The sequence below is a fragment of the Haliotis rubra genome, unplaced genomic scaffold (assembly GCF_003918875.1).
Source record: "Haliotis rubra isolate DU_JTF1 unplaced genomic scaffold, ASM391887v1 Scf984, whole genome shotgun sequence".
Taxonomy (NCBI): domain Eukaryota; kingdom Metazoa; phylum Mollusca; class Gastropoda; order Lepetellida; family Haliotidae; genus Haliotis; species Haliotis rubra.
In genome coordinates this window covers 210,167-354,345 of record NW_025767728.1, presented here as the reverse complement: position 1 = coordinate 354,345, position 144,179 = coordinate 210,167, and the positions used below count along the sequence as shown (strand labels likewise).

At 42.5% G+C, this 144,179-nt stretch overlaps 6 protein-coding genes and 2 long non-coding RNA genes across 8 annotated transcripts; 6 read left to right on the top strand and 2 right to left on the bottom strand.

The window, feature by feature from the left end:
* The first annotated feature begins 17,463 nt into the window (after window positions 1-17,463).
* LOC124265554 (phospholipase A and acyltransferase 3-like) lies at window positions 17,464-22,685 on the top strand. Its single transcript, XM_046700342.1, has 4 exons — window positions 17,464-17,629; window positions 20,506-20,689; window positions 21,542-21,671; window positions 22,472-22,685. The coding sequence occupies exons 1-4, from the start codon at window positions 17,518-17,520 to the stop codon at window positions 22,589-22,591; spliced, it is 546 nt and encodes a 181-aa protein (XP_046556298.1). The 5' UTR covers window positions 17,464-17,517; the 3' UTR covers window positions 22,592-22,685.
* A 2,757-nt stretch (window positions 22,686-25,442) lies between these two features.
* LOC124265553 lies at window positions 25,443-27,991 on the top strand. The gene is made up of 4 exons (XM_046700341.1): window positions 25,443-25,772; window positions 26,312-26,475; window positions 26,737-26,978; window positions 27,353-27,991. The coding sequence occupies exons 1-4, from the start codon at window positions 25,620-25,622 to the stop codon at window positions 27,529-27,531; spliced, it is 738 nt and encodes a 245-aa protein (XP_046556297.1). The 5' UTR covers window positions 25,443-25,619; the 3' UTR covers window positions 27,532-27,991.
* LOC124265555 lies at window positions 25,480-33,784 on the top strand. Its single transcript, XR_006895479.1, has 3 exons — window positions 25,480-25,545; window positions 30,311-30,314; window positions 33,730-33,784. It is a non-coding gene; the product is annotated as an uncharacterized LOC124265555 (long non-coding RNA).
* A 7,177-nt stretch (window positions 33,785-40,961) lies between these two features.
* Window positions 40,962-54,086, top strand: LOC124265550. The gene is made up of 8 exons (XM_046700337.1): window positions 40,962-41,288; window positions 44,323-44,436; window positions 44,678-44,905; window positions 47,405-47,600; window positions 49,036-49,148; window positions 50,475-50,640; window positions 51,170-51,277; window positions 53,999-54,086. The coding sequence occupies exons 1-8, from the start codon at window positions 41,084-41,086 to the stop codon at window positions 54,084-54,086; spliced, it is 1,218 nt and encodes a 405-aa protein (XP_046556293.1). The 5' UTR covers window positions 40,962-41,083.
* An 8,153-nt stretch (window positions 54,087-62,239) lies between these two features.
* Window positions 62,240-85,629, bottom strand: LOC124265556 (ubiquitin-associated domain-containing protein 1-like). Its single transcript, XM_046700344.1, has 10 exons — window positions 85,271-85,629; window positions 83,451-83,515; window positions 80,502-80,609; window positions 80,092-80,194; window positions 79,327-79,438; window positions 78,604-78,710; window positions 77,476-77,585; window positions 69,849-69,935; window positions 63,759-63,897; window positions 62,240-62,619 (listed from the first exon to the last, which is right to left on the bottom strand). Exons 1-10 carry the CDS (start codon window positions 85,524-85,526, stop codon window positions 62,471-62,473), a joined length of 1,236 nt encoding a protein of 411 aa, XP_046556300.1. The 5' UTR covers window positions 85,527-85,629; the 3' UTR covers window positions 62,240-62,470.
* Window positions 67,442-68,778, bottom strand: LOC124265557. Its single transcript, XR_006895480.1, has 3 exons — window positions 68,757-68,778; window positions 67,775-67,836; window positions 67,442-67,704 (listed from the first exon to the last, which is right to left on the bottom strand). It is a non-coding gene; the product is annotated as an uncharacterized LOC124265557 (long non-coding RNA).
* Window positions 85,630-95,922: 10,293 nt separating the features above from the next.
* LOC124265558 lies at window positions 95,923-111,598 on the top strand. Its single transcript, XM_046700345.1, is given in 8 exon segments — window positions 95,923-95,980; window positions 101,489-102,328; window positions 103,558-103,679; window positions 103,682-103,771; window positions 105,000-105,088; window positions 107,932-108,049; window positions 108,927-109,052; window positions 110,746-111,598. Coding segments are annotated over 7 exon segments (1,458 nt in total). The 5' UTR covers window positions 95,923-95,980; window positions 101,489-101,540; the 3' UTR covers window positions 110,871-111,598.
* A 2,790-nt stretch (window positions 111,599-114,388) lies between these two features.
* On the top strand, window positions 114,389-127,773 carry LOC124265562. Its single transcript, XM_046700348.1, has 9 exons — window positions 114,389-114,570; window positions 115,450-115,555; window positions 117,848-117,948; window positions 119,616-119,757; window positions 120,217-120,311; window positions 123,112-123,217; window positions 123,690-123,774; window positions 124,232-124,427; window positions 125,896-127,773. Exons 1-9 carry the CDS (start codon window positions 114,433-114,435, stop codon window positions 126,007-126,009), a joined length of 1,083 nt encoding a protein of 360 aa, XP_046556304.1. The 5' UTR covers window positions 114,389-114,432; the 3' UTR covers window positions 126,010-127,773.
* Window positions 127,774-144,179: the final 16,406 nt, after the last annotated feature.

The window sequence follows — 144,179 nt, the reverse complement described above, 5'->3', positions numbered from 1 at the left end:
CATGCTTGTCTCCCCGTGATGATCCGGTTAGAATTGGCCTTCAGTAACCCATGCTTGTCTCCCTGTGAAGATCCGGGTTAGAATTGGTCTTCAGTAACCATGCTTGTCTCCCCGTGAAGATCCGGGTTAGAATTGGTCTTCAGTAACCCATGCTTGTCTCCCCGTGAAGATCCGGGTTTAGAATTGGTCTTCAGTAACCCATGCTTGTCTCCCCGTGAAGATCCGGGTTAGAATTGGTCTTCAGCAACCCATGCTTGTCTCCCCTTGTGATGATCCGGGTTAGAATTGGTCTTCAGTAACCCATGCTTGTCTCCCCGTGATGATCCGGGTTAGAATTGGTCTTCAGTAACCCATGCTTGTCTCCCGTGAAGATCCGGGTTAGAATTGGCCTTCAGTAACCCATGCTTGTCTCCCCGTGATGATCCGGGTTAGAATTGGTCTTCAGTAACCCATGCTTGTCTCCCCGTGAAAATTTGGGTTAGAATTGGTCTTCAGCAACCCATGCTTGTCTCCCCGTGAAAATCGGGTTAGAATTGGTCTTCAGTAACCCATGCTTGTCTCCCCGGGTGGATGATCCGGGTCTAGAATTTCGGTCTTCAGTAACCCATGCTTGTCTCCCCGTGAAGATCCGGGTTAGAATTGGCCTTCAGTAACCCATGCTTGTCTCCCCGTGAAGATCCGGGTTAGAATTGGTCTTCAGTAACCCATGCTTGTCTCCCCGTGATGATCCGGGTTAGAATTGGTCTTCAGTAACTCCATGCTTGTCTCCCCGTGATGATCCAGGTTAGGGTCTTCAGTAACCCATGCTTGTCTCCCCTGTGAAGATCCGGAGTTAGAATTGGTCTTCAGTAACCCATGCTTGTCTCCCCTGTGAAGATTTAGGGTTAGAATTGGTCTTCAGTAACCCATGCTTGTCTCCCCGTGAAAATCCGGGTTAGAATTGGTCTTCAGTAACCCATGCTTGTCTCCCTCGTGATGATCCGGGTTAGAATTGGCCTTCAGTAACCCATGCTTGTCTCCCGTGAAGATCCGGGTTAGAATTGGTCTTCAGTAACCCATGCTTGTCTCCCGTGAAGATCCGGGTTAGAATTGGTCTTCAGTAACCCATGCTTGTCTCCCGTGAAGATCCGGGTTAGAATTGGTCTTCAGTAACCCATGCTTGTCTCCCCGTGAAGATCCGGGTTAGGAATTGGTCTTCAGTAACCCATGCTTGTCTCCCGTGATGATCCGGGTTAGAATTGGTCTTCAGTAACCCATGCTTGTCTCCCCGTGATGATCCGGGTTAGAATTGGCCTTCAGTAACCCATGCTTGTCTCCCCGTGATGATCCGGGTTAGAATTGGTCTTCAGTAACCCATGCTTGTCTCCCCCGTGAAAATCCAGGTTAGAATTGGTCTTCAGTAACCCATGCTTGTCTCCCCGTGAAGATCCGGGTTAGAATTGGTCTTCAGTAACCCATGCTTGTCTCCCCGTGAAGATCCGGGTTAGAATTGGTCTTCAGTAACCCATGCTTGTCTCCCCGTGATGATCCGGGTTAGAATTGGTCTTCAGTAACCCATGCTTGTCTCCCCGTGAAGATCCGGGTTAGAATTGGTCTTCAGTAACCCATGCTTGTCTCCCCGTGATGATCCGGGTTAGAATTGGTCTTCAGTAACCCATGCTTGTCTCCCCATGAAAGATCCGGGTTAGAATTGGTCTTCAGTAACCCATGCTTGTCTCCCCGTGAAAATCCGGGTTAGAATTGGTCTTCAGTAACCCATGCTTGTCTCCCCGTGAAGATCCGGGTTAGAATTGGTCTTCAGTAACCCATGCTTGTCTCCCCGTGAAAGATCCGGGTTAGAATTGGTCTTCAGCAACCCATGCTTGTCTCCCCGTGAAGATCCGGGTTAGAATTGATCTTCAGTAACCCATGCTTGTCTCCCCCGTGATGATCCGGGTTAGAATTGGTCTTCAGTAACCCATGCATATCTCACCCATGAAGATCCGGGTTAGAATTGGTTCTTCAGTAACCCATGCTTGTCTCCCGTGAAGATCCGGGTTAAATTGGTCTTCAGTAACCCATGCTTGTCTCCCCCCGTGATGATCCGGGTTAGAATTGGTCTTCAGTAACCCATGCTTGTCTCCCCCGTGAAGATCCGGGTTAGAATTGGTCTTCAGTAACCCATGCTTGTCTCCCCGTGAAGATCCGGGTTAGAATTGGTCTTCAGTAACCCATGCTTGTCTCCCCGTGATGATCCGGGTTAGAATTGGTCTTCAGTAACCCATGCTTGTCTCCCCGTGAAGATCCGGGTTAGAATTGGTCTTCAGTAACCCATGCTTGTCTCCCCGTGAAGATCCGGGTTAGAATTGGTCTTCAGTAACCCATGCTTGTCTCCCCGTGAAGATCCGGGTTAGAATTGGTCTTCAGTAACCCATGCTTGTCTCCCCGTGAAGATCCGGGTTAGAATTGGTCTTCAGTAACCCATGCTTGTCTCCCCCGTGATGATCCGGGTTAGAATTGGTCTTCAGTAACCCATGCATGTCTCCCCATGAAGATCCAAGGTTAGAATTGGTCTTCAGTAACCCATGCTTGTCTCACCCGTGATGATCCGGGTTAGAATTGATCTTCAGTAACCCATGCTTGTCTCCCCCGTGATGATCCGGGTTAGAATTGGTCTTCAGTAACCCATGCTTGTCTCCCCGTGAAGATCCGGGTTAGAATTGGTCTTCAGTAACCCATGCTTGTCTCCCCGTGAAGATCCGGGTTAGAATTGGTCTTCAGTAACCCATGCTTGTCTCCCCGTGATGATCCGGGTTAGAATTGGTCTTCAGTAACCCATGCTTGTCTCCCCGTGAAGATCCGGGTTAGAATTGGTCTTCAGTAACCCATGCTTGTCTCCCCCGTGAAGATCCGGGTTAGAATTGGTCTTCAGTAACCCATGCTTGTCTCCCCGTGATGATCCGGGTTAGAATTGGTCTTCAGTAACCCATGCTTGTCTCCCGTGATGATCCGGGTTAGAATTGGTCTTCAGTAACCCATGCTTGTCTCCCCGTGATGATCCGGGTTAGAATTGGTCTTCAGTAACCCATGCTTGTCTCCCCGTGAAGATCCGGGTTAGAATTGGTCTTCAGTAACCCATGCTTGTCTCCCGTGATGATCCGGGTTAGAATTGGTCTTCAGTAACCCATGCTTGTCTCCCGTGATGATCCGGGTTAGAATTGGTCTTCAGTAACCCATGCTTGTCTCCCCGTGAAGATCCGGGTTAGAATTGGTCTTCAGTAACCCATGCTTGTCTCCCCGTGATGATCCGGGTTAGAATTGGTCTTCAGTAACCCATGCTTGTCTCCCCGTGAAGATCCGGGTTAGAATTGGTCTTCAGTAACCCATGCTTGTCTCCCCGTGATGATCCGGGTTAGAATTGGTCTTCAGTAACCCATGCTTGTCTCCCCGTGAAGATCCGGGTTAGAATTGGTCTTCAGTAACCCATGCTTGTCTCCCCGTGATGATCCGGGTTAGAATTGGTCTTCAGTAACCCATGCTTGTCTCCCCGTGAAGATCCGGGTTAGAATTGGTCTTCAGTAACCCATGCTTGTCTCCCCGTGAAGATCCGGGTTAGAATTGGCCTTCAGTAACCCATGCTTGTCTCCCCCTCGTGATGATCCGGGTTAGAATTGGTCTTCAGTAACCCATGCTTGTCTCCCCGTGATGATCCGGGTTAGAATTGGTCTTCAGTAACCCATGCTTGTCTCCCCGTGAAGATCCGGGTTAGAATTGGTCTTCAGTAACCCATGCTTGTCTCCCCGTGAAGATCCGGGTTAGAATTGGTCTTCAGTAACCCATGCTTGTCTCCCCGTGATGATCCGGGTTAGAATTGGTCTTCAGTAACCCATGCTTGTCTCCCCGTGATGATCCGGGTTAGAATTGGTCTTCAGTAACCCATGCTTGTCTCCCGTGAAGATCGTGAAGATCCATGGGTTAGAATTGGTCTTCAGTAACCCATGCTTGTCTCCCCGTGAAGATCCGGGTTAGAATTGGTCTTCAGTAACCCATGCTTGTCTCCCCGTGAAGATCCGGGTTAGAATTGGTCTTCAGTAACCCATGCTTGTCTCCCCGTGAAGATCCGGGTTAGAATTGGTCTTCAGTAACCCATGCTTGTCTCCCCGTGAAGATCCGGGTTAGAATTGGTCTTCAGTAACCCATGCTTGTCTCCCCGTGATGATCCGGGTTAGAATTGGTCTTCAGTAACCCATGCTTGTCTCCCCGTGATGATCCGGGTTAGAATTGGTCTTCAGTAACCCATGCTTGTCTCAGTAACCCATGCTTGTCTCCCGTGATGATCCGGGTTAGAATTGGTCTTCAGTAACCCATGCTTGTCTCCCAAGTGAAGATCCGGGTTAGAATTGGTCTTCAGTAACCCATGCTTGTCTCCCCGTGATGATCCGGGTTAGAATTGGTCTTCAGTAACCCATGCTTGTCTCCCCGTGAAGATCCGGGTTAGAATTGGTCTTCAGTAACCCATGCTTGTCTCCCCGTGATGATCCGGGTTAGAATTGGTCTTCAGTAACCCATGCTTGTCTCCCCGTGAAGATCCGGGTTAGAATTGGTCTTCAGTAACCCATGCTTGTCTCCCCGTGATGATCCGGGTTAGAATTGGTCTTCAGTAACCCATGCTTGTCTCCCCCGTGAAGATCCGGGTTAGAATTGGTCTTCAGTAACCCATGCTTGTCTCCCCGTGATGATCCGGGTTAGAATTGGTCTTCAGTAACCCATGCTTGTCTCCCCGTGAAGATCCGGGTTAGAATTGGTCTTCAGTAACCCATGCTTGTCTCCCCGTGATGATCCGGGTTAGAATTGGTCTTCAGTAACCCATGCTTGTCTCCCCGTGAAAATTTGGGTTAGAATTGGTCTTCAGTAACCCATGCTTGTCTCCCCGTGAAGATCCGGGTTAGAATTGGTCTTCAGTAACCCATGCTTGTCTCCCCGTGAAGATCCGGGTTAGAATTGGTCTTCAGTAACCCATGCTTGTCTCCCCGTGAAGATCCGGGTTAGAATTGGTCTTCAGTAACCCATGCTTGTCTCCCCGTGAAGATCCGGGTTAGAATTGGTCTTCAGTAACCCATGCTTGTCTCCCCGTGAAGATCCGGGTTAGAATTGGTCTTCAGTAACCATGCTTGTCTCCCCGTGAAGATCCGGGTTAGAATTGGTCTTCAGTAACCCATGCTTGTCTCCCCGTGATGATCCGGGTTAGAATTGGTCTTCAGTAACCCATGCTTGTCTCCCGTGAAGATCCGGGTTAGAATTGGTCTTCAGTAACCCATGCTTGTCTCCCCGTGAAGATCCGGGTTAGAATTGGCCTTCAGTAACCCATGCTTGTCTCCCCGTGAAGATCCGGGTTAGAATTGGTCTTCAGTAACCCATGCTTGTCTCCCCCGTGAAGATCCGGGTTAGAATTGGTCTTCAGTAACCCATGCTTGTCTCCCCCGTGATGATCCGGGTTAGAATTGGTCTTCAGTAACCCATGCTTGTCTCACCCGTGATGATCCGGGTTAGAATTGGTCTTCAGTAACCCATGCTTGTCTCCCCCGTGATGATCCGGGTTAGAATTGGTCTTCAGTAACCCATGCTTGTCTCCCCGTGATGATCCGGGTTAGAATTGGTCTTCAGTAACCCATGCTTGTCTCCCGTGAAGATCCGGGTTAGAATTGGTCTTCAGTAACCCATGCTTGTCTCCCCGTGATGATCCGGGTTAGAATTGGTCTTCAGTAACCCATGCTTGTCTCCCCGTGAAAATTGGTGGGTTAGAATTGGTCTTCAGTAACCCATGCTTGTCTCCCCGTGATGATCCGGGTTAGAATTGGTCTTCAGTAACCCATGCTTGTCTCCCCGTGAAGATCCGGGTTAGAATTGGTCTTCAGTAACCCATGCTTGTCTCCCCGTGAAGATCCGGGTTAGAATTGGTCTTCAGTAACCCATGCTTGTCTCCCCGTGAAGATCCGGGTTAGAATTGGTCTTCAGTAACCCATGCTTGTCTCCCCGTGAAGATCGGGTTAGAATTGGTCTTCAGTAACCCATGCTTGTCTCCCCGTGATGATCCGGGTTAGAATTGGTCTTCAGTAACCCATGCTTGTCTCCCCGTGATGATCCGGGTTAGAATTGGTCTTCAGTAACCCATGCTTGTCTCCCCGTGAAGATCCGGGTTAATTGGTTTCAGTAACCCATGCTTGTCTCCCCGTGAAGATCCGGGTTAGAATTTGGTCTTCAGTAACCCATGCTTGTTGTCCCGTGAAGATCCGGGTTAGAATTGGTCTTCAGTAACCCATGCTTGTCTCCCCGTGAAGATCCGGGTTAGAATTGGTCTTCAGTAACCCATGCTTGTCTCCCCGTGATGATCCGGGTTAGAATTGGTCTTCAGTAACCCATGCTTGTCTCCCCGTGAAGATCCGGGTTAGAATTGGTCTTCAGTAACCCATGCTTGTCTCCCCGTGAAGATCCGGGTTAGAATTGGTCTTCAGTAACCCATGCTTGTCTCCCCGTGAAAATCCGGGTTAGAATTGGTCTTCAGTAACCCATGCTTGTCTCCCCGTGAAGATCCGGGTTAGAATTGGTCTTCAGTAACCCATGCTTGTCTCCCCGTGATGATCCGGGTTAGAATTGGTCTTCAGTAACCCATGCTTGTCTCCCCGTGAAGATCCGGGTTAGAATTGGTCTTCAGTAACCCATGCTTGTCTCCCCTGTGAAGATCCGGGTTAGAATTGGTCTTCAGTAACCCATGCTTGTCTCCCCGTGATGATCCGGGTTAGAATTGGTCTTCAGTAACCCATGCTTGTCTCCCCGTGAAGATCCGGGTTAGAATTGGTCTTCAGTAACCCATGCTTGTCTCCCCGTGAAGATCCGGGTTAGAATTGGTCTTCAGTAACCCATGCTTGTCTCCCCGTGAAGATCCGGGTTAGAATTGGTCTTCAGTAACCCATGCTTGTCTCCCCGTGAAGATCCGGGTTAGAATTGGTCTTCAGTAACCCATGCTTGTCTCCCCGTGAAGATCCGGGTTAGAATTGGTCTTCAGTAACCCATGCTTGTCTCCCCGTGAAGATCCGGGTTAGAATTGGTCTTCAGTAACCCATGCTTGTCTCCCCGTGAAGATCCGGGTTAGAATTGGTCTTCAGTAACCCATGCTTGTCTCCCCGTGAAGATCCGGGTTAGAATTGGTCTTCAGTAACCCATGCTTGTCTCCCCGTGAAGATCCGGGTTAGAATTGGTCTTCAGTAACCCATGCTTGTCTCCCCGTGAAGATCCGGGTTAGAATTGGTCTTCAGTAACCCATGCTTGTCTCCCGTGAAGATCCGGGTTAGAATTGGTCTTCAGTAACCCATGCTTGTCTCCCCGTGAAGATCCGGGTTAGAATTGGTCTTCAGTAACCCATGCTTGTCTCCCCGTGAAGATCCGGGTTAGAATTGGTCTTCAGTAACCCATGCTTGTCTCCCCCGTGAAGATCCGGGTTAGAATTGGTCTTCAGTAACCCATGCTTGTCTCCCCGTGAAGATCCGGGTTAGAATTGGTCTTCAGTAACCCATGCTTGTCTCCCCGTGAAGATCCGGGTTAGAATTGGTCTTCAGTAACCCATGCTTGTCTCCCCGTGAAGATCGGGTTAGAATTGGTCTTCAGTAACCCATGCTTGTCTCCCCGTGAAAATTTGGGTTAGAATTGGTCTTCAGTAACCCATGCTTGTCTCCCCGTGAAGATCCGGGTTAGAATTGGTCTTCAGTAACCCATGCTTGTCTCCCCGTGATGATCCGGGTTAGAATTGGTCTTCAGTAACCCATGCTTGTCTCCCCGTGATGATCCGGGTTAGAATTGGTCTTCAGTAACCCATGCTTGTCTCCCCGTGAAGATCCGGGTTAGAATTGGTCTTCAGTAACCCATGCTTGTCTCCCCGTGAAGATCCGGGTTAGAATTGGTCTTCAGTAACCCATGCTTGTCTCCCCGTGAAAATTTGGGTTAGAATTGGTCTTCAGTAACCCATGCTTGTCTCCCCGTGATGATCCGGGTTAGAATTGGTCTTCAGTAACCCATGCTTGTCTCCCCGTGAAGATCCGGTTAGAATTGGTCTTCAGTAACCCATGCTTGTCTCCCCGTGAAGATCCGGGTTAGAATTGGTCTTCAGTAACCCATGCTTGTCTCCCCGTGAAGATCCGGGTTAGAATTGGTCTTCAGTAACCCATGCTTGTCTCCCGTGATGATCCGGGTTAGAATTGGTCTTCAGTAACCCATGCTTGTCTCCCCGTGAAGATCCGGGTTAGAATTGGTCTTCAGTAACCCATGCTTGTCTCCCCGTGATGATCCGGGTTAGAATTGGTCTTCAGTAACCCATGCTTGTCTCCCCGTGATGATCCGGGTTAGAATTGGTCTTCAGTAACCCATGCTTGTCCCGTGAAAATCCGGGTTAGAATTGGTCTTCAGTAACCCATGCTTGTCTCCCCGTGAAAATCCGGGTTAGAATTGGTCTTCAGTAACCCATGCTTGTCTCCCCGTGAAGATCCGGGTTAGAATTGGTCTTCAGTAACCCATGCTTGTCTCCCCGTGAAAATTGGCCTTCAGTTATGCTTGTCTCCCCCGTGAAGATCCGGGTTAGAATTGGTCTTCAGTAACCCATGCTTGTCTCCCCGTGAAGATCCGGGTTAGAATTGGTCTTCAGTAACCCATGCTTGTCTCCCCTGAAGATCCGGGTTAGAATTGGTCTTCAGTAACCCATGCTTGTCTCCCCGTGAAGATCCGGGTTAGAATTGGTCTTCAGTAACCCATGCTTGTCTCCCCGTGAAGATCCGGGTTAGAATTGGTCTTCAGTAACCCATGCTTGTCTCCCCGTGAAGATCCGGGTTAGAATTGGTCTTCAGTAACCCATGCTTGTCTCCCCGTGATGATCCGGGTTAGAATTGGTCTTCAGTAACCCATGCTTGTCTCCCCGTGAAGATCCGGGTTAGAATTGGTCTTCAGTAACCCATGCTTGTCTCCCCGTGAAAATCTGGGTTAGAATTGGTCTTCAGTAACCCATGCTTGTCTCCCCGTGAAAATTTGGGTTAGAATTGGTCTTCAGTAACCCATGCTTGTCTCCCCGTGAAGATCCGGGTTAGAATTGGTCTTCAGTAACCCATGCTTGTCTCCCCGTGAAGATCCGGGTTAGAATTGGTCTTCAGTAACCCATGCTTGTCTCCCCGTGAAGATCCGGGTTAGAATTGGTCTTCAGTAACCCATGCTTGTCTCCCCGTGAAAATTTGGGTTAGAATTGGTCTTCAGTAACCCATGCTTGTCTCCCCGTGAAGATCCGGTTTAGAATTGGTCTTCAGTAACCCATGCTTGTCTCCCGTGAAGATCCGGGTTAGAATTGGTCTTCAGTAACCATGCTTGTCTCCCCGTGAAGATCCGGGTTAGAATTGGTCTTCAGTAACCCATGCTTGTCTCCCCCGTGAAGATCCGGGTTAGAATTGGTCTTCAGTAACCCATGCTTGTCTCCCGTGATGATCCGGGTTAGAATTGGTCTTCAGTAACCCATGCTTGTCTCCCAGTAACCCATGCTTGTCTCCCTTGAAGATCCGGGTTAGAATTGGTCTTCAGTAACCCATGCTTGTCTCCCCCGTGATTCCGGGTTAGAATTGGTCTTCAGTAACCCATGCTTGTCTCCCCGTGATGATCCGGGTTAGAATTGGCCTTCAGTAACCCATGCTCAGTCCGGTTTAGACTTCAGTAACCCATGCTTGTCTCCCCGTGAAGATCCGGGTTAGAATTGGTCTTCAGTAACCCATGCTTGTCTCCCCGTGAAGATCCAGGTTAGAATTGGTCTTCAGTAACCCATGCTTGTCTCCCCGTGAAGATCCGGGTTAGAATTGGTCTTCAGTAACCCATGCTTGTCTCCCGTGAAGATCGGGTTAGAATTGGTCTTCAGTAACCCATGCTTGTCTCCCCGTGATGATCCAAGTTAGAATTGGTCTTCAGTAACCCATGCTTGTCTCCCCGTGAAGATCCAAGTTAGAATTGGTCTTCAGTAACCCATGCTTGTCTCCCCGTGAAGATCCGGGTTAGAATTGGTCTTCAGTAACCCATGCTTGTCTCCCCGTGAAGATCCGGGTTAGAATTGGTCTTCAGTAACCCATGCTTGTCTCCCGTGAAGATCCGGGTTAGAATTGGTCTTCAGTAACCCATGCTTGTCTCCCCCGTGAAGATCCGGGTTAGAATTGGTCTTCAGTAACCCATGCTTGTCTCCCGTGAAGATCCGGGTTAGAATTGGTCTTCAGTAACCCATGCTTGTCTCCCGTGATGATCCGGGTTAGAATTGGTCTTCAGTAACCCATGCTTGTCTCCCCGTGAAAATCCTGGTTAGAATTGGTCTTCAGTAACCCATGCTTGTCTCCCCGTGAAAATTTGGGTTAGAATTGGTCTTCAGTAACCCATGCTTGTCTCCCCGTGAAGATCCGGGTTAGAATTGGTCTTCAGTAACCCATGCTTGTCTCCCCCGTGAAGATCCGGGTTAGAATTGGTCTTCAGTAACCCATGCTTGTCTCCCCGTGAAGATCCGGGTTAGAATTGGTCTTCAGTAACCCATGCTTGTCTCCCCGTGATGATCCGGGTTAGAATTGGTCTTCAGTAACCCATGCTTGTCTCCCCGTGAAGATCCGGGTTTAGAATTGGTCTTCAGCAACCCATGCTTGTCTCCCCGTGAAGATCCGGGTTAGAATTGGTCTTCAGTAACCCATGCTTGTCTCCCCGTGAAGATCCGGGTTAGAATTGGTCTTCAGTAACCCATGCTTGTCTCCCCGTGATGATCCGGGTTAAATTGGTCTTCAGTAACCCATGCTTGTCTCCCCGTGAAAATCCGGGTTAGAATTGGTCTTCAGTAACCCATGCTTGTCTCCCCGTGAAGATCCGGGTTAGAATTGGTCTTCAGTAACCCATGCTTGTCTCCCCGTGATGATCCGGGTTAGAATTGGTCTTCAGTAACCCATGCTTGTCTCCCCGTGAAGATCCGGGTTAGAATTGGTCTTCAGTAACCCATGCTTGTCTCCCCGTGAAGATCCGGGTTAGAATTGGTCTTCAGTAACCCATGCTTGTCTCCCCGTGATGATCCGGGTTAGAATTGGTCTTCAGTAACCCATGCTTGTCTCCCCGTGAAGATCCGGGTTAGAATTGGTCTTCAGTAACCCATGCTTGTCTCCCCGTGATGATCCGGGTTAGAATTGGTCTTCAGTAACCCATGCTTGTCTCCCCGTGAAGATCCGGGTTAGAATTGGTCTTCAGTAACCCATGCTTGTCTCCCCGTGAAGATCCGGGTTAGAATTGGTCTTCAGTAACCCATGCTTGTCTCCCCGTGATGATCCGGGTTAGAATTGGTCTTCAGTAACCCATGCTTGTCTCCCCGTGAAGATCCGGGTTAGAATTGGTCTTCAGTAACCCATGCTTGTCTCCCCGTGATGATCCGGGTTAGAATTGGTCTTCAGTAACCCATGCTTGTCTCCCGTGATGATCCGGGTTAGAATTGGTCTTCAGTAACCCATGCTTGTCTCCCCGTGATGATCCGGGTTAGAATTGGTCTTCAGTAACCCATGCTTGTCTCCCCGTGAAGATCCGGGTTAGAATTGGTGTTCTTCAGTAACCCATGCTTGTCTCCCGTGATGATCCGGGTTAGAATTGGTCTTCAGTAACCCATGCTTGTCTCCCCGTGAAAATTTGGGTTAGAATTGGTCTTCAGTACCCCATGCTTGTCTCCCCGTGAAGATCCGGGTTAGAATTGGTCTTCAGTAACCCATGCTTGTCTCCCCGTGAAGATCCGGGTTAGAATTGGTCTTCAGTAACCCATGCTTGTCTCCCCGTGAAGATCCGGTTTAGATCCGGGTTAGAATTGGTCTTCAGTAACCCATGCTTGTCTCCCCGTGAAGATCCGGGTTAGAATTGGTCTTCAGTAACCCATGCTTGTCTCCCCCGTGAAGATCCGGGTTAGAATTGGTCTTCAGTAACCCATGCTTGTCTCCCGTGAAGATCCGGGTTAGAATTGGTCTTCAGTAACCCATGCTTGTCTCCCGTGATGATCCGGGTTAGAATTGGTCTTCAGTAACCCATGCTTGTCTCCCCGTGAAAATCCGGGTTAGAATTGGTCTTCAGTAACCCATGCTTGTCTCCCCGTGATGATCCGGGTTAGAATTGGCCTTCAGTAACCCATGCTTGTCTCCCCGTGATGATCCGGGTTAGAATTGGTCTTCAGTAACCCATGCTTGTCTCCCCGTGAAAATTTGGGTTAGAATTGGTCTTCAGTAACCCATGCTTGTCTCCCCGTGAAAATCCGGGTTAGAATTGGTCTTCAGTAACCCATGCTTGTCTCCCCGTGAAGATCCGGGTTAGAATTGGTCTTCAGTAACCCATGCTTGTCTCCCCGTGATGATCCGGGTTAGAATTGGTCTTCAGTAACCCATGCTTGTCTCCCCGTGAAGATCCGGGTTAGAATTGGTCTTCAGTAACCCATGCTTGTCTCCCCCGTGAAGATCCGGGTTAGAATTGGTCTTCAGTAACCCATGCTTGTCTCCCCCGTGAAGATCCGGGTTAGAATTGGTCTTCAGTAACCCATGCTTGTCTCCCCGTGAAATCCGGGTTAGATCCGGGTTAGAATTGGTCTTCAGTAACCCATGCTTGTCTCCCCGTGATGATCCGGGTTAGAATTGGTCTTCAGTAACCCATGCTTGTCTCCCCGTGAAAATCGGGTTAGAATTGGTCTTCAGTAACCCATGCTTGTCTCCCCGTGAAGATCGGGTTAGAATTGGTCTTCAGTAACCCATGCTTGTCTCCCGTGAAAATCCGGGTTAGAATTGGTCTTCAGTAACCCATGCTTGTCTCCCCGTGAAGATCCGGGTTAGAATTGGTCTTCAGTAACCCATGCTTGTCTCCCTCGTGAAAATCCGGGTTAGAATTGGTCTTCAGTAACCCATGCTTGTCTCCCCGTGAAGATCCGGGTTAGAATTGGTCTTCAGTAACCCATGCTTGTCTCCCCGTGAAGATCCGGGTTAGAATTGGTCTTCAGTAACCCATGCTTGTCTCCCCCAAGTGAAGATCCGGGTTAGAATTGGTCTTCAGCTGTATGCTTGTCTCCCGTGATGATCCGGGTTAGAATTGGTCTTCAGTAACCCATGCTTGTCTCCCCGTGAAGATCCGGGTTAGAATTGGTCTTCAGCAACCCATGCTTGTCTCCCCGTGAAGATCGGGGTTAGAATTGGTCTTCAGTAACCCATGCTTGTCTCCCCGTGAAGATCCGGGTTAGAATTGGTCTTCAGTAACCCATGCTTGTCTCCCCGTGAAGATCCGAGGTTAGAATTGGTCTTCAGTAACCCATGCTTGTCTCCCGTGAAGATCCAATTTAGAATTGGTCTTCAGTAACCCATGCTTGTCTCCCCCCGTGAAGATCCGGGTTAGAATTGGTCTTCAGTAACCCATGCTTGTCTCCCGTGATGATCCGGGTTAGAACCCATGGTCTTCAGTATGATCCATTGCTTGTCCCATCCCCGTGAAGATCCGGGTTAGAATTGGTCTTCAGTAACCCATGCTTGTCTCCCATGAAGATCCGGTTAGAATTGGTCTTCAGCAACCCATGCTTGTCTCCCATTGAAGATCCGGGTTAGAATTGGTCTTCAGTAACCCATGCTTGTCTCCCCGTGAAGATCCGGGTTAGAATTGGTCTTCAGTAACCCATGCTTGTCTCCCGTGAAGATCCGGGTTAGAATTGGTCTTCAGTAACCCATGCTTGTCTCCCGTGAAGATCCGGGTTAGAATTGGTCTTCAGTAACCCATGCTTGTCTCCCGTGAAGATCCGGGGTTAGAATTGGTCTTCAGTAACCCATGCTTGTCTCCCCTGTGAAGATCCGGGTTAGAATTGGTCTTCAGTAACCCATGCTTGTCTCCCCGTGAAGATCCGGTTTAGAATTGGTCTTCAGTAACCCATGCTTGTCTCCCCGTGAAGATCCGGAGTTAGAATTGGTCTTCAGTAACCCATGCTTGTCTCCCCGTGAAAATCGGGTTAGAATTGGTCTTCAGTAACCCATGCTTGTCTCCCCGTGAAGATCCGGTTAGAATTGGTCTTCAGTAACCCATGCTTGTCTCCCCGTGATGATCCGGGTTAGAATTGGTCTTCAGTAACCCATGCTTGTCTCCCCGTGATGATCCGGGTTAGAATTGGTCTTCAGTAACCCATGCTTGTCTCCCCGTGATGATCCGGGTTAGAATTGGTCTTCAGTAACCCATGCTTGTCTCCCCGTGAAGATCCGGGTTAGAATTGGTCTTCAGTAACCCATGCTTGTCTCCCCGTGAAAGATCCGGGTTAGAATTGGTCTTCAGTAACCCATGCTTGTCTCCCCGTGAAAATTTGGGTTAGAATTGGTCTTCAGTAACCCATGTTTGTCTCCCCGTGAAAATCTGGGTTAGAATTGGTCTTCAGTAACCCATGCTTGTCTCCCCGTGAAAATGATGATCGGGTTAGAATTGGTCTTCAGTAACCCATGCTTGTCTCCCCGTGAAAATTTGGGTTAGAATTGGTCTTCAGTAACCCATGCTTGTCTCCCCGTGAAAATTTGGGTTAGAATTGGTCTTCAGTAACCCATGCTTGTCTCCCCGTGAAGATCCGGGTTAGAATTGGTCTTCAGTAACCCATGCTTGTCTCCCCGTGAAGATCCGGGTTAGAATTGGTCTTCAGTAACCCATGCTTGTCTCCCCGTGAAGATCCGGGTTAGAATTGGTCTTCAGTAACCCATGCTTGTCTCCCCGTGAAGATCCGGGTTAGAATTGGTCTTCAGTAACCCATGCTTGTCTCCCCGTGAAAATCTGGGTTAGAATTGGTCTTCAGTAACCCATGCTTGTCTCCCCGTGAAAATTTGGGTTAGAATTGGTCTTCAGTAACCCATGCTTGTCTCCCCGTGAAAATTTGGGTTAGAATTGGTCTTCAGTAACCCATGCTTGTCTCCCCGTGAAGATCCGGGTTAGAATTGGTCTTCAGTAACCCATGCTTGTCTCCCCGTGATGATCCGGGTTAGAATTGGTCTTCAGTAACCCATGCTTGTCTCCCCGTGAAGATCCGGTTTAGAATTGGTCTTCAGTACCCATGCTTGTCTCCCCGTGATGATCCGGGTTAGAATTGGTCTTCAGTAACCCATGCTTGTCTCCCCGTGAAGATCCGGGTTAGAATTGGTCTTCAGTAACCCATGCTTGTCTCCCCGTGAAGATCCGGGTTAGGTTGGTCTTCAGCAACCCATGCTTGTCTCCCCGTGATGATCCTTCAGGGTTAGAGAATTGGTCTTCAGTAACCCATGCTTGTCTCCCCGTGATGATCCGGGTTAGAATTGGTCTTCAGTAACCCATGCTTGTCTCCCCGTGAAAATTTGGGTTAGAATTGGTCTTCAGTAACCCATGCTTGTCTCCCCGTGAAAATTTGGGTTAGAATTGGTCTTCAGTAACCCATGCTTGTCTCCCCGTGAAAATTTGGGTTAGAATTGGTCTTCAGTAACCCATGCTTGTCTCCCCGTGAAAATTTGGGTTAGAATTGGTCTTCAGTAACCCATGTTTGTCTCCCCGTGAAGATCCGAGTTAGAATTGGTCTTCAGTAACCCATGCTTGTCTCCCCGTGATGATCCGGGTTAGAATTGGTCTTCAGTAACCCATGCTTGTCTCCCCGTGAAGATCCGGTTTAGAATTGGTCTTCAGCTACCCATGCTTGTCTCCCCGTGATGATCCGGGTTAGAATTGGTCTTCAGTAACCCATGCTTGTCTCCCCGTGAAGATCCGGTTTAGAATTGGTCTTCAGCAACCCATGCTTGTCTCCCCGTGAAGATCCGAGTTAGAATTGGTCTTCAGTAACCCATGCTTGTCTCCCCGTGAAGATCCGGGTTAGAATTGGTCTTCAGTAACCCATGCTTGTCTCCCCGTGAAGATCCGGGTTAGAATTGGTCTTCAGTAACCCATGCTTGTCTCCCCGTGAAGATCCGGTTTAGAATTGGTCTTCAGCAACCCATGCTTGTCTCCCCGTGATGATCCGGGTTAGAATTGGTCTTCAGTAACCCATGCTTGTCTCCCCGTGAAGATCCGGGTTAGAATTGGTCTTCAGTAACCCATGCTTGTCTCCCCGTGAAGATCCGGGTTAGAATTGGTCTTCAGTAACCCATGCTTGTCTCCCCGTGAAGATCCGGGTTAGAATTGGTCTTCAGTAACCCATGCTTGTCATAAGATTCTACGTAGGGGATCGGGTATTCAGACTCGCTACATTTCATCATATTTCAATTTTTGTATATCGATGCTCATGATGCTGATCACTGGATTGTCTGATCAACATTCGATTATTTACAGACCATCGTCATATAGCTGGAATATTGCTGGAGATCGATTCAGTGAGTTAGGAAGAACAATCACCCAGGCAGCCGGAGGGATTTAGTGCAGGTTACCAACTTGTACCTTGTAAGATAGGTTATGTTACACTTTCTCGTAACGAATATATTCTAGCACTTTTCGTTTCGTTGCATGGTCGGATACACGTAGTCAAAGATTAAAGATGTGTAAAATATCCAAGTTCCCAAATGGAAAAAACGGAATTTGTGAGATTTCAGGGCAGGGCTGGTTAAGACCGTAAATTTTGTAACATTTCCTGCAAGTGTTAGCACTGATTTGTTGGGCAAAAGGGTTCGAAGCAGCTGATGTCAGACTGCTTTTAAGATAATAAATGTCACATGATATCTCCAAGCTGGAGCTTCACAGTTCAATCTCAGCGCTTTCGTTTTTGTTTGAATCCCCTCTCTCCTTCAAGACATGCTGGGCGTAACGTCAATGTGAGTGAGTGAGTGAGTATAGCTTCCCCACCGCCCCTGTTCTGTCTGAATACATTCATACCCCGCGCACCTGAAGCAACTAAGTACCCATGTGCTGGTGTCCTGCGAGTTGGTTCGCCTAGCGCTCGTCCAATCACTCCAACTTTATCAAATGTTTATTTGGAGTGAGTGAGCGAGTCATTCTAGCAATATCACGGCGGGGGACACCTGTAATGGGCTTCACACATTGTGCCGGGAATCGAACCCGGATCTTCGGCGTGATGAGCGAACGCTTTAACCACTAGGCTAGTGGATTGTTTCAAGGAGCCTACGTGATATATTGGTGATCTGATATCTTTCAATAATTGTCACATAACGAATTCCCTTCTGAACTCGAAATGCAAAATCCAGTCAGACTTCAACTGTTTCAATCCGGGTTACAATTGATCTTCAGTAACCCATACTTCACATAAGAGGCGACTAACGGGATCGGATGGTCAGGCTCGCGGACCTGGTTGATGCATGACATGGTATCCCGAATGTGTAGTTCGATGCTCATGACGTCAATCGTTGGCCCGTCTGGTCCAGACTCGATCAGTTACAGACCGCCGTCGGGTCGCGGGACAGTTGCTGGGTGTTCCATTAAACAATGAAAAACAGACCGATCCTTATTGCGATTTCTTTGCTTGATAATATCAACAGTTCGTGACCTTGTGCCGGAATGACGTCAAAGGAGGTTCGCCGCCATAATGAAGCTGTGTACACTGACCTGGAGGTTGGGGATTTGCTGGAGTTTAAACGAGGAATGTACTCCCACTGGGCGTTATTCATCGGTAGGTAATGGTTACTCATTTGTAGATCATAGTTACCCTTTCTGTAGGTCACCGTTACTGATCTGTAGTCACTGTTACGGATCCATAGGTCACCGTTACTGATCTGTAGGTCACCGTTACTGATCTGTAGTCACTGTTACTCAACTGTAGGTCACCGCTACTCAACTGTAGGTCACCGTTACTGATCTGTAGGTCACCGTTACTGATCTGTAGGTCACCGTTACTGATCTGTAGGTCACCGTTACTGATCTGTAGGTCACCGTTACTGATCTGTAGTCACTGTTACGGATCCATAGGTCACCGTTACTGATCTGTAGGTCACCGTTACTGATCTGTAGTCACTGTTACTGATCCATAGGTCACCGTTACTGATCTGTAGGTCACCGTTACTGATCTGTAGTCACTGTTACTCAACTGTAGGTCACCGTTACTCAACTGTAGGTCACCGTTACTGATCTGTAGGTCACCGTTACTGATCTGTAGGTCACCGTTACTGATCTGTAGGTCACCGTTACTGATCTGTAGGTCACCGTTACTGATCTGTAGTCACTGTTACGGATCCATAGGTCACCGTTACTGATCTGTAGGTCACCGTTACTGATCTGTAGTCACTGTTACTCAACTGTAGGTCACCGTTACTCAGCTGTAGGTCACCGTTACTGATCTGTAAGGTCACCGTTACCGATCTGTAGGTCACCGTTACTGATCTGTAGGTCACCGTTACTGATCTGTAGGTCACCGTTACTGATCGTAGGTCACCGTCCATCAGGTCACCGTTACTAATCTGTGGGTCACCGTTACTCATCGGTAGGTCACCGTTACTCATCTGTAGGTCGTTACTGATCTGTAGGTCACCGTTACTCATCTGTAGTCACCGTTACTCACCTGAAGGTCATCGTTACTCATCCGTAGAAGGTTATCGTTACTCATTGCCACTCACCGGAAGGTCATCGTTACTCACCGCCAGGTTATCGTTACTCACCGAAGGTACGGTTACTCATCTGTAGGTTATCGTTACTCACCGGTAGGTCATCGTTACTAACCGGAAGGTCATCGTTACTCACTGGTAGGTCATCGTTATTCAACGGTAGGTCATCGTTATTCAACTGTAGGTCATCGTTACTCACAGGTAGGTTATCGTTACTCACTGGTAGGTCATTGTTACTCACAGGTAGGTTATCGTTACTCACTGGTAGGTCATTGTTACTCACAGGTAGGTCATTGTTACTCACAGGTAGATCATCGTTACTCACTGGTAGGTCATTGTTACTCACTGGTAGGTCATCATTATTCAACTATAGGTCATCGTTACTCACTGGTAGGTCATTGTTACTCACAGGTAGGTCATCGTTTCTCATTGGTAGGTCATCGTTACTCACCAGTAGGTCATCGTTACTCACCAGTAGGTCATTGTTACTCATTGGTAGGTCATCGTTACTCATTGGTAGGTCATCGTTACTCACTGGTAGGTCATCGTTACTCACCCGAGTAAACACTTAATTTGAAATAGGAGAACCGTTATGTAAACAAACGCACGTGCGTGTATTTGTCCATGGCATTATCCTTATTGAAAACATCATATGAGGCAACACAATTCCGTTAGCTACGTTCTTTGTACTTTCAATATGACGATATATTTATTTTCATGATTTTCTAAACAATGACATAGTTTAATAAACGATTTAAGTACTCGGGAATATTGTTATCATCGCACCGCAATCATCACGCGCGTTCTGAATGGTTTGTCGTATTTTCGCACATAACAAGCATCGAGACAGGGACGAGTCTTCTTGGAGGTTACGGAAAGGGGCGAGTAGTGACGAATGCAGAAATGGGCTTCACACATTATACCCTTGTGGGGAATCGAACCCGAGTCTTCGGCGTGACGGGCGAAGGCTTTAACCACTAGGCTACCTCATCGCGTGGAGCATGAGAATTCCATGTACCGTCCACCAATAATCTCGTCTGATGCCTCTTTGAACAGTATTCTAGTGAGTGAGTTGGGTTTTAAGCGGCTTTTACCAACATTCCAGCAATATCACGGGTGAGGACACCAGAAATGAACTCACACAATGTACCCATGTAGAGAAACAAACCCGGGTCTTCGGCGTGACGCGCGAACGCTTTAACCACTAGGCTACCCCACCGCTTGGAACACACCCCATGGTGAGAGTTCCATTTGTCCCATCGCCTTCATGTGGTTACCGCGCACCAACAAATGATAAGTTGCAGAAATCAGATTTAATGTTATATTGCAATCTCGATTTCCCAAAAATATTTTTGTGTCTACATAATCTGACTCTCTAATCATCCGATGAATACAAGGAGTGGGGAATCAGTCACGTAAATGAACACGTGCTTTACACAGATGAATTCACTTGTAAAGATCCGGGTTAGAATTGATCTTCAGCAACCCATGCTTGTCTCCCCGTAAAGATCCGGGTTAGAATTGATCTTCAGCAACCCATGCTTGTCTCCCCGTGAAGATCCGGCTTAGAATTGATCTTCAGCAACCCATGCTTGTCCCAAGAGGCGACTAACGGGATCGGGTCGTCAAGCTCACTGACTTGGTTGACACATGTCATCTTATAACATTTGCGTATATCGATGCTCATGCTGTTGATCACTGGATTATCTGGTCCAGACTCGATTATTTACAGACCGCCGCCATATAGCTGGAATATTGCTGAGTGCGGCGTTAAACACCAGACACACAAACACAGATGCTTTGCCCTTTCCACCAACTGGAACCTGACTGTCAGGATCAGCAAGAGTAGGTATTGTTTTACCATGACATTTTATATTTTATAAGTTGTTTTACATGATATTGAACTAGTTTATAGGAAACGTGGTGTAGCAGCTTTTGTGTTACCTAGGTAACAGCGAGGTGATCCATCTCTCGGGCGAGGACGACGACGGCCTTGGCGAGGTGGACAGGACGCACATCTTCACCATCAGCGGAGTAACATTCGACAAGGCGATCGTTCGCCGAGACAACTTCTGGGACGTCGCTGGCGATGACATGGTCTACAAGAATAACAGCAACGACTCCAAGTGGAAGTGAGTAGTTCGCTAATACAAAACAAGGATGCACACCCTCCTGAAACATATATTTGCCCAAACTTTACCTTATATGAACAATAACATACTGTTCAAATAGACACTGGATCCGAATTCGCGATCAGAGAATTCTGCTCTAACATAAGTGGACTGTTCCGACATTTGTCCAGGAAGGGAAGGTGGCTGGAAGGGGAGGGGGGCGAAGTAACAGGGAGGCAAAGTGGACGAGCTAGTAAGCGAAAGGTGCCTGGATCGCTCCCCACTTGTGACCGGGTGTAAAACCTTGGAGCTAACATTACTTTGCAGGCTCTTTCAGTGTTGTCACAACCCCAGTGTGCAGTACACAACCCACTCATCCGACGGTAGGTGACCAGATGGTAGACACACGAACACGTGCAGACACCTAGTTGACCGGGTTTAGTAACGTGGAATATCATTGAACAAAATACTGTGTTGATGTGTCCCAGTGAATGGTTGTATGACATGATGAGGTTGTATGAAAACTCGCTGCGCCTATCAGGCGGCATGAATGGGAATACCCCCAGGGGAGTTGAGTTGGTTAAATAGAAGTTGCGTGGATATTTGCGCTATGTAAATATCCTAAAATAACTCCTGTTGGAGACGTTATTTACCATTTTTACAAGATCATTCCTACACAATTCTGATGACAATGGAGCTTTATATTGCTTATTTTAACATCTGCAACATGGACTTTTTTCAAATCAAATCAGATAATTACCAACCCTTTGAATTTTCATATGAACTGCTACGAAATTTATTGCTTTTTATTCATTGAAGGCTTGAAAATAAATCTTTTAACGTTTATTGTTTTATTCATGACTATGTTTCCAGGTCTTTACCCCCGTCTCAGATTGTAGAAAGAGCCTTGTCCAAGATCGGCCGTGTGGGTTACAACCTCATCTTCAGCAACTGTGAGCATTTTGTGAAATGGTGCCGATACAATATGGAACGAAGTGACCAGGTAGGTGTTTATTGTTCACGATTTGCATATCTAAGATGAATTATATGTCCTCTTTGATTGTAAATTATATAATGATGCTAGAAAAAAGTTTATTACTCCACTTTTGTAGAATACTGTCAGCAAACAAACAGATAGAAATATTGTCATAAATGTTTGTAATATTTTGAAATGTGTAGTACATAAAACTAGAGCTGTAATTGTCAAAGCATAAACCTGTAACCTTCTATGTGCGCTTGTTTCAACTTAATAATTTATTTGTATTATGGGCCTTTGGTCTTTACACTGTATAAAATGTCTGTATGTCTGTCTGTCTGTTTGTTTGTCTGGTTTTGCATATTTTCATAGATTTCATATTTTAAATTGATTGTTCTGGCTTCAACTTCGTTATCAAACATAGAGTCGTGGTCGAGGGTGGATGAAGCCCACTGACTCAAAGGATGTGACGGAGCGTCAGCCAGGCGTTTCAAATTCGAAAGTTTGAGAAGAAAATCGAACTACCAGAGAATAATCGAAGTAACGAGAAATACTAGAATTTTCTCTGATCGCAATTTTCGCAAGAGTGAGTGTGGTTTAACGTCGGTTTTAGCAATATTCCAGCAATGTCTCGACGGGGACATCAGAAATGGGCTTCACACATTGTACCCAGGTCGTCGGTGTGGCGAGCGAACGCTTTAACCACTAGGCCACCATACCGCTCCGTTTTTGAAAGAAACTTAACCTGGTTTGTGAAACCTGGCTTGTTATAAGCGTGTTTGTTATATATGAAATTTCTATGATCTGTATCTGATCCTCCCTTTCAGGTGGAGAGTTATGCCACAGGCCTTGCTGTGGGAGGGGCTATTGCGGCCGTGGTGGGTGTGGTCGCCTGGCTGGGGAGCGGCTCAAAGGACCAGACAAAGGAGAGAAAGTCCCAGCACTGATTACTTCAAGCATCGCATTCTGTCATCCCGGATCCATGAGATTACTGATAATGAATAACTTGGTTACATTCGTAATAAATGGGATACACACAGACCAATTAACAATACTTAAATTATTACACAATGCCATTTAGAGAGTGGTCAGATGTAATATATGTTATATTTGGGATTACACTTTCTTAATAAAGTACAGATTCTAGTACTTTTGTTTGGTTGAGTCCCATCCTGGATTCGAACCCACACCCTCAGAGTCAGGCACCTAATCGCCAGCACACAAAGTCAGCCGCCTAACCTACTCCAGGGCCCCTATTCTCGAAAGTGTCCCAGCTAAGACAGATCCTAAGTAGTTAAGACAGAAGTTAGGACATCCTACCGTAAGGATAAGACCCATTCTCGAAATGATCCTATCCCTGTCCTAACTTGTGCTACCTATCCTAGCTAGGATAGCGAGCTCTTCAGTAGGTGAGATAGAAAAACCTTCATTTAGTTGGGGATTCCCCTAAATAATACCCATGATTCGTGGCATAAAAAAACACATAATATAAGGAAATTCAGCTTTTGATGGACTTAGTAGATCTAGAAGAAATTATTCGATATTTTCATCACATTATAGTAATTGGAAAATTCATTTTTTGACAAGGCGATAACAATTTTACTTCAGAATTTGAAAGTCTGCCAAAAAGAAATAAGGATATTAAAGATATGTGTAAAAACATATTTTCATTGTATTTGTTTTTTATGAAAATCATGACTTGAACTCTCATTATGCGTCATCTCACAAACTGAAAAATTCACCTAGGAAATAAACAGGAGTTACTTCCCCTATCAAGTTGGCCTTGACATTGACATTTCACGTGAATGTGACTGAAAAGAGCAATGTTGTGATTAAAAAGGCCGAGAATAGGTAAGAATTGAACAAATCTCTTTTGTAGATCTAAAGAATGCGTGCATTGCAACAAGTGTGTCTATTCATTACCGATTAATTGATAATATGAACTGAAGAAACTCTTCATAACTCATCAAAACTGTGTGCTGTTGTAAATTCAAATGTAAGTTTGACGAGTTATTTTGTTTGACGTCAAAATTGGTGAACAAACAAGTACCACTCTATGTTGACTTCCACTAAGATAGACTTAGGACACGTCAGAACCTATCCTAGTATTTGTCCTAAGTTAGGACATCCTAGCGCTAGGATACTTTTCGAGAATAAGGTAGGACACCTATCCTAGACCCTAGGATCAAAGTTAGGACATCCTTGGGCTAGGATCCTTTCGAGAATAGGGGCCCTGTTCTGGACGTTGATGGTATTGGTACTGGAAGTTTATGGTATTGGTTGTGGACGTTGATGGTACTGGTACTTGACGTTGGTGGTATTGGTTCTGGACGTTGATGGTATTGGTTGTGGACGTTGATGGTATTGGTACTGGACGTTGATGGTATTGGTTCTGGACGTTGATGGTACTGGTACTAGACGTTGATGGTATTGGTTGTGGACGTTGATGGTATTGGTACTGGACGTTGATGGTATTGGTTCTGGACGTTGATGGTATTGGTACTAGACGTTGATGGTATTGGTTCTGGACGTTGATGGTATTGGTTCTGGACGTTGATGGTACTGGTACTAGACGTTGATGGTATTGGTTCTGGACGTTGATGGTATTGGTTCTGGACGTTGATGGTATTGGTTGTGGACGTTGATGGTATTGGTACTGGACGTTGATGGTACTGGTACTAGACGTTGATGGTATTGGTTCTGATCGTAACTCCCATACTTTAACATAGACATACGACATCCTAGCGCTAGGATACTTTTCGAGAATAAGGTAGGACACCTATCCTAGACCCTAGGATCAAAGTTAGGACATCCTTGGGCTAGGATCCTTTCGAGAATAGGGGCCCAGGAACATTACAACCGGGAAAACGTGGAAGAGTGAGTGAGTTAAATGTTAGGCCTCTTTTAGCAATATTCCAGCAATATCACGGCGGGCGACACCAGAAATGGGCATCACGTATTATATCTCTCGAACCCGGGTTTTCAGCGGACAAGCACTTTAACCATTAGGTTACCAGCCGCTCCAGAACGTGGAAAAATTATACTAGTCCAGACTAGCCGTATTTAACATACCGTGATTACTTTTCATACCCACCCGCATGGTATTGGTTCTTGACGTTGATGGTATTGGTACTGGACGTTGGTGGTATTGGTTCTTGACGTTGATGGTATTGATACCGGACGTTGGTATTGGTTCTGGACGTTGATGGTATTGGTTCTGGACGTTGATGGAATTGGTGCTGGACGTTGACGGTATTGGTTCTGGACCTTGATGGTACTGGTTCTGGACGTTAATGGTATTGGTTCTGGACGTTGATGGTATTGGTACTGGAAGTTTATGGTATTGGTTCTGGACGTTGATGGTACTGGTTCTGGACGTTGATGGTATTGGTACTGGACGTTGATGGTATTGGGTTCTGGACGTTGATGGTACTGGTACTTGACGTTGATGGTACTGGTACTTGACGTTGATGGTATTGGTTGTGGACGTTGATGGTATTGGTACTGGACGTTGATGGTATTGGTTCTGGATGTTGATGGTACTGGTACTAGACGTTGATGGTATTGGTTGTGGACGTTGATGGTATTGGTACTGGACGTTGATGGTATTGGTTCTGGACGTTTATGGAATTGGTGCTGGACGTTGATGGTATTGGTTGTGGACGTTGATCGAATTGGTGCTGGACGTTAATGGTATTGGTTCTGGACGTTGATGGTATTGGTTCTGGACGTTGATGGTATTGGGTTCTGGACGTTGATGGTACTGGTACTTGACGTTGATGGTATTGGTTCTGGACGTTGATGGTATTGGTTGTGGACGTTGATGGTATTGGTACTGGACGTTGATGGTATTGGTTCTGGACGTTGATGGTACTGGTACTAGACGTTGATGGTATTGGTTGTGGACGTTGATGGTATAGGCTGTATTCACGCCCGCCATGTTTTCAACTCAGAACGAGGCTTGGTGCACAAACAATGGCGGCCCTGCATTGCTGTGTACCGATGTGCACTAATGATTCTCGTTATGACACCGAGGGACAGCTGTCTTTTCACAGAATCCCTGCTGAAAAAAACTTAAGAAAAGAATGGCTTGTTAAGATAAGAAGAGATGTCGGACCATATTTCAAGGTAAATATCAATTCTTTCAACATGTGCGATTGTTTCCGAGCAGCTAAAATACTTTTACTCACTTTGCAATACTTATCCCAAAGTAATATTTTTTTATGAATATGAGATACCCAATTCGGAATATCGGCTCTATTGGAAATGCGTTGAAAGGGCGATCAGCCTTGCAGTTTTTAGAGAATTAAACACAATTAAGGACAAATTATAGGGTTACAAGTCGAACATGATTGTAGCATATGTGTGTACACAGTAATATTTAATAAAAAATAATCAAGTTAGTGTTTACAACAACCACTAAGGAATGGTTTTGTAGCTGCTCAATGACCCAGAAAGTAATCCCAGCCAATATTGGAGAAGAATTCTCCTCCACCTCAAGCTCTTTTGTGTTACATGATAATAACAGTTTATGCCATCTTTCAGTACATCAAAGATTGGGTTTAACATTAGTGACGGTAGTGATCACACACATAATTTTATCATTACAAGTAATCTGATTATAAGACAATGCATATAATAGATCTATACACCTATCATATTTTCAGCTTTCTGACAAAACAAGGGTCTGCTCATCTCATTTCAAGGCAGGTGATATTCGTCGTACTTTAATAGGAAAGAGAACGCTACTACCAGGATCAGTTCCTAGCCTCTTTCCATGGACACAGAGATCCCCATCAAAACGGATAGGTCCACAAAGAAGATCATTGAAGTTAGTATTGGCTTGTGATTGCTTTCTTGAGATTATTGTGCAATGTAATCACTATTTTGAGACAGCAATTTTATGATACATATACATGCTTTTTCTTGAGACTTTGGTAGAAAATTCACATTATGTAATTCTAATAATGAAACAACTGACCCTAAGAGTAAAGTATACAAATAATTGATAAACAATTTTCTTTTTCTCAAAATATGCACAGAATTTTCCAGTGACAGATGGTGACTTTATATTGTTTAAAATTTGTTTCAGGAAGATTGATCCTGAGCCAATAGAAATTCAGGTTGCTGGAGAAATGCCATGTTCACATGATGAAGTACCCTTAGCTTCCATGGATCATGACTACACCATAACCCCTCAGCCAATTGATGAACAACTTGCAGCTGCACATGCAGAATTGAAAGTACTTAAGCAGCAACTACTTGAGACAAGTCAAAAGCTGTTTTTCTTGGAGCGTTTCAGCAATGATCCTCAGAATATTAATTTCTACACAGGTATCACACACTTTCATTGTATCACCTATAATTCTTGCACAGACTCTTACCTAAAGCCATTTCTGGTGTCCCCCCGCCGTGATGTTGCTGGAATATTGCTAAAAGCTGTGTAAAACCAAACTCAGTCAGTCTTATCTGTAGCCACCATTTTTTCATATATTTTGTATTTAATAATGTGAACACATTTTTTAATAATTTATTGTATATTGCATAATTGCATTTTACATGTAAAAAAAACCCTGGGACAACCAACGGTTAACTGATCACGGAGTAGGCTGAACAGTGTTGGATTAACAAGCTATTGAAGTATATTTCAATCTTCAAAAAAATTCCAAAAATATAATAATTAATATATATTATCTTTCCTCACACAGGTTTTAAAGACTATGCAACTCTCAAGAGTGTCTTCGTAGCCCTACAGCCCACAGCTACTACCATGATTAGGTGGACGCAGATGCAGAGACATTCATCAAACATGGATAAATTGAAAACAAGTGCATTCCATAACGAATCACTGCCCTTGATAGATCAGTTTTTTTATGTTTTTATGTAGAGTGCATCAAGGACTACTTGAACGTGATCTGGCAGTTAGGTTCAATTTGTCTCAATCATCAGTCAGTAGGATATTAATCACTTGGGCCAACTACCTGTATGTGATGCTAGGAAGTATCAAGATTTGGCCAACTCGTTCAATAATTGACAGTAACATGCCAAGAGATTTCAAACTTTGGTATCCCAAGACACGGGTCATCATAGATTGTACAGAGGTGAAGGTGCAGACTCCTAGTTCCAGAGTATTGAACTCAGAGGTTTATTCCTCGTACAAGAGCCACACAACGTTTAAGGGTCTGATAGGTATTACACCCTGTGGAGTTTTATCGTTTGTTAGTACTTTATATACCGGTGCAATTTCTGATAAGGAAATCACAAGTAGATGTGGCATTGTGGATCTTCTGGAGCCAGGTGATGAGGTAATGGCTGATAAAGGATTTTTGATACAGGATTTATTGGAGAAAAAAAAACAAGCAAGTTTAGTGATCCCCCCATTTCTTGACCATAAAGGACAGTTCAGTGGAGAAGAGGTGTCAGAAACCCAAGAAATTGCACGTTTAAGAATCCATGTGGAAAGAGCAATCAGGCGTATAAAAGAATATCATATATTTGATGGAGTTGTTCCTCTCACCCTAGCATCATCAATCAATCAGATATGGACAGTTTGTTCAATTCTTACAAATTTTCGAGGACCATTATTTTAAGTGAAATTGTAACTGTTGAGTATGGTAAATTTTCTAATTATGAACATGATGATACATGATGCATGGCAACGTACATGTTTTCGCCAGCTCCTAATGACTCTGTGGATATTAATAGTAAGGATGTAGTATCAAATCATTTGAATTGTGATAAAAATAAACGTCTGAGAACAATTTTGTGAAAGAACTGGTATGAGGGTAAAATGTACAAAATACTAAAATCATGGTGCTTCGAAGAGGTGGTCCTTTAAATAACTTATGAGAATTGGTATTTTAAAGGCCAAAAAAATTGATGTTGTTAACAACTATAGATACCTTTGGGGTGGTTTTCACACCAACCTTGTCATGGTCAAAAGAACAAAGCTGTTCAGCAGCCCAGGCATACAAGGCTCTGATGTCCTTATTTAGCTATCAGAGAAAATATGGTTTTGTTTCTTGTACTGATGCCTTTACAATATCTCATAAAATGCTTGTTCCAATTTTTTGTTATGGAGCTGACTTTTGGGGTACACACTATTGTAAAACCATCGAAAGAGTACACACCAGTTTTTGTAAGAGGATATTAAGGCTACATAAGAATATGTGTGATGTTATGGCACTTGGTGAATGTGGTAGAGTACCACTCCAATGCAATTATATGTTAAAACCAACAAAGTATTGGTGTAGAATAATCCAATTAGATGACCTTATCAGTCTTATTTAATGCTGAAGAATCTAGATGATGTGGGTAGAAAGACCTGGGCGTCTCATGTGAGAAATTTCAGTTTGGCTTTGGAGTACTTTGGACATGACACTGGTAATATTGAAATGTTTACTGCTCTTTTAAACAAAGATTATTTGATTCCTTGAGTCAAGTGTGGCACTCTATAACTTCACAGTCGAGTAAGTGCCAAACGTATTGTCAATTTAAAACAATGTTACATGTTGAATCTTGTATCTCAAGAGGCATCTAAGAACAGTTATTTGTAAATTCAGGTGCAACAATTTCAGGTTAGCAATCTAAACAGGAAGGCAGTGCATTAACACACTTTTCATAATATTGTAATATGGGCCTTGGCCTAAATACATGAATAAAATTGTCTGTCTGTCTTATTATGAACCTTGTTGGATTTCTGGGAAGTGTCTTCAGACACTAAGCAAGAATATGACCTCGATAACCCCTTGCTTGTTGAAAAAGGCGACTAAACTGGGGATCTTTTGCTTTCACTTTCTTTCTTTTCATGTCTCTTCTCTCTGTGTACACCAAATGTTGATAGAGCTGAAAAATTGCTGAAAGTCATGTAACAATTTCACTCCCAAACTCAGTCTAATCCTGAAACCTTTGTGCAGTGTACTTTTGTGCAGCTCGGAGACGGAGCCTCAGTGACAATGTAGGTGAAACATTGCTGAAAGTCATCTCACATTACTCACCTGTATTTCTCAAGTACACTTATATGTATAAATATATTTTGCCCCCAAAATAAAACAGAATTAACTTACATAAATCAGACATACAATGACTTCCACTTTGTGTTGTGGGTTTTGGTGTCTGACCCTCTAAAGACATGTAAATGATGAGAGACAACTGTTCATTGAATTGGTAGTTAAATTGTTTATTAAATAACTGTAACACACTCTAATAAATCTGCATACTTACAAGTGAAGTTGTGTTTTTCATAAATAACATGTATTAACCCACCACATTATCCATGTAGTATTAAGGTAAGCATGTGAATTCTAGATGCATACTACTCTCAAAGCCCAGACTGTGTCATACCTGAAGACATTAAATAACTGTATCACACTCAAAAGATTTGCATACATACATATGAAGTTGTGTTTTCCATAAGTAAGATTATATGTTAACCCACCACATTATCCCTGTAGTATTAAGTTAGGCATGTGAATTCTAGATGCATTCTACTCTCAAATCCCCAGACTGTGTCATACCTGAAGACAAAAACAGGGATTTACAGGACGATTGACAATTGACGCGACAAAATTTATTAGCTCGTCCACAGGGATGCAGAAAAAAGCCCAAATACTTTTGGTAAAAATTCTAATCAAGTGGCAGTAAGTTATCCCTGAGTTTGCTACTAGCTGGGTTATGGTATTATTTGCAATTTAATTACTGTAACAATGTGATGATCATGATACATATTAGTATTAATACTGTTATTGTATGGTGTAAGTGTTTGGGAGCCCAATTTTGTTGGCCATGACCCCTGAAAATTAAGAGTATGAGTCCCAGGTACCATCAAATACCCAACTTCATGTACATCCCTGTGTAAAAAAGTTGGTATTCCTTCTGCTTTTCAGCTAGATGGTCAGCACTAAGGGGATAAGAGTAGGGACTGCTTGACTCGGAGGCAGTATAATGTGTCGGAGTAGTTGTGAGAAGCTGAAATATCGCTGGTGCGACTTTAAGTACCAAAACAGAGCAAAATAACTCAAAGCAAGACCTGAGTGGCCTATAAGATGAGATGTTGGTGTGACTTGTAATATTATAGTGGTTACATAACCACTAAATCCAAAATTGCGGAATGAAAAGTATTGCTAAAGTGTAATCAATTCCAATTTTGACAGTATATTGCAATATGAAGTCATTTTCATTAAAATGTGCAAAACATCAAAATATTTGTTATATTTTTCAACATCATTCCTTGTTTAGTGAGAAACCATTTCTCCAACATTGCTAAACTGAGAGTATCTCCACATCATCATACTATTTTAATCCTTGACTAGCGATTTCTAGACATCTAACATCATTAGCATGTCTACATATCTATTTAATATTAGACAGTTTAGTACAGACTGCAGGCAATAAATACTCAAAATAAAATTTATCAAGCAAACACTTCATGTCTTGCCATTTTTCATCATCAAATACCACACGTTCCAAATGGAAATCCTCCTCACATTTCACAAAAAAATCACACCAGGTCATTCCAGATAGACCCATTTGTCCTATAACCTGATAATAATATTTATGACTTTTTTTCAGTTTGAAAGTGCCATCTCGAATGTCTTTTCTAAGAAAGTCACAAGCCGAGAAGTTTGTTTTGCTTGGACACTTGATTTCCAATAATCCATGATTAGGGTCTGAAGTGGGGTCATAAACCTTGCGGTCTGGAGAAGTGCCAAGGTGAGGACAACTTGGATTTACAACAAATCCACTCAAGTACACATTGTTGCTGGTAATTTCAGAATACAATTTTGCTGCCTTAGGTTCCTCCTCTGTCCCAAACTTCATAGCTGCTGTCTGGATTGGTTTCAAATTTAGCATACGATCAGCCAGTTTCTCATAATCATTCTTTCTAACACACACACATCTTTAAACACAGATGAAGTAATTCTGTGTTTCCTCACGTCATGCCATGTTCTGTTAAAACTTTGTTCTCGTGTAAGACTTTCAAGTTCTAAACAAAAGGATCTGTCCATGTAAAGACCATGAAAAACATTGTAGCCTGAATAAGTGAGACAGGTTGAATATATGGAAACTTGTTGAGGCAATATGAAATCGGGAAATGTCATTTGGTCCAAGTGGTTGATGATATCTGAGGTCAACTTGACTGGTTTTTGTTGGTATGAGAGCACAGATCCTTGAGGTACTGGACCAAACTTCGAATCAGTCACGATGCATTCTTGGTATGAATGGATGACTTTCAATATCTGTGCACTACTGTTTACTGATGAAAGCTGATTAACCAAGTCATTACAAAATTCTTGGTGAGGTATGGGTGTCACAGGACAGTATACCTTTGGTATTACACCTTCTGTTACCTTTTTCTTCCTCTTCCTTGTTTTCATTTCACTACTTGTTTTAACTTTATTTACAGTTAGTGAATCCACAGCTTGTGGGGTTAGACCCTCAGTCCTTAGTGGTATTTGCCAGGCCTGAGGCAATGAAGTTCTGCTTTGCACAGGTGGAACTGCTCTAAGTCCAAGCTTTTGAAAATGGGAAATAGAAAATAGCAGACCCAAGCAGTGAGAGCACTGTCCCCTTCCGGCCTTGCAATCACATATTGCTCCTGTGACCTGTATTTCTGATGCAGATTCAGGAAGTGTCAGAGAAATCTGAAAGTAAAAATATGATGAATATAAATATTCAGAATTGAAAGGAAAGAAAATTGGTCACAACGAGTTACATCACATTTTTATCAGAAGAATCCAGTTTATTGCATTATTAATTATACATTTTAAAGTTTCATTAATAACTGATGAGCAAAATGTTTCTTAAGTGCTATATTGACATAGAAGAAAACAAAGGAAAATAAAATCCCACCCACCCTAGCCTGTTTTGTTTAAAGTGATGTGAAACAAGACATTATTTTGTTATGGCCTAGGCCCTAATGGTATATAAACGATCACAATATCATCAAGTATTAAGCAGGATCTGCGGAACGGTAAATAATGGTCTATACATCAGGGCTCCAGATAAGGGCCGTATCGGCGTATGTACGGATAGAAAATATGCACGATACGGTAGGAAACAATTTAGAAAACGTAGCAGATACGCACCACAGCAGGTCTTAAAATCATTTACAGACGTATTTTTCTGAAATTGTTTTATTGTTTACTGACCTGTTTACACAAGAGCAGCAATGTTGTGGTGCATATATAAAACAAAACACAAGATTACTGATACGCCATTATTTTCCATTCAGTACTCAAAATGTACTCTTAAGTTTATCCAGTACTCCTATATTGAAAAAAATAAGGAGTACGTACTCCTGATGTTGAAAAATTATCTGGAGCCCTGATACATGCATTAATGATAATAAAGAAATAACTGTTGACGTCTTGGCCAATTTTTTTTTGTGGACGCTCTGGTCAGTAGCCGTTTTATAAATAACACAAACTATTAAACCGAAAAAATTGACAATGCATGAATAACAACAAGCATACGAAAAGCATTCATGCCAACAAGAACATGAAGAACTTAAACTCGTATCCAAACCATTAGCTTGTATGGCGGATCATTTTTCTTCACGGAGGGGAAGCTTTTCCCCCTTATTTGACATTGATTGCTCATGGAGTCAAATTTAGCTGCAAAAAATGTAAAATCTTGCAAAAAAAGCTTTTATTATAGTACATTATTAATTACAAGACATACCAGAGAAAATATAGATAACCCAGATCTGTCCTAAATGTAACCAAGCTGACTACACCATGCACACTGGCCAGCATACCAAACTACTGCTCGAAAACTGGACTATCTACTTAAGAAAAAGAACATTTTTTTTACTTACCTTCTATGTCGTGAATGTAGCCCTCCACAAATAACCCATATCCTTTTTTCTGCTTCCGTCTGGGTATCCTACATGTATTATTAGCCCACCGATCAATAAATTCTTGGGAAATAACTGGAACACTTTCGAGATTCTTCGACCAAGCCATCCTCACCGCTTGCGGACCAAGCCTCGTTTTCAGTTTCAAAATGGCCGCGGCGTGAATTTAGAGTATTGGTACTGGACGTTGATGGTATTGGTTCTGGACGTTGATGGTATTGGTACTAGACGTTGATGGTATTGGTTCTGGACGTTGATGGTATTGGTTCTGGACGTTGATGGTACTGGTACTAGACGTTGATGGTATTGGTTGTGGACGTTGATGGTATTGGTTCTGGACGTTGATGGTATTGGTTGTGGACGTTGATGGTATTGGTACTGGACGTTGATGGTACTGGTACTAGACGTTGAGGGTATTGGTTCTGATCGTAACTCCCATACTTTAACATAGACATACGACATGCATAGGGCTAAGGTGATCGTAACTCCCATACATTAACATAGACTTACGACAATGATGGGGCTAAGGTGATCGTAGCTCCCATATTTTAACATAGACTTACGACATTCATAGGGCGAAGGTGACCGTAACTCCCATACTTTCACCTAGACTTACGACAATGATGGGGCTAAGGTGATCGTAACTCCCATACTTTAACGTCGACATACGACATTCATAGGGCTAAGGTGATCGTAACTCCCATACTTTAACATAGACTTACGACAATGATGGGGCTAAGGTGATCGTAACTCCCATACTTGAACATAGACTTACGACAATCATAGGGCTAGGGCGATCGTAACTCCCATACTTTAACATAGACCTACGACAATAATAGGGCTAAGGTGATCGTAAGTCCCATACTTTAACATAGACTTACGGCAATAATAGGGCTAAAGTGACCGTATCTCCCATCCTTCAACATAGACTTACGACAATAATAGGGCTAAGGTGATCGTAACTCCCATACCTTAACATAGACTTACGACATTCATAGGGCTAAGGTGATCGTAACTCCCAAACTTTAACGTCGACATACGGCATTCATAGGGCTAAGGTGATCGTAACTCCCATACTTTAACATAGACTTACGACAATGATGGGGCTAAGGTGATCGTAACTCCCATACTTTAACATAGACTTACGACATTCATAGGGCTAAGGCGATCGTAACTCCCATACTTTAACATAGACCTACGACAATAATAGGGCTAAGGTGATCGTAACTCCCATACTTTAACATAGACTTACGACAATAATAGGGCTAAAGTGACCGTATCTCGCATCCTTCAACATAGACTTACGACAATAATAGGGCTAAAGTGATCGTAACTCCCATACTTTAACATAGACTTACGACATTCATAGGGCTAAGGTGATCGTAAATCCCACACTTTAACGTCGACATACGACATTCATAGGGCTAAGGTGATCGTAACTCCCATACTTTAACGTCGACATACGACAGTCGTAGATCTACGATCGCTTTGTGGAACAAGGTCCTGATCTATGTTGATTCATGCGATGAGATGGGTCGCACTGGGTCGTAAAATCAGGGGTCAATAACAATGATAATAATAATATGTCCTTGTTTACAAAGACTAACTTTCAACTTCAAAGCATTCCAGGTTCCTGTTTAACCCAATAAGTTTTTTAGCAGGGATTTCATGGCTTTGTATAAATTTTGTTCTTAAAATACTTACATGTGTACTTGCCATCTACTGGAATATACAAGTATATACAACATACAAGTATATACAATATACAAGTATATACAACATACAAGTATATAAATATACAAGTATATACAACATACAAGTATATACAATATACAAGTATATACAACATACAAGTATATAAATATACAAGTATATACAATATACAAGTATATACAACATACAAGTATATAAATATACAAGTATGTACAACATACAAGTATATACAACATACAAGTAAATAAATATACAAGTATATACAACATACAAGTATATACAATATACAAGTATATACAACATACAAGTATATAAATATACAAGTATATACAACATACAAGTATATACAATATACAAGTATATACAACATACAAGTTTCCTCAGATATATTGTACAGCAGTTATTTCTCGAGAGCTTCGTCTATACGCACATGTTGTCAATAATGGTTGTAGTGATCAATCTGAATAAACATTTCCTAAATGCCGTGCGTTGTCGGAGTTCATCTATGTGTATTCTATACTACTGAGGGGCGGTGGGGTAGCCTGATGGTTAAAGCGTTCGCTCGTCACGCCGAAGACCCGGGTTCGATTCCCCACATGGGTACATTGTGTGAAGCTCATTTCTGGTGTCCCCCGCCGTGATATTGCTGGAATATTGCTAAAAGCGGCGTTAAACCAAACTCACTCACTCACTCACTCACTATACTACTGATGTAATCTATACTACTTTTTCTATATGACTATCCTGCTTCAGTACAAGTTAATGCTGTTTCAGTGTATGAGGGAGCAAGAGTAGTGTGTCTGGATGGAGACCATTGTCAGAACAATATTTATAGTTGCTGATTTCCAAATGGATACAGTGTATGGTAGTTATGGACATTGCAATCAATTTAATTGTCAGAGATGAACACGCGGATATAAGTGAAATACCTGTTCAATATTAACGCCCAAATCAAGAAGATATAAAAGAACTGGTTGAATAGTACCAATAAGTAAACTATCAGAGACAGAGAGGATATAAAACATCTGGAAAGGATAAACAAGTCTTCACGATGATCTCAGTCATCTTGTTCTTCGGGTTCTTGTTCTTCTTTGAAGAATATACTATAGCAGAAGAGGAAATGATTATAAATATTTCTAATCCCTGGGTCGAGTGGCCAAGTGGTTCAAGTGTTTGGTTGTTACCCGGAAGACCTACAAGAGTACATTATTATAAGTGCATTTCTGGTATCCACGGTCATGATATTGGTGGAATATTGCTGGACGCAGTGTAATACTCACGCCTTATTCTCTGACGCAAACGGGGACGTGGTTCATGGCTCCCTTCACCAAGATAACCATATGTTCTTTTTCACATGACATAAGCAATTGGAAATGATAGTATAGTATGACCAGAAATTATTGAGAATTTTAGGAATATGTTTAATTGGATTTCTAGTATAAACAACCTTGACCAGCTATAAAGTGCTTGGTTTCATTCAAGAGAGACAACTCCGTTCATCCTTTTTCATTAGTTTATGAAGAGTTATCCCCCTTTGTTTACTTGCTCGCAGACGACATTTTCAGTGATCCTCAGCTAAAGTGATTTCAAGTAGAATAGGCATCCCTTTGTCCACTGTTTATCGTGTTTTGAAAAGTATTGCAAATGGATATGGCATTGAGCACCAGGGAGGCGCAGGTAGGCCCAGAAAATTGACTGTCGGTGACAGGCGGCGGCTTGGTATTCTTGTTTCTAAAAACAAAGAAGGACTTAAGGCTCGATATGATTGATAGAGGAACTGTAGCTGTCTGTAAGGAGACATTTAGAACTGAGCTGCATGCAATGGGTTGGCAGAATAGTCGAGGAATTCCATCACCGATCATGAAACGAGAACAAAAGGAGCGAAGGTTGAACTGGTGCTTACAGCATAGAAATTTTCAGTGGGACAATGTGATTTTCTCAAATGAAAGTTCTGTGGTGGCTGTTTCCTAATGCACTGAAATTCTGGACCAAACAAACTGAAAAATCTCTGCATCAGCGCCCAAAGAACAGTCGGAAATTTAACGTGTGGGGTGGCATATCTGCGTTAGGGGCAACGCCCCTCTGTGTATTTGAAGGGAATATGAACAGTGAGCGGTACACAGACATTCTCGAGGGACATTTACTTCCATCTGCTCACATGTTCTATGGAAATGTTTGGATTTTCCAGCAGGACAACGACCCAAAACATCGTTCAAAGCATTCACAGGCCTGGCTTCGGACCCAAAATATGACATTATTAGATTGCCCAAGCTATAGCCCTGATCTAAATCCAATAGAAAATGTTTGAGGACTTATGAAGGAAAGTGTCAATAAGAAAAATCTGACAAACATTGCTGAAATGAAAGAAGAGGTGGTACGATATTAGGACAGCATGGACCACGACATTCTAACTTCTTTCATCAGTAGTATGCCCCGTCGCATTGAAGCCAGCATTGCTGCCCATGGTGACTTGACAAAATACTAACTGTTCTGCTAATATTCACATTTAATACGTGAGAAATGAGTGACAAAAAATTAAAAAAATTACAATCTTTAAATTCTCAATAATTACTGGTTGAACTGTATCATATATGCGATTTGTGGCCTGTTCAACAAAGCGATCGTAGCGCTATGGTCCGATTCTAAATCCTTCTGGGAGTTTTTATGAAAGATTAAAGAAACATCAGTGATGATATTATGTGTTGGTGAAAGGGTAAGCGTATCCTGCTCCAGCGGAGTGATAAATATCTGTGCAACAGATGACCTCATCAAACGGTAGAAGTCAAATTAGGGAATAGTGCCTACCATAAAAAGTATATTTACTGAGGTCTCAAATGTTGTATCTTTGATCTTTGAAATGTTCGTAAAAAGAACATGCTCGATTGTACTTCGACCGCCTCCGTGGTGTAGTGGTCAGAGCGTCCGCCCGGAGAGCGGAAGATCGCGAGTTCGATCCCCGGCCGCGTCATACCAAAAGAAGTTAAAATATGGTACTTGTTGGTCCCTGTCTGGCGCTCGGCATTTATGGGTACATCAAGGACTGGTCGGCTTGGAGTCAGTATAATGTGTCTGAGTGTGGTATTCATGCTTCACTGCGGCATGGTATCTCAGTGTGCTAGCACTATAAAACCAGCTTCAGTCTGGGCTAGTACAAGCAGCCGCACATACACATACACACGCATGCACGTCGTCATATGAGCGAAATATTCTCAAGCACGACGTAAACCCAATTTCACCTCACCTCACCTCGGTTGTACTTCAAAAGTTGTCATATGTGAACAGCTTAAGCTGAAACTGAATATTGTTCGCCATGAAGATAACGTTGATTACTGAAACGTTGATTACTGAAACGTTGACTACTCAAACATTGATTACTGGAAGGTTCAAATCCTCCCTCTTGTCAAAAAAGCATTTATTCATAAAGGCCAGATTGCATAAACCGTGAAATGCATCGATTTACAGACAGGTGGTATAGAGAAAATGTGCCCTCCACACCCCCTCCCGTCGTCTATCTAATACCTTCCCTGGAGTTAAACAATCTGGGCCCACAAGATGTTACTTTATACTCGTTGTAGGCCACAGTTCTCCCTGTAGTGATGACACTGCATTACTGTTGAACTGGCAACGTGGCATGATACACTTTACAAGAAATATGTGGACGTATGTCGGGTGGGGTTCCGCGACAAGAATATTAGGGGTAGACCCATCTGTCAGGTCAAGTAATCTCATGTAATCCGGATTAAATGTAGCGCTTGAGTTATGAAATACACAATGCCATTTTAGAAAGTTGTCAGATGTAACATATGTTATATTTGGGATTACACTTTCTCAGTAAAGTACAGATTCTAGGACTTTTGGGGGTTGAGTGCCATCCGGGATTCGAACCCACTGCTCTGCCACCGCGGCTTTCACAAAAATGGAAGTCGGATAACTGGTAGTCTAGACTGAGGACTTTGGGACTCAACCCAAAAAAAGTACTAGAATCTGTACTTTACTGAGAAAGTGTAATCCCAAATATAACACATGTTACGCTTGAGTTGCTGATCCTGATTTTCGAAGCTCCCTTAGCGCTAAGATAGTCGTAAGTGCCATACATTAACTCACGACTATCTTAGCGCTAAGAGAGCTTCGAAAATCTAGGCCAAGGGCCCTTATTGTTAGTTTCGGTGAGCTCAGTTCAGTTGGGAGTCAATTACTGTCACTTACTCGAATATTGGGCTTATTCCATGGAAAACAATAAATGTGATCCTTAACACAACAAACCAGAGGAGCATGCAAGGATTTCCAGTCGACTGCCTGTGGAGAACTATAGAGATGTTCTGTGTGAGGTTAAGCACATGGGTGATACTAAATTGGTAATTGGTAAATAAATGAAATACTGCCACGAACCACCAATATTTACACCCCTTTAAATACATAATTATATGAATACATCCATGATCCTTTTATTGGTAACAAATTTAAAACAATTGATATACATGTACATTGAAGGCCATTATACATTTTTTACACAATTACATACAAGAATATATAATAAAGCACTAAATTAAATACATTCAAAATACATACAAACACGGTTTTCACATGATTAATAAATTAATTACATAGATGCAAATTATAAACATTCAAACTACAACTGCAAATACATTATCTATAATCAAGAAGCATTTATTTCTTATAACATCACACATGTTGCTGGGGCTTCATCAGGTACGACTGATCCACTACGCAACTGCAACATAATAATAATAATAGTCCATTTATTTTGCGCATTTATCCTTGCACATTGCATGCTCAAAGTGCTGACATATGTCTACCGTGACGAAACATCAAAGGATTTTCACTGTAATACCAAATGTCGTATTCCAGTGAAGTTTTAAGGTTAACGATACACATGACGACACGAAAAAATGTATAGATATATTTATCGTCACCACTCCACTCATGATACAGTCGGAATCTTCCACTGACTGACAGAGATACTTGGTCTTGTTTCATATCAAGAAACCAAAGCACCCCACACCTAGTAAAGAAACTATTTAGTAAGTAGCTGTACAAATCTCTTGTAACATTCCCAATAATGCCTGTATAAGATATTGCAAATCTTTCTCTCAAACATTCCCATCACCACAATGCCGGAGATGGAAAACAGGAAAGTTTAGTTTAAAAAGATATAGCTTCGACTGGATATGTTAACAGTGGAACTTTGACAACCACTTTCAAACCGGGCATATCATAACTCTGTTGTCCAGCACGAGAAGCATTGGATGACCCACTACAGCAACACTGATGCTCATTAATTATGATCAGAAATTATTTGTTGCACCTTAATGAATGATTACGTAATTTGTTTGCAGCAACGGTAACAACACAAATGTACGCGTTACAACTGTCGTGTTTGGGACAGAGGCTTTGAATCGATGGTGTACTTATATCAACTCATCTAATCCAGTTAGACTTATGTGAAACTTGCGTGATTCCAGTGAAATATAATGACACTAATGACACTAATGACACTAATGACACTAATGATCAAATATGTCAAAATGTTCACATCATAGGCGGCCAAGAGTTTCAGAAATAAATCTGACAAAACCATATGCTATAATGATAAATTTGAAATAATAATTTTCAAACACCTAGTTCTATTCTTTCATTTATCAATATGAAATTATAAAAGCCTACGTTCCTCTGACGGCAATTGCGAAAAGAAAAAACTCAGGTGTAGCTTCTGTTTCTAGGAAATCAATGGAAAACAGATGGGCGCATCTTGCGGAGTTATGTGTCAGCCATCCACGTGGACAGACAAAACTGAATAAATAAGGTCCCTGGATGACGCTTGTCAGTAGCTGCTTGAAGAATCAAGATAATGTTCTCATACAACGTCTTCATCCTATTGACCGTCCTCGCGACACATGCGGCAAGAGTAGTAGGGCAATCACCTAGGTCACCAAGGTGTCCTGAGACAGGTGTCCTGCTCGAGAAACTCAACAACCTCACAACAGCTCTTACCTCCATCGACACGGGGCTCAGCCGCGTCGAAGACATCATCGATGAGCAATGCCCTTGTGCTGGTAAGTGACAAAACATGCTTTGAGCTTGATGTGTGTAATTAATTGATATGTTATTTGATTTAAACATATTTTATTCACAAATGTGAAAGTGATTGGGGACAAGTTACCAACTTAAAATACTCGCTCCCTAATATTTACATACATGCATTTTCAATTTTATACATCTTAGGAAGGAATAGAGAGAAAGTGTATTCATTCTGTTGAATATTCATATCTGGACTTCCAAATAACGTTAATGACAATGTGATTGGAGAGTCACGTTTACAGTACTTTTCAAATTTAATATTAATGTCTCTTTCTGAATGTTGTACAGTTTACATTTTAATATGAATATAATAATAATATTTAATATGAAGTGATGTACATTTTCACACGCATTGCCACAGGTAACAAGAAGCAGTATCTTTCATGTTGAAATGATACAGATAATAATTTAGCTGACCAGTCATACATCTCAACTTTGTGTGTATAATATTAAATGTTGTAATTCCAAACGAGTAATATGATGAAGCTACAGGTTGCTCACACTTTAAATACGACCTGAGACTTTGTAATGAAGGCCGATTTCTTTCGGTATCAGAAATATCATTCCATCATCTTATAGGTGATGGAAAATAGGAATCTTACGAAAATCTTAATCTTGCAGAAGGTAAGAAAATATTGTTAGCATTCCGAAAGTTATGATTAGATCTTGATCCCACATTATCTGGAATTATATCTTTTAAGTATATAGGAGCTAAATTATTTTGCATTTTATAAAACAGACATAGCTTTCTTCTGTGTCGTTCGTCCAGTGTGTTCCATCATGTCTTATAATACAGCATTTGCCGCGAGGCATTTCAAGGAAGACCCTTGACTATTTCTGGCAGCTTCCAACTGAAGTGTCATTAAGTTTTCCTTCTGTTGTACAGTACAACCTTTGATTTGTCGTAGGATGTTACAAAATACTTACAGTCAAATCTGTCTCATGTCAATGACACGCTTCGGTTATGTCATTTAGGACATTTTGTTAGCATCAAAGAACCCACAATTTGACCTACACCGAATACTGGCTAGCTATTCTCGAAACGTTCGTAGCCCTACGAACTTCTTAAGCCCATTCTTAACACATTGGCTACGATCAAAGTTAAAAATTCTAATGGCTACGAACGTTTCGAGAATAAGGGCCCAGGTATCCATGTCCATGTACCCACGACAGGGAACACTTGTGTGCAGGTTGTTTCAACGGCCCAGGAAGATTGGGGTGAATCCATCTCACAACTCTCTTTGGTTCATTAGCGTTTAGGGATGCAGGTACTAAGGTGCAATGTGAAGGTGCAATGTGAAGGTGCAATGTGAAGGTGCAATGTGAAGGTGCCAATCACTGTTTGTGATTTCTTTGTTTAACGTGTTGATTCGTAAAGTTAAAAAGTTAACCGGGAATCACTACATAAGAGAACCGAGTGTGAAACCTACCATCAACAAAGCAATGTCATAAAATTCCTAATTGTATTCTAAACGTAGCTAAGTTCACAAATGAATACAAATCACTACAAATATGGCAATACAAGTAGAATGGATGTAGAAACAACCCAATAATAATATAGCATGCAGTGATAATAGCAATAAAGACAGTGATGGTAATATGTACGTCTCAGAAATCCAACTTGGAGGGCGGTGGGGTTGCCTAGTGGTTAAAGCGTTGGCTCGTCACGCCGAAGACCCGGGTTCGAATCCCCACATGGGTACACTGTGTGAAGCCCATTTCTGGTGTCCCCCGCCGTGATATTGCTGAAATATTGTTAAAAGCGGCGTAAAACCAAACTCAGTCAGTCCAACTTGTAATGAGGCCTAGACTGGGTATAAAGATCATCACAAACAATCGCTACCACATACCAATAATGTCTTGTCCTTGAACTAACAATGCTCAGCCTCGATCGTTAATCACAAACGTGTGTTTTTTAAAAATATTTCTTTGTTTGAAGTTTTATTACCAGACGTGTGACTGTGGGTTTCACGTGGTCAAGCCCTTTGATATTCTGGGTTCAGGAATGTTTTTTTCGTTAGAATCAGGCGGAGCAGTAGAATTTACTTTCGGGAAGCTATGTTAAGATTGAGGCAAAATACAAATTCCATATATTTCCATATGTATTTTCGGGACAAATTTTGTATTTAGAGAGATTCCCAATATATATTAAACAGATAATCCCTGGGCGAATTCTTACTACGAGTCTTAGGCAGGAAAGAACAGAATTTCAACTTTATGAAATCGATACAAAACATGTACATCGCCAATGGTCAGGGAATGTTGGTCAGAACCATAGCTAAGACAGTAGCTAGGTGTAGGGATTAAATGCTTCGTATTACGTGATGGAACGCGTGGAGATCCAGGTAGGAGTTAATCCTCACCAATCAGTGCTTGTCCTCTCCCGTGGAGATCCGGGTTAGAATTGGTCTTCAGCAACCCATGCTAGTCTCCCCGTGACGATCTGGTTGTCAGCAACCCATGCTTGTCGTAAGAGGCGACTAACGGGATCGGATGGTCAGGCTTGCTGACTTGGTTGACACACGTCATCACATGCCAGTTAATTAGATGTCAGTCACTGGATTGTCTGGTCCAGATTGGAAAATTGCTGAGTGCGTAATTATGAAGCAGCACACAATTAACCATGAAAATGATAACAAACTGTACCTCCCCCCCCCTCCCCCAATTTCCTACATACATCTGTGTCCACTACAAACACGCTTTAATGGGTAAATCATCAAGAGCAACCAAGGTCTTTGTATAATCAAGCAAACTATAGTTGAACTAAATAAACTATGGGGGGACATTTAGCTTGTGTAATTGTAATAGTGATGCATATAAACTAACCTAAACAACAATATCTATCTGTAGAACCTTCCCTGCCTGCATTAAAGCAGACCAAAGAACAACTAAGTGCTCATGTGGGGAATCGAACCCGGGCCTTCGGCGTGACGAATGAAGGCTTTAACCACTAGGCTATTCAACCGCCCCATTAGCCGAGTAATTTATACACATATCAATCTTTTTCAGATAACTCGTCGGAATGCTTTGAAGTACGAGTCACAAACTTCAGAGCTGAGTTGCAAGCGCTGTTGGCTGATGTCGCGAATGTCACAGGCGACGCCCCCACTGACTGTCCCGAACGTAGGCCTTTCATGATCATTTCAAACATATAACGATCAGCAGATGATTCGTATAGGTTTCACCACTTCCTTAAGACTGTAATCCCTTTCTTTTTTCCATTAGAATCCCTTCTATCAGATAATCGAGAGAATTTGATAATTTGGGTAAATTCTTAATTCTTTATCTGGACCGTTTATCAGGCTTCTGGGGCCTTGAACCTCCAGACACTCACTAAAGCTAATATACTGCAATCTGTTTGAAGGTACTGGCGCCATCTATGTGGCCACATGCGATGGAACGGATGTGCTTGCCGTGGATCCCAATGGTATCTTTCAAAACGGTTTCTCAACAGATGAGAACGTAACCAGATGGTCTGTGTACGAAAACAACGCTGACAGCTATGGATACGAGTACTTTATAAACAACCTGTTTCAGGCCAGATGTCGCAGCGACCCAGCGAAAGTGGAGATTGTTTTGGGTTCATCAAGTGGTATGTTCGTGTCTGCCGTGCCCAAATGTTTAACCCCTCATATATGTTGTAACGGTTACGGTTTACTTTGAAACAAATATTCTCTCGTACTGACGATTTCCATTCCTCCCTGGCACGTTATATACTAATGATAAAATCGCAATGCCATATATTGTCAGGGAACGACCATTCATCATGTTGGGTTGGGTAGTATTGATATATAACGGTATATTGTCAGCGAACGACCATTCATCATGTTGGGTTGGGTAGTATTGATATATAACGGTATATTGTCAGCGAACGACCATTCATCATGTTGGGTTGGGTAGTATTGATATATAACGGTATATTGTCAGCGAACGACCATTCATCATGTTGGGTTGGGTAGTATTGATATATAACGGTATATTGTCAGCGAACGACCATTCATCATGTTGGGTTGGGTAGTATTGATATATAACGGTATATTGTCAGCAAACGACCATTCATCATGTTGGGTTGGGTAGTATTGATGTATAACGGTATATTGTCAGCGAACGACCATTCATCATGTTGGGTTGAATCGCGTTGATATATAATGGTATATTGTCAGCGAACGACCATTCATCATGTTGGGTTGAATCGCGTTGATATATAATGGTATATTGTCAGGGAACGACCATTCATCATGTTGGGTTGGGTAGTATTGATATATAACGGTATATTGTCAGGGAATGACCATTCATCATGTTGGGTTGAATCGCGTTGATATATAATGGTATATTGTCAGGGAACGACCATTCATCATGTTGGGTTGGGTAGTATTGATATATAACGGTATATTGTCAGCGAACGACCATTCATCATGTTGGGTTGGGTAGTATTGATATATAACGGTATATTGTCAGCGAACGACCATTCATCATGTTGGGTTGGGTAGTATTGATATATAACGGTATATTGTCAGCGAACGACCATTCATCATGTTGGGTTGGGTAGTATTGATATATAACGGTATATTGTCAGCGAACGACCATTCATCATGTTGGGTTGAATCGCGTTGATATATAATGGTATATTGTCAGCGAACGACCATTCATCATGTTGGGTTGAATCGCGTTGATATATAACGGTATATTGTCAGCGAACGACCATTCATCATGTTGGGTTGGGTAGTATTGATATATAACGGTATATTGTCAGCGAACGACCATTCATCATGTTGGGTTGGGTAGTATTGATATACAACGGTATATTGTCAGCGAACGCCCATCATCATGTTGGGTTGGGTAGTATTGATATATAACGGTATATTGTCAGGGAACGACCATTCATCATGTTGGGTTGAATCGCGTTGATATATAACGGTATATTGTCAGCGAACGACCATTCATCATGTTGGGTTGGGTAGTATTGATATATAACGGTATATTGTCAGCGAACGACCATTCATCATGTTGGGTTGGGTAGTATTGATATATAACGGTATATTGTCAGCGAACGACCATTCATCATGTTGGGTTGGGTAGTATTGATGTATAACGGTATATTGTCAGCGAACGACCATTCATCATGTTGGGTTGAATCGCGTTGATATATAACGGTATATTGTCAGCGAACGACCATTCATCATGTTGGGTTGAATCGCGTTGATATATAACGGTATATTGTCAGCGAACGACCATTCATCATGTTGGGTTGGGTAGTATTGATATATAACGGTATATTGTCAGCGAACGACCATTCATCATGTTGGGTTGGGTAGTATTGATATATAACGGTATATTGTCAGCGAACGACCATTCATCATGTTGGGTTGGGTAGTATTGATATATAACGGTATATTGTCAGGGAATGACCATTCATCATGTTGGGTTGGGTAGTATTGATGTATAACGGTATATTGTGAGCGAACGACCATTCATCATGTTGGGTTGGGTAGTATTGATATATAACGGTATATTGTCAGCGAACGACCATTCATCATGTTGGGTTGGGTAGTATTGATATATAACGGTATATTGTCAGGGAATGACCATTCATCATGTTGGGTTGAATCGCGTTAATATATAACGGTATATTGTCAGCGAACGACCATTCATCATGTTGGGTTGAATCGCGTTGATATATAATGGTATATTGTCAGCGAACGACCATTCATCATGTTGGGTTGGGTAGTATTGATATATAACGGTATATTGTCAGCGAACGACCATTCATCATGTTGGGTTGGGTAGTATTGATATATAACGGTATATTGTCAGCGAACGACCATTCATCATGTTTGGTTGAATCGCGTTGACATATAACGGTATATTGTCAGCGAACGACCATTCATCATGTTGGGTTGGGTCGTATTAAACACAGCAACGTGTTGTCATGAACTTCTCATGTGGATTTGGGTAGTTTTCAACATTTACGATACATGGTCACAGAACAACCATGCATCACGTTTGATTTGGGAGAATTGTTTTGATTCTTTGAAATATTTGTTTGGCACGGCAGTTCTCCAATGAAACCTTGTCATTTATTTTATTTCAGATAGTCCTCTTACAGCCGACGCAGTTGGAACTGGCATTGCGTACAACAATGCTACAGACGAAGATTTGGTTGCCATTACCTTCGCCAATCAGACTCTAAACGGCATCTATGCCTTCAATAGGACCTCACCCGTATCGATTTCCTTGTATGCCTCTTTCGATGGCCCCACTGGTCTGCTGAAGGTGGCCGACGATGGGTATGTATGTATACTCCAAAACACGGTCGTAGAATGAAAGTCAAGACTGTCGTCACGCCGACACGCTTGTCATGGATACTCGAGGCAAAAAACATGATTCTCTGTAAATGATAAAAGCAGGTCTTGGCTAGAATTGTTTCGCAGATATAGACTACACATTAAACAGCATAGCTGATGTAACTTTGAATTTTTTTTTCCACAAACCATTGAAATAAGAAGCATTTTGTAAAATACTAAAACTTCTTTGAGTGGCAAAAGACTAAAACGTAAGACATCATTAAAACACAAGCAACTTAAACATGGACCTTTTCTAAAACGTTTTTTTTTTCAAAATGCTATGACACAAGGGGCATATACAATGATGTGCAGACCCGTTCTTGTACCAACCAATACATTCTACCCGCTGTTAAACCAAGATGTCGGCCACATGTATAGCCTTTCCTACATAGGGAGAAATTGCATGACAGATAGTGATGATTGCCAGATAATAATAGCATCCCAAGTACACTGTCGTCAGGCTCCCCATTGTTCTCAGTGTCCTTGGTTTGGTACCTGCTAAACTCTTGGCGCAGATCAGGAGAGTGCTCGGGTTCTCCAACGGGGGCACAGCTCTTCTGACACTCTGGGTAATGCAGAAGGCTGCAGTGTTGGGGAGCCTTCATATTTCTTCAAAGTTCTTGGTGGGTTCGACTAGGCAGCGTTTCCTGGGAGAAGTCCCATTCGCTGTCTGGGCTGCGTATAGAAGGGGCAAGGGCCCTGAGCTGATGATGAGCTTTACCAGCCTGACTGTGCCAGGATCGCCCTAACCCTCTCTGCTGCATACTATCTTTAATCTGTAAAACATAATGATAATAACCCGAACCCTCTCTGCTGCATTTTTCATCTTAATCTGTAAAACATAATAATGAGAATATTTATAACGCGCCTTTTCCTGGCTAGATATCCATCTTAATTCGCGCAATCCGATCATTATTACCCCGGATAACCCAAGCTGCCAGTCAGGCGCCAGAAGGTTAATAGTCTCACGACTTTTCCCACCGGGTACCCATTTTCTGCTGGGTGAACAGAGGCAAGCTTGAACAAACTCACTTGCTTAAGGTGAGACCACATGTATCACATGTGCTTCGTTGTGGGGAAGGACTGAAGACCTAGACGCTCTCAGAAGTTTGTTTACAGGTGTACGTAGTTTACTCGGCAGAAAATGGATTATGTCTTCAAGTCTATTAAAGGGGCGGTGGGGTAGCCTAGTGGTTAAAGCGTTGGCTCGTCACGCCGAAGACCCGGGTTCGAATCCCCACATGGGTACAATTTGTGAAGCCCATTTCTGGTGTCCCCCGCCATGATGTTGCTGGAATATTGCTTAAAGCGGCGTAAAACCAAATTCAGTCAGTCAAGTCTATTAAACAATTTCAAATACAATGTCGTTTTGTTGTAGGACTGTGTACATGACATCTGGGCGCCAAGTCTATACCATTCCCTCTACCGGCAGTCCTGTGCAAGTAATATTTTGGTCGACGGAAATTACTTCCTTCGAAGTACTGAGCAACGGTAGGAACAAAAAAGCACTAAAGTACTGTCGAAAATAGAAAAAAAGTTTTTAGGCTGTTACTCTGTATCCCTAAAATTGACAAATTTACAAATAGCATATATTGAAATAACCCACATCGGCCTAACTGGGCATTCAGCGGGATGCGTAATAGGATATCCAGAAAAGCATGTTTACTCTTAAAATCGGGCAAAACTTAGAAAAAATACGAATAGATGCTCAGAAGAATAGATCGGACTATAGATGGCAATTAGGTCGCTCAGCCAGGTATGACGACGGACCTTCGACTCACCTGGCATGAAATGCACGTCCTGCCTACATGCACAAGGGGTCATCTCAAAGATATTTTATGGTTTTTTCATGTGTGTTGAATATGTCTCATCTATTGATCATAATATGTTTATGTTGAGATACGTAAAAGTGTATGATACCCATGGAAAAGCTTAAATCAGACATCGTATTAAATGTCTCAAAATATATTGGTGGCATGACCACCCGAAGATCGACAGGACTGGATATTATTTGTAATGACATGCCGTTTGCTTCCCAGTTTAATTCCCCCAAAAGATTATCTTATCTCAGCTTATATCTCTATCCCCCAGCCCGACACCAACCACCGACACCCATCATGGATTTGCTTTTGAGACGACCCCTCCTACCTGTTTCTTTTTATAGTGATAGTGAGACTCCATGGTAGCTACATCCTTCATAGTTTCAGTATTAAAGTTATTATTTTTTACGCCAGCTATCGTTTATAATGAAGCTAAGTTTAATTTCAAAGTGGACATTCAAAAATTGTCCTTTGTAATATAATATCATCGAACACTAATTTGCATAAAGCCATGGCCTGTCTCAAATAAGTCGCTTTGGACTTAGAAAAAACCCGCATTTCTCATTTCTGCACTAAACTCTCCTCAGTAAAGTCCTTTTTTCTACGTCTCCTATCTCCCTACCACTGAGACTGTAGTTAGGCCGAACTTAGTTTAACAGATATTTCACACTTACACATATTAACTACATAAATTGGAGATATTAATGCGAAAAATCAGTTTTTTTCTATTTCCGACAGTACTTTAGTTAAATAAGACATGCTAAAATTTAGTGGGAATCGTACATCGGAATTACTGTTAGAAGAAAAACTCTGATGATTATGGAATCGGTTATAAATAAAGTTGACTTTGAAAATAGACAGACACATTAAGTTTATTAAATCGCAACGGTATTACTACCTGATGTCTCAGTCGTTGGTAAATAGGTCATTATTCTGTTCTTCCGGAATATATTCATCTAAATGATTTATACATCCAATTTACACTTCTCTTTTTCAGGGGTCATCGTGTTCTGTGAAAGCTCTGGGGGAGTGTGGCGCAGGAACCCTGATACAACACCAGTGTCGTTTCAACAGCTTAGATTTCCAAATTCTGGCCTCGTCTGCAGATCAGTGGTATTCAATCCTTGCGATGATAGCATCTACGTGGCAAGCAACGACAATGCGTAAGTAGCCACATTAAGTTTAGTTTTACGCCACTTTTAGCAATGTTTGAATAATATCACGGCGGGGGACACCAGAAGTGGGCCTCACACATTGTGTCTATGTAGGGAATCGAACCTGGGTTTTCGGCCTGACAAGCGAACACTTCAACCACAAGGCCCCTTTCACGCCGAGTGATCTCGTAACAGACGATTCACTAAGATTAAAATGAGCTTGGAACGCATGTGGTCGAACATTCAGCGACGTGTTCTTTAAGCTGAAACGTTCTTTGAAAAGGATATTTTATACATAACAAATTGTCCATTATTTCAAAATCTTGGTTTATCTTAAAAAGTGAGTTTAGTTTTACGCCACTTTTAGCAATATTCCAGCAATATGACGGCGCAGGACACCAGAAATGGAGTTCCCACATTGTACCCATGTGGGGAATCGAACCCGGGTCTTCGGCGTGACGAGCAAACGATTTAACCACTAGGCTACCCTATTGCCCCGTTACAACTAAGGTGACGTTTTAAAAAAATCATTTTTCAGAGATCTTGAGGTCTACAGCACAAGTAACTACCAGCTTGTAAATAGACTGACGTACACGTCGTCGTCGGTGTCTGCGTGCCCGTCTATTGCCGCAGATCCATCATTCTGGTATGAACTGATAACGGAAAAATTATCAATAACACAACCCACAACAGATAATTAAGAACTGACCACAGATTTTCCCATTTCCTCTACTGTAATCCACGGAGAAACGTGGCAGTAAATTTAAAATATTTAAACAAAACAGAAGAAAGAAATTCAGTTGCTATAATTAGATATGTCATTGAATTTTATGGTGTCTTAATTTGTTTATTAAACCGTAAATTCTAATTCTGAATGTCCAAGATATTTTTATGGATTAAACTTCTTTGTTAATTTCTCTCACGACGTTTCGAGACCATTCCAGGTCCCTTCATCAGGTGAACTGGCAGTTAGGACTATGACGTCGTCACTATGACGTCATAACTGAGTTATGACGTCACAATGCAAGTGACATCACAGTACACTAGGGAGAGTACTGTATAAGTGAGTTTGAAGAGTTAATTACATAATGATGAAAATTCATGCTAAATAATAGAGTTGAAAGTTGAATTGTCAATACACAACAACTGCTAATTACACAAAGGTTACTTGATAGCAGGCTTTCCAAAAAGAATAGTAGACTCGTTTTTTCTTTTATCTAAAGTTCATCAAAAGTTAATCAAGAGGTCCCACGCACTTGGCAGGTATACACCTTGATCACGATTAATTGCTGGTTTATGTCTCCTTATCTCGACAGCTTCCTGTAGTTTTCTCCGACGCCAGTCGTTGTTATTTCTCGAAATCATCCTAATATCATTCCACCTGATTACATGACTTGGGTTATTTGCCTTGTGCTCCGATATAGCTGACTTATCATTTTGTTTGCATACTGATGACTTGTGTTCAGCAACCCGGGTGTTAATGGGCCTGAGAGTCTCGCCAATATATTGATCGCCACAGCTGCATGGTATTTGGTATACACCTCCTCTAGGGTTGGGGCTTCCATTGCTAGATCCTCTACCATTTGCCCGGAGGAGTGTCTTAATTGCTGTACCGCTAGAGAAAGTTATATCAAAGCCCGCTTTGCTCTTGATTAGTCGGGCTATCTGATGGCTGACTGGTCCCACGTAGGGTATTGTGATCCTGATCGGGGATGGTTCAGGCTTGAGGCGCTGTTCTGATAATTCAAGCGTTTTGGTGATAGTCCTGGAGACAAGACGGGCTGGGTAGCCATTCAAAGCGGGCTTTGATATAACTTTCTCTAGCGGTACAGCAATTAAGACACTCCTCCGGGCAAATGGTAGAGGATCTAGCAATGGAAGCCCCAACCCTAGAGGATGTGTATACCAAATACCATGCAGCTGTGGCGATCAATATATTGGCGAGACTCTCAGGCCCATTAACACCCGGGTTGCTGAACACAAGTCATCAGTATGCAAACAAAATGATAAGTCAGCTATATCGGAGCACAAGGCAAATAACCCAAGTCATGTAATCAGGTGGAATGATATTAGGATGATTTCGAGAAATAACAACGACTGGCGTCGGAGAAAACTACAGGAAGCTGTCGAGATAAGGAGACATAAACCAGCAATTAATCGTGATCAAGGTGTATACCTGCCAAGTGCGTGGGACCACTTGATTAACTTTTGATGAACTTTAGATAAAAGAAAAAACGAGTCTACTATTCTTTTTGGAAAGCCTGCTATCAAGTAACCTTTGTGTAATTAGCAGTTGTTGTGTATTGACAATTCAACTTTCAACTCTATTATTTAGCATGAATTTTCATCATTATGTAATTAACTCTTCAAACTCACTTATACAGTACTCTCCCTAGTGTACTGTGATGTCACTTGCATTGTGACGTCATAACTCAGTTATGACGTCATAGTGACGACGTCATAGTCCTAACTGCCAGTTCACCTGATGAAGGGACCTGGAATGGTCTCGAAACGTCGTGAGAGAAATTAACAAAGAAGTTTAATCCATAAAAATATCTTGGACATCAATGTACAACTTCTAAATGCCACTGAAAGACATTTGTAAATGTCGATTTGTAATTTGAAATTGTATCCATTTAAAACTGGATAAATAATGATATGGTAACACATCTTCAGGAAAACAGCCACTCTAAGCTAACCGTATGCACTTGATACATGAGTAACCATAAAAATGGTTTTCATGGCACCAATCAACCATTTTGCAAATCATGGCACGGGTCATTGACAAGTACACAACACCTGTCAATAGCAGGTATGGGATCCACAAGATGCAGTTACATACTGATATCCTGGATCCATGCTTACAATAGGCTCAGATATTTAAATCAAATTTGACCCCACATCATAGTTTTCTGTTGAACCAATGATTTGATCCTTAGCAAAGTGTGAATAGTATTTATAATTTGGATAAATCTGCTTCAACTGCATTCATATACCAAACAATAGCACGTATAATAACATTGATGCTTTCTCAGATATGAAAACAGTATATCAAGTTACTATTCAAAACGAGATTCCGTTCACTTGTTATGGCACGTGAGGCCTGCGTGCGCTTGTAATCAGCAGTATTACTTGTGTGGGCGTGAGTCAGGGAATCATGACGTTCACTTGCTATGGCACGTGAGGCCTGCGTGCGCTTGTAATCAGCAGTATTACTTGTGTGGGCGTGAGTCAGGGAATCAAGACGTTCACTTGTTATGGCACGTGAGGCCTGCGTGCGCTTGTAATCAGCAGTATTACTTGTGTGGGCGTGAGACAGGGAATCATGACGTTCACTCTCTCATGGTATTTCATCACTTGTTTTCAGGCTCAACTTGGATTGGAAGCCACGTGACCCAAACACAGTTAACTGCAAGAAGAAAAAAAACCGTGTTGAGGTATTGCTTCGTCAATAAACTCTTTTCACACCACCAGTATGTTTGGGTTGTTTATATGAAAACGGGAAACAAATTCATTTTCTTAAAATTCCTAAATAGCAAAAGGCACTACTTCATCCCTTGGTTAATACACGTACCCGGTTGGGGTGAAAAGTGGGGGTGCTCCGGAAACGAAATCCACCCCTTTGTTTCCATGGAAATCGAGGAACATAAAAATGCCAAAAATCAGTAAATAGCAAAATACACCTCTTCAGGTTCTGTTTGATATATCTACCAATATTTGTTGAAAACTATTGAACGGTTTTTGAGTAATGCTCCGGAAACGAAATAATTACGGACGGACGGAAGGACGGACAGACAGACAGACGATGCGTTGACTGTAGCCCCCACCATTACATCTATTACCATGTCAGTAATGTCATTATAACATCAGTATTCAGTAATATTATTATTTCATATGAATTCTGAACAGCTGTTAATCAGCATCCTGTTAGTAGAAGTTGGTCACATCCGCGAGATAGGTCAACACAGCCAGGATACTGGTATTACACAAAAAATAATGTAATTGTCCTATTTGCCTGGCCAAATTCAAACGATTCTATCTGTGTAAAGGCGTGCCCCTTACGTGTCCCTGGGAACAAGCTCCAATACAGATGGCAAGACCCTGTGAAATAAAAAGGTCACCCCACCGAGTAGTATACACGATGGGGTCGGTTCCGGTGTATCAGGCCAGATTGGCCACTGCCCACATTAAACCCGGTATAGTGGCCAGAGTATACCCCGGGGAATAATCTGTCCTAGGCCAAACCATGCCCGGTGTGTAAAACAGCCTAGGCTAGACTATGTTTCCCCCCTACCCCTACCCCTACCCCACCCCACCCCAGAATATACCCCCGTGTGTAACAAGGCTTTGACTGGATTTACACAGTATATTTACTCATTATGTTTACAAATGGGCAAAATATTTGGCATGGCACTTTAATGTACATTATATTTACACACATGTAACACTGCAACAGCCCTGTACACCTACCACATCTGCTGTCCAGCGATATCACACAACCATGATAGCACACAGCAATGATAGCACACAGCAATGATAGCACACAGCAATTCTTCAACACAGCAGGTCATTGAAACACATCCACTCTTGGCGTGATACCTCTGGATAGTTTGGGGGCGGTGGGGTAGCCTAATGGTTAAAGCATCCGTCGTCACGCTGAAGGCCCGGGTACGTTTCTCCATATGGACACGATGTGTGAAGCCTAGTTTTGGAGTCCCCCGCCGTGATATTGCTGGAATATTGCTAAAAGCAGCGTAAAACCATACTCACTCACTCTGGATAGTTTGAAGTAGGGATAAGAAAACACCCGAAAAATTTCTGAATACAATTGGTAAAAACACCTTATGCGTATTCATTTAACAAGGCCATTATTCATTAGCAATACAATTATAAAAATAGAAAACCCTGAGAATTGGCCCTGCACAATATATACACAAAGAATTTAATTAAACACCCCCTGTATTTTTGTAGTGGCAGGTTTTCAACATGTACATAAACTTCTCGTGGTGACCACGATGGAAAATCATGAGTTTTTCTGACCCGTATACTGGATTGTCTGGTCCAGATTCGATTATTTACAGACCGCCGCCATATAGCTGGGATATAGCTGAGTGTGGCGTGAAACTAAACTCACTCACTCACTCCACATCCCATAAAAACCTAAAAACCAACCAAAAACAAGCAAACTCCCACCAAAACTCGAGCAAAAATTATCCAAAACCAAAAATTCTACTTCGAAAAAATAACTGCTCACCAAACCACCCACCCACCCCACGAGCATACCCAACATTTTACCTCACCAACCCACAGCCCTAGAATTTATCTATTTTTTTCTACACCATCTAAAGTAGTATATACGATGGGGGTTCTGAAATACCTCCCGTCGAGGGGTCAATTTCAAATTCATCGTGTAAAGCAGCTTCCAATTGGGCCAGGTTCTGAAGGATACATTTGCTGCACACGACGACCAGTCATGTCCCAGATATGCTCCGAAGGGTTAAGATCGGGGCTCATTCAATCGTGACATGTCAGGGGGTGCTTAACTAAGTTCTTTGTGTATATAAGATTTTTTCTTGGCCTTCTTGAAGGCAAGAATGGGACAAGCAAAAATAGTCTCGTCACCTCATGGGTTATGATCCGTTTCTCAGATACATTAAAAATACGAGCAAGACAGCAACATAATGGCAATAAGTAATTCCGTTGATATGGCATTTACTTATTCCCAGCTAACAATTTCACGTTGTCATAACGTTATGCTTTCGTTGTTACGTTCTTTTGTGGACTCCCATTTACGTTGTCACGTTTTGGCCTGACGTTGTGGTACGTCAATTTTACGGCGCCACGAGGTTAACGTTCTATTTAACGTTACTAGTTGAATAGTGTTCCCAGTAGTGAACAGTACATAGAAACAAAGCAGAAATTCACTTCAATGTTTATTCGTCAGCTTCCATGTTGTTTTAGTCGTGTGTTTTCTGAAGCTGTGGCTGAATAGTAAAGAAGGAATCTCAAAGTGATATGTTTTACAGAAAACTCTGTGACACCAAGTTGTAAGAAACGTTGGTATAACGTGGTGAGGAGCCCAAAGCATAACGTTTCCTCAACATTAATTCGCAACGTGATTACGTTGTAACATAACGTTATAAAATGATGTAATACTACCTTTGTGTCTTGACGTTACCAATCTACAACGTCCCCTAACGTTGCAAGAACGTTGTCACAGCGACTACTGTAAACGTACTTGTTTAGACTTGACATTTTAGACTATTAAACCTGCGCGACATATAATACCTTTACAGTAGTTCAGGAGAGCCATTGCCTCAGTATTTCTAAAGACCCAGTCCAGTAATGAACAGAATGAGCATCGATCTACGCAATTGGGATGCGATGACATGTGTCAACCAAGTCAGCGAGCCTGACCACCTGATCCCGTTAGGCGCCTCTTATGACAATCATGGGTTACTGAAGACCAATTCCAACATGAAATGGGTAGTCAACTGTTCACTTGGGACAAAAACACCGGAAGATAAGGTACACGTGCAAATAGGGAATTGCATCAGACCTTTTTCTTACTGAGGCATCCAATTGGAACCCATGGGAAAAGATCTGGTGGCTTCTACTGGAGACCTATTCTTCAAGTAAGTCAAATATCTCTTATGAGGCTGTGTCGAAATTACGAAACAAGACCATAAACAAACAGAACTGACACGTTTATTTCATTCACTTTCTTTCCAAAAATACAACTTTTGCACAAGAATCTCTACTAGCTCAGACAGCCTTAACAAACAACACAATGCCTACAGATTCTTGTCTGACTTCAGTTGATATTCGAGCTTCTTCTCACAAAGCCAACAATACCAATCAAGTCTATCCATGGTACCAGGCATAATAACTCGGAAAATTAAAATTCATTAAAAAAGATTGAGATTCTAAAAATGTTGTTACAGGTCGTCAATCCTCCATTGGAATCGGTACAAAACCAGGGCCCAGTTTCACAAAGCTCTCGTAGGCCTAAGATCTCGTAACTTTTCTCGTAGCATTCGTACCTCCTATACTGTAACATAGGGAGTACGAATGCTACGAGAAAAGTTACGAGATCTTAGACTTACGAGAGTTTTGTGAAACGGGGCCCTGGTCAACTGGTGTTTCCACAAGAAAGGTTGGATCAGTGTTTTCTACCATGGAACATTGCGTTCTGGGAAAGGTTTTGTTGATCCGGGATACAGAAAACAAGCGTGGGCTTGCTAACCAGAGTTTTGTCAGAGTTACATCCAACATGTTCAAAGCGCAAAATATTGTCGTTCATAAAGGCCTGAAACTCAACTGCTGCTTCAGAGATTGTTAAACATGAGAAAATCAGGTCCTAATCGGTTTGAATGGGGTCTTTTCGATAGTTAATTCATTTCTCTGACTCAAATCCTGTATAGATTAACCTGTTACTTGACTATACTACTGGTGTATGACAGTGGGCTGTTAACAAACAGGTGTATGACAGTGGGCTGTTAACAATTAAGCCAAGGCCAGAGCCCAATGATTGATGTTATGAGCATTAAACCACATGGCTGTGATTGAGGATACACTATTGACCACGTAAATAATTTTGTTGCTATTTATGATAAGAATATGTTGAGGATCTTATTATTAATTGGAATCCTGATGTGTCAACTAAAGTTTGACAAAGACATTGCTTGGTACTGCATACCCAATCAGTAACTAGCTTCACACTGTCAAATATGACATTTTTCAAGTAAAATTGATATTTTTATACTTATCCTGACTCATGATCTTTTGCTTATCTCCCTTCCCGTTGCGAATAGTAGTGGAACACTTGAATCCCTTGAAGTTCCGGAAGCGGACGTAAAAATACACTCACCCATGTGTTACCTCCGTTTTGCCCTTTCCCGTGCAAAGAGTCATGTGACCAGCCTCACCTGTCACTCTCTCCTGATTTTTCTGCCCATGCACTTGGATCTGCTGTGAAATCCGAAGTGTTTCCAGCGGGAAGGTTGGGAGGGCTTCTCGTCATGAGTCAGGATAAGTATAAAAATATCAATTTTACTTGAAAAATTACATGTTTTTTCTTATCCTGACTCGTGATCTTTTGCTTATAGAATCCGACGGATTGGTGGTGGGTCAAGCCACTTCGTGGATTCATCAGCTGATTCATCAGCTGTCCTTAGATATTCGTCCTGTATCTCTGACCCAATATACTAGATCTTCTTACTAGGGATAAGGTCCACGAATTACAGGTTTACAAGATCTTCACCCGTATTCTGTGCCTGTGTTTTGATCAGGAACCGTTGCTTATTGTAATCTCCCTGCGCCGAGGTTAGTAGACCGAGTAGACATTGCCATGTTCGTAGTGTTAACGGAGAGATGACTGCTTGAGGAATCATGGCTTGTATCTTGACCCAATGATCTTCTGGGACCACAATTCGATTCTGTGTTGTGATAATTCTTATTCCCAGCAATTGAAAATCTTGTTTGATTCTAACTCCATTCATCAGGTTCACTAGCCATCCTAATTGCGTGAGCAAATTAAGTTCAGCTGCTGATTGGCACTTTGAAGAACCTGTATGCCGTCGTCCAGATAACCGGCAAGATGCTGCAGATGATGCCGATAGGCATTCATATTAATCATAGAGCCGAGATATTCCAAACTGTATGCCGTTCCATTGGAAGTGCTAACCTCTGATTGCAGTGATGATACATCATTCTTCCTCTTATATACACAGGTGATCTGTGTTGATCAGCACATCGATTTGTTTATTTATAGCAAGGCTGGCTCCAGTGTATCATCGCAGGGGACAGGTACTCGTACAGACTTTTATCAGCGACAATTTCCAAATAAACATTGTTTATACTGCTGTCAAGGCTAGACATCTATTAGATTCCAATGATGATAACAGGCCGTAGATGTATACTGTTTCCAAGGCTGCTGATGAAGTATTCCCCCGTACCACGGGTTTGTTTACAAGTCAGTAAACTTGCTGGAGCCTGCTCTGTCAGTGGGAGGCGTTGTCTGACGTGGACCAATCAGCTTCCAAGCATGACGTCACCGGTGTTGTAGCAAGCTGGCCTCCATAAAATCTGATGCAATTAGTTGGTTGAGTAAAAGCGCCCGTAATTCTACGCCGCTCATATAAACCTCTTGACTAAGGGTTGCTCCAAGTGTAAATTCTTGTTCAGTGATATAAATCACGTATTCCCATTGTGGATAATATAAGCCAGCATGACGAAGGAGGCTGTCGAGACGTATGTCTGTATGGATCTTGAAGAAATACCGATGTTGAATCTAGTTGATAGGATATAAATTCCTAATGCCCACGCTGAGTGACGAGAGTTAATAACATCATCTGTACGTCCGTTCAAGGATTCTTGAAGGCGTTGTTAACCTTAAGCCCTTTCCAAAGGTCGCCTTGAGGTTCTCCAGTACTTGGGATATCGGCTTCATAGGTGATATCACATTGGAGTCGAAGTCATCAGCGAATATGCAGTACGTCTCTGTTGGGTTAGAGTGAGTGAGTGAACGACAATATCCACAGGCAATCTGCTATCCGGTATAAGACCTCAGCATCCGTATAGATGAAAGGATTCCTTTCATCAAGTAGGCTGTCGTCCCAAACTGAACCTATACAGGTATAGGTTTGTGCAGGTTGTAGAGTTAAGCAGGCTGCAAACTGTAGAGATCGCACATGTTGTAGATCTTTTTGTTGAGTTATAAACTCTGACAAAACCATCCGTTTTCATCATTGCTTTGTATTATTCAGCCGTATGGTGATAGAGTCGACGTCAACATCCTGCCTGTTGATCTAAGAGTTCGCGAACCTTGGAGATGTCTGGGTTACTGATATCTGCTTGTTGATCTGAGGATTCGGGAATCCTAAGGTTCACGATCCTTGTAGATGTCAACATTATTGTAGATATCTGCGTTGCCTCTTCTCTAAACTTCCTCTCGCGAACCTTCCTTTCACGAACCCTGCCTTCTCGAACCTCTATCTGTAGATTCTCCCTTTGCGAACGTTTATCTTGAGAGTCCTCTCTTCGCGAACCTCTATCTCTGAATACATCTCTTCGCGAACCTCTGTGACATGAGCTTTCTCTTCGCGAACCTCTGTCTTGTGATGAGTTACAGCGAACCTCTGTGAGAGATATGAGATCTCGATCTAGAGCGGCTTAGTGTAGGAGATGGATCCTTAGTTGAGGGTTCGCAGATGTTGAAGTGTGAGTAGGCTTCTCATGTCTTCTATCCTCCTCCAAGATGACAGAGTCGTCCGACTGTGGAGACCTTTCGCAAAGGTGTACGTTCGCCAACGTAGTCTTGAGACGTAGTTCTCTGAGGAGTAGGTTCGCAGGTCCGTTGATTCGCGCAGGTCCGTTGATTCGCGCAGGTCCGTTGATTCGCGCAGGTCCGTGGGTTCGCGCAGGTCCGTGGGTTCGCGCACGTTGTCAGCAGATGAGAGGTTCCGTCGCGTGGACCACTTCAATCTCAGACAAGTTGAATCATGTTGATTCATGTGGCTTCAGATCTACTAGTATCTTCTTATTACTAGATATCTTATAACAACCCATAGATTATGATAAGATCTTTATCATAAATGAGTTGCGACCCCTTCATGTACAGGTAAGATCTTTACCCGCAGAGGGTCTTTAATCACTCATGCTAGTCTGTCCTAGACTGTGCACATGGACTTTCAAACTAATACTTTTCCTTAGTAAAAGTTATCAACAAGTCAACGTGATAAAGGGTGAGATTTCCCAACTCAGAACCGTTAGTTCGTCAAACAGCTGGCCTGCTGTGGCAATTGCAGGAGACGATCTAGTAGTCGTGGAAGTCGATTGAGTCGCCGATCTCGTAGGTACTTCAGGTAGAAGTAACGGGGTATCATCAAAAACGTCTACTTCTTACTTTGAGCCGGTGTCAACTGCGTTGTAGCCGATCTCTTCTTCGCCCCCATACCAGACGACTGCCCCTGCAACATACTCAACATAGCACCAGTATTATGAATTTCAGCCATAGCAAGCAATATACAGTTTGCAGGCTGATCTCCTGTTTTATCAGCCGTGACTTGAGATGACTTCCTCACCCGATCCATGGCACGTCTATAGGTATAAGACAAATATTGATTAAATTGTAGATTTGATAAATCAACACAATAAGTACAGCGCAAGCTGGAAGAACATGGTTTTATGCACGAAGGGCACTGGAGGTGAGGATCAGCCACGGATAACCTGTGCCTGCAAACACTGAAAGATTTCATGAAATGTAAACAAGTTACAAAACGATGAAATTATGACACAAATACAAATAATTTTTTTACAATTTTTTACATATAATACAGAATAATTATAGCCAAATCCATACACAGCGTAATTTTTAAGAATAGGATCTAAATTAAAAGGATACAGTGCCGTATACATGACTCCATTGCTCGCCCAACCATCCGCTTCAGAGAAAATGAAGAGTGACAAGTAAGGCTGGACACATGACTGTTTGTGCGAGAAAAGGGAGGTAACTCGTGGGTGAGTGTATTTTTACGTCCGCTTCGGGAACTTCAAGGGATTCAAGTGTTCCACTACCATTCGCAAGGGAAAGGGAGATAAGCAAAACATCATGAGTCAGGATAAGAAAAAATAATAAGAATATGTGAACCTTTAGAAATGGACAGTGAGTTTATGCCTGAGAAACAATCACTCAATTTAAAAAAGCTGAGTTTGTGCAATTACATTACAAAGGCTTGGTACAAAAATGTAACAATCGTCTCCTAGAAGCATACACATACACGGAAAACAACTTTCATATTGCATAATAAATTATTACAAAGGAAGCACTCCATATTCGTCAGCTTGCGACTGCACTTTGGATGTTGCGAGGTTTCGAGTTCTTCTCAGCATGATATATTCTTGATATCTGGATGAGGATTGGCCCTGTCTCTGAATCGTTGAGCCACTGATTGGCAGACATGGGAGACTCAAGCATCTGAAGAAATGCTGAAACACAACAAGGTGGCCAAGATTATGTCAATGTTGAACCAATTCTAACTTGGATCTTCACAGGTTCTAAAACGATGCTAATAGAGACCAGAACTCACATAGACAAAAACAAATATTGAACGAAGAAGGGATGGAATGATATATACTCATCAAAAAAAGAAGGGGAACTTCCTTTTTAATATAAGATTAAAATATTGGGAAATACATCAGAATCAATCAGTTGATATAATAATAATGAATGTTTTGAGAGTGCATCACCACTTGCACCTTATGACCATTGTTATTTGTATAGTAATTGCTCTAGTAAGATGATAAGTGTATGACGTGAAATTTGCACGCGTACGATTTTCATTTTCAAACAATGAGACCCCATGCATGTGCATGGGTCTAATGGGTTGTGCACGTGCATCCCATGCGTTGTGTTTAGGGGGGGTGATAAAGAGAAATGGTGGTGCTACATAAGATGTCTGTCTTTGAAAAGTTTGTCAACGCTTATACTTCCTATCCAGATTGAAAGTTCAGGTTCCCCTATATTTTGTTCAGAGTATAAAACCAAATCAGCCAGCCTATAGTCCGTTTGGCTCAAAGGCGGACCGATGAATTGCAGTCTAACTCGAAAACTAATAAACATAACATACTCAATGAAACGCTGATCATAATCAAAACATCATACCCACTCTGTGAGTTTTTGCAGAATTTTTGTCCTAAAAATAATAAAGTTGCTTAACAATCTATCATTAAAATATTGACACAGTTTACTGTTTGTTACGAGGGAGGAGTGCAGAGAAAGGGACAGCCAGGTGTTCGAGAACGGATGGAGACGGCACATCACAGGTTAATGAATAAATAACTTTGTCTGTGAACGTGCTTCTCGAACACCTGGCTGTCCCTGTCTCTGCACTCCTCCCTCGTAACAAACAGTGAACTGTGTCAATATTTTAATGAGAGTTTGTTAAACAACTTTATTATTTTTAGGACAAAAATTCTGCAAAAACCTCACAGTGTGGGTATGATGTTTTGATGATGATCAGCGTTTCATTGAGTATGTTTATTAGTTTTCGAGTTAGATTGCAATTCATCGGTCCGCTTTTGGGCCAAAGAGACAGTAGGAGTTGTGACCTTCTGCTTCAACTTACCCAGTAAACATCGAGGGTTATTCAGACCCAGCTGGACAGTTGGGTTGGCCAATATTGCCTTGTATACTGGACTGTCAGGGTCTAGTCCATCGTCCACCGTCTCCGGACGGGTCTGCCGGTCACCCAGTAGCCATTCACACTGATAATGAAAACACTGAGTGAGTGAGTGAATGAGGTGAACCCAGAACCGAGAACATAGGGGATTTGAGTCCACACTATGAGAGTTTGTTGGTATACTGTTGGAAAAAGGACAATGATGTGGACATGTGAGTGGGTGAGTTTAGTTTTACGCCGCTTTTAGCAATATTCCAGCAATATCATGGCAGGGGACACCAGAAATGGGCTTCACACATTGTACCCATGTGAGAATCAAACCTGTGTCTTTGGCGTGATGAGCGAAGATGAGGACACGTGAAAGGGACATGGCAATAGTGGACAAACGTAGGATATACGTCCAAGGATTCAAACTCACAAGTTCCTGGAACAATCAAGGAGCATGCTAACGTTTCCTGGACAGCTACACTATGGGATTACGCTGCCTGTTGAACGAGGAAACTGACTGGGTATCATTTTTTGCACTGTTAGCAAGTATCTGGACACACCGAAGATGGTCTTTACACATGACATTCATAGGAAATCACACCTGGTCCTCAGGGCATATTTTCATATTCATTGCTATTTTTACACATAATTGTTTAAAAAGATGGCTGTTTTTCTCAAACAAAGACAGAAATGCGCTAAAACGGTTTCTGGAAACCAAGGGACCTTAGAATTAGATAATGTTGGACATCTGGGGTCCCAGTACCTCACATGCCCTGCATACCATCCACACCTCACAAGACATTCGTGTTGAACATGTTCTCTGAGCCCTACATGTCCACGTGTCTTCTATGACCTACATTCACTCTGTGCCCCAAATGTCCTCTGTGCCGGAGATGTCCTCTGTGCCCTACATTCACTCTGAACCCGTGAAGGTCCGGGTTAGAATGAACCTTCAGTAACCCATGGTGGTCATAAGAGGCGACTAACGGCATCGGGTGGTCAGGCTTGCTGACTTGGTTGACACATGTTATCAGTTCCCAATTGTGCAGATCGATGCTCATGCTGTTGATCACTGGATTGTTTGGTCCAGACTCGCTTATTTACAGACCGCCACCATATAGCTGGAATATTGCTGAGTGCGGCGTAAAACGCAACTCACTCACTCAACATTCACTGTGTGCCCTACATTCACTATGTGCCCTACATTCACTATGTGCCCTACATTCACTCTTTGCCCTACATTCACTGTGTCCTATGTCCTCTGTGCCCTACATTCACTGTGTGCCATACATGTCCTCTGTGCCCTACATTCACTATGTGCCCTACATTCACTCTTTGCCCTACATTCACTATGTGCCCTCCGTGTCCTAAATTCACTGTGTGCCCCAAATGTCCTGTGCCCTACATTCACTATGTGCCCTCCCTGTCCTCTGTGCCCTACATTCACTGTGTGCCCTACATGTCCTCTGTGCCCTACATTCACTGTTTGCCCTACATTCACTGTGTACCATATATGTCCTCTGTACCCTACATTCACTATGTGCCCTACATTCACTCTTTGCCCTACATTCACTGTGTGCCCTACATGTCCTCTGTGCCCTACATTCACTGTGTGCCCTACATGTCCTCTGTACCCTACATTCACTATGTGCCCTACATTCACTCTTTGCCCTACATTCACTGTGTCCTATTTCCTCTGTGCCCTACATTTACTATGTGCCCTACATGTCCTCTGTACCCTACATTCACTGTGTGCCCTACATGTCCCCTGTACCCTACATTCACTATGTGCCCTACATTCACTCTTTGCCCTACATTCACTGTGTCTTATGTCCTCTGTGCCCTACATTCACTTTGTGCCCTACATGTCCTCTGTGCCCTACATTCACTGTGTGCCCTACATGTCCTCTGTGCCCTACATTCACTATGTCCTATGTCCTCGGTGCCCTTCATTCACTGTGTGCCCTACATGTCTTCTGCGCCATACATTCACTGTGTGCCCTACATGTCCTATGTGCCTTACATTCACTGTGCCCTACATTCATTGTGTGCCCTACATTCACTGTGTGCCCTACATTCACTTTGTACCATACATGTCCTCTGTACCCTACATCCACTATGTGCCCTTCATTCATTGTGTGCCCTACATTCATTGTGTGCCCTACATTCACTGTGTGCCCTACATTCATTGTGTGCCCTACATTCACTGTGTGCCCTACATTCACTGTTTGCCCTACATTCACTGTGTACCATAAATGTCCTCTGTACCCTACATTCACTATGTGCCCTACATGTCCCCTGTACCCTACATTCACTATGTGCCCTACATTCACTCTTTGCCCTACATTCACTCTTTGCCCTACATTGACTGTCTTATGTCCTCTGTGCCCTACATTCACTGTGTGCCCTACATTCACTGTTTGCCCTACATTCACTGTGTACCATAAATGTCCTCTGTACCCTACATTCACTATGTGCCCTACATGTCCCCTGTACCCTACATTCACTATGTGCCCTACATTCACTCTTTGCCCTACATTCACTCTTTGCCCTACATTGACTGTCATGTCCTCTGTGCCCTACATTCACTGTGTGCCCTACATGTCCTCTGTGCCCTACATTCACTATGTGCCCTACATTCACTCTTTGCCCTACATTTACTCTTTGCCCTACATTGACTGTCTTATGTCCTCTGTGCCCTACATTCACTGTGTGCCCTACATGTCCTCTGTGCCCTACATTCACTATGTGCCCTACATTCACTCTTTGCCCTACATTCACTGTGTCCTATGTCCTCTGTGCCCTACATTCACCGAGTGCCCTACATGTCCTCTGTGCCATACATTCACTGTGTGCCCTACATGTCATATGTGCCCTACATTCACTGTGCCCTACATTCACTGTGTGCCCTACATTCACTTTGTACCATACATGTCCTCTGTACTCTACATCCACTATGTGCCCTACATTCATTGTGTGCCCTACATTCATTGTGTGCCCTACATTCACTATGCGCCCTACATTCACTATGTGCCCTACATTCACTATGTGCCCCAAATGTCCTATTGCGAAGTGGAATTGAAAACTAAACTAACTAAAATATGAAGTGTCAAAATGTGCTATTTGGGACACTTAACGTGACTCTCTTGATTAAACTCATGAAATAATTCAAACAATACAAATGGGGAACTAAACGTGAATCTCTTTCAACAATGGGGTAAGTAACTTAATGTGATACCTTAAATTCTATTATCTACACTAATCTATCTTGCTCTATTGCAGTATAAATTCTATTATCTACACTAATCTATCTTGCTCTATTGCAGTATAAATTCTATTATCTACACTAATCTATCTTGCTCTATTGCAGTATAAATTCTATTATCTACACTAATCTATCTTGCTCTATTGCAGTATGAAGTCTATTATGTATAGTATCTAGCTCTATAGCAGCCAGCTGTATGGAACTTTCATTTCAATGCACAAGTACATACAGCTGTCACCCAACTAAACAAACACCCGAACTCAAGCAACATTCAACTGACATCTAAACTAAGGTCAGACCTTAACCCAAGCAAAACCTGAACCAAATTGACCGATTCGATCGTTTCTCACATGGTCAAGAGCATGTGGTCTGACCGCATGTGAAAAGTCATGCTCTTGGGTTTGCTGCGAAGCATGGTGCGTTTACGCGAACTGTTCCAACTGTTTTGTTTCCAGACCATGTCCTCTGTGCCTAACATGTCTTCTGTGCCCCACATGCTCTCTGAGCCCAATATGTCCCCATGTCTTCTGTGCCCCACGTGCTCTGAGATCAACATGTCCCCTGTGCCCCACATTCACTCTGTGCCCCACGTGCTCTGAGATCAACATGTCACCTGTGCTCTACATGTACCCGTGTCTTCTGTGCCCCACGTGTCGTCTGAGATCAACATGTCCCCTGTGCCCCATGTGCTCTGAGATCAACATGTCACCTGTGCCCTACATGTACCCTTGTCTTCTGTGCCCCACGTGTCGTCTGAGATCAACATGTCCCCTGTGCCCCACATTCACTCTGTGCCCCATGTGCTCTGAGATCAACATGTTCCCTGTGCCCTACATGTACCAGTGTCTTCTGGTCCCCACATTCACTCTGTGCCCCATGTGCTCTGAGATCAACATGTTCCCTGTGCCCTACATGTACCAGTGTCTTCTGGTCCCCACATTCACTCTGTGCCCCATGTGCTCTGAGATCAACATGTTCCCTGAGCCCTACATGTACCCGTGTCTTCTGGGCCCCACATTCACTCCGTGCCCCACGTGCTCTGAGATCAACATGTCCCTGTGCCCTACATGTACCCGTGTCTTCTGGGCCCCACATTCACTCCGTGCCCCACATCCTCTGAGATCAACATGTCCCCTGTGCCCTACATGTACCCGTGTCTTCTGGGCCCCACATTCACCTCACAGGCCCCACATCCTCTGAGATCAACATGTCCCCTGTGCCCTACATGTACCTCAGTTGTCTTCTGGGCCCCACATTCACCTGCGCCCCACGTGCTCTGAGATCAACATGTTCCCTGTGCCCTACATGTACCCGTGTCTTCTGGGCCCCACATTCACTCCGTGCCCCACATCCTCTGAGATCAACATGTTCCCTGTGCCCTACATGTACCCGTGTCTTCTGGGCCCCATATTCACTCTGTGCCCCACGTGCTCTGAGATCAACATGTTCCCTGTGCCCTACATGTACCCGTGTCTTCTGGGCCCCACATTCACTCCGTGCCCCACGTGCTCTGAGATCAACATGTCCCTGTGCCCTACATGTACCCACAGTGTCTTCTGGGCCCCACATTCACTCGTGGCCCCACATCCTCTGAGATCAACATGTCCCCTGTGCCCTACATGTACCCGTGTCTTCTGGGCCCCACATTCACTCCTCAAGTGCCCCACATCCTCTGAGATCAACATGTTCACCTGTGCCCTACATGTACCCGTGTCTTCTGGGCCCCACATTCACTCTGTGCCCCCCACATGCTCTGAGATCAACATGTCCCCTGTGCCCTACATGTACCCGTGTCTTCTGGGCCCCACATTCACTCTGTGCCCCACATCCTCTGAGATCAACATGTCCCCTGTGCCCTACATGTACCCGTGTCTTCTGGGCCCCCACATTCACTCCTTGCCCCCACATCTCTGAGATCAACATGTCCCCTGCCCTACATGTACCCGTGTCTTCTGGGCCCCACATTCACTCTGTGCCCCATGTGCTCTGAGATCAACATGTCCCCTGTGCCCTACATGTACCCGTGTCTTCTGGGCCCCACATTCACTCTGTGCCCCACATGCTCTGAGATCAACATGTCCCCTGTGCCCTACATGTACCCGTGTCTTCTGGGCCCCACATTCACTCTGTGCCCCACATGCTCTGAGATCAACATGTCCCTGTGCCCTACATGTACCAGTGTCTTCTGGGCCCCACATTCACTCTGTGCCCCACATGCTCTGAGATCAACATGTTCCCTGTGCCCTACATGTACCCGTGTCTTCTGGGCCCCACATTCACTCCGTGCCCCACGTGCTCTGAGATCAACATGTCCCTGTGCCCTACATGTACCAGTGTCTTCTGGGCCCCACATTCACTCCGTGCCCCACGTGCTCTGAGATCAACATGTCCCTGTGCCCTACATGAACCCGTGTCTTCTGGGCCCCACATTCACTCCATGCCCCATGTGCTCTGAGATCAACATGTTCCCTGTGCCCTACATGTACCCGTGTCTTCTGGGCCCCACATTCACTCTGTGCCCCACGTGCTCTGAGATCAACATGTTCCCTGTGCCCTACATGAACCCGTGTCTTCTGGGCCCCACATTCACTCTGTGCCCCATGTGCTCTGAGATCAACATGTCCCCTGTGCCCTACATGAACCCGTGTCTTCTGGGCCCTACGTTTTCTGAGATCAACATGTCCTCTGTGCCCTACACGTCAACATTTTTTCTGTGCCCCACATGTCTTCTGAGCCCCACGTCACCTGTGCCCCGAAAACCGATGATGTAAAAGTAACCTTACCGCAGCGTCCTGGTCATTCCTGGAGACTCTGAGTGCATCAGTCGCCTCCTGTTCACTGAAGCCCATTTCCAGCAGCTTCTGTAGAGCCTGAAACAGGATGAGGATGGTCAAACATATCAGTCACTTCGCCCATTCAAGGGACATAACTCTGTTACCAGCATGGATCCAGAGAACATGAGATGAGACATGTGTCCCAAGTCCATTCAAAGGCCAAAACTCCATTACCAAAGAACATGAGATGAGACTGGGCTCACAATCTGTCTCAAGTCCATTCAAAGGCCAAAACTCTGTTACCAGACAACATGAGATGAGACTGGGCTCACAATCTGTGCCAAGTCCATTCAAAGGACAAAACTCCGTTACCAGAGAACATGAGATGAGACTGGGCTCACAATGTGTCCCAGGTCCAATCAAAGGACAAAACTCCGTTACCAGAGAACATGAGAGTGGGCTCACAATCTGTCCCCCCCCAGTTATCAGGGACATGACTAAGGGGTAACCTCTAGCAGTCGTGCAAATAAATGATTGTTTATGTAGATTTCTTTGAAAATGTAATTTTTAAAGTAAAATTGCTATTTTTATACTTATCCTGACTCATGATCTTTTGCTTATCTCCCTTTTCCTTGTGAATGGTAGTGGAACACTTGAATCCCTTGAAGTTCCCAAAGCGGACGTAAAAATGCACTCACCCACGAGTTACCTCCCTTTTCCCACGTAAACAGTCATGTGACCAGCCTTACTTGTCACTCTCTCCTGATTTTTCTGCCCAAGCACTTGGATCTGCTGTGCAATTCAAAGTGTTTCCAGCGGGGAGGTCGGGAGGGTTTGACCTCATGAGTCAGGATAAGTATAAAACAATCAATTTTACTTGAAAAATTACATATTTTTTCTTATCCTGACTCATGATCTTTTGCTTATAGATTGGTGGTGGGTCAAGCCACTTCGTGGATTCATCAGCTGTCCTTAGATACGTCCTGTATCCCCCCATGGGAACTGTGTAGCGGCATTTCCGAGATCCTATTCTTCCAACTTCCGTTATAACTCAGGGGGACTACTTCTTGTCTTACTTCAATCTCAGACAAATTGAATCATCTTGATTCATGTGGCTTCAGATAAACTAGTATCTTCTTATTACTAGATATCTTATAACAACCCATAGATTATAAGATCTTTATCATAAATGAGTTGTGACCCCTTCATGTACAGGTAAGATCTTTACCCGTACAGGATCTTTTTAATCACTCATGCTAATCTGTCCTAGACTGTGTGCATGGACTTTCAAACTAATACTTTTCCTTAGTAAAAATGCCTATCAACAAGTCAACGTGATAAAGGGAGATAACTGCTTTAGAACTCAGAGCCTTTGTGGAGTCGAAGCTAGTAGCTGTGCTACAATGAGAGGCCCAAATTGGTGGATGCCTGAGACGTCTTCAGTGGCTATGTCTTGGAGGTAGTGGTTGGCAAACACTGTGTCCAACTGCCAAAAGCAGCCCTCCATAATTGCTGATATAGAGCAATTTCCATGCAGAGCTAGTGTTGATGCTAATGTGTGGATGTATGAGTAGGTTCGGCCAATCTGGTAACTTGATTGTTGGACTTCCGAGATCTTCTATTAGGTCTAGGAAACATACTCTCGCTGGCCAGTATGGCGCGACCAAGGTCAGTTGTAGCGCCTGTGTCTGTCTGGTCTTCAACAGTACTTTCGGTAGTAATATCCGAAGTGGAAACGCATAAGCGTTTAGTCCTTCCCATGATATGTTCAGTGCATCTGTTGCCCAGGTGTGAGGATGTCGAACTGGTGAGACAAACGTCTGTAGTTGTTTGTTGAACCTTGTGGCAAACAGGTTTATGCATGGGGATCATATTTCCCTTATGATGAGCCGAAATGCTTCTGGATTGAGCATATATTCCGTAGGTGAGGGGTGCAGTGGTCGGGTGAGAGCGTCTGCAAACACGTTCTTGGCTCTGGGTATGTGACACGCCTTTGTCCAGATGTTTGCCTCCTCCGTGATGTCAAACAACTGGAATGTGAGCTGTAGTAGGCTTGGTGATCTTGTAGATCCTTGCCGATTTATGGAGAATGCCACTGTAGAGTTGTCCGTGTGGACCATCAGCATTCTGCTGATCAGCGAGCTCGACCATAGTTGTAAGGCGTTGATCACAGCTTTCATCTCCAGCAGATTGATGTGAAAATGCTGCTCTGTTTGGACCACTTCCTTGATGCAACTTTGATTGTTGAGATGTGCACCCCAACCTTGTATCGATTCGTTGTTCGAGATCTGTGTAAAGATGTGTGTCGAAGGCCGGCTCTTGTAAATAGGTCCCTCCGCAGACATTCCACCTGTGGGTCCACCAAAGTAGGTACCTCTTAAGATTGTCTGGCAGCAAGATAGGGTCGACTCTGTCCAGATGTTTTGTTAGGAACCTTTGCAGCGGCCTTAGTTGTAATCTTCCTGTGCAAGTCAAGTCCTGCGCCGAGGTTAGTAGACCGAGTAGACATTGCCATGTCCGCAGTGTTAACGGAGAGATGACTGCTTGTGGAATCATGGCTTGTATCTTGGCCCAATGATCTTCTGGGACCACAATTCTGTGTTGTGATAATTCATATTCCCAGCAATTGAAGATCTTGTTTGATTCTAACTCCAACTTCATCAGGTTCACTAGCCATCCTAATTGCGTGAGCAACTTAATTGTGAAGTTCAGCTGCTGTCTGAGTTGATTGGCACTTTGAAGAACCTGTATGCCGTCGTCCAGATAACCGGCACTGCGTGAGACCTCGATGCTGCAGATAGGTGCAGATAGGCTTGGTTATTTGTATGAATAATCATAGAGCCGACGATTTTCCAAACGGTAGGACGCTCCATTGGAAGTGCTAACCTCTGATTGCAGTGATGATACATCATTCTTCCCCTTATATATGCAGGCAATCTGTGTTGATCAGCATACATCGAAGCGTTGTCTATTTATAGCAAGGCTGGCTCCAGTGTAGCATCGCAGGGGACTTTTATCAGCGACAATTTCCAAAACAAACATCGTTTATCCTGCTGTCAAGGCTAGACATCTATTAGATTCCAATGATGATAACAGGCCGTAGTTGTATACTATTTCCGAGGCTACCGATGAAGTATTCCCCTGTTTGTTTACAAGTCAGTAAACTTGCTGGAGCCTGCTCTGTCAGTGGGAGGCGTTGTCTGACGTGGACCAATCAGCTTCCAAGCATGACGTCACCGGTGTTGTAGCAAGCTGGCCTCCATAAAATCTGATGCAATTAGTTGGTTGAGTAAAAGCGCCCGTAATTCTACGCCGCTCATATAAACCTCTTGAATAAGGGTTGCTCCAAGTGTAAAATCTTGTTCAGTGATATAAATCACTTATTCCCATTGTGGATAATATAAGCCAGCATGACCTAAGGAGGCTGTCGAGACGCATGTCTGTATGGATCTTGAAGAAATACCGATGTTGAATCCTAGTTGATAGGATATAAATTCCTAATCCCCACGCTGAGTGACGAGTTTAATAATATCATCTGTACGTCCGCTCAAGGATACTTGAAGGCATTGTTAACCTTAAGCCCTTTCCAAAGGTCGCCTTTGAGGTTCTCCAGTACTTGAGATATCAGCTTCATAGGTGATATCATATTGAGTTGAAGTCATCAGCGATATGCAGTACAACTCTCTGGGTTGGGTTGGAGTGAGTGAGTCCACAGGCCGCCTGCTAATAAGACCTCAGCATCCGTGATAGATGAAGTGATTCCTATCATCAAGTAGGTTGTCGTCCAAACTGAACCTATACAGGTATAAGGTTTGTGCAGGTTGTAAACTGTAGAGATCGCACATGTTATAGATCTTTTTGTTGAGTTTTAAACTCTGGCAAAACCATCCGTTTTCATCATTGCTTCATTTTATTCAGCCGTATGGTAATAGAGTCGACGTCAACATCCTGCCTGATGATGTAAGGGTTCGCGAACCCTGTAGATGTCTGCATTGCTGTTATCTGCCTGTAGATCTGAGAGTTCTCGAACCTTGTAGATGTCTGTAGCTTTCTCAAAGCTGTGTGTAGGTTAGAAGGTACCTTGGATATAGGTTCAATCAGAGGAATAGTCACCGAGTCAAAGTCATCATCACATCATATAAGTTATTCATCTTTATCCTTAGAAAGAGACTCCTTCAACTCGTTGGCAATCCACGCTGTAACCTCTGAGTCTGGGAAGACCTGTCTGTTTGCAAGTCCAAAGTCTCCTGATTATTAGTGCTTGGTCTCAACGATTCATCCATCTGCGAACATGTATCCCTTCTCGAACCTTCATCATCCTTTCGCGAACCTCCGTCTGAAGATTCCTCCCTATGCTCTCTTCGCGAACCTCTATCTGTAGATACATCACTTCGCGAACCTCTGTGAGGTGAGCTTTCTCCTCCCGAACGTCTATTGTAGGGCGAACTCCTGTGATGTGAGTCATCTCTTCACGAACCTCTGGCTTGAGGTGAGTAACTTCGTGAACGTCTGTGCGAGATATGAGATCTCGACCTAGAGAGGCTAGGTGTAGGAGCTGGATCCTTCGATGATCTCGAACGTTGAGGGTTCGCAGAAGTAGAATTGATCAGTAGGCATCTCATCTCTTCTATCCTCCTCCAAGATGACAGAGTTGTCCAACTGTGGAGACCTTTGCAAAGGTGTACTTTCGCCAACGTAGTCTTGAGACGTAGTTCTCTGAGGTGTAGTTGCAAGAGGAGTCCGATTTTGCACATGATGTCAGTAGCCCGTGGCTTCGCCGAGCCTCGCGTCCCTCAAACCTTGGCGCCACATGGCCATCATCTGGTTGGTGAATTGTCTCATTTTCACCCGGAGCCTTCTGCGTTGATTCCTCCTGTAGAACCTGACCTTGACTGAGTTTGGCTGGCGCTTTTAGCATCTTCCAGCAATTCAGTCATAAATTCCCGGGCTTCACACATTTCTGCATAGGGATTGACGCTGCGCGGTGACGTACATAGAAGCATTCGCGCTAACGCTGATGAGTTGTGTGCCTCAACTTCACTCGCTTGAGAGGTAAGAGGTGGTAGTTCGTCAAACAGCTGTCCTGCTGTGACCGTAGTAGGGGACGATCTAGTAGCAGTAGAAGTCGATTGAGTCGCTGATCTCATAGATACTTCAGTTAGAAGTAATGGGGGATCATCAAAAACGCCTAGTTTGTGAGGAATATCTCTTCGTACAATCTCTTCAGATTTCTTAATAGGTCGCTGACTTCTTCCGATCTGGTAACAGATGCTGTTCTCGTAGATGATGACATCTTTTCTGAGCTTGAGTCGTCGACTGCGCTGTAGACAATCTCTTGGTCCCCGTACCAGGACCCCTTACCAGCTGACTGCCTCATAGCACCAGTGTATTGTGAATTTCAGCAGTAAAAGCATAAAGGCTGATCTCCAGTTTTATCAGCCGTGACTTGAGATGACTTTCTCACCCGATCCATGGCACGCCTATAGATATAAGACAAATATTGATTAAATTGTAGATTTGATAAATCAACACAATAAGTACAGTGCAAGCTGGAAGAACATGGTTTTATGCACGAGAAGGGCATTGGAGGTGAGGATCAGCCACGGATAACCTGTGCCTGCAAACACTGCAAGATTTCATGAAATGTACCAAAACAAAGATGAGGTGAGGTGAGGCGAGGAAATGACACAAATACAAATAAGTTTACAATTTGGGTTTACTATAACTACTATGGAGATAGTAGTTATAGTCAAATCCATATGCATCGTAATTTTGAAGATAGAGACCTAAATATAAAAGGGATATAATGCCATTTTTTAACGCTCTTTTGGTAAGGGACTTCCAGTGCTCCTCTCGCCCTAACCATCCGCTTACATAACGATGAAATTATGAAAAATACAGAGAGTGACAAGTAAAGAAAGTCACCTGACTGGTTTTGAAGAATGGGAAAGGGCAAAAGGGAGGTAACTCGTGGGTGAGTGTATTTATACGTCCGCCTTAACTTCGAACTTCAACTTTCAAGGGATTCAAGTGTTCCACTACCATTTGAAAGGAAAAGGGAGATAAGCAAAAGATCATGAGTCAGGATAAGAAAAAATAAAATATACAGGAAAGGATTTGTGAGAGTAACTCGATGATATATTGCATCAGGATAACTGCTCTAACTGATTCAATGATATGAAACTGTGTACCTGATACATGATGCCAAATAGTGTTACCATAGTTACAAATGTACTACTATATTCATCACCGTTTCAACTCTGCATCTAATCACAAAATCAAGGAAAATCTGAAGCATGAATTTTACAAAAGGTTTGCCTGATTGGCTGTAGGTGATATGACCTTACAACATAAGTCTGTTGAAATCCTGTCCAGTGTCCTGTAAGTTATCGCCATGGTAACCGTGTCCTGATTTGTTGAAGTTGGACTCCTCAAACACTTGAGACTCCAGTCCAGGATTTGATGCGATGCAAATGTGCATCCAGTACGCACAAGTGTAGAGAATGAACGCCAAAAAATCCCACTTCACCACATCCACATCCATCCACTGTACCCACACAACATGTAGGACTTGGTTAGGTGTTTGGTTGTTTCTTTCAAAGCAGTTACTTGCATCATTTCATCCCAGTGTTCAGGAATAGCGTCTGACCCTCTGACAAATCCGGCAGATTCGCCAACGGTCAGACAGAAGTCTACAACCCGCCGGCCCCAGTGTCTGACTGTATATTTCACAATGATTTTGACTGAAGTTGTTATATTTGACATGTGACACTTGTTTGCTGTTTATAAATCTTACGTTTGTTAATAATTTCAATGTCAATTATAAGAAATATTAAATCTGTAATGTATGTTTAATTTTATTCCATGGGTCCTGTGCATTTTCAATGGGTCAGACAGACATCTGAAACTTACAGGACCCAATGTCCTGTGACTTTGAAACACCATTCATGAACACTGTCATCCACCAGCTCACATGATCAATGATTTAATCCAGCTCTAAAGAAATGACCAAAACATACAGTTCTCTACACTGTTCCTCCACACGACCCTCACACTCCCTGCCAGGATAATTAAAAGTAATAACTGGGGGTCCCTGGGATCTCATGTTTGTGTAGTTGAGGTAAAACCCTGCAGCACATAACAAACCAATTCTAAACACTACCAACGTAAGAGTAGTCATGAAGTTAATAAGAGGAGGCCCACTGATATACCAGCCATTGTTGAAAATGGATACCTTATACAGACATGTTGGTGCGTCTGTGTGTGTCAAGGTGACAAATGAGTTACGCAATCACGTTGTTTGGCAGCTTGACTTCTGTGAGTGACCCCTTCCAGTGTTGACGAACCCATAATGAAATATACCACTCCACATTTTGAAAGAATACAATGAAATAACAGAACTGTCTCTATTAAAAACTCAGTAGTATATAAAAAGGAATAAAACCTACAATCACAGGATTCTTGTGGATTTGTGGCACCTCATTCTCTACAGCAAATGGCATTAACCCAGACAATTGTGCCATATGTAGCCTTTTTCCAGGCTGAACAATGTTGTTCAAACATCAGTGAGATCTAATTTTAATGCTGCACTGTTAACATGCTCTTTTCTTAGGGTGTCTTGATCTTTTATACTTACCCTGGCATTTGGACGAAATTCCCTCTTCCTGAAAGCCCGTAGAGATTCGAGAATATTTGTCACTTTAGGAGTTCCATCAGGATTTTCTTTGCCTCCAATAGCTCCCTCAGGCTGAAATTGGCAGAAATAGGTGGAGAAGTTCATCACACTTTGTTCACCAGCTCCAGGTCACCGAAAATATATCACCACATTCAGCTCACCAGAACATAATTAACTACATTCAGCTCACCAGAACCTAGTTCACCAGAACCTCGTTCACCACATTCAGCTCACCAGAACCTAGTTCACCACATTCAGCTCAACAGAACCTAGTTCACCACATTCAGCTCACCAGAACCTAGTTCACCACATTCAGCTCACTAGAACGAACCTAGTTCACCACATACAGCTCACCAGAACCTCATTCACCACACCTTGTTCACCAAAACTAGTTCTTCACATATAGTTCACCAAAACTAGTTCCTCACATATAGTTCACCAAAACTAGTTCTTCACATATAGTTCACCAAAACTAGTTCCTCACATATAGTTCACCAAAACTAGTTCCTCACATATAGTTCACCAAAACTAGTTCTTCACATATAGTTCACCAAAACTAGTTCCTCACATATAGTTCACCAAAACTAGTTCTTCACATATAGTTCACCAAAACTAGTTCCTCACATATAGTTCACCAACCAAGCTCACCAGAGTTCACCACATCACTAGTTCCCTCACATATAGTTCAGTTCACATATAGTTCACCAAACTAGTTCTTCACATATAGTTCACCAAAACTAGTTCCTCACATATAGTTCACCACCAAAACTAGTTCTTCACATATAGTTCACCAAAACTAGTTCCTCACATATAGTTCACCAAAACTAGTTCTTCACATATAGTTCACCAAAACTAGTTCCTCACATATAGTTCACTATGCCAGGTTCCCATACCCATGTAAACATGTAACTCGTAACTCCAAACACCAAACACTGATTTTTTCAACACAGATAACTTCAAAGATTAATACCAACAAATATATTCCTTATCGTAAAATGTACATGCTTCTAAAACACTGGCTGATTATAAGTAAATGACCCAAGCATGTTGCTCCCTCCAACAACATGGAAGTTTGAAGAGTGTACCTGCTCATCTGGAGTCTGGGAGTTGTCTCCTCTTCCCCTGGCAGTGGCGCATCAATGTCAGGGTCGTCTTCATGTTGAAACAACCACTCCATTGCCGGCATCACATTCATCCTAGAGAACATCATACAACACGTGACTGCAGAAACAACCACTCCATTGCCGGCATTACATTCATCCTAGAGAACATCATACAACACGTGACTGCAGAAACAAATTGAACTTTGCAGTACATACTTTTCACAGACTAAAAGTTTAGAGCCTTTATTAGTGTATTCATAAATTGACCAAAGCTTGGCTGAAACAATTTCATTTACTATATGGCATAAGACCCCCGAACAGATTCATGCACAAAACACATCACTTTTTTTTGGGGGGGGGGCGCGTTTCCAAACAGGTGATTGATATTATGAGCAAAGTGTCATGTGATCCGGGTACGATGAAACAACCTCACTACGATGAAACGCCGTCAGCCAGATAAAGCAACCTCACTGTCAACCAACCAGACTCCCACACACTGCCAGTTACCTTTCATCTTGTGGATGCCTGATTGGCTGAGACGGTGAGACAACTGACTTTGTGTGTCAACCAACCAGACTCCCACACACTGCCAGTTAACTTTCATTCTGTGGATGCCTGATTGGCTGAGATGGTCAGACAACTGACTTTGTGTGTCACAGTGACCAAAAAACCAATATGTGCAGATTTCCTGATAAACATGCAAGCTTACTTATTCAGCATCAGTGCTTTTCTTGCTCTCGTCTCCGGAAACCCCATGTCTACCAACTGTTTGAGCGACATGGCATCCACCTGAGTTGGCCGAGGAGGTTCATTGAGAATTTCTGAAAATATCAGCATTTACAAATGTAAACGAAATTAAAAGGACACCTGTTACATTTACTCAATAATCCCATTTTGCAACAAGTAGTTTACTTTGGAACAAACCTACTTAAAATGAATAAGTTTTACGCTGCTTTTAGCAATATTCCAGCAATATCTCGGTGGGGGAACACCAGAAATGGGCTCCACACATTGTACCCAAGTGGGGATTCGAACCCGAGTGTGACAAGCGAACGCTTTAACCACTAGGCCACCCCACCGCTCCTCCTTGTGACAGCAATATATATGAGTGAGTTTCATATCAACTGCCAGCAAAATAACCAGTTACAATGTATTTTTCCCCTGTTCAGAAACATGGATTTTTCATGTGCTCTGTGCTTCATTACTGAGTTTTCTTCTGTGTTCGTATAGTCAACGTTTTATTCCCAATGGAGACAACCATCAATGGCCAACATGTCTCATCACATCCTGACAGTGTGTGAAATAGCCACTGGCCTGCTAGCCCAAGGCTAGTAAAAATCCAGTTGGGCCTGTAAATCTCCACAGTCACTGGCCCGACTGGCTGGTGACTTTTCATGGGGTCATTTTGTAAATATATCACTCTAACAGATTTAAGTGAGATCGACAAGACCTGCAAAAACAGATTTGTTCCAACCTTCAGCTTGCTTGAATATTTTAGCAGCGGCAGGGTTCATGCAGAGGATTCTTTGTGATGCTTCTATCAATGATATCAGGATACGACGTAGCTCGGTCTGGAACTGTACAAAGTCACATGCTCATAATTATCTGATTTATAGGCAGGTGTGGTTAGTTAATTCACCAAAAGGGAAATCAAACAATAACGCGTGAAAAAGTCACAAAGAGCTTCCCTCCCTACTTCTGGAATATCTCAGTCATTCTACAGACATGACGGACACTCATACAAAGTTTCAAAAAGAAGGGAATTACATTAACCAACTTTAATGTCAACACTTAAATAAATTTCAACACTTGCTGATCAACCTGACAATAGATATGACAACAGGCATGACAAAATGTCTGACAACAATGTGAACATGACCTTACGTCTACAGCAGGATCAGACGAGTCATCTGCTGCTTCATATGTGGACTTGGGCACATCTGCTGTCATACGTCTAATGGTGTCCATATCCATATCCTTCTTGCCATCAGCCTGAAACAGTGACATAGCATACACATCACCATTCATACAGCCTGTAGTCTGAACCATCCATACAGCTTGTAGTCTGAACCATCCATACACCCTGTAGTCTGAACCATCCATACAGCCTGTAGTCTGAACCATCCATACATCCTGTAAACTGAACCATCCATACACCCTGTAGTCTGAACCATCCATACAGCCTGTAGTCTGAACCATCCATACAGCCTGTAGTCTGAACCATCCATACAGCTTGTAGTCTGAACCATCCATACAGCCTGTAGTCTGAACCATCCATACAGCTTGTAGTCTGAACCATCCATACAGCCTGTAGTCTGAACCATCCATACAGCCTGTAGTCTGAACCATCCATACAGCCTGTAGTCTGAACCATTCATACAGCCTGTAGTCTGAACCATCCATACAGCCTGTAGTCTGAACCATCCATACAGCCTGTAGTCTGAACCATCCATACAGCCTGTAGTCTGAACCATCCATACAGCCTGTAGTCTGAACCATCCATACAGCCTGAAACAGAGACATAGCATACACATCACAGTTCATACACCCTATAGTCTGAACCATCCATACAGCCTGTAGACTGAACCACCCATACATCCTGTAGACTGAACCATCCATACAGCCTGTAGACTGAACCATCCATACAGCCTGTAGTCTGAACCATCCATACACCCTGTAGTCTGAACCATCCATACACCCTGTAGACTGAACCATCCATACACCCTGTAGAACCATCCATACAGAACCATCCATATATTCTTACCTGTAGTCTGAATATCCATACAGCCTGTAGACTGAACCACCCATACATCCAGACTGAACCATCCATACAGCCTGTAGACTGAACCATCCATACAGCCTGTAGACTGAACCATCCATACACCCTGTAGACTGAACCATCCATACACCCTGTAGACGAACCATCCATATATCCTGTAGACTGAACCACCCATACACCCTGTAGTCTGAACCATCCATACACCCTGTAGACTGAACCATCCATACATCCTGTAAACTGAACCACCCATACATCCTGTAGTTTGAACCATCCATACACCCTGTAGACTGAACCATCCATACACCCTGTAGTCTGAACCACCCATGTAGACGAAACCCATGTAGACTGAACACACCCATCCATACACCCTGTAGTCTGAACCATCCATACACCCTGTAGTAGAACCACCCCTGTAGACGGAACCATCCATACACCCTGTAGACTGAACCACCCATACACCCTGTAAACTGAACCATCCTTACACCCTGTAGACTGAACCATCCATACACCCTGTAGACTGAACCACCCATACACCCTGTAAACTGAACCACCCATACACCCTGTAGACTGAACCATCCATACAGCCTGTAGTCTGAACCATCCATACACCCTGTAGTCTGAACCATCCATACACCCTGTAGTCTGAACCATCCATATAGCCTGTAATCTGAACCATCCATACACCCTGTAGTCTGAACCATCCATATAGCCTGTAATCTGAGCCATCCACACACCCTTTTCTTGCAACCTTCCATACACCTTGCGAACTGACAACCTGTAGACTGAATTATTAATACACCCTGTAAGTATATATTGCCCTAAAATCCAGATTAAGAGGTGACCAACGGGATCTGGTGGTCAAACTCGCTGACTTGGGTGACATATGTCATCGTGTCCCAAATGCACAAATTCATGCAGGTCATTGGATTGTGTGGTTCTGATCTGATTATTCACGGACATTCATTTAACCTTAACATAACTGAGTATGGCATTCAACAACAAACGCACACAAGATTTCTCTCAACATGATGTAGTTCTGAATTGTTTTGGGGGTATTCGGGAATTGTACAACCGGCAAATGAGTAATCTCCATTCAGAAATTTACAGTAATGTAGCTTTTCATTGCTTTGTGGTACCTGCAATGAAACTAGTGTCCAATGTTTGGCATACCAGCTAATAAGGAATACATGGCCTTTGGAATGTAATGTATCCCATTACCAGATAATGATGATACCTGATGATGATTGATAGGGGTGTCACGATACACCAATCTCACGATACGATACGTATCACGATTTTAAGGTCACGATACGATACGTATCGCGATACATAATTTTCGCGCCTTTTCATAGCATTACCTTACCGGCAACGTACGCGCGCGCTGACTGGTCCATCAAAATAGTCTAGCCAATCACAAAAGCTGTTAGTTTCCAACCTATTTTTTTAAAGTAAAGCTAGCTACATCTATTTATCGAAGCGGTCTCGGATAATTTTACTATCAAGACTTTGAAGGAGATGGATACAGCATAAAAATTTGAATCGATAAAGTTTTAAAATAGGAATCGATACACGCAAGCATGTATAGTGTATTGTATCGTCAGTAAAAATGTATCGATGCATCGATACATTTGCGTATCGCGACACCCCTAATGATTAATAAGAGACATGACATTTGTCATAAACCTGTAAGCAGGCAACTTTGCCTGCTGAAGGCGCTTCAACATAATCAGAGGATAATATAGAAAACATACACAGTGAGTTTAGAAGAGTCAGTAATAAGTGCTCTTGAAAAGATTACTTTTCCAATAAGATTTGAACGCTATCAGAGAACCAGAAAGTTTAACGTTGTCCGACAGAGAATTCCAGAGACATGGAGCTGCATGGAGGACTAATTGTTTGCCGGATGAAGCTAAGTAGATCTTGCGGACCAACTGATCCAGACACCTAGATGTTTCACAAGTGTGGAAAACATCTGTCTATTCTCTCTATAATCCCTTTTCAGGTGATTACACATATCAGGCACAAAGTCAGGCATACATGTAAACAAAACCCACCTTGGCCTTCTCAGGTCCATCAAAGGGAGATGGTGGAAGTCGCCTTTTCAAAAGAAGCAGCTCATCTGAAAAAGACAACAACCATGTTTAGGCCTTCCACCACAAACCATCAACCTTCCACTCCCCATTCCAATAATACCCACTGGGCCATTGAGGTGTAAAGAGATTTCATCCCCCATCTCATCATAATATTCATCATTCAGGATGATAGTCAGTTGCATGATGGCTGATGTAGCAGCCATAACATGTTGGTGTCCCATGATGAGATTTGAATCCCAGACCTTCAAGTCTGGTGAACTGTACTCATGACCAAAGACGTTAACAAAGTCAGCAAGCTGACAGCACGGTTTTATCTGGCACACTAAACTAGCCCCTAAACTCGCAATCAGTTTAATGGGAACAACTACCTATGGTTTTGTTTTTTTTGTTGCGGAATATGGACTTGTCCCCCGTTTAGCGTACCAGGTATGTTTATGCATTTTGACTTTGTTTAGGGTACATTTCTGTATATAGAAACTGTACCTGGAGTACATGTATAGCTGAGAGCACTAGCCCTGACTGGGTCCTATACAGTGAAGTCATGACCCTGCATCGCGGCTCTCAGCTGATATCTGCAGTACCTGGGTTGTTGTGTGTGGTCCTGTGTGTAGAGCTCAGGTCACAAATCAGTTGAACTTAGCAACATCGAGCGCGAGGACTCCTTTACTCCTGAGAGTGTCTAGGACTTCAGTCCTGCCCCACAATGAAGCACATGTGATACATGTGCTCTCACCTTAAGCAAGTGAGTTTGTTCAAATTTGCCTCTGTTCACTCAGCAGAAAATGTGTACGAGGTGAAATAAGTCGTGACTATTAACCTTCTAGTGCCTCACAGGCAGCTTGAGTTATCCGGGGTAATAATAATCAGATTCTGATTACAGCGTCCAGTGAGCAACTAGTCAGATGGATACTTGGGGCTATATAAATGAATTATTATGTTTTACAGATTAAAGATAGTATGCAGCAGAGTGGCTTCAGGTGATCCTGGCACAGTCAGGCTGGTAAGGCTCATCATCAGCTCAGGGCCCTTGCCCCCTCTACACGCAGCCCAGACAGCGAATGGGACTTCTCCCAGGAAACGCTGCCTAGTCGAACCCACCAAGAACTTTCCGGAGAATATGAAGGCTCCCCAACACTGCAGCCTTCTGCATTACCCAGAGTGTCAGAAGGGCTGTACTCCCGGTGGAGAACCCGGGCACTCTCCTGATCTGCGCCAAGAGTTCAAGAGGTACCAAACCAAGGGCACCGAGAACAATGGGGAGCCTGACGACAGTGTCCTTGGGATGCAAGCGAGACATTTCAAAGGCGAGGTCTGCATATTTAGCATGCTTTTCCTGAATCTTGCCAATCACGTTGCTGTCAAAAGGGACAGAAAATTCACTGATATAAATAAATTAATTGGCTTGATCAAATAGGACAATATCAAGTTTGTTGGCAGGAATTCTTCTGAGGCTGTATATGGGCCTATTCCACAGAAGTTTCCCATGACGCCCTGGACATGTTCAGGGCCGTACCATGGATGGACCTCGGAGTCAAAGCCACAGGCATGTCGTTTAAGGTATGCTGTTTGTGCCAAGGAAGGGCATCCACTGATAAGGTGTTGGACAGTCTCTGTAAATTCATTGCAAAGTCGACATTTCATATTGATATTTTCGTAGTAGTAGTAGTAGTAGTAGTAGTAGTAGTAGTAATAGTAGTAGTACAACGACCCCTTCAATAAGGCTAAGTCCTATTTTGTGCATAACCTGTAGGCGAATTCGTACCGTTGATCTGTAACCTCACCATTATCCCTGACACCTTCCTGCGCCAGACTCCGTTCTTCATCAAGCACTTTACCAGATCTTACATGTACCAGTTTATGGTACAGTGAAGTTTTCATGCTCTCGGCTGGGTTGAAGAAATGACTTAGCGACATGATTTTCACTTTATCTACACTCCATTCTGGATGAAGGTCGGCCAAATAATCCCTTCCATCTAAACTTGTAATTCGCACCTTCATGTTGGAAGGAGGAAAGAGGATTGAGTCTGAAACAACCATTTAGGCAGGCATTAATTCGTTATTTCGCCGAATTTTGACAGAATTAAAGTTGACAAGTTACAACGATATCATTCTGGGCGAGCGACATCTTGTGCGAACTTGGCTCCTGATTATCAAAGGCTTGTGTTTAATTAAGTTCGAGCGCAGCCGCATATAAGAAGCGATACCAGTTAAATCAAGCGATGAGCTCATAACAAAGGGAAGTCACTCTCAACTGAAGTCATTTGCATCATTGCGCCCCACTAGGGAAATTTAACAAACTGGCTGTAGTTAATAGGTCATATGCATGTCGTTTATATGCATAAAACGAAAATATAAAATGTTTGTTCTCGCTATAACGAGGCGGGTGGCTTCACACGTACATTGTACATACACGTATGTACGATTGCTAATGTTTAAAATATATTAAGTTAGTGGCATGTTTTACAATTGTTCATACGATAATCGAGAAAAGAGCGGATGTTCTTCAGCGTCCGAAAACGCAAAAGGCACGAGGACACAATCACGGTTAACAAAACGTGGATGTAGTTGTCGCACTAAATGTCCAGCATCTTACAGGGATGTCTGCTCTCGTTCAACCAACTCAGGAAAGAAAACTGAAATACAGTATATAGCCAACTTTATAATAATAAGTTATTTTCTATACTTCTTTTTAGTAGCGCCCAGTCTCCAAACAACAAGTGATTGCTCGCGACGCTTAATCAGAATCTGCCTGCTAGGCGCTAGAAGGTTGTAGTCACATTACCGAGTACCCATCGAGACTAGGAAATGACCCCTCACACCAGGTTGCTACTTTAACACTTGAATTAAAACATAGACCCGCCACCCTCCACCATCCTCCACACCCGCTTGTTCTGTTAATGGACAAGCTACAGCTGTAAAGCCTTTCCAATGTGTCGTGGGTGAGTTTTATGCCGATGATATGCATTTCGGTACTTTATGTCTTGGCTGAGTACTGTTGTGAGCTTTCACTGAAGGAAGAATATTCGCCGAGTGGTACACAATTACTAGACATGCTACGACTGGTTTACTTGAACAAGGGCGAATCCGTCACGTGTCACCACGTTTGCAGCTCATTAGTTTCACTGTTGTGTAGTTTTATGATTCTTAAAATAAATGTTAACAGTACTGAAGGAGTTGCCTCCCTTACACCATTACCACACAAGAGCTGAGCCTTTAAAGTTCTGAATAAACATCTCCCTCTCTCTGGAGCATCTCTCTCTCTTGACTCTCTCTCTCTCTCTCTCTCTCTCTCTCTCTCTCTCTCTCTCTCTCTCTCTCTCTCTCTCTCACACACACACACAGACTATTGAGGGGGAACATTACGTTAGCGATAGTCTGTAGCAACATACTATTTCGATAGCGACAGTCTAATGAGACCAACTATTGCAATACTGTTGCAGTAGTTTTTGTCTCCTTGAATTGCTCCATTTGAAGTCATTTCCAAATGAATGTATGCTTTATATGAAATAAAAACAAGTTGAAGTACAATGTATATTGATAACTTACAAATAAAACTCATTGAAGCTGCAATTCTGCACCAAACATCCATGCAACGATAGTTTTTCGTTACTACCAAGAGATAGGGAGAGAAAGAGAGAGAGAGGAGGGGGGTGGGGGTACTTACTGTGTACATAAATCGGAGGGGGCATTCACATACATACATGCTCCTCCACAAAACTCATCATCACATCATAACAACAACGGTCCCTAAAGACTGTGTTAAAATATGTAGCTGTCCCCCTTCACCCAGACGTTCGTTTATTTTGTTAAACGCCGTACTCAGCAATATTCAAGCTGTAAGTAATCGAGTCTGGACCAGACAATCCAGTGATTGATATGCTGAGCACCAGATCATGCATCAACGAAGTCAGCGATTTTTAGCGATGAGAACATTTTGAAAGAGATATGTATGGATGAAAGATTCTTGTCAAAGAAAACAATGATGTTGATAATTGTATCAATATTCCATCTTTGACACTGGGTGATCGTTTTAATGTAAATAGAATTATTGGTATCACCGTTTTATGTGCTAACAACAAATCTGTTTGTAACGGAGGGAACTAGGTGGGAGGGAGGGAGGGAGGGAGGAAGAAGCCTAGAGGTTACAGCGTTTGTTCCACACCCAACACCCGGGTTATTGTTATGGAATATTGCTAAAAGCGTCGTAAAACCCAACTCACTCACTCAATACAAGGGGTGTCAATGACAGCTTGTCAGCACGATCATTTATAAAATGCAGATCTAGCTGGGCATTATATTTTGAAATTAAAATTAAATTTTGTCTACCCAACTGATACAAGGTACTGGGCTCTGGAAGAGCATTACAGTCTTAGTAATGTATTTGCAAACATCAAGCAAACACAAGACAGACTATACACTGTTATTTGGTGGATCCTTTTCCACATATTAATTATTTTGTCCCTAATCCAACTCAAATAGCCCGTATCTACTGTACATTATAGAATTTCATAATAAGGTATTTCATTTCATTTAGAAGTTGGACTAGTAAGGTAGGATTTTGTTATCCTTCCGAATTTTGTAATGTTTTAAATAGTACCGGTACACTATTGTGACAAAGAAAGCCTGTTTTTGTAAAGCCTTGGGAGAAAAGATTCCTTGACAAAACAAATTACATATATCTCATGCAAATGCATGTTGGTTTATGTTTTGTGTTAATATACTCAACGAAATTAGAAACATGACGGCGACATTATTGGTAATAACTTTGAGGGGTAATTGCATGCACATGGCACTAGGAGGGACGGTGGGGTAGCCTAGTGGTTAAAGCGTTCACTCGTCACGCCGAACACCCGGGTTCGATTCCCCACATGGGTACAATGTGTGAAGCCCATTTCTGGTGTCCCCCGCCATGATAGTGCTGTACTATTGCTAAAAGCGACGTAAACCATACTCACTCACTCACTCACGACACTGGGAGGTTGGAATTTTGATCACAATCTTGGGACCAACGCGAAATGTGTGGTCATGAAGCGTGAAATACAACAATCACGTGCAATGGTATGCAAGCAAACAGATACTGATACCAGGAAAACGCAAGACTGACTGACTGACTGAGTTTGGTTTTACGCCGTTTTTAGCAATATTCCAGCAATATCACGGCGGGGGACACCAGAAATGGGCTTCACTTATTGTACCCATGTGGGGATTCGAACCCGGGGTCTTCGGCGTGACGAGCCAACGCTTTAACCACTAGACTACCCCACCGCCCCGGAAAACGCAAGAGTAGCCGAAACGTGAGAATGCCGCAACTCACAAACCAGCAACGTGAGCGTGTCATTGGCTTGGCTTAATGCTGGACCATCCGGTGTGCAGCGGTTGCCATGGTTATCGTCGTAAGTCTCGTAAGACAAGTAGGTCACGGCACTTCGCGAGACCTTAGTACTTCCCATGACAATCAACGTTCCATACCTTTACGAATGGTCTCATGGTTGTCAGTTGACAGTAAGGAACCGATAATCCTTGCAGGAATAACAAATGTCCGATCTAACCATCCCCAAATTAGCCAACTATTACGACAGTCAACAGCTGTGACAGCCAAGCATGGTTGTACACTTGGTCCGGTCTAGTAAAGTCATATTTGACGGTTGCGCAATTTGGAATCAGAACTGGTTCTTGAATATACGCTTGTGACCGGAAATCTGATGCCTAGAGGAAGTAAGCTGGGCATCGCCTCGCATATCGCAAGTTGGCGCGCGCAAAGGGAACTAGGAACCAACTTTAATTAGTACCGGAAGTAGCGCCTCACATGACTTGCAGGCCGTGTACAGTCTGAGAACCCGTGTACGCCAGAATCAACCAGAGGCAGTGGAACAGGATTGTCTTCAGTGGCGAGTTGCGCTCCACATTGGCCGATGACGATACGGGCGTGGGAAGGGGAACGTCACGCAATGTTGTGTTCGTGAGCTGGTAGCGTAATGGTAGCCTAATGGCTTGAAGAGAATTTTCTGCCAACTTTGGATCTCAAGTGGTCCAGGTTAATCATACATTTTATCCCAGTCTTGCCATGCAGCGCATGACCCTCTGGACTGGCACTTCAACAAGACAGCGCTACACCCCATACATCAGTTCTGACGCGCAAAGTCTTACCTGGCGCCGATGTTGATATCAAGTCTGACCTTCCTATTTGTGATATCATAAACTAGTATGTTCTGATGATATCATAGTGATTTTATTCCTATCACTAAACCCTCATTATACACTATTATATATATATATATATATATATATATATATATATACGCTCGGTAGAATTGGCTGATTTCAAATACGTGTTACAGTTTATGAAAGAACTTCTATCAATAACTATGAAGTAGTTGTAATGACAATATCATGAGACCTAGATAAGCTGGTCGGAGTGATCTCCCTTGAATGTATGCCGCGTACACCTCTCACTGAAAAAAGAGTCATCGCCCACGTGAGCCTCGTCCATCACATGGTGTCGGAAGAAATTAAGGATGGAAAAATTAAACCCACCTCTCGCATTGAATTTGCAAGGCAACCTAGCAGAGAATTGGGGACGTTTCAAAATGCAGTTTGACATTTACAGCGCAGCAAGTGGCCTTGGTGAGAAAGACGAGAAAATTCGAGCGAACACGTTGTTGCATGTGCTCGGACCGGAAGCGCCGGACATTTACAATACTTTCACGTGGACTGAAGCAGACGATGCGACAAAGGTAGCAAAGATTTATGAGAAGTTTGAATGTTATTGTAATCCAAGAAAGAATGTTACATACGAAAGACATTAAATTCAACACCAGAAACCAAGTGCTGTGTGAGGGTATTGACAATTATGTGACAGACCTACTGAATATGAGTGTGGGACATTACATGACTCACTTATCAGGGATCGCATTGTTTGTGGGATTTTCAGTGACCACGTGAGAGGCAGACTGTTACGGGAAGCTGATTTAACACTAGTCAAAGCAATAGACATTTGTAGGACTGCTGAAACAAGCAATAGACAGCTGACAGAAATGGCTGAATCAGAGAAGCCAGTGCATGTAGTATCACAGAGGAAGGGAACAAGTAAACAGAGTGACATACATGTGAAGATGGAACAGAAACAGAACAGAGGAATACACAAAGAAAGAGGCAGGCATTACAGGAAGAAACATGAACTGTACATTCTGTGGAAAATAGGCATGGGAAAGGCGAGTGCCCAGCCTATGGGAAAACATATGGAAGCCGTGGAAAGAAGAATCACTTTGACAAAGTATGCTTGACTAAAAATGAAGAGAGAAAGAAAAAGGTACACATGTTGGATAAGGAATGTGAGGAATCAGATCAAAGAGATGAATCAGATGAAGAGACATTCTGTGTGTTCAGTGTAGGTGAACAGGATGCAGGAAATAAAGAATGATGGAAACTGAAAGTCCTAATCAATGACACACCAGTGAAGCTGAAACTGGATACAGGAGCTCAGGGTAATGTGATGTCCAAGGAGCTGTACAAGTCTCTAGGAGGAAAGATGCTCACCAAGTCTAAGACGAAACTCGTATCATATTTTGGACATAATCTGGAAATTCTGGGTAAATCTTTGCTGCTAGTGGAACATGACACTCACCTATATACTCTGAAGTTCATCATAGTGGACCAGGATGTGGTACCCATTGGACTAGAAACATGTATGGAAATGAAGCTGATCAAACCTATGTTCATGCTATCAACAGAGAAGGATGGGCCAAGTAGTACAGCAGACACAGAGGCTAAATATAAGTAGGTATTAAAGGGACTGGGCAAGATTGATGGAGTTCGTCATCACATCAAAGTTGTTCCAGATGTTAAGCCAGTAATACATGCGCCACACAAGATTCCATTTGCTCTCATGGACAAGGTCAAGACGGAGCTACAGAGGATGGACAATGCTGGTGTCATAACAAAGGTTGAGACTCCAACTAAGTGGGTCAGTCCAATGGTTGTTGTAGAAGCCAAACAAGACAGAGTATGTCTGGACCCACACAGTCTTAACAATGCTGTTCTCAGGGAACACTATCCTCTAAAGACAGTGGAGGAAGTGGCAGCAACATTAAGGAGGCAACTGTCTTCAGCAAATTAGACACTGCATCAGGGTTCTACCAGATTGAATTAGATGAGGAGAGTACATGGCTCACTACATTTAATACACCCCTTGGAAGATTCAAGTTTGAACGATTACCTTTTGGGATAAGCTCTGCACCAGAAATCTTTCAGAGAACTCTGACCCAGGTTTTTGAAGATATTGAAGGATGTGGGTTTTTTGCAGATGACCTACTTATATGGGGCAGAGATATAGCAGTAAACTTGAAACTGAACAAGGAGAAATGTAAATTCAGACTGAAGGAGGTCACATATGTTGGTCACAAGTTTGGATCCCAAGGACTGAAACTGTGTGAGGAGAAAGTGAAAGCAGTGTTGGATATGCCAGTACCAGATAACAAGAAAGTAGGGTTGGGTACAACGAAAATTTCAGTACCACGGTATACCAATGTTTGTGTTCAAGTATCACGGTATTTGCCACGGTATACCGTGCTGCAGTAACTACTAACTGATGAATCCGATTGTCTTGTTTAATGATTTTGAATGAATTGGACCGTGAAGTAATGTCATAACTATAATAATCACGTATGAAACTTACAAATGTGTTTTAGACTTATTTCTATTCTGTGAATTTCAGTCATCACAACAGGAAACTTCCACAAGATGAAATCTGGAAACTTAAAAACAGAGCTCACTCCCAGATTCGGCAAGCCGACAGTGGCTAATAGCTGGCGGCCCGCTCATGTGCGCCGGTTTGTTTGTTGTAACAATGTTCCATAAAGTTATGCAACTTTGTTACATTTATTTTCGTAAACAAGAAACGTTATTTACGGTGAAATCCAGTGCTTAATATGAGAGTGTATATTTAATGATTCTAACACATACATTTACAAGAAAGAAAAAAACAATTCCGATTTTCGATACAGAGAATATGCAAGAGTGAACAGTTCTGCCTCATGACCGCCATTTTCAAAGTACAAGAGCCACCGATCTCCAACTAGCATTCATTGTCCCATCCTTGGGAATGATATCGGATTTCTTACAATGGCCTAACATTTAGTTAAAATATCGTTTGTTTGTTTTTCAAAGAAGGTTGTTCTTAACTCTCAGTTTTTACAAGATGCGTCGTGTGTGTATGTCTTGCGTTTTTACGAACACACGATCCGATCTTAATTACTATCGAAACACAAGCACGGGCATCGGAGTGATGCTGTTTTCCCCCGAATATGGCGGTAATTTTGCGAAGTGTTCAATTAGTATTTTAGGACAAATACTAGGATAGGTTCTGACTTGTCCTAAGTCTATCTTAGTGGAAATCAACATGGGGTGGTACTTGATTGTTTACCAATTTTTACGTAGTGAAACAAAATAAGTCGCCATAGTTACATTTGAATTTACAACAGCACACAGATTGTATGAGTTAAGAAGAGTTTTTGTGTTTATATTATCAATTTATCTTTATTGAATAGACACATTTGTTGCAAAGCACATATTCTTTAGATCTACAAAAGAGATTTGTTCAGTTCTTACCTATTCTCGGCCTTTTATTCTCAACACTGCTCTTTCTGTCACATTGCCGTGAAATGTCAATGTCAAGGCCAACTTGATAGGGGAAGTAACTCCTGTTTATTTCCTAGGTGAATTTTCAGTTTGTGAGATGACGCATAATGAGAATTCAAGTCAAGATTTTCAACAAAAACAAATCAAATAAAATGAAAATATTTTTGCACATATGTTATTGCTGTTTTGGCAGACTTTCAAAATCTGTCGTAAAAGTGTTATCTCCTATTCAAATAAATGAATTTTCAAAATTTTCAAAAACACTATAATGTGAAGAAAATATTGAATGCATTAACATATAACAATACTTTTTTTCTGGAAGTATGGTAACTCGAACAAATACATATTACAAAATTAAATATTTTAAATTTTTCAAGGATTAATTTACTCTATTTTTCTGTATACAAGATGTGTATTTTAATTAATTATAATTTCTTAAAGTCAACCAAAAGCTGAATTTCCCTGTTTTCAAGCTTTTTACTTTGATTTCCAGTATTACCATTTATCTTGTAAACAAGATTGTAGTTGCTCTAATATATGTGTTTTTATGGAATGAATTATGGGTGATATTTAGGGGAATCCCCAACATAATGAATGGTTTTATATCTCACCTACTGAAGAGCTCGCTATCCTAGCTACGATCGGTAGCTCAAGTTTGGACAGGGATAGAATCGGTTCGAGAATGGGTCTTATCATAACGGTAGGATGTCCTAACTCCTGTCCTAACTAGTTAGGATCTGCCTTAGCTGGGACACTTTCGAGAATAGGCACTCTGGCCTGCTGTACCATTTTAGCAAAATATAACAGCTAGATTAGATACATTTGTAATTTGATTTTGTTTGTTTTCAGAGAGGGATGCTGAAGAAAGAAAAAATATTGCCAGAGCTCGGGCAATACTTCTGGATTCTTCAGACTCTGATTGAGCAGCCCTATCCATGTGTAAATATCTAAGGATGAAAAGAATAAAATAATTTCTTAACTCTATACAAGATTTTGTTCTTTGTGGTGGACTGTGTGTTTCTGTGTCTGTTTTGTAACATCACATACAGCAATATACCAGCTATATGACTGTGGGTTAAGATGAATGACTTAACCAAGTCAGCTAGCTTGACCACACGATACCGATAGTCGTCTGGTACTACTTGTTTGTTGAAAAACAAGTGTAACCCTTTTATTCACGGGTAGCCTATAGACCAGCAATATGATGACGGTTACAAATTCTGCCCGTTAGGTTCAAGTGCTTGCCACCTGAGGGCCAGTGCTATCTGGGTGGTTCTAGAGGTCACTAGACTAACAACTAGTGGTGGACTGTGTTTCTGTATGGTTTAGACCACATACAGCAATATTCCAGCTTTATTACTGTGGTCTGTAGACAACCCTGTTCATTATTGACATGTTGAGCAATTGGGATAAGATGAATGACATGACTCAACCAAGTCAACGAGCATGACCACACGATCCCTTAGTCGTCTGTTATGACTGGAAAACAATTCTAACCCGGATCTTCATGGTTAGCCCTTAGACCAGCAATAGGATAATAGTAACAAATTCTATACGTTACAGTGTGGTGGCTTGCCACCTGTGGGCCACTGGTTTGCCGCCGGTGCCACCAGTACCACCAGTGGGCCATCGAAGATCAGCTGGACACGCCATAAGTGGCCCACCGGTGGCAGCCGCCGGTGGACCACCAGTACAGCTTACGGTGGGCCATGGGTGGGCCACCACAGACGTGCTATCTGGGACTGCCAAGTTCAACCACTCAAACATTATGAACAAAATAAACAATCTTGTTTATTCCAATAAGTCAACTACATTAAGCTTACATAACTTGGCAATATCACAAAATCACACTGTCTAGAAATATTACGGCTGAGCAATGAGATTCTTGAATTTTTGCATTATTATTCACATTATTTTTCACTGAAAAAAGAGTCATCGCCCACGTGAGCCTCGTCCATCAGAATAACAACCTGCTAATTGAGAGTTATTAGGAGGAGGGCGATCTGTTAGCCTAGTGGTTAAAGCGTTCGCTCGCCGGGCTACAATGTGTGAAGTCCATTTCTGGTGTCCCCCGCCGTGATGTTGCTGAAATATTGCTGGAAGCGGTGTAAACCTACACTCACTCACTCACTCACCAATCAGGAGGACGCTATATGCTAGTGGTTGAAGCTGTCGCTCGTGACACACAAGGCCAGGGTTAAATCCACATGGGTTAAATAACGAAGCTTATTGTTGTTCCCTTGGTGTTAACTTGCTGGAATATTCCAAAACAAAAGATATGAAACAGAGGCATCAACATGTTAAAAACACTTTTGCAATTTTAGACAGAATCTCAGAATCTCTCTTTCAACAAATGATAATTTCTTAAGGTATTGGCTTTAATAAAGTCGTTCTGGATTTCAGAATAAGTAAATTAAAAAACATGATAAGTTTCATAACTTGGATATGATTTTGTATTGGACCAAGATCCATTTCCGAAGTTTTTCCCGTTACTATCCGAAAAAACATGACTTATTTGAAATCTATCTGAATGGAGTTTAAATCCGCTTGATCACGCTCATGTACAGATTAGAGTTTCAATAACCGATCTCGTTACCCATGAGGGTCAGAGGTCAGAACAAGGGGGCTTATCAAGGACCGAGCGCCGTCTAATCGCTGATTCAACCGTGATAAGGCGAGGACCCTGACAACACGTGGCGTCGTTAGTAACAAAATGGCGGCGGTCCTGGAGTGAGTGACAGTCGATATACATAGCGGAAACAAACACCAGGTTTATGAAGTGTTTATACACAGGCGGATCCGAGTTGCAGGTGATCATAAATCGTATTTGTTCAAATGTTTATTTACAATGCAAGGTAGGTGTTATAATTCACGTGAATTTGGTTTGAGATGCTTTAGTGAACATGGTATATAAATATTACAGTTTAAGTGAGTATATCAACTTTGCTTGTATTTAAAATAGTAGTCGGTGTACATATCGTGTATGGCACGGGAAACAAGGTGATACACATGTTTGAAATATAATTTCCTTGTCCTTGGTGAATCTATCTATCTATCTATCTACCTATCTATCTATCTATCTATTTATCTATCTATCTATCTATCTATCTATCAATCTTTCTATCTATCTGTCTATCTATCTTTCTACCTATCTATCTATCTATCTATCTATCTGCAATACCTGGAGTCTATTTCACGTAGTATATGTATTCTCCTTACTTTGTCGTTCTCTCTCCCCCTCTCTCCCCTGTCTCCCTCCCTCTCTCCCCTCTCTCCCTCCCTCCCCGTCCTTTATTCTCCCCCACTGTCATTATCCTGTAACATGTCACCGAATTATATTTTCTATCAATATATATTTGTCCAATTGAATATATTTCCTTCTTTGTTCTAACCATCCGTCCACTTAAATCTATTTGTTTTTTGCATGCATTTCCCTCTCCCAGCACATCTAATATATTCAGTCGTTATATCTACATCATAAGTTGGAGCAATTCTTGATATAACTCTAAGTGGTTGACATTGTCGACAAACCGGTTCTAACTGTGTTATACACACCCGCAATATCATATACACGTATAGGCCTGATTCAATGCGGTCATATGAAGACATATATGTCCCGTCACCATAACCAATGTAATCGATAGATCGAATGTCTAGACTCAATATGTGTTCGAACGCGTGTAATCACCCCTTCCGAGAAGACTGCGGCCTGTCATTTTCCACTGTCTCGAGCAGACCGTATCGATTGTGGACGCCTAACTTCCTATATCAACAGTTTATGCACGGGAGCACTAGGTCTGTTTATAATGTAAAGTGGGGTGTTATTGCCAAACGGGTAATGTATTTTTTAGTTAATAGTTTCGTCCCGCCATTTAGGTCAGAGAACAAATATACCCAGTTACTCAAACTATGTCCTCAGTCACTCCACTATATCTCACATATATATCAGCTGTACTGGTGTAACAGTGAGTGAGTTTAGTTTTACGCCGTACTCAGCAATATTCCAGCATATTCCTGTATAGCTGCGGTCTGCAAATAATCGAGTCTGTGCCAAACAATCATGTGATCAACTGCATGAGCATCGATCTGAACAACTGGAATACGGTAACATGTGTCAACCAAGTCAACAGCCTGACCACCCGATCCCGCTAGACGCCTCTTTCGACAATCATGGCTTGCTGGAAATCAATTGTAACCCTAATTCTTCACAGGTCTGGTGAAGCGTTCACCAGAATATGGTACTTCCACATGTTTCGGTCTGTAGAATAGCTCTCAAAACACTTCGAAGGGATTTAGTTTGCTGTCGTAAGCAGTTTTTGTTTGTCTGATATTTGTAAACATGTAGCAGAGAAAAAAAAAAGATTTTTGTTTTATCTGAATGTTTGTCTACCTCTAGAGCCAATTTGTATATCGTACCGCTCTGTTTTGGGATATCTTTTTATGATAACATGCTAGTTATCTACGATACTCTAAATGTCTTACTGTCAATTGTCGACGGGTGATTATAGTCTAAATGCATTCTGTTATTGTATGAATTGTTTCCACATCAATATGGCTGACATATTCCGCTCACTCTCACTCACTCACTCACTCACTCACTGTTGTGACACGTACATGCTACTTCGTATCTTAATAGGGGCGGTGGGGTAGCTCAGTGGTTAAAGCGTTCGCTCGTCACGCCGAAGACCCGGGTTCGATTCCCCACATGGGTACAATGTGTGAAGCCTTTTCTGGTGTCCCCCTCCGTGATATTGCTGGAATATTGCTAAAAGCGGCGTAAAACCATACTCACTCACTCGTATCTTAATGTGAACGCACAGGTGCTGTGTTTTTATATAGGTTCTGTGACTAGCAGGAATACTCTCAACATCAAATAAAAACAATGTATTGCATAGTCCCTTCAAGACGAAGGGCTTCTGACATCATGACCATACGCAGGATATTTATACAAAATATTATACGTTTTCTCAACAGCATTTTGGTTACAGATGTAACGTATTCTTGGGTGACGAGATGTACATTTCATTTGACCCTTTTCTTATTAATTGGAAGTACTATTTCAGCAGAGTATGGCTTGTCGGATTTATCATTTTCCAGATGAGGTTACACGCCTAATGAAAGACGTGCGTCCAAATGAATCTTTCGATCGTGGAATTAGAGTGATCCTCAAACAATAGTCATCATCTGTTAAATAGAGATCATTATGTTTCCAATAGTAATCTTGGGTATGTCCAATAATGATCATTATCGGTTAAATAGTAATCATAATTTGTTCAACAATAATCCTTGTCTGTTCAGTAGTAATCAGTGTATGTTTAACAGGGGCGGTGGGGTAGCCTTGTGGTTAAAGCATCCGCTCGTCACGCTGAAGACCCGAGTTCGCTTCCCCACTTGGATACAATGCGTGAAGCCCATTTCTGGTGAGTGAGTGAGGATTTACACCGCTTTTAGCAGTATTCCAGCAACATCAAGACATGGGCACCAGAAATGGGCTTCAAAGAAACATAGTCATGCGGGAAATCGAACCCGGGTCGTCGATGAGGCGAGTGAACGCTTTAACCACTGGCCTACCTCCCCTCACCACCTGGTATGTTGTGTGAAGTCCACCCGAAAATGATTTACCAGTCTCACGTAGGACTGCCATACAACACCTGCATCGGAATCATTGTGAGCTGGTAACCACCAACCTACGTGCGACTAGACGGATCAGATCGTCAGGCTGGATCACGCGCACGCACGCACGCACGCACGCACGCATATGAACCCGCACACTCTATGTCTATTCACACTTACACAGGTACACACGCACATACATACGTACATAGTTACATACGCACATGCCTACATACGCACATAGTTACATACGCACATAGTTACATACGCACATATCTACATATGCACACACATACGCACATACATACGTACGTACGTACCTACCTACCTACCTACCTACCTACATACATACATACATACATACACACACACATACATACACATACACATATATACATACCGACATACACACATACAGACATACACACACATACACACACATACATACACACACATATACACATATACATACACACATACACATACATACGCACACATACATACATATACACACATACACATACATACACACACATACATACACACACACACACACACACACACATACATACATACCATACGTATTTTCTAGTAACAGGTATAACTGGTTAACATCTGACCAAGCCCAGACCAACTTGGTTCAAAAGAAAAACACCTGCTCAATCGCGTTATGTGAATAATATAAACCTAGGTTATAAATGCAGGATTAAATGTAATCCCCAATGGTGTGTGTCTGAATGGTGCCTCGATGATCTCCTTTGAATAAACGTCAGTGTCACTGTCAATAACACAGAATAATATGCTAAGTTCATCCACCTCTCTGAACGACAACACAAAGGCTGTGCTAAGCGCGTGTATGCTAACTCCCTTCACGCTGTGGTGTCTCCGTCAATGACCTTTCTATGCCTGATAAGTTGTGTTATTTAAGATGGGTATTATATTTGACTGAATTAAATAGCACAGTTGGGTGGATTGCTGAAATAATCAATCGGAACATCTCAATCGTATCAGGTCATCTCGGTAAACATTCGGAAGAGTCCATATTGGAACTTGATCTTTCAGCTGAAAGATTTTTACTTTAGACTCTAGCCACAACACCGATCCGTATAAAGATAACAACGTTTTACCTAATTTCCCAATTGTGTGGCTAGTTTACCTTTTAAGCTATTTGTGTAGCTGAAGTATTTTAAAACCAACATGAGCTTCCTTAACCTTTATCACGATCACAGCATCGTTCACAGTGAACTGACCTTGAAAACAGGATGTAGGTCTATGTATACCAGACCGATAGACACCCGGTGTCTTGGGCCCCTTTCGACTAAGTGATCTTAGCACTACAAGCAGTGAGCCCTTTGTTGAAATCTAACCCTAACCCTTGCCACACACATACTTTCTATAAGGTTTCTTATGTTCAAACATAGAGTCTTCTTATTGCAGATATAATGCAACATTTGGTAATTGTTCCACTCCACGGTACATTCTGCTTGACAAGCTATGATACATGGCACATCGGATTAAATCGCTACGATTTCCTTTCCGATGTGGTACAGCAGTACCTGTTCTTGCAATCACCCCCTTGGAACGATCACATGTCATGAATGTTCAAATTGTATCACACGAAGTCAGTACATTGATTGGTTTAACTTAATAAGCAGTTAATTTGAAGGAAAAAGTGTTATAAATTATTGCTCAGTATTTGACCAAGTATATAGTTATATTGTAATATATCACATATATTTTTTATATCAATTTATAGTTATATATCGATTTATCACATATATCCTTATATATATTATATATATAATGCCATCTTCAGCCTTGGTGTTCTTTTCTATACTCTTTTGTTTCCCCTCTTGAACGGCCTCTTCTGAATCATTCAGTCGTGATTCAATGTGCAACTGCTCCACACCTTGTGTCCGATAAACTTGTGTTTTGACAATAAAATGTGCGTCATTCGTAACCCCTATCATTCAGTATGTTGTAAGACAGACGGAAGGCGAAAGTGGCTTCTGGAAGCGGGGCCCTGGTGACTTCAGCTGGTAACCTGGCTACCATAGTTCACAAGCTCCATCACGCCCAATCCATGGGATGAATTCACGGAGAGACCTCCGTCACGCCCAATACCCTGGGATGAGTTCACGGAGGGACCTCCGTCACGCCCAATACCCTGGGATGAATTCACGGAGAGACCTCCATCACGCCCAATACCCTGGGATGAATTGACGGAGAGACCTCCGTCACGCCCAATACCCTGGGATGAATTCACGGAGAGACCTCCATCACGCCCAATACCCTGGGATGAATTCACGGAGAGACCTCCGTCACGCCCAATACCCTGGGATAAATTGACGGTAGGAGAGACCTCCTTCACGCCCAATACCCGGGGATGGATTGACGGTAGGAGAGACCTCCGCCACGCCCAGTACCCTGGGATGAATTGACGGAGAGACCTTCGTCACGCCCAGTACCCTGGGATAAATTCACGCTAGGAGAGACCTCCGTCGCGCTTTGCCTTGAAAGCGTATCTGTTGGTCAAAATGGCAGCTGCGAGTGATGGATAGGTGAAAGGTTGCAAGGAGGGCGAGGGTGGCTTCACATCACTAGCGTTATTTTAGCAGTATCACGGATGACCCTTCACAAATTGCAAAATCTTGAACCAAAGAATTTAAACCAGATTACAAAACTAAAAACAAAACCTTCAACAATACAACCTTGAAGACTTTACTGAGCATTAATGTTTGTTTTATCAGGTAAACTGTCACTGACATCACCGTGAGGCGTCATCTGAGGAGAAGGGGCAGGATGTCGTCGATGACCACAGAAGAAGCCGTCACTGGTGATGTACCGAACGGTGCAGGGACAGCCCACGATGACACCACAAGGAACACTGGACAGTATGTAGTCGAGGTGACATTGGGCACCTCCGAGCAACCTCATCAGGACAGTGTCGATCAGTCTGCTGTGGAGAACGCTCCCAGCAAGCCAGTGTTTGGTGAGGATGGGACTAAAGGTCAAGGTATTGCCGACCAAGGAACCAGGGAAGGTACTGTAATGGACACAGCAGGTGCTCTTGAGGGTGACAAATCAAATGTAATCAGTGATGACACATCTGATTCTGGTGACTCGAAGGGGATGTCTCCTGTTGTTGTACCAGCTGTGGAAGACACTGGCGCTGTTCTGGAGAACAATCTGCCTACACTAAATGACTCTTCTCAGGAACATACAAAAAACAGTTCTGAAAGCATCCCTGTGTCGAATCGCTCAGGGGGAGCTAAAGAAAGTATGCCTATGTCTAATGACTCGAGGACAATGGTGGCTGGTGACTCTGCACAAAGGGCACCTGATGAAAGAAGACACGATGAAAGTCAAGTAGATGGTACACCGTACAGAAGAAAGACACCTACGTCTGCTAGCTACCCAACCATGTCAACAGTACCTCCGAGTCGTCTGCCATTGATACGGTCAGCGCATGCGCACATTCAGAGCCTACAAGCTCCAAACGCGCCGAGAGGATTCGAACACAAGCAGGTGATACGGAGTCGAGTACCGCCTCGATTTATACGGCTTGCCACTGTTACCATGGCACCAAAGTGAGTAAGGCTGTATAAAGGATTTCTTATTGTCTTCTATTATGTATGACTATCGTCTCATTCAGAACACATTCATACGGAAACCTTTTAGTGCCATTCGTTTTAAAAAATCTTTATTGAAATATCAACATACACACTAAGCTGATATTTCAAGTTAGCGATCGTGAAATTTCAACTTCTTATTTTGAAATAACAAGATAATTTTTTTGAAATTTCAACTTTTCATCTTAATGAATTAATGAATGAATGAATTCTTTATTTCTTTCAAAAGATATTCGAACATTCCATAAATAGCAAATTAACATATTGAAATTTTAACTTTGTATCTTGAAAGTCCAGAAAAAAAATCTAAAAAACCCACATGACCCTGAAAGGCTTCCGTAGATTCTACAACCACTCCATTAACATTCGTCACACATTAATACAGTTATCTGCATACAACACGCCAGAAAACATTCAGTCTCGATTGTCTCCCGAGACAAATTCCAGTTGTCGTAAACAGCAAACTTGGATCCCTGAGAATCAACAAAATGTTAATATCATATAATTAAGGTAAATAGCCCACGCGGGTCATCGGTGGTCCTTTAATGAAATATGTGCATTATTACCAGGTTAGTACCCTCATGGATGGATTCAACTGCACACCGTTATAATACATTGAGTATGACAGTTGAAGGGTTGGGGGGTGGAGGATGGGTGTAGGACGGAACGGGTTTACGGTCACTCTACTTACCTCTCCATACATACAAAACCCAACACGTTTTGATCCGTAGTTCCTCGAGATAAATGAATTTGATTGTTGCATGTTTTCCCTTTCTTCAACGGTAATAAGATAAACTACATACGTGTATCTCTTCATCTTGATAAATCGACAGTAGATCTTAAAACGAACACAACCTTTACAAATGTTGTATTTTCTTGAACAAACTCGCTGCGTCAACCCCGTCATTAATAACGCTGATATCGCTACAACGCGATCGTAATTGGCTTCCGGAACAGTTGGCTGAGGAATTTCAATTGCGGGTCCGGCATAATATCTTGTGCAGAGTTTAAAACAGGTATAAGCTAGCTACATAAGCAATTCCGTCATGTTGCCGCCTCTTGAACTAACACTGAGGGCAAAGCCGTGGCCCATAAGGTGGTGATTTACATGATAGTTAAAGTCAATGGTAATTCCATGATGTTTTTGAGAAGAGACAACATGTTATATATTTGAATATTTTTTTCAGAGCCAAAACAGTCAGCGCATCGCCGAGTTTGTATTATGAGGAACCTCGCCGTCCAACAAAGGTGATAACATGGGAAGAAGCTAACAACTCCCGTCCCCCCCTAAAAGTGGACATGGAGGGTCCCTCCCCTGGACCTACTCCCCACGGAACAAGCCACTGAATGAAACAAACGCCCCAGCCTGGACGTTTGGAGCCCGGTGTTCCCCGGAGAGAGGTACAACCATGTTTGATCACGATTTGTTGTGTGTTTGTTGTTTTACGCCGCACTCAGCAATATTCCAGCTATATGGCGACGGTCTGTAAATAATCGATCTTGGACCAGACAATCAAGTGATCAATATCACGGCGGTGGACACTATGGAGTTTACACATTGTACCCATGCTGGAAATCAAACACGGTGGGTTTTGGTAAACTGAGATGTGTTACCCTTCGCTTCTGTTTCTAACATTATTCGGGCGGTGGGGTAGCCTAGTGGTTAAAGCGTTGGCTCGTCACGCCGAAGACCCGGGTTCGAATCCCCACATGGGTACAATGTGTGAAGCCCATTTCTGGTATTCCCCGCCGTGATGTTGCTGGAATATTGCTAAAAGCGGCGTAAAACCAAACTCAGTCAGTCAGTCAGTCTAACATTATTCTCATTACCGACAGTAACAGACTCGACAGGCAGAATTGAAGTAAATGTTCTCCATGAAATGTTTAAATCCTCACTTGTGATATCGGGAACTGGAAGAATTGTGAGTTTTGTCCGAAATTGTAATTTGGTCAAGAGATTTGTTTTTAGAAAATCTGTAGATGTGAGTGAGTGAGTGAGTTGAGTTTTACTCTGCACTCGGCAATATTCCAGCTATATGGCGGGTGTATGTAAATAAACGAGCCTGGACCAGACAATCCAGTGATCAACAGCATGAGCATCGATCTACTCAATTGGGATATGATGATATATGTCAACCAAGTCTGCGAATCTGACCACCCGATCCCAGTTAGTCGCCTCTTACGACAAGTATGAGTTACTGAAAGATCAATTCAAAGATCTTCGCGGGTGTCACGGTTGACAAATGACAACATTTACACTATTATTATTTTATATGCCGCCACAGCTGTGGAACATTTTGGTCCGTGTACTGAATCACATCCAAACCCAATGTTTGGAATATATTTCCTGATACTGTGTGAAAAACTCAAATAAATACTTAAATATATAACATATAAATACTTGTGTCAGCTTTATACCTTTAAAACCTCAAATGTACACAAATGCCAATTAGTCAATAGGTAATAGGTAATATTCTCATAATTTTCTGAAGGGGATATAATTTGATCTGCCATGTGTTTCTCACAATAAAGTATTGACATCCATGAAGTTCTCCTACTGGCATGTGTTGTCTCCGAGGAAGCCAGTATAAGAAAACTCTACAAGGGAGGTCATTTCGTTTCGTTACAGAAGGGGGATCGAGAACGTCGTGGGCGAAGACGTGGTTTCAGACGCCCCATGTATGGCACACCAAGGTGGACTTCGTCAGTGACGGGACGGTGAGTACAGAAATCTACTGGATTAATAGCTGTCGAGATTAACAAATGCCAAGATTAACGAATGTCTAGATACACAAATTGGTAGATACACAAATGTATGGATAAAACGTCCGGATTAAAATATCTAGTTTGACGGATGTCCGCATTAACATATGTACACATTGCAGGGTTTCTGGATTAAGGAGTTTCCTGATTAACGAACCAGTCTTCGTCCATGTTTATACACTACAATGGCGTTTCTACCCTAACGGGTGTAATTGCGTATATTAAGATTTGTTTCACACCACCAGCAAAGGTTAGTTTAATCTGGGAGGCGATACAAATAAGCCGTTAGATTCTTAGGACTGCCGTCTTATTATGTATCGTCACTAAATTTGTCAGTGACATAATAATGGTTAAAAATCAATATGGATATGTTAACTCAAGAAAACAAGAGCAGATCAACATGGAGATAAATGATATGATGATTATTAGCATGTATATTTTTATGTAGAAAACGTCATACAACAGAGCATAACACAATGGTTACTAACAGGTTTACCTTTAAATTGTGAGTGAATTTAGTTTTACACTACTTTTAGCAATATTCCAGCAATATCATGGCGGGGGACACCAGAAATGGGCCTCATAATTTGTACACATGTAGGGAATCGAACCCTAGTCTTCGGCGTGATGAGCAAACGCTTTAACCACTAGGCTACCCCACCGCCCTCGTCCACTTAGACCTACTACCTCTAGACAACCATTGGCAACGTTATTGTGTCAGTGTGTTTGTCAGACATTTTGTATTTGTTGTCAGTTCCTCATCTCCGACCTCAACCACTAGGCTACCCCACCGCCCTCGTCCACTTAGACCTACTACCTTTAGACAACACTTGGCAACGTTATTGTGTCAGTGTGTTTGTCAGACATTTTGTATTTGTTGTCAGTTCCTCATCTCCGACCAGTTCAACCCCACCCTTTAGACAACACTTGGCAAACGTTATTGTGTCAGTGTGTTTGTCAGTATTTGTTGTCAGCTCATCTCCGACCTCACCGCCCTCGTACCACTTAGACCTACTACCTCTAGACAACGCTTGGCAACGTTATTGTGTCAGTGTCTTTATCAGACATTTTGTATTTGTTGTCAATTCCTCATCTCCGACCTCAACCAGAAAGAGATTGAGTGGGCGAAAGAGATAACATTGACTGAAATAAACGAGGTTAAAAAAAATAATTAGATCACGTTAGTCTTTAATCAAGTAGGGGTGTTAGGGTAACGGTAATTTTATTAAATCAGGGCATATTTTTCTTCAGCACCGGGGACTAAAATCGAAATAAAAAACATATGATTATTTCACGTCTGAATGAAAACTGAGGACGGGACTTGGTACACAGAAATATACGGACGGCCTTATCTTATCAGTGACTCATTAATACGAACTCGGACCTGTTCCTGTACCCTGGGACCAGACTCATGTACTTCACGTTTGACAAATTCTGGATCATTGTTATGAGATATGCGTTCACTGTGAAGGTCAGCGTATCTGACTGACTGACTGACTGAGTTTGGTTTTACACCGCTTTCAGCAATATTCCAGCAACATCACGGCGGCAGCATATCTGAGCTAACACTGAGGTATTACAAGGAGTGAGTGAGGGAGGGATGGTTTTACGCCACTTCTAGCAATATTCCAGCAATATCACGGTGGGGGACACCAGAAATGGGCTTCACACATTGCACCCATATGGGGAATCGAACCCGGGTCTTCGGCGTGACGAGCAAACGCTTTAACCATTAGTCTACCCCACCATCGTGGTGTTACTATGAACTTTAGTGATACTCGTAAATATAAACAGAAGTCCCAGTGTTACTTTCCCAGCGGTTCACGTGTCATAATGGGTGTCCTGGTTATTAATAAATCCCTAAATTATACTCAGAGGTCACATAGATAATACGAGATAAAACGTCATATTTTCAACGTCAATGGCTGCGGTTGAGACGCATCTGGAGTAGACTCGTACTTGATCTTACATCTCGTGCATTTCACGTGCATGGGCTATGCTGGTCACTATCCCTGAACCAAACTATTTTCCCTTCCGCCTAACACAGCTCTAATGCTAACCTCACTGGGGCTGCTTTTCAATTTAAATGAGTTATTTGTTTCAATTAAAGTTATATATTATCAGAGTCTAAGTGAGTGCGTATGGATTTATGCCGCTTATAGCAATATTCCAGCAATATCACGGGTGGGACACCAGAAATGGGCTGTACCCATTTTGGGAATCGAACCCGGGTCGAACGGACGCTTTAACCATCAGGCTATCCCCCCGCCGATCAAATCTGAGCGGTAGTCTTATACATAAACACTGTGAATACACAATGCCAAATATAACATGTGCTACAACACTGGTTTGCTTGTTTGGGGCAGGTTTATATACAGCCTTCAATCGTGCACTTTTAATAGTCGTCGTTCTTGTTTCTTGTGTGAGTGAGTTTAGTTTTACGCCGCCGTTAGAAATATTCCAGCAATGTCACGGCGGGGGACACCAGAAATGGGCTTCACTCGTTGTGCCCATGTGGGGAATCGAACCCGGGTCTTCGGCGTGATGAGCGAACGCTTTAACCACTAGGCTACCCCACCGCGCCTCTCATTCAATGAGTGAGACATAGGCATGAACAATATCTGCCGTTACTCGCATTGTTAACATACTTAGACGTAAGGTGATGCGGCGCTATGCAATATTCATTCACGGCTCGAACCCACTGATGCGTGTGTTGCTGTTTAACACCCTAAAAACCCAGGGGACCATCAATAGTGGCGCTCAGAAACTAACGTTTTCAATGTTTATACATGCTACAGTGGCCGACGCCAAACCTGTACAAGAAACGGTCGCTCCTCGGACCACGACAGAGGACGATGCCGGAGTCTCCGTCATACTCTATGGGGAGGAAAGGCGACTTCTCCATCATGAAACAAGGTATGGCTCCTCATATCTGATAATACCAGATAACAATAATTACAAAATAAAAAGAGACAACTTGATTAGCTCTTTTAATCAGATGAAGAACACAGTGAATGATTTTCAACTAATGATAAAAAATCATCAAAGGTTTTATGTTTACAATTACCTCATGCCATTCGGAACATATCAGAATTTAATTTGAGATCCAAATAGTAATTTGGACCTTTACATATAACAGGGAGAAAGTTGTAATCGTAACTTATGATTCTAAGTGTGTTATTTTTATTGTTCCTACGTAATCGTAACTAGTTATTCAAGTACGCAGTCCAACTCCGTTGTGTCGAACGGTTGTCTCGAAATGCCGGGTCCCTACGTATTCCTTACTTCGTTATCACTTCGGATAAGTCGAAGTATTGACGTAGGTCCCTCCAACTTCGACACAGCGGTGTCCGACTGTATGTGGTGGAACAAGTAAGTATATGGATGACAACTTCTTTTATTCTACAGCACGACGTTTCGATACAGGTTCTTGTACCGTTTTTAAGTAAGAATGGTACAAGGAGAGAACAGGTGATATATATACAACAGGACTAATTAACAAGGCAAGGCGGAATAACAGTGTGATGATAACAAATAAAGGGATAACAGAGGATTACAGGGATAAACATAGAGGCCGGTGGAAGCCAGTGATACACAGAGTATAGAATGTATACAAGATTTACAATGGGATGTACAAGAACCTGTATCGAAACGCCGTGCTGTAGAATAAAAAAAGTTGTTATCCATATACTTACTTGTTCCAACTTCTAAAATGCCACTCAAAGAAGTCGACTGTATCTGGCTTTGATTATTATTATATTTAACAAAACGAATACAATATACATCATTCCAGGGGCCGAGAAGGACCCGTCTCCAGGGGAGTATGACACACATCACGCAGACAGAGCTCTGTTCAAGCGGCACCCAGCCTATAGCCACCAGTTCAGACGGGAGGGTACGATACTCTGGTCATCCGGGGGTAAGATGTATTTTGGTATAAACATAATTTGACCTCGTCAATAAAGGGAACGGTGAATGTTTAAGCATTAGATGGCAGGAAACAAAGCCCCGGCTGAATTGTATTACAAATAATAGCAGTTATTACTCTCCCGTAGAAGATACTGCAGTGTAAAATTTTTACGTTAATATTACACTAGTGTAATGCCGCTAGACGTATGACGTCATAATGGTTTACAATTATGACGTCACAATGCTAATACCTCTGTCAGAATGGTATTTGACCTTGCTTGACTCGCGGAAAACTGAGAGTCATCACACTGTTAGTAGGAAGTTTCTATCAGTTTATGTTGGAGAGTAATAATCAGAATACTAAACTCACTTCCGTGTAATACCATTTTTATTAAACTCGTGAAAGATTTGTGTCAAACTCGCTTTCGCTCGTTTGATACCAAATCATTAACTCGTTTAATAAAATGGTATTACACGGAAGGTCGTTTAGTATCCTCTATATATATCATACACTTCGTAATTGATATTTTAATGTCACAATGTATGGTAATTGACAATTGCAAAGACGATTGTTTACATAAGTTAGCGTTACAGTCTTTTTGACACGTAGAATATAAAAGGGCACGAATACATGGTACTTTTAATGGAAACAACTTTGTTATTTTTAACGACTTTTTGGGGAGAGCTCTCGCCCCTTCATCAGTTGAATACTGGATGTACGTATTGACTTGTGGCTGATATATATACACGAGGTAGGATTAATGTAAAAACACAACACTATAAATAGGATTAGGACTAACGGGAGATAACCCAGTGAATGTGTAGCACTGGGGACATAACCAAATAGCTTCAGAGTTTAAACTGTTATCGATTCGTGCTCATATGATTGGTATCAAACAACACCTGGCAAATATTTTGTCCACATCTTTCTGTGCATTGTCTGCTCTAATTAATCATTTGAAGCGATGACAAGACTGGTCTTCAGCAACCCATGCTTGTCTCCTCGTGAAGATCCGGGTTAGAATTGGTCTTCAGCAACCCTTTGCTTGTCTCCCCGTGAAGATCCGGGTTAGAATTGGTCTTCAGCAACCCTTTGCTTGTCTCCCCGTGAAGATCCGAGTTAGAATTGGTCTTCAGCAACCCATGCTTGTCTCCCCGTGAAGATCCGGGTTAGAATTGGTCTTCAGCAACCCATGCTTGTCTCCTCGTGAAGATCCGGGTTAGAATTGGTCTTCAGCAACCCATGCTTGTCTCCCCGTGAAGATCCGGGTTAGAATTGGTCTTCAGCAACCCATGCTTGTCTCCCCGTGAAGATCCGGGTTAGAATTGGTCTTCAGCAACCCATGCTTGTCTCCCCGTGAAGATCCGGGTTAGAATTGGTCTTCAGTAACCCATGCTTGTCTCCCCGTGAAGATCCGGGTTAGAATTGGTCTTCAGCAACCCATGCTTGTCTCCCCGTGAAGATCCGGGTTAGAATTGGTCTTCAGCAACCCATACTTGTCGTAAAAGGAGACTAACGGGATCGGGTGGTCAGGCTCGCTGACCAGGTTGATGTATGTCCCACAGCTATGTTCATGCTGTTGATCACTGGATTGTCTGGTCCATACTGGGTTACTGACAGGCCAATTATATTTATGGAAGGATTATATAGTGTAAAGCATAAAAATATCTAAGTATTGCAACAGTTCTTTTCTTTCTTTCAGAAGACACCCCAGGCCCCGGGTCGTACACCCCGACGTCCTGCACGCGGCCCCACGGCCCCAGCTTCAGCATTCAGGGTATACGACGTGAGAAGTCTCACGTTCTCGGACCGTATTCGTCTTTCTGAAACCACCTACAGTATTAACTAGGATTCGGACAGGACGAGACAGAAACTAAACCCGATCTGAACTCGAGTACCCGACTGGAACCTTATAATGCCATACAATGGACATTTGTCTTTCTTGCAGCGTCATCACATACCATGCGAGTTATCTCCCCCTGAGTACAAATGGCCGCCCGGTCTAACCGGAGACCTGGATACTTCAAAGTGGATGATCCTGTCGAGATTTATTTACCTGATAAACGATACATGTGCGCGTCCAGAGTATTTAGTATACTGATCTGTGAATTGTCAGGGTATAGATTATACCTTGGGGGGCGGTAGGGTAGGGGTAGGGGTAGGGGCGTTTGTTCGTCACGCCGAAGACACGGGTTCGATTCCCCACATGGGCACAATGTGTAAAGCCCACGTGTTAATGTAAATGTGCTAGAATATTGCTAAACGCGGCATAAAACTAAACTCACTCACTTACCAGTAACAAAACACGACAGACGTCCAAAACTATGCATCAAGTCTCCAACAGACTCGAAGCACAGGTTCAAAATGCGTTTTCATACAAGTTGTCGAGCAAAAGAAAGTACTTGGGGATGGCTAAAAATACAACAAACAAGAAATGTCCATTCCATTGGTGATACTGATGCTAGTTGTGTTGTTGACCCAGCAGAAAATGGGTACCCGGTGGGATAAGTCATATGACTATAACCTTACAGCGCCTAACAGGCAGCCTTGGTTATCCGGGGTAATAATGTGCTGTGCTATTCATTGTTAGCGCTATGAGCATACCTGGTGTGGAATTAGGCGCATATAAATGGATACATTATTATTATTATTATTATTATTACAGATTAAAGATAGTATGCAGCAGAGAGGGTTCGGGTGATCCTGGCACAGTCAGGCTGATAAGGCTCATCATCAGCTCAGGGCCCTTGCCCCCTCTACACGCAGCCCAGACAGCTAATGGGACTTCTCCCAGGAAACACTGCCTAGTCGAACCCACCAAGAACTTTCCGGAGAATATGAAGGCTCCCCAACACTGCAGCCTTCTGCATTACCCAGAGTGTCAGAAGGGCTGTGCTCCCGGTGGAGAACCCGGGCATTCTCCTGATCTGCACCAAGAGATCATTGGCTTGATCAAAAAGGACAAGATCAGGTTTGTTGGCTGGAATTCTTCTGAGGCTGTATATGGGCCTATTCCACAGAAGTTTGAAAGCATCATTTTCCATGACGCCCTGGACATGTTCAGGGTCATACCATGGATGGACCTCGGAGTCAAAGTCACAAGGCATGGCGGAGACGGTTAGTAAAAGCAACGAGCCATGCCATCATGTCGTTTAAGATATGCTGTTTGTGCCAAGGAAGGGCATCCACTGACAAGGTTGGACAGTCTCTGTGAATTCATTGCAAAGTCGACATTTCATGTTTATATTTTCTTTCAAAATCACATTTTGGCGATTGCGAGTGGGAAGTGACTGGTCCTGAGCAGCAAAAAGGAAGCCGTCAGTTTCACATTTGAGACCAGCCGACTTCATCCAGGCGAAGGAGTCGGTTGGATTGCTATTCTGTTCAACACACGATGCAGTGGCTTCTCATAAAGCTTCTCCACAAATGACCGACTCTGGGCAGACTTGGTGAAGGACTTCACCTGGTTTACTCCCATCGCTGTACCGTCCAGCAGTACATTATTATTATTATTACCTGACTGAAGTTTGCAGTGTTTTGTCTATTTTTCCAGCATGATAACCTTTGAAGTATTTTTGTGCAATCCATACTTTCTTTTGCCCGCATTGTATAAATACTTCTCCGAGCTGCAGATTCTGGCTTTCCCAGAGTAGGGAAGTGGGTACAACAGGGACCAGATCAACAATAGTAACTATAACCATCATAATGATTATGATAGGGAATGTAGGAGTTCATAGAGCTAGCTCCATCACACCACGGAAATGTACGAGACATCGCAACCCCGATCAGCGCGGATGAAACCCAGTATGTTCTAGTTACCATCTCATACTACCGGATACCCATCAACAACATGAATCGGTTTCCGTAGATGAGTACACTCGGTGTATAAACCGGCAGCCAATACTAATTTATGGTGTAAATTTCATATGTACAACCGATTTCTCAGGAGGACACTGCAAACCAATTGTGATTGTGTAAATATTGCGATAATGAAATTGTAATTAAAGCATAATGATAATTTATTTTATATGTAAATATGGTAGTTTTTTTGTGGGTTTAATATGTGAACAAAGTTTTATAGTGTATTTATATCTTGCGTCGTATAATTCATCAATTCTGTGATATCGTGTCAGAAATATACTCATTATCTGACATTGCCGTTGTATGTACGTGAATAAATTATATGTGTAAACATTCATCTGTGTTTTGCATTACGTTCTGATGAATATAGCTTTCACACGGAGATTCGGGTTAGAACTGGTCTTCATTAATCCATCAGGATCAGGTGGTGAGACTCTCTGACTTGGTTGACACGTGTCATCGTACCCCAATTGCGTAGATCGATGCTCATGCTGTTGATCACCGGATTATCTGGTCTAGACTGAACTATTTACAGACCGCCGCCATATAGCTGGAATGCTGTGGAGTCAGGCGTAGACATTAAACAAACCCTTATTAAGAATGAACTCGACCTATAGCTTCCTGAAGACACAACAATACATGTAACAATCAGTGGTACACTGTGGCTATGTGTCCCAGTCCATCCAGCTGTGAATGGGTACCTCGTAAGGATGGGAAAGCCACATTAACTCGGTGCGCCTAATGGCTGGAGTTGCACAGTCCCCAGGAAGTTGAGATTGAAAATATGTTGTGCCATTGATATTGACATCCAATGATCGAGGGAAAAAACAAAGTAGCTGAGCTGGCTATTGGCGCTATACAAATGTATGTCTGTCTGTCTGTCTGTATGTATGTATGTATGTATATATGTATGTGTGTCGTGTGTGTGTGTCCGTGTGTGTGTGTATATATGTGTGTGTGTGTGTCTGTTGTCTGTCTGTGCATGTCTGTCTGTCTGTCTGTTTGTATGCATGCATGTCTGTCTGTCTGCATGTATGTCTGACTCTGTCTGTCTGTATGCACATCAGGACGAGGATTCTTTCTTTTCAGAATATACCTATGCTTATAATTCTTTTGCCTTTACCTCATCTTCCCAAGTTTCTCATCTTAGCGTGTGCCTAATCTTCCCATGTGCATAATTAGCGGGAGAGCAATCTGGCTCATGGCCCAGTCTGGGGTGCATGCTTTGATTTCACCAACCTGGAAAACGTGTAAGATCTTTTTTCCTGTTGCAGTGATATATACTGTTCAAAGAGACGTTGAACTTCCTTATCCACAGACATATGCGACAGTTATTGCCTGAGCTGTTGTATTGTGCATCGACACGTATTAACTCATGACCGTCAACTACTTAATCGCAGTGGCCATGACCTTTACGTGACTATGACCTTTACGTGACCATGACCTTTAGCTGACTTGTGTTTATCTCAGTCTGTCCTCCACGAAACAGTTCACTTCTTCTTTCACAGAGAGCCAGGCGTTTGTAGACATGGCAGCTAACACAGTCCGTCCTCGGGGTCTCCCAGACAAATGTTACCCCGAGCCTTTCAACACCCCGCCACCCCCTGTCAAGGAGCGGAAACAGGGACAACTCCCTTATGAGGACATTGTTAAGTTTTTCAAAGAGGTAGGTCTATTCGAGGACATTTTGGTATAACACGAGGACAGCTCATACAGTCATACCATAGTTCGGTATTTCAAACTTGGCTTGACTGACACATGTCATCGTATGTCAACTGCGTAAATCGATGCTCATGCTGTTGATCACTGGATTTCCTGGTCGAGACTCGATTTTTTATATAGCTTGAACAATGCTGAGTGCGGCGTTAAACAACAAACAAACAAACAAACAAACAAACAAACAAACCAATCATTATAAAGATGGAATATGAAACCTCCTGATATCATTGTAACATAGGCTATTGTCAAAGCGTGGTTTAAATAAGAATGTGATTTAAATATCTTTTTCAATGTTTTGCTATGCGTTATATAAAACCCATCAAAGGTTTAGACTCACTTAAAGCACTCCCTATATGTTTTGAATATATATACGGTCACATCGAAGATGAATTTCTCCACTAACTTGGGGGAACCAACTCCAAAATTTATGCAGGTGAATTGTACGAGGATCATGCATCACATTGCTGAAAAGCATGTGCAAATATCGTGCATGTGCACAGCTGCGTTTTGGTGTTAAGATTCGTTAAGAATTCGCCAATTTTCACTGAGTTTCATCATTTATTGAACTCATGACAATAATCTTTTCAACGTTACTAATTCGTTTTACAATACGTGAGTTCATGTGTAAACAGAACCTTCAAACAGTATGGAATATTTTGCCAAATCTAGTTTAGATCAGCTGACTGAAGTAAGTGGCTACACTTACAGGGGCGAGTCTAAACTTTTGATGGGTAGTATATTTTACAGATAATTACAAACCTGACCATTTTGGACCTGTGCTTTCAACGAAAAGAATGCAATATGAGTTGAAGGATGTGTTACGCAGGGCTACATCGTCGTGAGGGACTGCCGAGGAGAGCCCTGTCGTGATGCCGTGGAGAGGATGGTGGACAATCTTGCCCAGAAACTGTACAAATCCGGAAAAATTCAACGTTAGTAAACACTTTGCTTATTCTAGACGCAACGCTCTTATGACTGATTGTGACGGATGTTAAGTTTCCGATGAGTGAATGAGTATTGTTTTACACCGCTTCTATCGATATCCCAGCAATATCACCACGGATACAAGAAATAGGCTTCACATAGAATACCCGTAGATATGGGGAATTGACACCGGATTTTCAGCGTGACGACAGAACATTTAAACATTACCTTTAATTACTACCCGTGAAGATCCAGGTTAGAATTGATCTTCACCAACCCATGCTTGACGTACGAGATTAACAGGTTAATCGCTGACTTGGTTCACACATGTCATCGTATCCCAGTTGCGAAGAACGATGCTCATGATGTTGATCATTGGATTGTCTGGTCCAAATGACATTATTTACAGACCGCCACCCTGTAGCGTGTATATTGGTGAGTGCGACGTTAAACAAAAAAACTGTCAACGTTTAATGTCAATTTAAATATGAAACGTCAGTGCAAACAATGCCAAGCTTGACTATCCTCAGAAACTGATTCCAGCTGATGTAATGGGCAAAGGAGCAGTAAAAATAATGTACATGGACAACTGAAAATCAGTGTTGGCATCGCCTTTCAGTGGAACAGATGGCAGTCTACACAGCTCTCCCATCCGTCTTATCTCCGCTGACATATTGTCGTCTCTAAATACAAATGTTGTAATGAAACATTCCCAGCTGTTACAATGACCTTGTCTTTAACAATACCTTAAATCAGTTGTTGTAGCCACTTCGGATTTTGGGCTGTAAGTTACCCTTGAACACGTCTTTATCATGACATTGTTTGAAATAGACAGAACAGAATTTATGCATATACATGAGGTGTGGTGAAATTGGGTTTAACGTCGTACTTGAGAATATTTCGCTCATATGACGACGTGCATGCGTGTGTATGTGTGGCTGCCTGTACTAGCCCAGACTGAAGCTGGTTTTATAGTGCTAGCTCACTGAGATACCATGCCGCAGTTAAGCAGGAACACCCCACTCAGACACATTATACTGACTCCTTTTTTTAACCCAATAATTCCGAGCGCGAGGCAGGGACCAACAAGTACCATATTTTAACGTCGTTTGGTATGACGTGGCCGGGATCGAACCCGCGACCTTCCGCTCTCCAGGCAGACGTTCTAACCACTACAGCACGGAGGCGGTCTTATGCATGTACACGAGCATGTATCCAAGAAATGCGAACAGGGCAACCGTTGTATATTTTAATATATTTTCATGTATTTTCCTGAGACCGTGTCCGCGACCATTAATTAGTGTGGCTTATTATCTCAACCCTTGAAGATCCGGGTTAGAATTGGTCTTCAGCAACCCATGCTTGTCGTATGAGGCGTCTAACGGGATCGGGTGATCAGGTTTGCTCACTTGGTTGACACATGTCATCGTATCCCAATTGCGTAGATCGATGCTCATGCTGTTGATCATTGGATTGTCTGTTCCAGACTCGATATTTTACAGACCGCCGCCATATAGCTGGAATATTGCTGGGTGCGGCGTAAAACAACAAACCAACCTATCTTAATATCTCACAGTGGCCCCGTGGAACTTATAACATTTAAATTTATATCTGCAGGAGCCCAGAACGTGCGTGTACAAAATGACCAATGTCTGAACGCATTTCCTTTGGTAGAACGCATGAACAATTGAGTTTTCGAAAAGTAACAGAAGGTTCCATCGTGTGTCTTCACACGACAAATATGCGTTGTTGCTGTACTTCCTGTTCACGAGGTCGCCATTTTTCACAACGTCGTCATTTTTCGGCAGTCGTAAATGAAAATCAAGAGACATTTAGCGACCAACAATATATAAAACCATAAATATCCGAATCGTGTTAGACAAAATGACAGAGTAACCATCTCCGGTTTGTGCTTTCTGTCTTCACAAAAGAGCGCAAATGCAAATTTTCCCTCACCTTTGCTTTAAAATTCCTTGCGTTCGTTTTGCACTTGCAGACCGCGCTAACCTGTTGGCCTATTTGCATTGTTTGTGAACTGCATTTTGCCAGAACTGTGTTTTGGCGATTGTAAATACAGCCTTGAAAACCATTTCCATAACCATAACTATCTATTTATAAATCAATAAAATGGTCATCACATTATTTAATATTCACTATTTTTGTATGCATAAATTTACGACTTATAATGATGCCATTCACTTTGTGTTTCTATTTGTTTATTAATGTCACTGTAGAAATGTCCAAACACCGGGACTAAATAGACCCCTGCAGTGTTACTGTAATGTCTGTTTCTGTTCCAGATCTGTATGAAGACTATGGCGTATTCCAGAGACTCACTATGCTGGAGAAAGAGTTCCCCGGCTCCAATATCCTTCTCTTTAAACACCAGAAACTACCAAAGGTATTTTGAACCATCGGTAGTGAAGTCATATTATTCCGAACGGAGCAGTTCTCAAAGAAATCTTCCGGAATATCACATGTCCGGATTAAACCTACTCTGTAAAACATTTGCCAGTAACATGAACATGTATACATGTAGCCCGCTAACATTTAAACCAGACGGGAAAGATATTAAGGCATTCACAGACATCGTTACGGTGGCATAATAGGCCATCTGTTTTTTATTGTGTTTTCTTGAAATTTCAAGTAGCAACTTTAAATTTCAAGATTGTAAGTTGAAATTTCAAGATGTCGATCTTGAAATTTCAAGTTAATAAGTTGAAATTTCAAGAAATTTTATTTCGAATTTCAACTTAATGATCGCGTAAAAAATCTTGAAATTTCAAGATACTATGTCGAAATGTCAAGTTAATATGTTGAAATTTCAACATACCACTAACGTAAAAACTTGAAATTTCAAGATTTTTATTAACTTATTAACTTGAAATTTCAACTAATTAACTTGAAATTTTAGATCGACATCTTGAAATTTCAAGAAAAAAACCCAAAAACAGATGACCCTATTATGCCACCGTACATCGTAGCATCAAACCAATGTCGTAGCTGTCGAACTCAACATCCCCCTGATACTGCATCCTAAAACTTTTAAGAAAGTCGTTCAAAGGGATAGTCCACCCGACTCCCCATCTTCAACGTCATCTGGAAGATATTGTAAAGGGTGGGGTAGCCTGGGGGTTAAAGCGTTCGCTCGTCACGCCGAAGGCCCGGGTTCGATTCCCCTAATGGGTACAATGTGTGAAACCCATTTCTGGTGTACTCCCCCGTGATATTGCAGGAATATTGCTAAAAGCGGCGTAAAACTAAACTCACTCACTCACTCACATATTGTAAAGTGACGCTATGTTCGATTGAGGCTATTGAGGATTATTACTGTTACCTGGTTAAAGAGACATAATGAGAATACTAGCTACAGTCTCAAAGTAACCGGATGGATCATTGTTAGCTAAGCACCATTGCCACATTCTCTTCCCACAGAGGTTACTCCTGTCATATCTTCCTACGTAACCTCTGTTCTAATACGGCCCTTTCATGGTGTGAGCGTTCAAGACTTGTGATTGGAGGCAATCAGATTTAGTTGTGCAATCAGCGACGTTGTTTCAAAAGTGATCATTCGCAAGGCCTCGGTAATTTCCGTATGCTTCGAGAAAACTAAACCTCTTCCCCTGCGCGATGCGCAAACGTTTCTTCTAGACAGAACTCAGTCATGTTATGGCGGATCAGTGGCTTCTCCATCGCCCTCGTTGACAACGGACAAGCTAGCCATTAAACGTCTTGTGTGTAACATCAACACAAGTCCCCGGCAGATGGGGGGGATATTTGTGGCCCCACATTTGCTTGTGTTCGTCAAGTTGAATCTAAGTCGATGTAACACGTGTTCTGATTGGATAGAAAGAAGGGAGATAATTCGTGTTGCGATCTTTTGCCGCTAGGGGATTTTACGAGAACTGGGAAATATGGCCGTATTAGAACAGAGGTTCGTAGGAAGATATGACAAATAACCTCTGTGGGAAGAGAATGCCATTGCCACTGAACATGAGTCACGGGGAGCTATGCAAGGGATCACTCGGAACACATTCCTGTCTATGCATTCATTCCCTATTCTCAAAGGCATTCATGAACGTTTGGAGCAACGAGCGCATGTTGAACATGATTGAACAACTGATTGGTCCGGACATCGCTGGGCATCCCACGTGGAACCTCAGGACCAAAACCCCAGAGAGCAAGATTGGAGCGATCCCGTGGCACCAGGGTGAGTTTGGAGAGGACGGTGTGTGGGTTTAAAGAACAAATATGGGTTAAAAGGACCTTGTTTGGATTCCAAGGACCTTGTCTGGATTTAAAGGACACTGTATAGGTTTAAAGTCATTCCGTGGGTTTAAAGGTCCATTTGTGGGTTTAAAAGACCTTTCAAGGATTAAAAGACATTGTGTGGATTAAATTACATTGTATTGGTTAAAAGGACTTTGTGCGGGTTTAAGGTACAGTTGATTTACTACACTCCCAACGATATTGATCCGTGTCAATTGGCAGATAAATTACATCACTATGTAAACGGGTCCTACATGTCAGAATGAATGAATGTGAAAATGCTTTAAGGAAGCAAAATTATTCTTATTTCTTGCTATTATCGAATCCAGGCTGCTTAGATAGTCCCACAAAAACCCTTATGTGTGTTATTCACATATAAAACCTATTGAGATGTTTCCAGATAGTGGTTACTTCAGCAACGAGTCCTACGACCACCTCATTCCAACAGCGTGGATACCATTCCTGGATGCTACACCTGAAAATGGCTGCATGCAGGTATACTATAGAACATGTAGCTTGCATTGAACCAAGCAGCAAACTATCGTGACAGAAAATCTTCATGTGCCTTTTCTGTGCGCCTATACCGTGACACCTCGTGAATCCGGACACTGCCTTTAACAGACTAACTGGTGATACGTGAGGCTTCTAGCTTAGAAGTGGTTCCCTGCAGGCTAGGGTGGTGGGGTAGCCTAGTGGTTAAAGCCGTTCGATCGTCACGCGGAAGACCCGGGTTCGATTCCCCAAATTGGAACAATGTGTGAAGCGAATTTCTGGCAGCCCGTGATATTGCGGGCAAAAAGCACTAAAAGCGGCGTAAAACCCAACTCACTCACTCACACACCTTGCAGGCTGGTATGAAGCGACTTCACGGGTCGGGTGGTGGTGTACTTGATAACATGTCGACCCCGACGCCGTGGTTCAGGGTTCTTAATATCAATCACTGGATTGTCTTAAATGGTCATAAACGACGATTCTTTATTTATTCGTAAAGAGAACTCTCGGGGGTGCCCCAATATTGTGAATGTATTTCATCTGTGTCTTTGTTACTTCTGGAAAAAACCCACTAAAACCTGTAAGAACGTGAACATGTGCCCGACACATATAAACGTTAGTGTAGCAATCCTGGAGAACGTTAACATGTGATCAACACATATAAACGTTATTGTAGCAGTCCTGAAGAAGGTTAACATGTACCCGACACATATACCGTTAGTGTAGCAGTCCTGAAGAAGGTTAACATGTGCCCGACACATATAAACGTTAGTGTAGCATTCCTGAAGAAGGTTAACATGAGCCCGACACATATAAACGTTAGTGTAGCATTCCTGAAGAAGGTTAACATGAGCCCGACACATATAAACGTTAGTGTAGCAGTCCTGAAGAAGGTTAACATGTGCCCGACACATATACCGTTAGTGTAGCAGTCCTGAAGAAGGTTAACATGAGCCCGACACATATAAACGTTAGTGTAGCAGTCCTGAAGAAGGTTAACATGAGCCCGACACATATAAACGTTAGTGTAGCAAGAAGGTTCCTGAAGAAGGTTAACATGAGCCGACACATATAAACGTTAGTGTAGCATTCCTGAAGAAGGTTAACCGACACATATAAACGCGAGCATTCACAGACATATGAACGTTAGTGTAGCAAGTCCTGTAATATGAACAAGGTTTAACAATCCTGAAGAAGGTTAAGTTGATACGATATATAAACGTTAGTGTAGCAGTCCTGAAGGAGGTTAAGGTTAACGTTATGAGCCCGACACATATATAAAACGTTAGTGTAGCAGTCCTGAAGAAGGTTAACTTGTACCCGACACATATAAACGTTAGCGTAGCATTCCTGAAGAAGGTTAACATATGTCCGAGACATATGAACGTTAGTGTAGCAGTCCTGAAGAAGGTTAACATGAGCACGACACATATGAACAATGTTTAACAATCCTGAAGAAGGTTAACATGTGCCCGACACATATAAACGTTAGTGTAGCAGTCCTGAAGAAGGTTAACATGAGCCGACATATATAAACGTTAGTGTAGCATTCCTGAAGAAGGTTAACATGTGCCCGACACATATAAACGTTAGTGTAGCAGTCCTGAAGAAGGTTAACATGAGCCGACATATATAAACGTTAGTGTAGCAGTCCTGAAGAAGGTTAGCATGTGCCCGACACATATAAACGTTAGTGTAGCATTCCTGAAGAAGGTTAACATGTGCCCGACACATATAAACGTTAGTGTAGCAGTCCTGAAGAAGGTTAACATGAGCCCGACACATATAAACAAGGTTTAACAATCCTGAAGAAGGTTAACATGAGCCCGACACATATAAACGTTATTGTAGCAATCCTGAAGAAGGTTAACATGTGCCCGACACATATAAACGTTATTGTAGCAGTCCTGAAGAAGGTTAGCATGTGCCCGACACATATAAACGTTAGTGTAGCAGTCCTGAAGAAGGTTTACATGTGATCAACACATATAAACGTTATTGTAGCAGTCCTAAAGAAGGTTAACATGAGCCCGACACATATAAACAAGGTTTAAGAATCCTGAAGAAGGTTAACATGTGGCCGATACATATAAACGTTAGTGTAGCATTCCTGAAGAAGGTTAACATGAGCCCGACACATATAAACGTTAGTGTAGCAGTCCTGAAGAAGGTTTACTTGTGCCCGATACATATAAACGTTAGTGTAGCAGTCCTGAAGAAGGTTAACTTGTACCCGACACATATAAACGTTAGTGTAGCATTCCCGAAGAAGGTTAACATATGTCCGATACATATGAACGTTAGTGTAGCATTCCTGAAGAAGGTTAACATGTGATCAACTCATATAACGTCAGTGTAGCATTCCTGAAGAAGGTTAACATTTGATCAACACATATAACGTTAGTGTAGCATTCCTGAAGAAGGTTAACATGTGATGAACACATATAAACGTTAGCGTAGCAGTCCGGTTATTGGCATCTAGTCCAATAGGAAACGCGTATATTGGCGAATTGTATATCAAACATTTATAGATATCCGACAATGTTCATATCAATATTTCTGTTTTCATGCTTGTTTAACCTGAAGACAAATTGTGTTTTTGTTTCATTCTGGAACAAATTGTAGACACAGTCCAAGTCACCGCCTCCCTAATACTGTCAAGCTCCTAACCTTCTTTTCTCTACATGAGACATTTTCAATTAACATTTCATGTTAAATAGAATGGCCTCATATTTTGTTGAACTTTCAACTGACTTACGAAACAAGGTACAAACAGTAGAAGACTGACATAATGCACTTTCAGATGGTGAAATTTGGTCACGTGGATGGACGGGTGGCTCGTCATACCTGTTGCCATGCCAACACGTGGTACATTACGCTCGAAGAAGAGACCATGGTCAAGGAATTGGGTAGTTATATTGTTCTTTCTTTGGATTTCGTGTTCGTCTCTGTCTTATTCCATCCATGTAAACAAATGACATCACCCATTGCTTTATGACGTCACAACGTTCCATTGTAAGTGAGTGAATATTGTTTAACACCACCAGATCATCACTGCGAAGTTAGTTCATTAAGACGTCGTTGAGGTCGAAGTGACAGTTGTCGGTGGTATAAAATTATACCAACCGTGGAATATAATTATACCATTCTTGGAATAGATTAATACCATCCTTGGAATAGATTAATAACCATCCTTGGAAATTATACCATCCTTGGAATAGAAGTATACCAACCTTGGAATAGAATTATACCATCCTTGGAATAGAAGTATACCATCCTTGGAATAGAAGTATACCATCTTTGAAAACCAAAACCTTTGTGATCCTAACAACATATGTATTTCCGAAGTGAATATGTGTTTGTTTGTTGTTTTCTCTTCAGGCGTTGACATCAAGAAAGATGTTTTTGTGGAACCAGTGCCCTATGGCGGATTTATTCTCTTTCACAACCTTACTCCACATAGAAGGTGACAGTAAAATATGTATTTGTTTAAAGAACATGTGAACAGTTTTCTCGTCTTCTGAAGCCGTTTGTTCATACGGTAAGCAGGGTGGCAGTATATTCGGAATGTTGAAACATGTCACGCAAAGCCTCGTCACAAGTACCCTCGTCACACATGCCCTTGTCACACATACCCACGTCACAAAGAGCTCACAACAAAAGATAGATGTCTAATAAAGTTTTGATTCTGAGACCTCCAAACTGCATTCAAGATTGTATATATATGTATAATCTTCTGTAGCCGTGAAGGAATGAGTGAGAAGTGATATTTAGCAACCCATGCTTTTCTTAAGAGACGACTAAGGCGTTTAGCAAAACCCAAACAAAAAACAAAAAAAAACCCAAAACAATTCAGATAGTCGACTAGTCACGCATTCTGGAGGTACAGATAAGTATTTGCGTATGTGATATTTCCGTTTCAGCGGCGTCAACTTGTCAAACGACATCAGATGGAGTATCGATCTTCGGTGGCAGTCTCCATTCCATAACATGGGATTCTACAACATCCAAGATGGCGTCGTGTTTCGGTCATCGTCCAACCCCAACGTAAAGCCTGACTGGGACAAATTTCTGTCTGTTGACCGGAAAGAAGTCTGGCAGAAGAAGTACTTCAAAGAGGTTTGTTTCTTGTTTAACACCACACTAAACAACATTCCAGCTATTTGGCGGCGGTCTGTAAATAATCGAGTCTGGGCCAGGCAATCCAGTGGGCAACAGTATGAACATCGATCTACGCAACAATGATGTGATGACATGTGTCAACCAACTCAGCGAGTCTGACCACCCGATCCCGTTAGTCGCCTCTTACGACAAGCATGGGTTACTGAAGACCAATTCTGATTCTAACCTTCACGAGTGACTTCAAGGGGTTGGCAGATGATATCGAATCTGCAATTCTTGTAAGGGATGGCATATCATTTGTTTTTGCTCGGGACTTTTATGTTTTCCCTTTACAACAAACTGATTATTCAAATGTCAGTTGTATTGTTACATCCTGAAAATTGTATCGTCAAATACATCGGGCTACTCTGATTATCCTTCAAAGGTTGAGAGCTATATATGCTACGAAAAGAGGTTCAGGAACAGAAGATTCCGTCACAGTACTTAAGTTAAATCTATCATTTATGAAAGAAACAGGTCCTAACCGCATTTGAGTTGTTTACCAATCGGAGGGTATCTTTAGGAACAGTTCACGTCTGCTGTTATGTCAGCTTTAAACTATCAAGCTATGAAACATACTGACTGGCTACATAGAATCACGGCCTTGCGTCAGGGTGATGCTGTGAATCCAAAGCATTGACCGGACGTAACCATAGCACCTTCCCACTGTCATAAGAAACAGACAACTATTGACTTTCTCCATGGATGATTTAGCGTCTGACCAGAGGGCCAAAATGCGGCCACTTCGTTCCCTCACCCTTTATCTTAAAAGGCGCAATTACAAATAATACTTCTTGTTGTTCTGACTGGCGCACTGTTTTGAATGTATCAAACAACGACTGGACGGTTAGAGTCAGTATATTGGTCTTGAGTGACCTATTCAAGACGCTAAGTTCACCAGGCCACGGAGGCAGCCCCTCTCCCCAATGATGTTAAATACTATATTGGTGCTGTCTCATGATATTACTACACGTGCACACGAAATGGGCGTTATAACAGTACCATCTGTTTAATGTCAAAATCGGAATGTGCAGCAATAATATGAACAGTGTCAGGTGACGGGTGATGCATCGATTAAATTGTCATAAAACTCCGCATAAGCTAAACAGACATCTCTTACCAAATGGATTTTTTTCTGATTATCCTTTTTCCTTATATGATAAGAGCCCGGTTCAACGAGCACATGTGTATCCTTTTCCAGGTAACCATACGTTCACAGGAGATGGATGGTCCATACCATCTAATTAATGTCTTAATCGGAATGTGCTGCAATAATATCAACAGTGTCATATCGTGACGACTAATTCCTCGAGTATATTGTCAAAACTTCACCTAAGGTAAACAAACGTCTCTTCCATATTTAATTAAACTGTGTTATAATGTGATAAGAGCCCAGTTCAACGAGCACACGCGTATCTTTTTCCAGGTGAAAACGACAGAGGAGTTTGATACAAGGATCACCGGGCCCTGGATTGGACAATGGCAGATCGTGAACGAAAACTCCCATACACAGGCATTCACGTCAATGAGCAAAGCATAGTCGTGTCTAACCTTGGGACAATCTTCATCGCTGGAGCTTAACCAGTCTTGTCCTCGGTCTTAACCCTCTCTGTCTTAACCCTCTCTCTTAACCCTCTCTGTCTTAACCCTCTCGTCTTAACACTCTCCGTTTTATCCCTCTCAGTCTTAACTCTCTCCGTCTTAACCCTCTCCGTCTTAACACTCTCTGTCTGAAAACTCTCTGTCTTGACACTCTCTGTCTAAACTCTGTCTGTTTTAACCCCCTCTGTTTAACCCTCTCCGTCTTAACCCTCTCCGTCTTAACACTCTCTGTCTTAACACTCTCTGTCTTAACCCTCTCTGTCTTAACCCTCTCTGTCTTAACACTCCGTCTTAACACTCTCTGTCTTAACACTCTCTGTCTTAACCCTCTCTGTCTTAACCCTCTCTGTCTTAACCCTCTCTGTCTTAACACTCTCTCTCTTAACCCTCTCAGTCTTAACACTCTCCGTCTTATCCCCCTCTGTCTCAACCGTAACCGTCTTAACCCTCTCTGTCTTAACCCTCTCCGTCTTAACCCTCTCTGTCTTAACACTCTCTGTCTTAACCCTCTCAGTCTTAACACTCTCAGTCTTAACACTCTCCGTCTTAACACTCTCTGTCTTAACACTCTATGTCTTAACCCTCTCTGTCTTAACCCTCTCCGTCTTAACCCCCTCCGTCTTAACACTCTCTGTCTTATCCCTCTCAGTCTTATCCCTCTCAGTATTACCCCTCTTAGTGTTAACCCTCTCCGTCTTAACACTCTCTGTCTTATCCCTCTCTGTCTTATCCCTCTCTGTCTTAACCCTCTCCGTCTTAACCCCCTCCGTCTTAACACTCTCTGTCTTATCCCTCTCAGTCTTATCCCTCTCAGTATTACCCCTCTTAGTGTTAACCCTCTCCGTCTAACCCTCTCTGTCTTATCCCTCTCAGTCTTATCCCTCTCAGTATTACCCCTCTTAGTGTTAACCCTCTCCGTCTAACCCTCTCGGTCTTAACCCTCTCAGTCTTATCCCTCTCAGTATTACCCTCTTAGTGTTAACCCTCTCCGTCTAACCCTCTCTGTCTTATCCCTCTCTGTCTTATCCCTCTCCGTCTTATCCCTCTCCGTCTAACCCTCTCCGTCTTAACCCTCTCCGTCTAACCCTCTCTGTCTTAACCCTCTCAGTCTTATCCCTCTCAGTATTACCCCTCTTAGTGTTAACCCTCTCCGTCTAACCCTCTCTGTCTTAACCCTCTCAGTCTTATCCCTCTCAGTATTACCCTTCTTAGTGTTAACCCTCTCCGTCTAACCCTCTCTGTCTTAACCCTCTCCGTTTTGTCACTCTGGGTCTTAACCCTCTCCGTCTTGTCCCTCTCGGTCTTAACCTTCTCCTTCTTGTCCCTCTCGGTTTTAACCCCTCCGTCGTGTCTCTCTCGGTCTTAACCCCTCCGTCTTGTCCCTCTCGGTCTTAACCCTCTCCGTCTTTTCCCTCTTTGAACTCTAATGATCCATCTAATGTTTGATCCGTAGAGTCTGGGGTTGTGTCTGAATAATCAGCAATGTGATTTTTTCATTATACTCTTCCCAGAGCCTTGTAACCAATGCTGGCCTAGTGCTTAATTCCGGTGAAGCCATTCTACTTCCTGGCAGTTAAAGTTTAGGACGTCTTCATATGCAAATTTCAGTGTCAATTCATAATCAGGTTTCATTATTTTTTTGTATTTATCCAGATTTTTGCTCGAAGCACCTCAATCCTGAATAAAGGGGTGTTGCCATGTGCATCTGTGTTTGTGTAAAAGATGACGGCTACATTACCACACACTAATCCATGGTGTTAGTGGAATAATAAGTAAAGTACTGTTATAATGAAAAGGACCAATAAATTCTAGTTATAACCGTAGCTCAGCAAAGGCATACTGCAAGTGGCCTTGCATAAACCCCACCAAGTTCGCCATATCCGTCAGTTCGTCATAGAGCATTCGTTATAAACATAGTAAGGGCGGTGGGGTAGCCTAGTGGTTAAAGCGTTTGTTGGACAAGACACGGGTTCGATTTCCCACATGGGTACATTGCTGTATTGGGGTATTTCTGGAATATTGCTAATAGCGGCATAAAACTAAACTCACTCACTCCTATAATTTCTTAAGAGAGTATATAATATAATATAACAATAATATAACAATTACATAGCCATACTAAAAAAAAATTGGAGAGATAAACTTTTCACATTTATTTCACCTTATGCACAAAGACCATACATTATGGTCTCCCAGACCAGGGGAAAGACAAACACGCGTGTCTGACGGTTCAATACATTATGGTCTCCCAGACCAGGGGAAAGACAAACACGCGTGTCTGACGGTTCAATACATTATGGTCTCCCAGACCAGGGGAAAGACAAACACGCGTGTCTGACGGTTCAATACATTATGGTCTCCCAGACCAGGGAAAGACAAAACACGCGTGTCTGACGGTTCAATACATTATGGTCTCCCAGACCAGGGGAAAGACAAACACGCGTGTCTGACGGTTCAATACATTATGGTCTCCCAGACCAGGGGAAAGACAAACACGCGTGTCTGACGGGTCAATACATTATGGTCTCCCAGACCAGGGGAAAGACAAACACGCGTGTCTGACGGTTCAATACATTATGGTCTCCCAGACCAGGGGAAAGACAAACACGCGTGTCTGACGGTTTAACTTAGTCACGACAATCGGGAGTTGTTTATCAGAAAATATTGATTTTCAAATGCGATATGTTATGGAATTATATGATAGGCTATATCTCAATTGTAATCGGTTCAAGTTTCGCAAGGTCTAAACAGATATGATAACATGAACATGAAATTAACACTTTAACAAACCTACTTAACTTAAGTAGAAGTGCGTCATGGGAAAGTGGCTCAATAATATTGAAAGGAGTTGTGTTAATAATGCATTTTTAAAAAAATAGCGGATCATACTCACACACAATAGAATATTGATATGCAATGTGTAATGCTTGCTTCTATTTTTTTCTTTTGGGGATCTTTAGTAGGAATTTCTTTTACTGATTAAAGATGAAAAAGCAGCAAAAAGGGTTCGGATGATCCTGGAACAGTCAGGCTGGTAAGGCTCATCATCAGCTCAGGGCCCTCGCCCCCTCTACACGCAGCCCAGACAGCGAATGGGACTTCTCCCAGGAAACGCTGCCTAGTCGAACCCACCAAGAACTTTCCGGAGAATATGTAGACTCCCCAACACTGCAGCCTTCTGCATTACCCAGAGTGTCAGAAGGGCTGTGCTCCCAGACTCTCCTGATCTGCGCCAAGAGATCAGGAGGTACCAAACGGGTACTGAGAACAATGGGGAGCCTGACGACAGTGTACTTGGGATGCAAGCGAGACATTTCAAAGGCGAGGTCCGCATATTTATCATGCTTTTCCTGAATCTTGCCAATCACATTGCTGTCAAAAGAGACAGAAAATTCAATGATATACTAGTAAATAAGTTTATTGGCTTTATCAAAAACGACAAGATCAGGTTTGTTGGCTGGAATTCTTCTGAGGCTGTATATGCGCCTGTTCCACAGAAGTTTGAAAGCATCATTTTCCATGACGCCCTGGACATGTTCAGGGTCGTACCATGGATGGACCTCGGAGTCAAAGCCACAGGCATGGCGGAGACAATAGTAAAAGCAACGAGGAAACGGTTCAACTTAGTCACGACAATCGGGAGTTGTTTATCAGAAAATATTGATTTTCAAATGCGATATGTTATGGAATTATATTATAGGCTATATCTCAAATGTCATCAGTTCAAGTTTCGCAAGGTATTAACAGCTATGATAACACGAACATGAAATTAACACTTTAACAAACGTACTTAACTTAAGTGCAAGTGTGTCATGGGAAAGTGGCTCAATAATATTGAAAGGTCTCGTGTTAAAAATGCATTAAAAAGAAAAGTTGTTTGAAGGTGAATCTTTTTGGCACGTGACGGTTGAGGTCATACATGTCACCTATTATGAGAGGCGATGGGTTTTCCTAGCAGTCGATGTTTTTCCGGCCAATAACCTAAATTCAGTTTGACTCGTTTCTATTTGGTCAGTAAACGTATCAAGTCACAAAGTCAACCTCTGATTAAAAAGCTTACGTTTTGACCGCATCGCTGCTGAAGTTAACAAATATAGAACGGTGGGATTTCTCAACCATGTTAAAATGACTGTACGTGTTACAATAGTGTCAACCATGTTAAAATGACTGTACGTGTTGCAATAGTGTCAACCATGTTAAAATGACTGTACGTGTTACAATAGTGTCAACCATGTTAAAATGACTGTACGTGTTACAATAGTGTCAACCATGTTAAAATGACTGTACGTGTTACAATAGTGTCAACCATGTTAAAATGACTGTACGTGTTGCAATAGTGTCAACCATGTTAAAATGACTGTACGTGTTACAATAGTGTCAACCATGTTAAAATGACTGTACGTGTTACAATAGTGTCAACCATGTTAAAATGACTGTACGTGTTACAATAGTGTCAACTATGTTAAAATGACTGTAATGTGTTACAATAGTGTCAACCATGTTTAAAATGACTGTACGTGTTGCAATAGTGTCAACTACGTGTTGCAATAATGTCAACCATGTTAAAATGACTGTACGTGTTACAATAGTGTCAACCATGTTAAAATGACTGTACGTGTTACAATAGTGTCAACCATGTTAAAATGACTGTACGTGTTACAATAGTGTCAACCATGTTAAAATGACTGTACGTGTTACAATAGTGTCAACCATGTTAAAATGACTGTACGTGTTACAATAGGGTCAACCATGTTAAAATGACTGTACGTGTTACAATAGTGTCAACCATGTTAAAATGACTGTACGTGTTGGCTAATAGTGTCAACCATGTTAAAATAACTGTACGTGTTACAATAGGGTCAAACCATGTTAAAATGACTGTACGTGTTACAATAGTGTCAACCATGTTAAAATGACTGTACGTGTTACAATAGGGTCAACCATGTTAAAATGACTGTACGTGTTACAATAGGGTCAACCATGTTAAAATGACTGTACGTGTTACAATAGGGTCAACCATGTTAAAATGACTGTACGTGTTACAATAGGGTCAACCATGTTAAAATGACTGTACGTGTTACAATAAGAATGTCCAACCATGTTAAAATGACTGTACGTGTTACAATAGTCAACCATGTTAAAATGACTGTACGTGTTGCAATAGTGTCAACCATGTTAAAATGACTGTACGTGTTGCAATAGTGTCAACCATGTTAAAATAACTGTACGTGTTACAATAGGGGTCAACCATGTTAATAGTGTCAACCATGTTAAAATGACTGTACGTGTTGCAATGAGTGTCAACCATGTTAAAATGACTGTACGTGTTACAATAGTGTCAACCATGTTAAAATGACTGTACGTGTTGCAATAGTGTCAACCATGTTAAAATGACTGTACGTGTTACAATAGTGTCAACCATGTTAAAATGACTGTACGTGTTACAATAGTGTCAACCATGTTAAAATAACTCAAACCATGTTATGTTAAAATGACTGTACGTGTTGCAATAGTGTCAACCATGTTAAAATGACTGTACGTGTTACAATAGGGTCAACCATGTTAAAATGACTGTACGTGTTACAATAGGGTCAACCATGTTAAAATGACTGTACGTGTTACAATAGTGTCAACCATGTTAAAATGACTGTACGTGTTACAATAGTGTCAACACGTGGTATATGTGTCGACTGGGGAACTAACTCAGGGTTATACGCGCAATACTTTGACAAAGACGGAGGATAGGTTGAGTCTAAATATTTCTAGTTACTTACACAAGACATGACATTATAAGTTGTTCACTGGTCACGAGGGGGGCATGGGTTGATGTAAACAAACATAAACAAACATCGAGGGTACATCAACCCATGGGCCCCGAGGGACCAGTGAACAACATATTTATCTTACCGAACACCTTAATGTTAATTTTGAATTGTTTGAAGCACGGGTACAAATCTTTTTGTAGCCATCGCTAGATTTTGCTGACAAGAAAAACAGATTGAGAGTTATCTCCCTTCCATTGATTTGCATTCGGTAATTTCCGTACATCATATACGTGGTTCAATGTAATTCGAGATAAAGAATTACTACCACGAAGTACCAAATGAGTTGCCATTGACAGCTTGGTACATTGAAATGTTACTCGCTTGTAAGCGGGGAACACTGAAAATAATAAAAGAGCGCTCAGCCAATCAGAAAGCGACATTCATGTGAGGGGTAAGATAAGAACCAGTATACAAGTATGAGGTGAGCGGAGTTCCACCTCAACCCCAGGGCGTTTCCTACGAGCGGCATTATCCTGCTCGCGGTCGTCCCTACACAGACAGTCGGAATACCAGACTGCTTGACAATGTAGATGTGAGCATATATGCAGTAGTGATAAGGATTAAAAATGCACATTAACGTCACATAAATAATTACAATTAAGTTTCACATACATAGCTACATAGTTTTTGATCTTTAGAAATGGCTGTCCTTAATTAGACGCTGTGGCAATAATATTGAAAGTACGAAAATACTTGCCGATGCGATGTTAAATTTTATCTAACTCACTCACTCACTCACTCACTCACTGTGGGACAATACATTTTGGACAGACAACGAAATCAGTCGATAAAGAAGAATGTTAACGTTTTGAGAGCAATAAAGAGCTCGACATCACAGAAGGACTGTTCCATCACAAATTTAGCCCGGATGAGCGGAATAACATGATTGTAATAAATGAGTGAGTGAGTGAATGACATATAGAGTGACATTGGTAATATATCAGCCCAATCATGCGTCTATATCATTTATCAGAAAATGCCATCAAAAGGCAGTACAGCAACAAGGAATATATTACTAGAAACTAGATTTAGAACATTAAAATGATCAAGGTATGAAAGTATAAAGTTTGAATTTAGTTTTACGCTTCTTTTAGCAATATCAGCAATATCAGCAACATGACGGCCGGGAACACCTGAAATGTGCTTCACACATTGTACCCATGTGGGGAATCGAACCCGGGTCTTCGGCGTGACGAACGAACGCTTTAACCACTAGCCTACCCTGCCGCCCTCTGCTGGGTGAACAGAGGCAATTTTGAACAAACTCACCTGCCTAAGGTGAGACCACATGTATCACATGTGCTTCGTTGTGGGGCAGGACTGAAGTCCTAGAAACTCTCAGGGGTCAAGCTGCCAACACGGTCACCCATCAAAGACCTCACCGCGCTCACCGTTGCTTGACTTCACCTGAAATGTGCCCTGGGCTCCATGAACGGGCCCACATGCCACCACGCACACCCATTTAGTCTTTGTGGACAAAATTAGTCAGAAATAAGGAAATATTCTGCTGTTTAAGAGATTGGAGGAAATACACTTTGAATGACGTATTCTCACACATAAATATTGACATGCAATGAATAAGGCTTGCTTATATTTGTATCTTTTGGTGATCTTAATTTTTTAATTATTATTATTTTTAGGAGGAGTGTATGTGCTGTATTACATGTTACATCAGACAAAGAAGGCCCAGCATGTACCTGAATGTCAGATACACCAGCCGAGGGATTTGATGCCTTAACATTAAACAACAGTCTATGACAATTTCAGAAACCTTCTACAATGTCATTTGTCAAACAAACACTAAGCCAATTGTTCAATTACTGTTACAACACGGACTTGGCAGCTCATCAAATCCATTATTTGTCTCTACCGACACTCAGCATACCACCCACCTGGTTGGATACACAATAACAGGTGTGTTTATTCAAATATCCACCAAAATATCGTGAACAGATTTCTAAGAATTTCGATGACACGTTTAACGTCATTGTAGATGCTGTCAAAGCAAAATATGAACCAAAAAGAAGAGAAGTTGAGTGTCCTACAGAGTTGAACAGGACCGATCTTTTATGGATAGACAACTTGTTTCTTGGAATGGATGCGATGTTCGGCGTAGCTGCTAACACCGTTATCAAGCAGAAGTGGAAGAGATTCGTTTCTGTTCCATCCATCTGTCATAAAAGTAAGATTTGGCAATGGTCAGTGTTTCTTCAGTGTCGAGCTATACTTCAGCTACGATCTACATTTTAATAATTTTCAGAATGTTCATTTAATGTGTGTGATCTAGATGAACATTAAAGTTATCAGCAAATGTTTAAAAATATCCTGTGACCATGTGGAGGACAAGTTGGAACAACTGACTTGCTCAGTATACTACTGCTTCTGGTACTTTAGTGTTTGAGTTTCATCCGGGATTCGAGCGCATGCTGTCAGATTCAGGCATCTGATCACCAGTACATAAAGTCAGGCATCTAACGCACTCAGACACAATGGGGTCCACAGTGAACTGGGAGTCTATATCATGTACTTTCTGTACCCCTCTGACAAGGTTAAATTGGCACGGTTCCCTGACTGTAAGTAATGAATACACACTGTCGTTTAGAATGTAGTAAAATGCAACATATGTTATATTTATTTGGTATGACACTTTCTAGAACCTTGGGGTTAAGTCCCATCCGGGATTGGAACCAGTGATTGACAGCATCAGCATCTATCTACACAGCTGGGAACCGATGACATGTGCCAACCAAGTTTGAGTGTCAGCCATCTAACCCACTTAGCCACCATGGTTCCACAGTAATGTCAACTGGGAGTCTAGATTATGTACTCTCTGTACCCCTCTGACAAGGTGAAATTGGCACGGCCCCTGTGGCTGTAGGTTATGATACACATTGTCATTTACAAAGTGGTAAACTGCAACATATGTGATATGTATTTGGTATGACACTTTCCAGGCCAGTAAAGAACAGGTTCTAGAACCTGGGGTCATGAGCATCAATCTATACAGCTGGGATGCGATGACATGTGCCAACCAAGTCAGGGAGCCTGGCCACCCGATCCCGCTAGTCGCCACATACGACAAGCATTGGTTACTGAAGACCAGAACTAACCCGGATCTTCACGGGTAATGTTCATTATGCTACTCACTCACAAAGTCAATTTTGTCATGTTTTGTGCTGACAATTGTAGCAAATAACTCTGGTTGTACTTGTAGTGACGCCAAACTAGAAGGATAATTGAAACGTCCCGAGACAATCACAGATGGCAAAAACATAGAAGAATATACCGGACAACTTCATAACATCAAGGGAACTTCCTTTACTGTTGGTTCCAAGAACTAAAATATTCATAAATTAGACAGAGTATTCGTCCAGATCTCAACTGGACATCGACCAGAAGCCCTTGTGGCTCGGGTAATCTCTAAGTATCTTGTTCCAAACCTGATATATAACGTGTGCCCTGAATGTCCACCGTCCAGTCCTAACCTGATATGATTTTACCACTGGTCCAGATTATAGATGTATATTATATATATCAAATATCAGCTTCTTAGCTGTCACGTCTTAGAAACTTGACATTGGATGTAAAGTATGATCTTTATGTCCAGCTCTGATGTAGATAAAAGTTCTCGTATCTAAAACTTAGATTTAGGTTATCGTTTGTTGTTCCAAACATAATATTTCATGATCGGTATTTGTATTCCTGGTGAAGGTATCATATCAAGTCTGTCCAATGTATAAATACAGCGGTTACACCCACCACAATCCAGAGGGGTAGGAACGTTTCTTTCCACCTAAACCACATACTGACAACCAAAGCAGAGGAAGATCCTCGGACAGCAACTGATATGACAGAGAAAGTAATACATTATGTTTTGATGGCGGCACTGTGCTCCACCGCCATGTCGTTGAGTCTGCCGAATATGCCCAAAGTGACTATAGGTCTACCTGCAAATCTGAACACTAACCCGGCACCGATACCGGCCCCAATGCCAGCTCCAATCCTGCCGCCGCCTTCTGCATCCAGTCTAATAGCAGCTCCAGCTCCAGCTGTTCCGGGTCCTGTCGCAGCTGTTCCGGGTCCTATCGCAGCTGTTCCGGGTCCTATCGCAGCTGTTCCGGGTCCAACCGCAGCCGCTCCGACACCGTCAGGGCCCGGAGCTCCTCCATCACTCGGTTCTTTCAACCCGTTATCTTCAGGGTTAAAAACGCAGCTGGTCGTATTCAAAGAAGCTGACTTCGAAATTTCCCCTACTGCCTTTGGTTTAGATTTCAATATCCTAGAGGGCAGTCCTGTGAAAGGTCTCTCCCAGTCCAATTGTGGGAAGAAATGCATAGAAACGGACGACTGTGTGATGGCTTTACACTGTCAAAAGGACAGCAGTCCATCCGTGACAACAGCGGCGCCCTGCGTGTTTGAGATAGGAAAGCCTCCATGTAACTTTAACCCAGGTGCTGGCAAGACTAGGGGAGGTACGCCAGAGTACTGTTATCTCTTCAAAGAGACACCCACGCAACGAGCTTTTACTAACGACGACTTCGGAAGCAACTGTACCTATGTCGTGTACCGTAAGTATTTTGATCGCTACATGTCTTGTTAAATCTTTGTCATGATTTGATTGGCCATCCCGAACCAACACCATAAACTGTAACTGCGTTTGAAATTCATTGCCTAACATTAAATTGAATACATCAAACGTCATTGCAAGATGGGTGCGTTGGGGTAGCCTAGTGGTTAAAGTATTGGCCCAGGTTCGATTCCCGATATGGGTACATTGTGTGAAGCCCATTTCTGGTCTCCCCAGCTGTGATATTGCTAAAAGCGGCGTAAAACCATATTCACTCACTCACTCAATGCAATATAGTGCCCAAATTTGACTATCCTCAGAAATAGATTCATTTAGTGAAAAGGATAAAGACATTTGAAAATCATATGAATCGGCCACTGAAAAACTCTCTCACGACACCAGGTGTTCCGGTAAAGAGGACAAAGGTATCACCCGCCATTTACACTACTTGAATAAATATTTAGTACTGTTTGTGCGTTTGCTTTCCTAGGGTTCTGCTGAGTGACAGACATATACTCTGCAAAAGAAGAAACGCAAACGTAGAAACATTTTGACGGTGTGAAGTTCGCGTTTGGGGTCTTGGAACGGCATGCATTTTTTATCCAATAAGACCCTGCCGCAATATTTTTTCCATCTTTTGTATTTTTACCTGGAATAGAGAGTGAGTGAATGAGCATTCAGCAATATTCCAGCCATATGGAGGGGTCTGCAAGTAATCGCCGCCGCTTCCAACAGTACTCTCATCATATCCATTATTTGCCCTGTTCATAAGTCTGGTTGTAGATATGATACTACTAAACACTTACAGAGGATTTTCTCTCATAGATTCTACTTGTAAAGTGTTTATGTCTATTCTTAATCGTCGCCTCCAACGATGGTGTGAGGTTCATGATATTATCAGTGAATCACAGGCTGGTTTCAGGGCTGATTATTCAATAATTGACCAAATATTTTCATTGCAGTCCTTAATTCAAAAATGTATTAGCAAAAAAGGGGTAGATTTTATTGTCTCTTGTAGACTCTGCCAAGGCTTTTGATACTCTAAGGCATGATGTTCTTCTAAAGTCACTCTACGAAGCTGGTATACGAGGTAAATTTCTTATGCTGTTAACTTCTATGTATAGATCTTTATCAGCTTCAGTCTAAGGGTGTATCAAATAGTTTTTCTTGTAAAATCGGTACTCGTCAAGGCTGTGTTTTGAGCCCTAAGATTTTTTTATTTTCATAAATAATGCAGTCTTATGGAGTTGGAAGGAGGTCAAAGTGTTACAGTTTCTTCTTCTATTAGCAATCTCTGCTCTCTTAGTGTTTGCTGATGATGTGTCAGCTATTGCTGACACCTGTGCACAGCTGCAAAAAAAGATTAATATACTTGGCAAATTTTGTGATCAAACTGGTATGAGCGTGAATTTAAAGAAAACCAAGATTATTGTTTTTAGAAATCGTGGTCCCTTGCGCTCATATGAAAATTGGTTTTATAATGGTAAGTTATTAACACTGTATCATTTTACAAGTACCTTGGAATTATGTTCACTCCTAAATTATCCTGGAGTAAAGCTACATCTTGTCTTGCATCACAAGCTAATAAGGCAATATTCTCTGGAAACTTGGCAGCATCAATTGTACAGATTTATTTAAGATTTTTGATTGTATGATATCACCCATTCTATGTTATGGGTCTGAAATCTGGGGCACATCCTACTGTAATACTATTGAATCTGTCCATATTAAATTTGTAAATATGTTTTGAAACTTGGAAAATCCACCTGTAACAATATGGCCTTGGGTGAATGTGGAAGAGTGCCTTTACAGTTTACTTATACAACCAATGCAGTGAAATACTTGTGCAGACTTCTGACTATAGATTACCAAAACAATGTTAATTTATGTTATTATCTTTAGACAGGGTAGGACGAAATTCATGGGCAACTAGAATTAAAAATATTCTTTTTCAATTTGGTTTTGGATTTGTTTGGATAAGCCAGGAAATTGGTGATCACAAAATATGTATTGAATCATTTAAACAGAGATTACATGATAGTTCTCTCCGATCTTGGCAATCATCTTTGGATAGCAGCTGTAAATGTTTTTACTATAAGCAATTCAAATCTTTGTTAAATGTAGAGAGCTACTTGATAAATAATGATACCCTCAATATTTAAAATTTATATATGCCCGATTTCGGTGTTGTAATTTTAAACTAGCAGTTGAAACTGGTAGATGCATCAGTGGTGTATATAATGAAAGGCATTGCATGTTTTGCAAATTAAATGGTATCTTCGTTGTGAAGTTTATATCTGTGATGCATATTCTCATATCAGAAATAAGTACATATCAAAATATTTTAGTAAATGTCCATCAATTATTAATTTTATATCTATATTACAGAGTAAAAATGTTAATATCATCAAGGATGTATGTCTATTTTTATACTTTGTTGACAAGAAACACAAATCTAAATGAAATACATATGTGCTCTAATTATCCATCAATTTAAGTATATGTATTTTGGGCCGGAGGCCTGTTACTGAAATAAAATTCTGTTCTGTTCTGTTCTGTTCATCATATCCCGGCTTTATGTGAGGCATAAACCCGAGTGAGTGAGTGAGTTTAGTTTTACGCCGCACTCAGCAATATTCCAGTTATATGGCGGCGGTCTGTAAATAACCGAGTCTGGACCAGACAATCCAGTGATCAACAGCATGATCATCGATCTAAGCAATTGGTATATGACATGTGTCAGCCAAGCCAGCTAGCCTAGTGCTCAAGGCGTCCGCTCGTCACGCCGAAGACCCGGGTTCGAATCCTTACATGGGCACAATGTGTGAAGCCCATTTCTGGTGTCCCCCGCCGGAATATTGCTAAAAGCGGCGTAAAACAATACTCACTCACTCACTCACTCACTGTCTGCATCGGGAGCGGTTTGTGCGGGCAGAATAAAGCATGGCAAAAATATACCGAGTACGCAATAAAGCAATCACGCTGGAGCTTGCCTTCCAAACCCATCAACATCAAATGAACGTGGATATCAAAACCATGGTTTTTCATTTGTCCTTCATTACAATTGTACAGCAAGCTAAAAGAGAAAACATGCCCAGAGCGACAGAATTTCAACAGAACAACGCCATAGGCAGCCTGCAGACAGGCGACTCGGCTTTGCAGGGGTCAACATGTGATCTGCCCAGATCCGGTCGAGTACGTATCACAACTGAAGGGCAAGAAAGGTTCACTTCCATGAACGGCTCACCAAGGCCACCTCTACAGCAGCAGCAACACCAGAATTGTGTAGGATGTGATGCCAGACTGTAAGGAACCGTCTACGGAAGGTACTCACTTGAGACGACCTTGAGGTGTGACTGATCACCATCGTCGACTGCGATGTCAAGGCTGTCCACGAGTATGTGGAGGCGTGTTTGATTTAGTAACAAGCCATGAAGAGAATTTTTCGAAGGTGAAGGTCACAACTCGTAATCTGGCTGGTTCCACGGGGCGACAATGCCAGGAAGTTCTGGGGTGATACAAGATAGTGACCTTCACACGTGAAATGAAGTACCTTGGTGTGCCAAATGTAAAAAAAATATGATCTGTTTAAGTATACATCTGGAAAACACATTCTCGCTTCTTCTTTTACAGAATTACCCTGTAACATAAGTTATGTTTGGAATTACACCTTCTTAGTAAAGAGCAGATCTAGTGGGTTGATGGGTTGAGTCCCACCCGGGACCGCTTCATGACTATTTCTGCTGCTGCTAAGCGTTACAAGATATATTTAGATTAAATAGTAGATATACACTACAATCAAGTTGTATCAGTGAATAAACCTACGTGTCACATATCCCTGTTCTTGGTCACGTCACTCAGTAGATTTGTTTTGGAAGCCACGGAGCACTGGATTTCAGCACTTTCTGTTGGAGTGTTCGTTGGTTTCACATTAATTTTCGACTCGCTGTGCGCATGCGCAGAGCATGTAAAAATATCCACGGGGCCAACTTCCGGTTTGGTCGTAAGCTTTACCGATAGTGTAAACACACTCTAAAGAAAGCAAAAATCAAAACAAATATATGGTTTTATGTCGAATTTAACTAATCTCAATTCATTTATGAATGGAAGGGACCGGAATCAGTTAAATAAATAGCTTAACGTTTGTTAACAAGCTCTTGTATAAACACATCTCACCACCACCCGTCCACCGTCCTTCCTGCACATCCCCTTCTCACAACTAAAAAAACACATCTCTGATGCAATGCCACCAAAATAGGACATCAATTATTGAAAAGCATAGGCAAATGGATGTATGTACTCAACTATGAACAGTTGTCACGCGTAAATAATATTCATACAGCATTTATTTAGAGTGTGTTTACAATATCGCTAATACGACCAAACCGGAAGTTGACCAGTGGATATTTTTACACGCTCTACGCATGCGCCCAGCGAGTCGAAACTAATGTGAAACCAACGAATTAAAACTGGACAATTAAGGACTTTCTCTAAAATGATTTGATATATACAGAAAAACGGATAAGTCGGTGAGGTGAGGTGAGGTGAGGTGAGGTGAAATTGGGTTTAACGTCGTGCTTGAGAATATTTCGCTCATATGACGACGTGCATGCGTGTGTATGTGTATGTGCGGCTGCTTGTACTAGCCCAGACTGAAGCTGGTTTTATAGTGCTAGCCCACTGAGATACCATGCCGCAGTGAAGCATGAATACCCCACTCAGACACATTATACTGACTCCGAGCCGACCAGTCCTTGTTGTACCCATAAATGCCGAGCGCCAGACAGGGACCAACAAGTACCATATTTTAACGTCTTTTGGTATGACGCGGTCGGGGATCGAACCCGCGACCTTCCGCTCTCCGGGCGGACGCTCTAACCACTACACCACGGAGGCGGTAACGGATAAGTCGAACGAAATCAATTTATTTTCACTTTAGTTACCTTTACCACATTTCATTTCATCTTTCGTCAACGTGAATGTAATGTTAAACTTTCGGGCATTATTCACAAGCAAAGAGCATGATTGGAATCAGCTGATATCACTTTTGCTGTTTTCAACATCTATTGTCTTCATTTTCAAAATCCTTTTGTCTTGTATCACCAGATCCAAACTGCAGAGACCCTAAAGAGATTCCCGAGACCTGGAAGCCAGCTAAGAGCCCCCTGGTGTTCGGCGAGAACAGCTCAGTTGTCATACAGTACGAGTGCCACGAAGGCTATTCAGCTGACGGTGTTGGCGTCCTTATTGCAACCTGCCATATGGATGGGAAGGTGGATCTGAAAGAAGATTACAAGTGTATCAGTATGTTTATATCTTTCTGTTTACGAAAAAATATATAAATATTACGTGTCTTCCGGGACTGCACGTTTGTTTAACATTAAAATAAAATTTTCATGTTTTCATGAAAAACGTTCTGTTCAAGACTTCGGCATGTGTCCATCAGTGACTAGGGTACAATGTCGTTTAGAGCTTTATAGGGCAGGGGCAATAATCATGGACTTCACACTTGTTGTCTGTGGGGGGCGGTGGGGTAGCCTAGTGATTAAAGCCTTCGCTCGTCACGCCGAAGACCCGGGTTCGATTCCCCACATGGGTACAATGAGTGAAGCCCATTTCTGGTGTCCCCCCGTCGTGATATTGCTGGAATATTGCTTAAAGCTGCGAAAAACTAAACTAATTCACTCTCTGTTATCAGTGAGATTTCGAACAGGCTTCTTACGCGTGTAAGTTCCCCTTGGAATGCATATTTCTATAACGTCACAACCCAGTTCACGATATCAATATTCTTCTTGAGAAATGTTCTCAAATTATCCAAATCATCGAGTTATGAGCAGGCTATTGCATACGTCCTTCTCACCACTATGCCGGAAATGTGATGGCGGGGTCACCATTTCGAACCAATGTTCTTGGCGTAGTGAACCATGGGTCAACCCTTGCATCACCCCCACCACTTCATTGATCTGACCTCTGAAGATCCAGGGTGGAACTGACCTCCAGTAACCCATGCTTGTCGTAAGAGGCGACTAACGGGATCGGGCGGTCTGGCTCGCTGACTTGGTTGAGAAATTCATCGTATCCCAGTTGCGTAGATCGGTGCTGATGCTGTTGATCACTGGATTGTCTGGAACAGACTCGTTTATTTACAGACGCGTCATATAGCTGGAAAATTGCTGAGTGTGGCGTTAAGCAGCAAACCAACATTCTCTTTTGCTGGAATATATACCGTCTAACTGGCTCGAGGGTAGTTGTTTTGTTCTGGGTTATTTAGTTAACGAACTTATTTGATGACGTTATTATCTCATGACGCCACGTTTAACATTGCTGAGTGCACCGAGAAACAACCAACAACGACCAAAACAAAATATTTATGATCAATAATTTACAGTGTTATTCAGAATGAGAAATATGATTAATTAAGATTATTTTGGTCTTGCTCGACCTTCCAAACAATACAAAAAGAAAAGCAATAGATGTCTATGAATAGATTGTTCACCAAAGTTGTTTTGATTTGACCGTCATTTTGCAGTTATAACGTTTGATAGTCAGTCAGTGTTACCATGTAACGGTAAATACTTACAATGGTGTAATGCGATGTTGATTATGGATGATGGCGTCCTTCCTTGCAGAATCTGGAAGTGGAGGTGCAGCTTCTGTTCCGGCGCCCAGCCTATCACCTCTGCCGGTTCTAACACCTCGACCGCTGATAGTATTAACGAATGGTGATAAATTTGGAGCGTTCAACCAAAGGCCCCAAATAACTGTCGCCCCTGCCACCACAACTGCTGCAACTCCTGCTCCGACTACAACTACTGTACTTCCGGCTCCGACCACAACCACCAGAACTACAACCCCTGCTCCGACTACAACCACAACCACAACTACAACTACAACCCCTGCTCCGACTACAACCACCACTACAACAACAACTCCAGCGCCAACTACAACCACCAGTACAACAATAACTCCTGCACCGACTACAACCACCAGTACAACAACAACTCCTGCACCGACTACAACCACCAGTACAACAACAACAACTGCACCGACTACAACCACCAGTACAACAACAACTCCTGCTCCCACCACTACAACCACCACTGCACACTACAACAACTCCTGCTCCGACTACAACCACCACTACAACAACAACTCCAGCGCCAACTACAACCACCAGTACAACAATAACTCCTGCTCCGACTACAACCACCAGTACAACAACAACAACTCCTCCGACTACAACCACCAGTACAACAACAACAACTGCACCGACTACAACCACCAGTACAACAACAACTCCTGCTCCGACTACAACCACCACTACAACAACAACTCCTGCACCGACTACAACCACCAGTACATCAACAACTCCTGCTCCGACTACAACCACCAGTACAACAACAACAACTGCACCGACTACAACCGACTACAACCCCTGCTCCGACTACAACCACCAGTACAACAACAACTCCTGCACCGACTACAACCACCAGTACATCAACAACTCCTGCTCCGACTACAACCACCACTACAACAACACCAACTCCTGCACCGACTACAACCACCAGTACAACAACAACAACTGCTCCGACTACAACCACTGTACAACAACTCCTGCTCCGACTACAACCACCACTACAACAACAACAACTCCTGCTCCGACTACAACCACCAGTACAACAACTCCTGCTCCGACTACAACCACCACTGTAACTC

Coding starts and splice junctions, on each gene's coding strand:
- LOC124265554 (XM_046700342.1), top strand. CDS start 17,518: ATGACGTCAAAGGAGGTTCGCCGCCATAATGAAGCTGTGTACACTGAC. Junction 17,630..20,505: donor CCACTGGGCGTTATTCATCG/GTAGGTAATGGT, acceptor TGTGTTACCTAG/GTAACAGCGAGGTGATCCAT. Junction 21,672..22,471: donor ATATGGAACGAAGTGACCAG/GTAGGTGTTTAT, acceptor CCTCCCTTTCAG/GTGGAGAGTTATGCCACAGG.
- LOC124265553 (XM_046700341.1), top strand. CDS start 25,620: ATGGCGGCCCTGCATTGCTGTGTACCGATGTGCACTAATGATTCTCGT. Junction 25,773..26,311: donor ATGTCGGACCATATTTCAAG/GTAAATATCAAT, acceptor TCATATTTTCAG/CTTTCTGACAAAACAAGGGT. Junction 26,979..27,352: donor GAATATTAATTTCTACACAG/GTATCACACACT, acceptor TTCCTCACACAG/GTTTTAAAGACTATGCAACT.
- LOC124265550 (XM_046700337.1), top strand. CDS start 41,084: ATGTTCTCATACAACGTCTTCATCCTATTGACCGTCCTCGCGACACAT. Junction 44,437..44,677: donor CCCCACTGACTGTCCCGAAC/GTAGGCCTTTCA, acceptor ATCTGTTTGAAG/GTACTGGCGCCATCTATGTG. Junction 47,601..49,035: donor CTGAAGGTGGCCGACGATGG/GTATGTATGTAT, acceptor GTTTTGTTGTAG/GACTGTGTACATGACATCTG.
- LOC124265556 (XM_046700344.1), bottom strand. CDS start 85,526: ATGGTTGTTTCAGACTCAATCCTCTTTCCTCCTTCCAACATGAAGGTG. Junction 79,439..80,091: donor AATATTCAAGCAAGCTGAAG/GTTGGAACAAAT, acceptor TGATATTTTCAG/AAATTCTCAATGAACCTCCT. Junction 77,586..78,603: donor AACTCCCAGACTCCAGATGA/GCAGGTACACTC, acceptor GCCAATTTCAGC/CTGAGGGAGCTATTGGAGGC.
- LOC124265562 (XM_046700348.1), top strand. CDS start 114,433: ATGGCAGCTAACACAGTCCGTCCTCGGGGTCTCCCAGACAAATGTTAC. Junction 115,556..117,847: donor CAAATCCGGAAAAATTCAAC/GTTAGTAAACAC, acceptor TTTCTGTTCCAG/ATCTGTATGAAGACTATGGC. Junction 124,428..125,895: donor AGAAGAAGTACTTCAAAGAG/GTTTGTTTCTTG, acceptor ATCTTTTTCCAG/GTGAAAACGACAGAGGAGTT.